This window comes from Rana temporaria, chromosome 1 (genome assembly GCF_905171775.1).
Source record: "Rana temporaria chromosome 1, aRanTem1.1, whole genome shotgun sequence".
In the NCBI taxonomy this organism is placed as follows: domain Eukaryota; kingdom Metazoa; phylum Chordata; class Amphibia; order Anura; family Ranidae; genus Rana; species Rana temporaria.
The window spans coordinates 350,844,185-350,988,363 of NC_053489.1; the positions used below are offsets into that span (position 1 = coordinate 350,844,185).

The 144,179-nt window shown below is 43.5% G+C and overlaps 4 protein-coding genes across 7 annotated transcripts; 2 read left to right on the forward strand and 2 right to left on the reverse strand.

Annotated features, from left to right (window-relative positions):
* The first annotated feature begins 3,546 nt into the window (after positions 1–3,546).
* LOC120909063 (nuclear receptor 2C2 associated protein) lies at positions 3,547–27,244 on the forward strand. Of its 2 annotated transcripts, none has more exons than XM_040320693.1 (5): positions 3,547–3,652; positions 9,131–9,221; positions 14,624–14,729; positions 23,188–23,255; positions 25,240–27,244. In XM_040320693.1, exons 1-5 carry the CDS (start codon positions 3,615–3,617, stop codon positions 25,354–25,356), a joined length of 420 nt encoding a protein of 139 aa, XP_040176627.1. In that variant the 5' UTR covers positions 3,547–3,614; the 3' UTR covers positions 25,357–27,244. The 2 variants fall into 2 exon arrangements, with proteins under 2 accessions (XP_040176627.1, XP_040176638.1); XM_040320704.1 differs by having other exon boundaries at positions 3,597–3,676.
* Positions 27,245–39,242: 11,998 nt separating this feature from the next.
* On the reverse strand, positions 39,243–68,631 carry RFXANK (regulatory factor X associated ankyrin containing protein). Of its 2 annotated transcripts, none has more exons than XM_040320722.1 (9): positions 68,521–68,631; positions 66,110–66,238; positions 63,593–63,673; positions 59,993–60,058; positions 59,789–59,889; positions 53,584–53,709; positions 48,606–48,672; positions 46,462–46,542; positions 39,243–40,237 (listed from the first exon to the last, which is right to left on the reverse strand). In XM_040320722.1, exons 2-9 carry the CDS (start codon positions 66,234–66,236, stop codon positions 40,230–40,232), a joined length of 657 nt encoding a protein of 218 aa, XP_040176656.1. In that variant the 5' UTR covers positions 66,237–66,238; positions 68,521–68,631; the 3' UTR covers positions 39,243–40,229. The 2 variants fall into 2 exon arrangements, with proteins under 2 accessions (XP_040176656.1, XP_040176650.1); XM_040320716.1 differs by having other exon boundaries at positions 39,243–40,245.
* Positions 68,632–68,902: 271 nt separating this feature from the next.
* On the forward strand, positions 68,903–89,848 carry BORCS8 (BLOC-1 related complex subunit 8). 2 transcript variants are annotated; one of them, XM_040320733.1, is made up of 4 exons: positions 68,903–68,992; positions 85,098–85,210; positions 86,135–86,199; positions 89,301–89,848. In XM_040320733.1, the coding sequence occupies exons 1-4, from the start codon at positions 68,956–68,958 to the stop codon at positions 89,410–89,412; spliced, it is 327 nt and encodes a 108-aa protein (XP_040176667.1). In that variant the 5' UTR covers positions 68,903–68,955; the 3' UTR covers positions 89,413–89,848. The 2 variants fall into 2 exon arrangements, with proteins under 2 accessions (XP_040176667.1, XP_040176676.1); XM_040320742.1 differs by having other exon boundaries at positions 68,963–69,050.
* A 13,497-nt stretch (positions 89,849–103,345) lies between these two features.
* Positions 103,346–114,259, reverse strand: TMEM221 (transmembrane protein 221). The gene is made up of 3 exons (XM_040320755.1): positions 113,177–114,259; positions 107,241–107,326; positions 103,346–104,012 (listed from the first exon to the last, which is right to left on the reverse strand). Exons 1-3 carry the CDS (start codon positions 113,461–113,463, stop codon positions 103,465–103,467), a joined length of 921 nt encoding a protein of 306 aa, XP_040176689.1. The 5' UTR covers positions 113,464–114,259; the 3' UTR covers positions 103,346–103,464.
* Positions 114,260–144,179: the final 29,920 nt, after the last annotated feature.

Here is a 144,179-nt window from a genome sequence, read left to right on the forward strand (position 1 = left end):
CACTTCTTCACCACTTTGATAGCTTATGCTGATTATTGTCAGCTCTTACACTTATTTATTTATGTGATACTACTATTTATTAGCGTGATTTGTTGCGCAGAATCACATTTTATTCATAATAGACATACAACGTGAAAATTAATATATCATTTTATGTTGTGACCACAGATACAATTTAAAGTGCTTGTAAAGGTTCATTTATTTTTTAAATGCCAAACATGAGACACTTACCTGCTCTGCGCAATGGTTTTGTAAAGAGCAGCCCCATTCTCCTCTTCTTGGGTCCCCCTGCAGGCACTTCTAACCCCTCCCCCTGCAAAGTGCCCCCAGAGCAAGATGCTTGCTCTGGGGGCACTTGTGCATGCTTGCTCCCGAGCCGCCTTTGCATGTCTATGAGACACAAGGAGCGTGGCTTGGCCCCCATACATACAATGCATGAAGGTAAAAAAATTAAACTTTTGAAACCACTTTAAATCCCTTTACATGTTAATGTCACATATAAGGTTAACAGACAGTCTGGTTGCTGTAACTGCTGTGTAGATCAATAATTGCTCTAACGCGTGTCTGGTTTTTCTCTGCATAGCAAATACATCTTCTCTCATGCTGCCTCTCCTGCTCCGCTTGATGCCATTGTGAAATATACTATAGCTTTCAGTATACAGCCAGTCATATAATGATATTTAAACGGGGCATGGTCTAATTGCACTGTTGATGACACATCCTCAGAAAGCAGATCTATGACACCCTGGGCTCACAGGAAGTGGGTTGGTTGACGCCTATGCCATTCAAATATAAGACTAGCGGGGACAACAGGATGGAACGGACAATTTGATCAGGACAATGTTGGATTAAAAATAAGTATTGTATTGGATGTCTGCTGCCTCCCCCCATCCTTGGTTGTTTCATGGGAGTCTTCTATTAATGCAGTATTACCAATACCTATATACAAATTGACATACATTAATAGGAATTATCCTAGAAAATATGATAAGGTTTGAGAGCCATGGACAGCACAGTTAGTATTTTAATTTTTAATCTATTAGTGATATTACATTCTGGATTTTAGTGTTTGTCCTTTTAGTTATGTTTTCAGCTATAATTATGTACTTTGTAAGCTACTCTAGCATTGGTGTGCGTGTGTGCAGCCTTTTGCATTAGGGTGTGCCCCCAGAGTACAAACACACATGTGTGTATATCAGCAGAGCAGTGAACGGCGTCAGTAGAGCACAGATTGGTGTCTGTAGAGCAGTGGACGGTGTCGGTGTTCTTTATGATTTTTTTACAATGTTTTTAAGAGCCCCATTGGGGGCTTTGGTGAAATATCAAGGGTCTAAACAGACCCCTGATGTCTCCTTTTTGAGACAGAAAATGGGATTGAGGACCAGTGGCGACCTACCCATAGAGGGCACACGGGAGCCCCTCTTTTTCCATGTGTTCGACCCCCTGATCTACATATCAGTGGCGCGGTACCATGGATTCCAATGCGGGGTTGGTGTCTTTTTTTAAGCACCTAATTAGAGCCAGAGGCTCTAACAGGCTTCAAAAAAGGGTCGGCAGGTAATCCTATTGGATGCCTAGCGCTTTGGTGGAAGAGGAGACACGGTGACGGAGGAAGCTGGAGGAGGCTGGCCATACATGGCCGAATTTTGAAAGAATTTTCTTTTGAAAATCTAAAAATGTGTGCGTTTTGTGATCCGATGGTACCACCGTAGATTTCGAAATTCGACCAACCAAATCTTCAATTTCACCTTATGTTGCTACAGAAAAGAATTTTCATGTCTGGGAATCTTCTTTTCTTTCTGGGAATTTTCTTATCTTGCACATGCGCATTTCTTTTTTTATTACATTTCTCGCACGATTCTCCCATCATTGATTAGAAAATCGTTTGTTTTTCCAAAAATTTCCAACATGTCCGATTATTGAAATTCACGAAAATCGGCTGTTGCTGCAGCCCACTAATGGTGCGAAAAATACGAACGAAAATTCTTAGATAAGATTTTCGATATTCGACCCATGTATGGCCTGCCTAAGTATGGTACTTTCGTCATTTTTCATCCGACAAAAGCTGGATCTGCAGGCTGTACAATTTGTCGCATGTGACCACAACGTCCGATTTTCGTATAATTAGTACGGTTTTTCGTACGAAAAAAAATTGTAAGAGCAAGACTACGCATGCTCAGGAACGAAAAAATTCATACAAAACTATTCAACACGTTACGTCACGTTTTGAAGTTGTCTTCTGTCATACGAGAGTTTTTGTATGGTGAGTAACCTCTTCACTTTCAATATGAGAGTAGCATGCAACAAAAAAAAAGGACGAATGGTCGTCCAAAAGTCATCCGAAAATCTGATTGGGGCAGATTCACAGACAATTGGACAGGCGCAGCGTATCAGAGATACGCTACGCCGCCGTATCTTGCCTGGCGTAAATTCGAATCCAGGAAGAATTTGTGCCGTAAGTTACGGTGGCGTAGTGTTTTTCTGGCTGCATATTTGAAATTGGGCGGGTTGGGGGCGGGTTTCATTTAAATGAAGCGCGTCCCCGCGCCGAATGAAATGCGCATGCGTCGTTCCTAAATTTCCTGGCGTGCATTGCGCTAAATGACATCGCAACAACGTCATTTTTTTAACTTAGACGTGACTTACGTCCATCGCTATTCACGGACAACTTACGCAAAAAAAAAATTCAAATTTCGACGCGGGAACGACGGCCATACTTTAACATGGCAAGTCTATCTATACGCCACAAAATAGCAGCTTTAACTTTACGCCGGAAAAAGCCGACTACAGACGACGTAAGAGAATGCGACGACCGCGCGTACGTTCGTGGGTCGTCGGAAAAAGCTAATTTGCATACCCGACGCGGAAAACGACGCAAACTCCACCCAGCGGACGCCAAAGTATTGCATCTGCGATCCGAAGGCGTACGAAGCCGTACGCCTGTCGGACCTTACCCAGATGCCGTCGTATCTTGGTTTGAGGATTCAAACGAAAGATACAATGCAGGAAATTTGAAAGTACGCCGGCGTACTCTCTCTGTGAATCTGCCCCATTGTGTGTAAGAGGCTTAACAGTATGTGTCAAAAACAGGGGTTTGTACCATGCCATTGTTTCAATAAAGAGCAATCCTGCTTGTCGAAAAAAGGATAAGTATTGTAGCAAATGTTTTTTTTTTTTTTGGGCAACGCAATTAATTCTTTGTATTTTTTTTATTTTGGAAACTGGAGTTCTGATTTAAACGCTTGTTACTAACACTTTTCTACCCCATAAAAAAAAATAAAAGTGTTGGCTGTAAATACATAAATACACATTGACACTTTCTGTTACTGCTTTCTGCAACGTGCTTTAATCCTATACTGTATGTACAAAGAGTGCAGTGTTTGTGTACAAATTCAAATACGGATCCATTTGTTTAGCATTGCTTTAGCTCTATGTTATGTGAGATACTTATGACTTCACTGCCCTCTAATGGTCATATTCAAACACAGCTACTCTGATAGAGACTAGTGGAAGTGAACTAACCAATAAAACGCCTTTATGTAAATCCTGAGGCTTGGAACGCATGGAAGGGTCGCACTTTACGGCAGAATATTTCCTGTACAGTAAGCGGCAGCATGGTGGAGTCTGTGATATGTCCAGGCACTGTGAGCAGGTTAGGTGATGGTTAGATGTATTTGTAAGTGTAAAGGACAGCACTGCCATGCACTTTGTAATCGTTACATGAATGATTATTCCCCCCGCAATGTGGGGTTTGTTTTTTTCCCATTAATACTGCTGTATGATTGTAGTAGGAGCTAGCACTGCTTATTGTGTTTGGGGGAGCTAGGAGAACACCTCTAAATCAGCATGGGGGTCACTGACATTCACTTTCCTTTACAACTTTATCTAATGTTGCTCCTACCCCCTCCACCATTTTTGCAAATAGTTATTATTGTTACTGTTTATATTTTATTAAAATATAAATGTGTGTATATATAAAATATATATATGTGTGTGTGTGTTTGTGATATATCATCACATTTTCTATAATAAATATATATTAATTATATTAATTAAAAAAAAAATACACACACACACACATTTAATAATAAAATATACATTATTATAGAAATTAATATTTTAGTTAAAAAAAAATATAAATACATATATATATATATCACATTTTTGTATTATAAAATATACATTTATATCTAAAAAAAATAATGAAATAAATAAAAAAGTGTTTGTGTGTGTGTGCGTGTATGTATATGTGTGTATATATATATATATATATATATATATATATATATATATATATATATATACACACACTTTTTTTTATTTATTTAATTTTTTTCTATATATAAATGTATATTTTATTATAGAAAAATGTGATATATATATATATATATAATTTTTATTTTTATTTTTTTAAGCTTTTACCTTTGTTGCCTAGACAAGGGTGACATAGCTCCAGCTTCCTGCATTCTCCTGCCATACCCACATCACGGCATCCCAGGAAGGTTTGACCACTAAACCCCACACTGCACATGCATTTGGAATAATCCAGCACACTGTACATCATGGATGAATATGCGTGAGGGCCGACTATTTTGCCTGACATTGTTTGAACCATTAAAATTTGGTTTAAGTGTGTTCATCCGAGTACCAATACACGGCCCAACAAAAATTCTCTTGCCTTTGTGGCTGTGTGTGGTGAAGAGATGATATCGAGCGTGTTATTTGGATATACCGTACTTATCGGTGTATAACACGCACCTTCACTTTAAGATGGAAGTTTCAGGAAAAAAAAATAATTTTAAATAAAGAACTATGAATCAAATAAGGGTCAGTGTCCATCTGCAGTCTACCGTTGCCCTGAATGCAGCCTCACAATTGCCATGAATGCAGGCTTACCATTGCCATCAGTGTAGCCTGATCAATGCCCATCTGCAGCCTCACCATTGCCATGAATGCAGACCCACCATTGCCATGAATGCAGCCTTACCATTGCCATCAGTGCAGTTTGATCGATGCCCATCTGCAGCCTTGGAGGGAACTGGGGGGGGGGGGGGGGTTAAGGTGCGCGCCAACAGATTACATACAGGAGAATCGGCGGCCTCTTTAAGTCCCACCTCCTATGATAGACAGAACAGTTGTCCAATGGCAGCCCAGGAGACGGGACTTCCTATTAGAGATGCCGCCGAGTAAACAGGATATTCTTCTGTATGTAATCTGAAGGCACTTGTCCCGCCCCCCTCCCTGTCCCCTCCGAGGGGGGATATATATATATATCATCTCCAAATCACCAGGGGGGCCGTACTAAACTGTAACGCGGGCCGCATTTGGCCCGCTGGCCGGACTTTGGACATGCCTGCTTTAAAGTGTATCTGAACCCAAGAACAAACATTGATAGTATTGCAGCTTGATGGTCCTTTGATGTGGTGGCTGCATTTGTTTTCTTTGTTCATCCTTTTTTTTTCCACCTGCCATTTACACTTCCCATCCTATTGTGACAACCAAACTGAACAGTGTTGTCATCCAAAGACAGGAAGTGTGTTTAGGATTATATAACATCTCTCTTCCTCCTTAACCACTTGAGACCCGCGCTATTGATAAAAGACGTCAACAGCGCGGCTCTCAGGTGCCAACTGGACGTCATTTAAAGTGCATTACCCGCGCACGCCTCTGGGGGGCGTGCAGCGGGTAAACACTGTCCCGGCGCATCGCTGGGAAGCCGATGCGTGTACCTGGCAGCCGCGATGTCCGCCGGGTACACGCGATCGTCGGGAACACAGCAGGGACGGGGAGCTCTGTGTGTAAACACAGAGCTCCACGTGCTGTCAGAGGAGAGGAGACCGATCTGTGTCCCTTGTACATAGGGACACAGCATCGGTCACCTCCCCCAGTCACCCCCCTCCCCCCACACAGTTAGAACACACCCAGGATACACATTTAACCCCTTCCTCACCCCCTAGTGTTAACCCCTTCACTGCCAGTCACATTTATACAGTAATTGGTGCATTTTTATAGCACTGATCGCTGTATAAATGTGAATGGTCCCAAATTTGTGTCAAAAGTGTCCGATATGTCCGTCGCAATATCGCAGTCCCAATAAAAATCGCAGATCACCGCCATTACTAGTAAAAAAAATCTGTCCCCTATTTTGTAGGCGCTATAACTTTTGCGCAAACCAGTCGCTTATTGCGATTTTTTTTTTTTACAAAAATACGTCGAAAAATACGTATCGGCCTTAACTGAGAAAAAAAATAGTTTTTTTTTTAAAAAAAATTAGGATATTTATTATAGCAACAAGTAAAAAATATATATATGTTTTTTTAAATTGTCGCTCTTTTTTTATTTGTAGCGCAAAAAATAAAAACCGCAGAGGTGATCAAATACCACCAAGCTATAAAGCTCTATTTGTGGGGAAAAAAGGACGCCAATTTTGTTTGGGAGCCACGTCGCACGACCGCGCAAATGTCAGTTAAAGCGACGCAGTGCCGGAAGCTGAAATTTCGCCTGGGCACGAAGGGGGTTTATGTGCCCAGTAAGCAAGTGGTTAACAAGGGGAGATGTTTTGTAGTCCATGAAGCAAGTAGGTATTGGCAGCACACCGACATGATTGAAGCCCATTCATTGAATATTCCATGCAAACAATGACACACGCCTCGGTTGCAGTAGCAGAGGTGAACTAGTTTGGCACAGCTACATTGTGCTTGCTGCTTACTCATTCAATAAATGGACTTCAATCACGTCAGTGTGTAGCCAATTTCTTCCTCCCACCAGTCTTCTATGGCAGGCGAGCCGGGGCTTGCACCCGTGTGAGAGGAGTCTTTATTATTCATTGTGCCTGGAGTTTCTCACCTGGAGCCATGATTTTCCTTTGCTGTCTACTTCAGTGTTGTACATGATGCCAGGGTTGGGTCCTAAATGGCAGGAATATTTCTCCCGCTATTTGGATTGTGGCCCTTTTGTAGGAGGGACAGTTTGAAAGTATTTTGAGTACGCAGGAGTTCTCACTCATGCAGGGTTCTGGGGTAGTTCAGGTATAGAGGAGAGGATTGACTTTCAGTACTCTCCAGATTGTGAAGTCCTGATTAGGGACCTGGAATTTCGAATGTTCAAAGAGTTATGGATGGGAAGAACCTCCAGACCCTGATTACAGGGACTTTGTTCCTAAAGGAGTTAGCGTCCAGAAAAGGAAGAGGAAAGGGTCAGCACCTGGCTGGGGGAGAGTGCGCTGGACACACCTTAGGGTGACCTAAGTTTGGAATTGAGCCTCGGGACTGGAGCAGACAAGAAACCCCAGTATGGAACTGGTATGGTGCTACATACTAAGGGCTATGTCAGATGGAAGATTTATTCCCAGATTTCTTTTCACTAAGTAATTCAGTGTTCATTTCTATGGAAATCCCTAACTTGCTAATTTTACTGTGATTTATAGCTCAGATGCTTAGCAATTGACTTTGTGATGACTTTAGCGGCTTTGTATTTAACCTCTATGGCTTAGCTAGACATCGCTGAAGGAGTAATATCGTCTACTTCGAGGCACAAGCCAGGTATTGTGTGTGTGTGTGTGTGTGTGTGTATATATATATATTATTACACAGACACATCCGAGCTGGACCAGTATAACTATGTACTGTATAAAAATATCCATACTTGGAACATAGAGTAGACTGTATTTGCCGCAACCCAGAGCACCTAGTGTGATTTTTGTTTTCTCTGTCATTCCTCTGCTGTTGGCATGATTTACTTCTGACAACCTTCTCTCCAGCATACAGCAGTTGATTGATGGCCTCAGCTGTGCATGTTTCTCTATGAGACTGTGTAGAGAGGGGAAATGCCTATTCTCTCCACTCTTGTCTCAGATTACACTCGTCTTCCCTTGCTGTGCAGCGTGTTACATCAAATCCATGCCCCCTGCCTTCAGGAGCTCAAAAATGTTGTGTACATTTTATCTGGGGTAGAAAAATGTAAGTCAGTAGCTATAAAAACTGACAGACGCTCCCCTGTCCCAGGATCCAGCGATATGCTCACTCAAGTCCTTTTACCCACCCATCTTTCGTCCCCGGAGCTGGTATGTTAACTGTGGGCACCTGGCTGTGACAGCTTGCAACTGAACAGCTGGGTGCCCACTGTGCCTTGTGAATGGTCTTGCAGTGTTCTTGGACCTGTGACATGTGCCAGGAGACCGCTCAGAGACCAGGTACCCCCCCTTTCAAAAAAAGGTTTTATTTCTAAATGAGGAAGTGGAAGGAGTCGTGTCTCTAAAGCAGAACCTAACTTGGTAGGTATGGTAAAAATTGCATTTTGCAAAAATACTCTGCTAACAGAAATGTGTTGTGTTTTTTTTGTTTGTTTTTTTCCATTCATGTGATTGGGTATTCTTTACAAAGTAAGTTTTCCCCACATTTACTAAGCTAAGTGAAAATCGCCTTGTAAATTAACGGCTTATTTTTTAGTGCTTGTAGCCCTGTGCTGTTCTGCCTAGCAAGCTTTTGTTTTCTGTTGAACTCCAGCATATATCTGCAGCTTGGCACAGGTTCATGATCCTGTGCTCTAGCTGCTTTTCATCCTATTTTACTTTTATGGTCTTTTTTTCACAGTCATAATAGGGGTCAGTGAACCCTTCTTTCATGTCATACCCTGCAGCTCTCATATAGAACGCATAAGCCAAAGGTTTGTATGTGCCAGCCTCTAGCATGGTGACTTTTTTGATTTATGTGAAAGTTCAGCTCAGGAGGTTTCGTCAGTTTTGGAGCACTGTTGTGATTTAAGATCAGTCTTTTGTGCATGGTTCGCTTTGAGTGTTGGAAGCTTGGATCAATGAACCACAATGAGAAGAAATCACCAGCCAGATTGTGGAGGCAGCTTGTTGAGCTTCTGGCTCATTAATATTCATATATGTAAAAAAAATGCTGGTCATACAGATGAATTTATAACCAATTTCAAAATGTTCAGTCTGCGTTTACTTTCTATTGACCAAAGGATAATGTACGGTGAGTATCATAAGACCACCTGTTAGGACAGATGGTATCCAGAACTCAATTGATAAGGATTTATAAATATGGCTTATTGGATGAAAAGGATAATACATTGTGTGTCTGGTCACTTTTCTGCTCACTGTTAATCTCTGTAATTGCAGGGTAAGCTCAGTACTCCAGAGAGATGTCAAGCAGTTTGGCAAACAGTTTCTTTTTGACCACAGAGATGAGACGTGTTGGAACTCTGATCAGGTACAGTTATGGTAACCTTTTTCCTATTAGATATTATATAGCCATAAGAGAGCACCTGTGATAAAACAATTGGAGGTTGTGCATTTATCAACATATCCAAGGGCTGCAATGGTGTAAATTCAGAAAGCACACAGTTATTGTAAGATTATAATTAAAGCTAAACTCTGCGCAAAAATAAAGTTTTTCTTTATTTACTTGTTAAGTTGCTATGATACATTGTGTTACGTAATTTCTGTTTTAAACAGTTTTTACAACCACTGTTTACCAGATCATCGCTGGCATTTTACCAGCAGGGAATAGCCAGTAAGAACATCTGGGTAGAGGCACAGGGCATGCTACATAAGCCCTGTGTGTGCTGAATTTTTTTAGGGCTTGTGTAGCACATCTAAGTTCTGCAACTGGTTAATATGTTCATGGTTTGCTTTGATCCAATACCACTATTATGCCGCGTACACACGACCGTTTTTCATGACGAGAAAAATGCAATTTTTTTTATATTGCTTCAGCCCAGTGCCTCCACCACTGTGCATGGCTACCTAGACAATGCCTTACCCATCACCGAAGGTTCCCCACCCAGGGAGGGTAATTGGGGACTAATGACCCTATCCTCCCAGAGTAAGCTAAAGGTCTGCGCTCACCCCACTTACCTGAGAGGCACCAGAGCCTGTTGAACCGGAGTCCAACTGTGCCACTGCACCCTCCATGGTTCCTGGTGTTGCTCAGTCGCTCTGAGACTGTCCACCTGCTCTGGATGCCTGTAAATCAGCGCCGCGCCCGGAAACCGGAACAATGTTTCTCGGCGCCCCCTGATGACGCGATTCCGCCGGAAGTCTTGCTGACATGACTTCCTCCTGGTGGTCCCGCTCTCACTGAGCTTCACACGGCAGCGATGATTTTAGCAACTCTCTCTTCCCCACAGGACAGAGGAGTGCTGACAGGAGAGGAAGGTTCACCAGGAGCTCTCCCAGTACAGTCCTGGGATATGGAACTTCTCCTTTATAGTGCCGTCGTATGCGTTGTACATCACCGCGCTTTGCTCTAGCATTTTTTTTTCACGATCGTGTGTGTGTATGCAAGGCAGGCTTGACAAGAATCACGTTGAGAATGGGGTTTATATACTATAGCTGGAAAGTGCAAAATCAGGCTCACTTCTGCATAGAAACCAATGAGCTTCCGGGTTTTATTACCAAAGCTTAATTGAACAAGCTGGGGTTAGAAGCTCATTGGTTTCTATGCAGAAGTGAGCCTGATTTTGCAGTCTCCAGTGATAATAAATAAACCCCATTTTGTACTTAAAAGTGGGGTATGCCTGTACTCTGTTTGAGGTTTATTAACATTTTTGGTTTGAACGAGAGCATTGTAGTTGTTCAGTAAGGAAATGACTCCTCAAAAATACAACTTATCTAATAATTGTGCACGCAGTGTATGCACATATTTGCGCATACCTGCACAAAATACTGACCAGAAAAGCAGATTTTTCTGAAGAAAACACAGTGCTTGTTTACGCACTTGAGAATACGGGAAATACGCTGTAAGTTGCGGCGTAGTGTATCTGAGATACACTACGCTGGCCGTAAAGAAGTGCCGCGCTTCGTGGATCTGGCCCTAGAAGTCCAGGTAAAATATCCCCCAAAATCTCTTATGTGAAGTGTAATTTTACTATCCATGGCATATCCTGTTAGTTTGGATATGTGACAAATAGTTCCCTACCATTGCATTTTACACATAGCTCACTCTCTCTGTATTTGCTGTACCCCCTCTTTTCTTTAAAAAGTACAGAGTTTAAAAAAAACATCACTATGCTTGTAGAATGTGCTTAAAGTAAAACTAAAGGCAAAACTTCCTTTTTTTGGGGGGTTTTGGATAGAGTGGAGAGGGATTAGAACCCCTGTTAGTTTTTATTGCTGTCTGTGTCCTCGTTGGGGAGAGTCGCCTTCTTCATTTGTCCTGTTTACCATTATCATTAAAAGTGAAAGTAAAAGAAAATGTAAATTTTTGGGTTGTCCCCAGAAAGACAATCGAGGGAAAATCGTCCAATGGAGACACTAGTTCTGGTGACCTATGGTTCCCAATGGGATTCCCTTAATTTGTAGGGATTTCATCTCACTTCCTGTTTGGCTATGGGACAGGAAGTGAAGGGAAATCTCCCCAATGAGACACATGGCAAAAAATAAACTGACTGGGGTTATAATTCTCCATTACTCGATCCAAAATGATAAAAAAAAAAAAGTCTTGTCTATAGTTCTATCTTAACCGCTAGCTGACCATATACTGTATATATACCGTAGCAAGACGGTTCTCCACTGCAAAACCTGTACGTGATTCTGCAATCCCGGGTCTAGGGCAAGCACGCAAGCTGCCGGCGACCCTCTCCCACTGTGATTGTGTTAACTCTTTGATCGGCTATGGGAGAAACTGGCCACACATTCGGAGTATCGTTTCTTGAGCGAGCTGGTGGAAATGGTAAGCCTGAGAAAACAGGGGGGGGGACGTTGCTTTGGAAACCGGAAACCGTTGCTTCGGAAGCTCATAAAGCAGCTTGGTTTCCTGAAAAAGACAGCCGCCTGCTGAAAAAAACGGCACCGGGATTATGGCTGATATCTTTAGCGATAATTCCAGTAAACCACTTGCAGACCACAACGTGTATATATACGAATTGCAGTCGGAAAGTGGTTAAAGGACAACTTACATTTTGTGGAAAAAAATAAAGAAGAAAATATATTATATATAATCACATACAATTGCCACACAAGTCATATTGTATTTGAATGTTAATGAAAGTTACTTCTCCTCGTTTTAATCTGCAGCTCTGTAATGTTCTGTAAAATTCAGTGCAATATGGCAACCTGGAGGTTTTCTGTTCACAAATAGTGTATAGCACTTCGCCAGAAATGTAATTTTCTGCATGTGTGATTGGCTCACTTATTTTCCCAGAAGTCTACACTAACATACAAGTCAGATTGTAGGCATCCTCGGCTACCAAAATTGAGTTTTTGGCAAAATAAGCCCAAAGGGTTAATTATTTTGAAATGGATGCAGAACACTGCAAAGGCATCAGCTGATTAATAATGAAAAAGTCACTCCCACTCTGATTCACTCTGCACACAACAGACAGTATTTTCTTCAGAGCAGAGACAGATAGGAATCTGCAATTAAGTTTGTTAAAAGCCTTGCAATGTACATAGATTTCCCAGAGGGGATTGTGTTGTGTTTTTTTTTCAACAAAAGTGGAGTTATTCTTTAACCACTTGCCGACCAGCCGCCACAGTTATACTGTGACAGGGTGTCTCTGTTGCACAAATCGCCATACCGGTAGGGCGCTTCGTGTAATAGATACAGTGAGCTCGTACACAGCACAAGAACTGATGCCTGTGTTCGGCGGCCGCAATGTCTGCTGGCCAACTGTGATCGGTCCACAAAGAACCAGAACGAGGATCTGCAAGTGTAACCAAAGCAGATCTTCGTTCTGACAGGGAAGTAGAGAGAGATTGTCTGTCTGTTCCTAGTGATTAGGAACAGCAGTCTCTCTCTACTCCCAGGTAGTCCACTTCCCCCACAGTTAGAAACACCTCCGTAGGACATACTTAACCCCCTAGTGTTAACCCCTTCACTGTTGGTGTACATTTTTATAGTGCTGACCGCTGTATAAATGTCACTGGTCGCAAAAAAAAGTGTCTGATATGTCCGCCGCAATGTCGCAGTCCAACTAAAAATCGCTGATCACCACCATTACTATTAAAAAGTACAAAAAATAAAAATGCCATAAATCTATGCCCTATTTTGTAGACACTAATACTTTTTCTCAAACCAATCAATATACGCTTGCTAGAGGAAGCTTATGGATGTGAAAGAAGCCAGTTCCAGGAATCTATAACCTGTGGGTTCATCACAACTCTAAAGGCCGCGGCTGGGCTATAGCCGACTGCAAACTGAGCTTGCCCTGTCTGGTAAGCGGCTTTGATACCTGGTGGCGGGTCTTCACCTAGAGTGTGCACTATTTGTGAAAGTCACGGTGGTGATTAGGAGCATACCGTACAAGACTAGATCAATCTGGGTGCACAGTGAAAAGTGCACCTGTGGACTGTACACATACGTTTAACAAATTTAACTTTTAGTTTCAGTGGACTAAAAGTTTTTGGTGCAGCTTTAACCCCTTGTTGAATATACGCTTATTGCGATTATTATTTCTTTCTTTTTTCTCCCCAAAATATGTAGAAGAATATATATTGGCATACACTGATGAACAAATTGTATTTTATTTTTTAACGCTCTATTTGTGGGGAAAAAGAGGACATCAATTTTGTTTGGGTGCAGCGTCAGTAAAGCGACTCTGTGCTGTATCGCAATAAATGGCCTGGTCATTAAGGGGGTAAATCCTTTGAGAGCTGAAGTGGTTAAAGCATTTTGTGTAGTTGGCATCATTTTGCATGATTGTCCTAAGGTAGAGCAGATTTAAGGTTGTAACGTTGTCCTAATAAAACTGGAACCAATGTAATCTGACACTTTTTTTGCATGGTTATTGGCTTGTTTTCTGTTTTAAAGCAGACCTATAAGCTAAACATAAGCCAAACCTATATTGACTATAGTGCTTATGGTAACATGTAAATGATTGCAACTGTCAAATACTTGTGTTTCCTAAATAAAATTTATAACTCAGTTAGCCCCAGTCACACAACTGACACTGTAGCATTTATTGGAGAAGCTTTGGTAACTTGCATTGAAGTAAAGCAGGCCAGTCAGCACCTCTACCTGAACGATGATTCCTATTTAAGCATTGGTCCAGTTGACCAGCTATCTGGTGGACCCTAGAGCCTCAATCCCCTACAGTATGTAAGTGTTTTACATTGTAATTATCTGTTGGACCACAAAGCAGAAATTAATACATAAAAGCTTATCACTATGTTTTATCGCTTTAGATCATGATGTCATCTGCCGCCTCCACATCCACATTTTTTACGAATGGATGGGGCCACTTATTGTGGTAGTACTGCAAAGTATAACTGAAATCAGTGGGCAATATCTTTTCTTCATTATAAATTAGAAGCTTGGTGAACAGTCAGGATGGAGTGTTGTGCTTTTTCACATTGTTAATTCACTTTGAAAGGGAAAAAAAGTCAACAGTCATAGATCCCATATTTCTATTTTTACAGGTTCCCCTTAAGAATACAATTATGGAAGAAATTACTTATAAGTCTGTGCATTTTTTTTTTTTTTGTGGCTGATGGTAAACATTTAGTTTGCCTTAATAGCCCTCAGTATTTTTGCACTGTGCCTTCTATGGAAATTCTAATGTTGAGATACAGCAAATTAAATCTGTGTATCTTTTTGCACCTATAATTTTAATTAATGGAAATTTAGCCTAATGGATTCAATAGTTTATGAATGTACTCCTCTTATTCCAGGGGTCATCTCAGTGGATCGTAGTTGAATTCCCTCAAAAAGTCTGTGTGTCTGAAATCCACATCCAATTCCAAGGTGGCTTTTCCAGTAAAAACTGCATTTTAGAAGGTAAGAACTGATCTGGCCACACAGAGTTTTTAAGTGGGGCCACATAAGAAACCTAGATGCTGATGAAATTCATAGAACCCCAGCCAACCTTGATACATATGATGGAAGTGCATAAAACAGCAGGCAGCATGAGAGGTGCATTCCACCCTCACTTTGAAGATACTAGAACACTGTGTTATCATTATGTTGTAAATAGTGTATAGTTTGAAGGCGCAGATCACAAGTTCATTAAAGGGTAAGTTCATCTTTTCACAAAAAGGTGATAGAACTAAAAATACTCAGATCACCCCTCCACACCCTGCTGCTCTGCAGTCATGATGCTTTGCTGCAGGTGTAGCAATTTGTACACTGCAGTACATAGCCTTGGAGTGAATGTTCATTATCATACTCGCAATGGCACGCTTTCATTAGTAAGCGTGAGTACATGGGAAGCACTTCTTTCTTCTTAGACACCTTACTGAAAGAAGCCTCAAACGTGCTTCTCATTGGTCAGCACAGTTACATGGTTCCTCTGACCAATGAGGGCATGTCATTATGAGTATGATGATATAAACTCGATCTGGGGCTGTGCATTGTGGTGTACGGGTGACTACACCAGCACCATGGGGCAACAGGACCGCTCTGTGCAGTTAGCCCAGAGGGATGGCCAAGATCAACATCTTAAGGGTGAGGGAGTCTGCACACAATGACATGTTACTCTTTAAGACAAAGCTGATTTTGATTTTATTTAGGGGATGCATCATTTGTGGTAGAGGTGTATTTAGTATAGGTGTGTAATATAGGTATTTGTGTCAAAGCTGGAAATGAAAACACAAAAGACTCAAAGTATTACAGCTCTGTATCCAGTAATACATCATTCAAGCTGAACAACTAGACTGATGAAATTCACATATTCATGTAGTTTTACATGCAAAAGAAATTGTACTGAGGAGTGGCTAGCATGGGTGCTCAACCTGTGACCCTCCAGCTGTTGCAGAACTACACGTTCCATGAGGCATTGCAAGGCTGACAGTTACAATCGCAACTCCCAAAGGCAGAGACATGATGGGAATTGTAGTTCTGCAAGAGCTGGAGGGTCACAAGTTGAGCACCCATGGGTGAGCTTGTGTGATATCTGGTGTTTTTGGTGCTTCCTGTGCTGTTTTTGGCTGGATTTTAAAAGCCCAGTTGTCCCTTTAACCACTTCAGCCCAGGAAGATTTTACACCCTTCCTGACCAGAGCACTTTTTACAATTTGGCATTGCGTTGCTTTAACCACTTAAGAACCAGCACACATATACGTCAGCACTTTAAAGATGGATTGAAAGCTGCTGCCACAACCGAGGTATCCATCTTTTCCGTGGCCGGTCCTGTAAGCGATAATGGTGGTCTCTGCGGCACCCCCCGCCGCTTGCCGGAGCCGTCGCTAACGGCGGAGGCAATCGGGTCCTTCTCCCTCCTGTGTCATGGAAACGAGTGAGGGCAAGACGGCCCCCACCCATCTCCATAGCATAGCAGGGCGGAAGCGATGTCAAAACGTTACTTCCGCCCATGTGTCTTAAAGGCACATTTTTTTTGTTGTCATTATTTCAAATGACAACTTTTTTTATAGCATTTTAGTCTAAATATGAGATCTGAGGTCTTTTTGACCCCAGATCTCATATTTAAGAGGACCTGTCATGCTTTTTTCCATTACAAGGGATGTTTACATTCCTTGTAATAGGAAAAAAGTGACCCATTTTTATTTATTTTTTTAAAACCGTGTAAAAATAAATAAAACCAAGTAAAATAAATTAGAAAACCCCCCAATTTTTTTTTTAAAGCGCCCCGTCCCAACGAGCTTGCGCGCATAAACAAATGCATACGTGAAGTAGCGCCCACATATGAAAACGGTGTTCAAACCGCACAAGTGAGGCATCGCCGCAATCGTTAGAGCGAGAGCAATAATTCTAGTCCTAGACCTCCTCTGTAAAAGTTTGATGCCATTCCACGAGCGGGCGCAATTTTGAAGCGTGACATGTTGGGTATTATTTTACTCGGCGTAACATTATCTTTCACAATATTAAAAAAAGAATTGGGATAACTTTACTGTTGTCTTATTTTTTAATTAAAAAAAGTGTTTTTTCTCCTACGCCTTCCAGGACGGCACACCAGAGAGATAAGGGCTCCTCCCACAGGAAACACAATCAATTGACAAGTTTGTTATAAGTTCCCACCCACCCCCTTGCTCCTCAGTATTTTGATTGTGTTTCTCCCGAACACAGCGGCACGTTTGTTGTTTTATATTACCTGGAGACGGTGAGGTCGAAGGGTACCCCTGTTGAGGCAGGTTCAGGGAGGCCGGGGAGAGCTGAACTAACCTGTTGGCTTCGGTCGCTCACAGGTCGCCACAAAGATATGCATGGGCGCTCTGAGCTGTGGTGAAAAAGCCATCGTCCCTCTGCAAAAAAGCCGCCACGATACTGCTCTCTCCTTCCTGGGGGGGTTGCCACTAAGGAGCATTGCGCTCCAAGCCTCTCTCTGAGAGAAACGGGAACCGCGCCACCGGAGCGTGGGCGTTTCCTTACAGGGCAACCCGGAAGTGACGCTTCGGCGTGGAGAGCAGCGTGGAGCGGTGGGGTCGGCGGCGGATAAACCCTAACACAGGTACCGGCAAGCCAAGGACCCAGCCAACCTCCTCATGGAACAGGAGGAGAGGAAGGCAAATGTGACTGCAGGCAGATCCAGGTCGGGGTGTGGTGAGTACTAATCCCCCTTGGAAAGGGAGGAGGAAAGGGAGTGAGAGCTCCTGGCTTTCAGGGGTCTGGGATCCCGGAGCCAGCCAGAACAGGCTGGAGTTTACCTCTCAACACCCTTTCCCCTCCCCAGTACAAACCTGCAGTCCTAGGGGAGGACAGAGTAAAGTGTATATCTCTTGTCTTTAATCTCCCCAGCGGAGCCCAGGAGACCCAAATAAACAATCTCCTGCCGCTACAGGGCAAAGCTCCTCTAAAAATAAATGTGTGGGTACTGTAAGGATAAATTCCCACCCAAAGCCCCTTTGCTAAGAATCTTTTAAAAAACTTTCCGTGTAGCCACCAGGCAGCCAGTAACTTAAGGTCTGACATAGAGGAGCTTATCCCTAGAGAGGACACATCCTCCCAGGAAGGCCTTGTCTGAATGGGATCTAGTGCCCTTCCCCCCACTTTCACAGTCATTCCCTCTAGTCCAGTAAAGGAAACTAAGGAAGACAGGGAGGTTAAGGGGGAGCCGAGCAGAATAGGACGCCCCATTCACCCTAGTGGATCTGGGGGGACTTCTGCAGGGAAAAATCGGCCTCTGAGGACCTTATAGAAGTCCCTAGAATAATCTCATATAAAGGCCTGAGCAAGGCTCAATCCAGGGTGGTGGTTTTTTATCCACTCCATTAATCCCTAAAGGATTAGAGCCAACTGCCATGAACCTGACAGCTTACAATGGTGCTGTTAGAGGTTTTTAGCCCAGCAAAAACCTACCTCCTAAACTCTTAAAGGGGGGTGGACAGGCACTCATAGGGGACATCTTAAATGTATATATATTACCCTTGAGGAGGTTGCTTATTAGTGGCAACATCTTCCCAAGTTCCAACAGGTGTCTGATTGCCTATCATCTCCTCCTTACACTGCTACTATATCTATCAGTGTATAAGAGTTAATCAATAAACCTCTGGTGGCTTAGGCAAAACCACCAGGGCTGTATGAGAAGCAGAAAATGTGAGCCTGAAACCCTTAATTAAGAGTTTTTTTCTCTGCAAACCTCTGTGTTAAGGCTATGAAAATTAGCCTGTATTTAGTATGAAGCCCTACAGGTGGCTGATTGCCTCCAGCCTAAGATTGTGATCACCTCTGCATTAGAGATCTAATTGATCGCTGGGTCTGTGCTCGTTAAGACCTTAAAGGCCTGGACTCGCTCCCACCTGTGTGTATGGATCAGCTACAACTACTCAGACTTATGCATGGTAAAATAGCAGCTACCACTATTGTGGTATGATCACACACCTCAGACTTCCATTATTGGAACTACCATATTCCTCCACTGAGGGAAGGATTAGTATCTGGAGTTCAGGCTCTGCCTAGGATAGATTGTTGGCCTGACCGCATCAGAAATGCTATCCTATGGCTCACTAGAAATGCATAATGTTGATTATGTAATGGCACACAGTTGCTTACTGAAATGCATAACATTGTATTGCTGGGAATGACACTTCTGTGGGTTCAGTAACTGTATACTGTTGCTATTCAGAAACGCACAGCATTGGGCGTCTGGCTAGTGACTTTTCTGTTGAGTGGCCGACAACATTCTGTGGTATAGCTGTGCAGGTTCTCTAATCAAAAAATACACAGCATTACTGGCAGAAACGCACAGCATTGAGTTTTTACTAAGTGACATTTCTGCCGGGTATATGACGGGGTTGTCTTGTTAAACAGAAATGCACAATGTTATTGTTGGTAACGTTTCTGTCTTAGGTCCCATACCCTGTTAATGATTTGAAGTGTGTTGGTGCCACTCTCTGGTCATGACTGCAGGTGGTCTAGCACCAGCAATACACAGTTGGGGGGCACATATGTCTTTTTGTGTGGTCATACTGGCTATGCGACTGCTTTTTCGTGACCATCGAAAATACGCAAGAGGTGTTAGTAATTTTTCTGTTGGTTATAGGACCGTACTGCGGTCGGTATCAGGAATACACAACACTGAAGCTGTCCTTGTCTTCCTGTTTTTGAACTTGTTACCTTAGTTTGCTGTACATCAGAAGAACACAGCATTGGAAGGTGCCCGTGTCTTCTGTGTTTAATTACTCAAAAAAACGCCATAATTGCTATTGTCCTTTCAGTTGGATGAAGGACCCTAACCTATTAAGCATCAGAAGCTCACATTGGAGCCTCTGTCCCTTCCCTTTGCTTAGGTTACATGGTATCTTATTACATATTAGAAATACACAACATTCTAAGTTTGATTTGTGTCTTCTTTGTCCTACAGGTGACTGTATATCAGAAAATATAACAGTGAAAGCTGGGTGTGTCTTCCTGTTTTAATGTTCCATATTAAACCTAAGCTGGCTACCCTTCAGAAATTTAAGATTTATGACCTGTATATCTGTGATATTAATTATATATCTGTCACTTTATTTCAGACCTTATTTTCTATACACATGGAAGGAACAGGATTTCTGATGGCAAAAGATTCAGTCCTTTACATCTAGGCATGCCAGAGACATGCCCTAGACCGGAACCCAGTAGGGTTATAGGACACTAGAAGAAGGTCATAAAAATCACCTATCATGGTTATAAAAAAGAGGGGTTACGCTGTTAGAAATTGGTTGCTTGAGGATACAACATCAGAGCTTATCTGACTAGTTCACCCAATCCGATAAATTTACAGCTCGGTATGTATCCTTCAGGTCACCCCATTGGACGAACTGGATGTGACTAACCAATATTCGTTTCTTACTCCTACTATAGAACTAACCCTATGGTAGGGATCTGCTTAACTTGGCACTTTCTGGTGCCTGGAGTAGATTATGCACTCAGACGCCGTGTATTTACAAAATATTGTATTTTGTTGGCGTGCGGCACTCACGTAATTTGCCCTGAGAGTGTAGGGCGAATTGTGCCTGCGGGTTGTGCACAGGGGTGCTGTGGAGAGTTGCTTCCCCTGATACCTTTTGTTTTATATGCCAAAAAATGCAGTGGTTACTCGCAGTTCTTACCAGGCTCCTTCATGCATAGTTTAACGCATCTGCCAGCAGGACTATAAGGAGCTGGGGGATATAGAACAGATTCACATCTGACATGTCAGCATTCAGATGGGAAGAGAACCAGAAGTTGGAAATGACCAGGGGGTGATTGGACTTACTTGCCAACAGGCTTGCATAGCAGCCGTTTTTGACCTGTCTAGCAGTGTGCGTTGGAGACAGGGGGTTGGTCGGCACAAGTGGGCGGGCGCAGGAGTGAGCCACGCCAAGACATCCTGTGGACCTGACACTGACCAGTAGGTGTCCTCTCTATAGAGGCACATGCATTCTGATGAATGGAGGGGGGCAGGTGAACTGAAGGGGAACCACCCCTCCTTGAAGGTGCAGGAACACACCAAATGCCCTACTTGGGTACATACCTGCCCAGTCATTTGAGTCCAGGGAATAAGCTTTCCATAATCTAGTATCCTTGAGTGGGTTGATTTCCTTGTTTCACCATGACTATGGCGGACAAGAAGGGGACCCACAAGGATTGTCCGTCAGGAGACCCTTTTTTTTTCTAAACCATTCTCCTGAACAGACCACTGGCTTGTAACCAGATGTTTTTTCTTGGTCGATCAGAGTAGTTCCTTGTGCCACAGAACAAATCTCTGATTAAACTTTTTGATGATCCTATGCAGCAATTGCAGACATTATTGACCACGATGGCTAGAATATTGGCACAGCCAATAGAAGTATCTTAAATAATTCACAGGCTCTCAGATTTTTCTTTAAGAGCACATGCCACCTAGGTCCTGCATCCGAAATGGAGACAGGGACATAGGTGGAGCGGACCTGCAGGTCAATTACATGATCCAGCTAGGATACCTTCATCACACACTAGGTAGTGTAGGTGGTGAAACAAAGTCAGACTCTGACATTTAGCAGAAAGACCTTGCAGGCAAGGGTCCCACCCTAAAGTAGGCCTGAGTTCTTTTATATCCTCTCTGGTGTGCCGTCCTGGAAGGCGTAGGAGAAAACCTACGTTAGATCTACCGGTAACGGTATTTCTACGAGCCTTCCAGGACGGCAGGCCTACTACCCACCCTATGTAAAGAAAGGTAAGCTATATGCTAAATGGTAAGTACCGATGGGGTGCCCCTTGTGAACCAGTTCAAGATTACTTTATTAAATACTGAGGAGCAAGGGGGTGGGTGGGAACTTATAACAAACTTGTCAATTGATTGTGTTTCCTGTGGGAGGAGCCCTTATCTCTCTGGTGTGCCGTCCTGGAAGGCTCGTAGAAATACCGTTACCGGTAGATCTAACGTAGGTTTTTTCCAAAAAATAGGACCGCTGCGCAAATACGGTATGACAAAAAGTATTGCAATGACCGCCATTTTATTCTCTAGGGTGTTAGAAAAAAATATATAATGTTTGGGGGTTCTAAGTAATTTCCTAGTAAAAAAAAAAACTGTTTTAAACTTGTAAACACTGAGTCTGAAAAACAGACTCAGTCCTTAAGTGGTTAATTGACAATTGCATGGTCGTGCGATGTTGTACCCAGAAAAAGTTTGCGTCCTTTTTTCCCATAGAGCTTTCTTTTGGTGGTATTTATTTGATCACCTCTGCGGTTTTATTTTTTGCACAAAAGAGACAATTTTGAAAAAAATATATATATATATATTTAACTTTTTGCTATAATAAATAATAAAAAAAAGTTTCTTCCTCCGCTTAGGCCAATATGTATTCTTCTACATATTTTTGGTTAAAAAAAAAAATCGCAATAAGCGTATATTGATTGGTTTGCGCAAAAGTTATAGCGTCTACAAACTATGGGAAAGATTTATTGTATTTTTATGGCTTCTTTTTTTATTTTTTTTATTAATACCAGCGGCCAGATCAGACACTTTTGACACATTTTTGGGGCCATTGACATTTATACAGCGATCAGTGCTATAAAAATGCACTGATTACTGTATAAATGTCACTGACAGGCAAGATGTTAACACTAGGGGGCGATCAAGGGGTTAAGTGTGTGTGTGTGTGTGTGTGTTCCCTCACTGTGTTCTAACTGTGTGGGGAGGGGACTAACTAGGAGAGATGACAGATCGCTGTTTCTACTTTGTAGAAACAGACAGCACAGGAATTTGTGTGTTTACATGCATGCAATCGCACCCACTGGCCACGCGCATCGGGTTTCCCGCTGTGCAGCGGGCGCGTGCCTCCAGGCGGCACTCGCGCCCTCTGGTGGCTCCCCTGGGCAAAGCCATATATGTACGGGATTTTGCCCAGGAGAGCCATTCTTCCGCAGTATATCTGCGTGAGCCATTCAGGAACCGGTTAAAGACAAAGTTATGGATTTTTGTACTATGCTGTCCCTGATGTTTGACTTGGCCTATATACAGTAAGTGCAGCCACTTTAAACACAGCCATGCTGTTCAGCTAGCAATATTTTCTGTGATTTCAAAGTATTGTGGGCTTCTGGATTTCGCTGGATGTTTTCCCCAGTGCCCTGGAAACACATTTGGAAAGAATCTCAAACATGTAGAACATAACAGCGCTTTTGTGGAGAATTTCTATTGACATTTATTTATGGAGGGGTTGGGGGAGCGGTAAAGCCAACTGAAAGGGACATGCTGGATACATTTTAGTGCAATGCAACTGTGTGTACTACACTGTAAACTGAAATGGACATCATTGGTATAGTGCTAACTATGTATTTAGCTGTTTTACCTATAAACAATGATAAAATATAACATATGCAATAATTATTTTCCCTTGCAGGATGCCTTAAAAATGAAGAATTAGAGACTGTAACAGACTTTTATCCAGAAGACATCAATGCCCTTCAGATATCCTTTTATGCCATGCCATTTTTACATAAAGCATGTACACTAAAGAAATAAAAGTACTGCTCACTATACTATAAATATTAGAAAGCAGTATTGCTTTAGCCTGTTCTAGCTAACCTTTAGAATAAACAAATGACATCCCCCTGTAGAATATTGACTTTTGTCTTAGGGTAACATTTGTTTAAATATTTGTTCGTAGCAGCAGGGAATTCTTTGGGTAAGTGAGATGATCTTAATGGAAGAATTCCAGGAATGTTATTACTTTATATACTTTGGACCAACCGAATGACCTTGATGCCATCACTGTTGCATTTTTATTTTACTATTGTAAGCACCTATGCTACTTACAGGAAGGGGCGACTTCCTCTTGGTGTACTTAAAGTAAAAATAACAAACATTTTATACTAACCTGCTCTGTCAAGTGGTTTTGCACAGGGCAGCCCAGATCCTCCTTTTCTGGGGTCCCTCTTCAGCACTCCTGGCCCCTCCCTCCTGTCAAGTGCCTCCACAGCCACAGTTCGGCCTCACCCCCTCAGCAGCGGGAGCCAAAAGCGCCGCTGCCATTTCTCAGCCAATCAGGAGGGAGAGTCCTGGATGGCCGAGAGACTTGTGCACAGTATTAGAGGGGGGGGGTCTAAGGGGGGTTGCTGCACACTGAATTTTTATTTTTTTATCTTACTGCATAAAATAAAAAACGTTCTGCCTTTACAGCCACTTTAATAAAAATCATCGGTTGCTCTGCCACTCCTGAGAAACCTTGTACTCTTTTCAGTGATTACAAGGCTTCCTCTGATTAGCCAAGGTAGATGACGGCACAATCTCTGCCTCGGCCAATTAAAGGAAGCCTTGTATTAATTGGAAAAAAAAGATTCCTCCTGAGCAACGCTGTTTAATAATCACACGGATAAAAAGTCACAGAGCACCCACAGGAAAAGGACATTGCTTCCTTTTATGTAGCAAAAGGCTACAACACTAAAGCCTGGTACACACGATCGGATTTTCATTGGACAAAGCGTAGGACTTTTGTCCAAAGGGAGTTGACCAGGAATTTGTCTTGCATACAAACGGCAAAGAATTGTTGGTCAACAAACACGAAACAACGTGGTTTTTCAGCTCTTTAGCGCCACCCTTTGGGCAACTTCTGCTAATGTTGTGTTGTGAGCATGCGTGTTTGTATTTTGGAGTTTTGTCTGACTGACTTGTGTACACACGATAGGAAAATCTGACAACGCACAATTGTTGGTGGACAATTTTAAACCATGCTATCCAACATTTGTCCAGGGAAAATCTGACAATTGTCCGATGGAGCATACAAACGGTTGGATTTTCTGACCACAGCCTGTCATCACACAATTCCCGTCGGATAATCCGATCGTGTGTACGAGGCTTTACTTAAAGATTTACTTTCATCCACACAAAGGTGGCATCAGAAACATTAATTTGAACCAAACTGGCCCATAGTAAGTCTATAAATGGATACCGTTCCTGGAGTGGTTCTTAATTTTTCAGAACAGCTAAAGCGTTTGTTACCCCAACACTTTATATTCCTGATCTGTGATTGCTGTACTATGTACACTGTATGAGAGTCTCCTGTTCTTTGTGTGAAACCCTCGGGGTTCCTGGACAGTCCCCCTGCTTTCCTATTAAAAACTGACCACACTAGACAGGAGAGCACAACGTGGTCAGTTCTCTAGCCATGCTGGGGAACTCTGTGTACTCTCCTCCAATGATCAGACTTGCCTTGACATGCTCCCACTGCACAGCCATTCACTAGGAAGCTCTTATGCAGCCAAGAACAGAGTGAACGTGATCACACTAAAATTACATCTATACAAAAATGTTCTGCATTTTCTTTCTATTTTAAACTGAATTGTTTTTTTTTTTTTTACAAGGTGATCGTTTACAATCACTTTAACTTTCACTTATCTACAAAATCGTACTTAATTTCAATGCTTTCATATTTCCCTTAACCTCTCTGCTTCACAAATTTGTATTCACAGAGCGGTGTGTTGAAAGGTTGCGGCTTTCTTTCCCAAGTAGCACAGATTTCTTTGGAAGGATTGTAGTTTATCACCTCGATGTTCGTGGCTGCAAGCTTTGAGGATGTTACTCAGAGGCACATATGAACTGTACAACATTCCGAACCAAAGAGGGAGTAATGAGCACTCACACACTAGAAAATCAGACATGTCTTGTACTGTGTGTCCAGTCCTTTGTTTATAACCGTTATGAAGATATTTTGACATCACAACTTGAAGTATATGTAAACCCAATCACTTAAATTGCATAGAAGATTTTTATGTATTAATCTAACTTTCAAAGTCATTTGTATTATGCTAAAATATGCCTTTAGAAAATAGTTAATGATCATACCATGAATATCCTTGACCCACTTCTTATGGAGTGACTATACACTGTCCCTGTCTACCAGTTGTTCTGCATTGTCACATACTCTCCCAATTCAGAATGTACAGGCATAGTCCACTGTTGTAATCTTGGAAACCCAAGAAATTGCATGCAGCAGTTGCTGGAGAACATGCTTGTAGGCTGTATGAGTGCTGATATGCAACAAACGATGATTGATACAAAGTGCTTAGCAAACCTTACCATCACCTGCCGTATTGTTAAATGATGGGTAGGGGCGATGCCATATGACGTCAACCCACTCTTGGCGGCCAGCGCGTGCTCTGTCTCTGGGACATGGGGCTTTAGGCCTAGGACAAGGCTTTTTGCCCATGTGATCAGCTGTGTCCAATCACAGCTGATCACATGTAAATAAGGAAATGCCAGTTGTCGGCGTTCCTTTCCTCACACCGAGAAGAGTGTAAGGAGATCAGAGGCAATTTCTCACAGGGGAGACCTGCACAGATGATCAGGGCACCGATTCAGTGCAACCCCAACAGTGCCACATATTCGTGCACACCAGTGAAGAAGAAAAATTACTCATTCGCTAAATTTTGTAACAGGATTTTTAAGAAAAGATAAAATACCTACTGGTAATTAAATGCCACCAAAAGAAAGCTCTATCGGTTTTAAAAAAATATGATAAAACTTTAGTTTGAGTACAGCGTCGTATGACTGTGCAATTGTTATTCGTGGTGCGACAGTGCTGAAAGCTGGCCTGGGTAGGAAGGGGGGTAAAAGTGCCCAGTAGGCAAGCCATTGGCTGAGGGAGCCAATTGGCAGACCTTTTTCAGTCATACCCCTTTGACAGATGTACACACACGAGCCAAATGTTGTCCGGTTTCTATTCAACCGGCTTATGGGGACCCCCCCCTTTTTTTTTTTTTTATAAATTTCCACCTCTCTATGTACCAATATACCATTATTGTACCTCTGTTGTAAAAAATAAAAGCTTTCTTTGATTTTTAGAACATGGCCTTACCTTAGCCCCTGATGTGTTCCATTAACAGTTCATGACTTCCTGGTATGTAAATTTGAGACGTCAAAACCAGCTGACCTCATTAGCACACAAACCCTGCACCCATCAACTGTTTGCAATGCATCCCTCTAGGCGTGCCAATGTAGGTTGCTATGTTTGCACAGCATTCCAACGTCCTTCCAAAGCCGTGGGTAGGACACCCCTAATGTAGTGCAAGGGCCTGCCTGACTGGATACAGAGTGAATGGAGAGATAGGTGGGTCCTCCTATTCCACAGTTTTGGTAAATATAAATGAAATTGTATAGAGATTGTACATACAGACACAGTGTAAAGAAAAATCCAATACTTTATTTTTCGAAACATAAAATCATTCTGTTTTAAAGATAGAAAGACCTTTTTAGTATAGTTTCTTTTTTTAATGAAGTATACATAAAAGTGATTGTAAGTTCATCCAAAATACCTCCTCTTTATTTTCTATTTACACATTATTTTTCAGAAACCTGATATCTTGGTAGCACATTTGTCGCTGTTCACAGTTATGTTGTGGCATTACATATCTTATGAATTTGTGATAAAACCTTAGGATTAAAAGAATATAAGATCTGTAGGTGCAAGTCCTCCTTTTTTAATACACAGAAATCTTGTTCATTGGAAAACACTTGTGAGTACATGGTATTATAATCATAGGTTTATTGCAATGGAAGGTGTAAATTATACGGTTAAATAAAGCAATATTTTACTGTTAACAATAATAAAGAATTTGGTAGTTACCTCCTGTCGACTGCCTTGCCAATCGAGAGGAATTGTTGGGTTAAATTTAGGGGTGCACTGATTGGAAATGTTGGTGCCGAAACCAAAAATGCAGGAAAAATATAAAAAATATACGAAAGACGGTTTTTAAAAAATATTTATATCTTTAGATATACAGTAATTTTTTTATTCAACTTTTTAATTAATAGCATCAATTTAAATTAATATGAATTTATTGTTGGCACCTTTTAGTGCAAGAAAAATGCAGTCTGCAGTCTCTTATATCTGCAATCTCTTACTTAAACACATTTTTAAGTTTAATAGTATTAGCAAAATTTCCATTCGGTGCACCTCTAGCAGACATGATACAGGAGATGGTCAGAGACTGCAGACACACTATGGGAAATGGTCAGAGACTGCAGACATGGTACAGGAGATGGTCAGAGAGACTGCAGACACACTACAGGAAATGGTCAGAGAGACTGCAGACATGATACAAGAGATCAATGCAGCCTCATCAGTGCCTGGTAGTGCGATCTCACGATGTGTCGCAGAGCTGGATTTGAATCGCTAGGTGGCCGCTGTAACAAAGTCCCACCTCATAAACCTGCTCCTATGACACACGTCACACGGATTCAATTTCCTGGCATTGGATCAGTGTGGCATCTATCACAAGAGCCGGTCTAGTAGGCGGGATATTGTTACAGCTGCCGCACAGCTATTCAAATCGGCTCTGTGAAACAGCACGAGATTTCCGTTCTGCATGACAATTACAAGGAAAGGACAAGGGAGGGGAGGACTCTAACAGGGGCGTGCCATGGGACACAAATGACAAAAAAAAAAACTGACAGAAGTTATACCTTTTTCCTACTCCATCCAAATTGGAAAACAGTTTTGCCTATAGTTCTACTTAAAGTTGGTGCAGAAACCAATGCTTAAAGGCTAACAAAAGGGCAGAAAAAACAAACCATCAAATGCCTGTAAAATAGGTGTTTAACAGCTGCGATTCGCATGAGGCCATAAAGTCTGGAAGAGTTATTTCACAAGAAGAAAGCAATTCTCAATCTTCCCTATGCGGTATATTTTTCATGATAGATTTCCTTTAAAGCCCAGTTCTTGAGAATTGTGTAAACATTACCTTTGCAGTTGTTAATGTCTAACACTTGCCTTGCTCCAGCTGGCAGTCATCCAGTACAATGTACAGAGAAGAAGAGAACTACAAGAGCCAGGAATACGGTAATACATTGTATTCCTCTACCCTAAGACCCCTTTCACACTGGAGCGTTTTTACAGCGTTTTAGCGTTAAAAATAGCGCTCTTAAAATGCTCTCCATGCATCTCAATGGAACCTTTCACACTGAGGCGTTGCGCTGGCGTTGAGAAAAGTCCTGCAAGCATCTTTGGAGCAGCTTTTGGGCGCTGAAAAAAACGCTCCAAAAACGCTCCTCTTCATTGAAATGAATTGGAAGCGATGTAAAAACGCCTGAATCTGAGCTGTAGAAAAGTCACATGATCTCCCAAAAATGTAAAACATGCAAGAAAAAAAAAACAGCATCTACAACAGCAGGACTGAAATTGCCCATGCTTCAATAACGCTGGAAAAACGCCCGCAGGGCTGCGTTAATTTTACTGCTAGCACCCTAATTTCTGTTGTGATTATGATTCAAAAATAGAGTAAATACAGTCGATTTGATAATAAATGGCTTCAGCCGAACACTAACCATGAGTTAAAGAAAAGTTTTTGTGTCATCATTCATATTCTCTGAAAAATGGCCAAGAAATCATAAATTCTGCCAGGGTATGTAAACTTATAAACACAACTGAATGTGAATGTATCAGTTTTAGTATCGAAGCATTTGTACTTGCTTACGAAAATTCTTATTGCCCGTGGCCATGAAAAACCGACATCATCCAATGGCGCAGGTGAGTCCACTGACCCCTGGCCGCTCTGCAGCTAACCAATGCTGGTTACCAGTGTTCATTTAACCTTTCACTTTGTGAACCCTTTTCTTATTAATTCTACTGATCTCTATGATGCCCAGTGACACAAACAATTATAAACGATAGAGGTAGGAGAGCTAGAGCATAAAAGAGTCAATAGTATATTACAAATGAGGAAGATTGTTCTGTTCTATTTGCATTCTCTTAACTTAAAGGTGGTGTATGCCTAAAGTTAAGTACAAAATGGGGTTTATTTATTAATCACTGGAGAGTACAAAATCAGACTCCCTTCTGCATAGAAACCCATGAGCTTCAAACCCCAGCTTGTTCAATTACTGTAAGCCTGGTAAATAAAACCTGGAAGCTTATTGGTTTCTATGCAGAAGTGAGTCTGATTTTGCACTCTCCAGCGATAGTAAATAAACCCCATTGTGTATTTAAAAGTGGGGTATGCCTGTACTCCAAGCAAGATGATATAACAGATACATTTTTATATTTATTTCACAACCCTTTTGTGTACTCAGATTTAAATACAGTGGGTATAGAACAAAAAAAAAAAAAACATCCCCCTTAAAATAATCACATTTTGTTGCTTTGCAGCCTGAAATGAAGACAGACAGAGTTTTTGTTTTATCCAGCTGTATTTACTAACGTATAACATTCAAGTGAAAGATAGAATACCAACATGTCAGAATTATTCTTTCCCCAGTCGTCTTCCAAGTCAGCCCTTGAGAAATGGAGCTCCTCCTCACAATCAGGAAACACATTGCCACAAATTTTTCTCCCTTTAAGAGGCGGTCTCTCATGTCCCTGGTCAGTCTTAGTGTTTCCTGCATCTGGAGGAGACATGTTGCTAGAGGACCTGGGAGGGCTCCATCTCTCAGAGGCTGACCAGGGCAGGGGTCCGGTCGGGATAGCCGTTTGTTGTGCATAGGCTGCAGGCGACAGCAGTGCACAAGACGAGCTGCAGAGCGGCCGGGGGTCAGTGGACTCACCGGCGGTGGAGGAGGTCAGTTTTTCATTGCCACGGGCAACCCTCTGATGGCAGTAGCAGGAGGCGTCCCGGGTTCAGATTATTCCCCTGTGCCCAGGCGTGGAGAGGCGCCGATACAGCATCCCCTTGGCGGCTTCGGCGAGGGGGCGTGTACCCTTATCTGAACGCCGCTTGACCCGGAAGATGGCGCCATCGGCGTGCGCTGGGGAAGCTGGTCCAATCCCCTAAAGGTGCAGGAATTTCGGCCGGCTGGTGCGATTACACATGGATGCGGCTGCAGGTGACAGCACAGGACGCCACAGTGTAACAGGATGCTGGAGGAGGATGTTATCCAGGCTCCAGGAGGCGAGAGCACCAGCATACAGGTAGGCACCAGTGGGTGACCTTTGTATTCGTTTTAAGCAGCTAGATGGTGGTGGTCACTAGCTTAGCTGGGGCTTACAGGGGTACTAGTGTCACTGGGTGTGCACTATAGTATTTTATGGTGGAGTGTGCTGTAGTCTCACCGCCATGGGGCCCCTGTGTTTTTTGTCTTTTGGCAGGTGAAACCACCTAAAGAGCCAAAGCCCACTCCCAGGAAGCGGTGTGCAAAGTGTAATACCAAGATGCCTTTGGAATACATAGAGCTGCTATGCCAAATTTGCATTGACAAACTGGTACAAAAACAGTCTGACGCAGTTTATGAGAAGATTTTTGGATTCGTGAGGGATGATATGGCTAACACCTTTAAGGATCAAACAGTTCATTACAGAGGTTAAACCTCCAGCATGAAAAAGAGAAATCACCGCTCTAGGATACTAATCAGAAAGTCTCCTCACCTGATCCAAAGACAAAGCCACGGGTGCTGCCAATGCATGGAATGATGCAAAATCAAGGAAAAACGTTCTGGACAGCTGCACTCCAAAAATAAATTGCTTTTATTTTAAAATCAATAAAAACACACAAAAAGCTATGAATAAGCACTAAAGTTTGGTGTGAAACGCGTCAGATTTTTACTCCGCTTGCTGAGGCATGCTTTTTGTGTGTTTTTTTTTATTTTAAAATAAAAGCAATTTATTTTTGGAGTGCGGCTGTCCAGAAAGTTTTTCCTTCATTTTGCATTAAACCTCCAGCAGTTCCTTCTGGAAGTCCCTCTCCCATGGCCTCACCCAGATCGGAAGTCGCATCAGGGTCAGTGAGGGAGCGAGCAGGCAGCAGCGCAGCTAGCGTTATGGCCAGCGATAGCTCAGACAAGAAGAGGGGAGAGAAGAAAAAAAAGAAAGGGACCCACTTACAAATTATCGCTAGAGGATGTGAATGATTTGCTTGGGGCCATTTATGAAACTTTGGTGATTGTTCTTTTTCATATTCAACCTTCCAAACATGACCTAATGTACCAGGGTCTGAGGAAGAAGAATTCCAAGGTGTTCCCAGTTCATCAGGTATGTCCAATACCGTGAAAAACGAATGGACAAATCCAGAGAAGAAGCCATTTTTTGCGGCTAGTCACAAAAAGTGATTTCCTTTTAGTGACGATCCAAAGGAACTGTGGAACAAAAATCCGAAATTGGATGCACCACTTTCCAAAATCTTCAAAAATTCTTCATTAGCTTTTGAAGACATGGGGCACTTAAAAGACGCCATGTATAAGAAGGGTAATATCATCCTAAAAATAGCCTGGGAGACAAGGGTCGCCAGCCTAAAGCCAGCACTAGCTACCACCTGTGTGGCAAGAAATCTGGAATTCTGGTTAACCCAGTTACAAGATCATATCAAAAATGGGACACCTAGAGAGGAGATTCTGAAGACTCTTCCAGTGCTCTCCAAGGCAGTAGGTTACATTGCGGATGCTTCCGCAGAGTCCGTTAAACTGTCAGAAAGGTCAGGTGGACTAGCTGTCACAGCAAGACGTGCGATTTGGATGAAAACCTGGACAGGTGATGCTGCATCCAAAACAAGATTGTGCAATCTACCATTCACAGGAGATTTGCTTTTTGGTTCAGGCCTAGGAGAGAACAGCAGATGAGAAGAAGACCTTTCCTGCTGAAAAACGAAAATTTCCACAAAAAATATTTTTTTCGTGGACAAAGAGATCGTCCCCAAGAGGGAAAGAAAGAGTACCCCAAGAAAAACTGGACAAGTCACAAAGGAAAACCAAAGAGTAATCCCAGTTCCAGAGAAGGAAAAAATAAAGGGTTTTTACTCTCATGTATTTGTCATCAAGAAACCCTCCGGAAAGTTTCGATTGATGCTGAATCTCAAGCCCTTGAATCAAACGATTCAATACAATAAAAACAATAATGCAAATGTGTGGAAAAAATACTGCGCAGGTTTTAAAGTGGAAAATTAAATAAAGGGTGTTGAATCACAAACTGATTCAATTGTGCAAATCGTGCTGCTGCAACAAAAATTATGTCAGATATAAACATCAATAGCATAAACAATAAAAAAAAAAAGCTGCGCTGCACGATTATCAAATATTCAAGTGATAGAATAATAAACACAAATGTTAAGTTCACATATAATAATGTGCATATATGACACCATGACTATATGATATCATATAGATATAAGTGAATGACAATTAGTCCATAGAGTCCAATTCTGCGAATCCAAAAATGTCGAAAAAGCAGTGCCTGACAGATCCGAAGGAAACCGTGCCAAAGAGCAGATAGACCTCCACCTCTTATTACACATCTGCTTACTAGCTAAAATGGATCTCTATGAATGAGATCAATAGCGCGTGTGGCTAACAGCCCTGTGTAAGGTTTCCCGAAGCCTCCTCTGTAATGTCCCTCTATACGTTCCACCTTAGTTCACTCGGTCAGAGTTCCCATTCAGGGTGATCCTAGGAGAACGAGGAACGAAGACTGGGATCGCTACACACAGGCGACAGCTTTGCTCAGCATCTCTCTGCCATCCTCAATACAAGTCCATTTTTTCAATCAAGAACATTCTGCAACCAGAAACATTCACGGCGATCATGGATCTCAGGGACGCATATCTTCACATTCCCATCAGAGAAGAATCCCAGAGATACCTAAAGTTAGCAGTAGAGATAGAAGAAAAGAAATACCACTTTCAGAGCAGAGCTCTTCCGTTCAGGTTGTCCTCATCACCGAGGATATTTACCAAGGTGTTGGCAGAGGTTCTGGCCCCTCTAAGGTTGAAGATGACCGTAATACCATATCTAGACGATCTACTGTTCACAGCACCATCAGAAGCGCAGCTGGTAAGGGACCTCAACGAAGTGCAACTGTGGTTGAAATCGCTGGGGTGGATCCTAAACTTAGAAAAATCAAACCTCTGTCCCAACCAGAACATTCGGTTCCTGGGGTATCTACTCGGCTCCAGGGAGCAGAAAACATCGCTTCCAGAGGAGAAGATCCAAAATCGCAACAAGAGGGTGAGTTCTTTACAGAACAACCTACCGATAACCATCAGAGAGCTGATGTCGGTTCTGGGTCTGATGACATCATCAATACCAGCAGTCCAGTGGGCAAAGTTTCATCTAAGGCCGCTTCAAGCTTTTCTCTTAAAAAACCAGAGGAGATCTGGACAAGTCGGTATTACTCCCAACATCGGTAAAGAAGTCACTATGGTGGTGGAGGGTCCACACAAACCTAAATCAGGGTCTGGCTTGGTCATTTCTGATCTCTCAGAATTTGACCACAGACGCAAGCAGTTGGGGAGCTCACCTAGCAGGGCAACCTGCTCAGGGGAAATGGTCCCCGGAGGAAGCCAAAGCATCCTCAAACTGGAGAGAACTCATGGCGATAGCCAAAGCCATAGAATTTTTTCAGGACCAACTGAGAAGTCGTCACATCCTGGTACTCTCAGACAACGCCACAGCAGTGGCTTATGTAAACAAAGGGGGCACAAGAAGCCCATCTCTAAGCCACATCTCCAATCAGATATGCCGGTGGGCAGAAGGGAATCTGCTGTCACTAGGAGCAGTCCATCTAAAAGAAGACAACCAAGTGGCGGACTTTCTCAGCTGCCAGGAGATCTCCCAAGAGGAATGGGTACTACATCCGGAGGTGTTCAAGGAAATTACAGCCCGCTGGGGAGTCCCAAGCATAGATCTGTTTGCCTCTCGGAAGAATGCTCAGGTGAAGTATTTCTTCTCGCTAAACCAACAAGACCAACCTCTTGGGATAGACGCTCTCCAAAACCCTTGGAACATCAAAATGTTCTATGCCTTCCCTCCGGTTCATCTGATTCCACGGATGGTAAAGAAGTGTCTACAGGAACAGACGAAACTCATACTAATTGCACCATACTGGCCCAAGAGAGCCTAGTTCTCTCAACTCTTCAGTCTCTCGGCAGAAGAGCCGTGGCTTCTACCTCACAGGACAGACCTGATGTGTCAGGGTTCACTAACAGGCCTAAAAACGGGTACATTTCAAATAGGCAGCCTGGTTACTGAGGAGGACCACTTGAGATCAACCACTGAAAACCAAATACAGAAAAATGGATACACCAACCATCCTTGAGTTTTTACAGCAAGGCGCTGATAAAGGGTTAGCGCTCAGTACACTGAAAGTTCAGATTGCAGCGCTGTCGGTGTATCTGGAAAGGACATTACAAGAGGACCCGTTGGTCTCTCATTTTTGCAGGGCATTAGCAAAATACAAAAAGCCCAAGACACAAAAATGTCCCACATGGGATCTATCAGTAGTGCTCAGGGGGATCATCAGACCTCCCTTCGAGCCACTGCAAGAGACATCTCTGAGATTGACTCTAAAAACTGTTTCTCTTATCGTCCATGGATGGACACAGCTCCTTAAATCTTAACAAGTGGGTTATGTTCCCTGTTTACAGGAGAGGACTAGGCAGAAACATGTTAGACAGACATAACACTCCTCACCGCAGCATGCAGCCTCAGTTTCGTTCTGCCTAGCAAGAAGGACGTATGGCTCCCTTTGGGCCCAGCGCCCTGAGGAGAAATTTTATTTTATTTTTTACTTTTTCTTAAATAATCTTATTTCAACTGTCGGCTGAGAGACAGGCTGGATAATATAGATCCTTGTAGTCTACTCAGTCCGACCAGCAAGCGTGGGCACACCTTTGAAAAGAGGCTGGATCTGCCACGCCATACCCCATGACTCCTGGGGTGGCCAGTGAGCTTTTCTCCAAGGTCCACATATGACTGGGCTGTGGTGTGGTCTCACTCACAGTGGACCGGGCCGACAGCTACCTCCATTACGGTTGTAGTTCTGTCAGGAATGAGTCAGCGAGTCCTCGCTCGGACGGGTAAGTACAGTCCCTCCCGCTTCGGTGGGTTGGTTACGGCTGGGCATTCCTGTGCTAACATTGCCACTGTCAGGGGGGAGGGGGCCTTCCTGGGGGGACTGTGTTATCTGGCCTGTGTTTTTCCTTTTTTGTATGGGGCTTTCCTGTAAGGGTTTTTTCCACTGTTAAAAAGCCCTAGGAGGCTTTTCCTGTTTAAACGCGGCATTTTGCCGCCATTTGGCTGGTTACCAAGGAGGACCTCTTGAGATCAAAAGGACTCTCAGAGAAGGTTTTATCCTTCTGTGCCCTTCTTTAATAATTTCTAAGATGCGGAATGAGAAAAGCCGCTGAGGGCTTTTGTAGTCCCTCACCGATGGGCGGTTCAGTGCCCCTTTGAGGAGAGCCTTTTCAAAAGGTGGGCTTCTTCCCCGGTGGTGGACCCTCCAGGTGTCATGTATAGATGACCACTCTCCCTATTGCGGGAACCCCCGCTTGTATGGATCTGACTGATAGAAGATCCGAAGTACTGACCCGTTCCACGTTTACCATGCTGGGGTCTGACTTGTGGCCACTACTCTGGGGTCTCAGTCGGCGCTGGCGCAATTTTTTGGGAGGTTTTTCAAATACATTGAAAACTCCCATTGGCGGCTATTTTGTCGTAGCCGCGCTATGGCGCAGCTTACATTGTGGTCGGCCATTTTCCTGTGGCCGCGTTCTGAACGCTCGGCGGCCATCTTGGAGTAGTCCTGACCCCTAGTGATTTTTTCGGCCGCTAGTTTTTGCCAGCGGCTGTTTAAAGTTGCACCTCCTCCGTTGAGGAGCTCTGCCTGTTTTGGGGTGAAGTTAAAATTGGTTTTACTGATATTTTTCCCACCCCTCGTTTTCGACACTGCTTGGGCACGTCCCACTTGTCAAGATTTAAGGAGCTATGTCCATCCATGGACAATAAGAGAAAATAGGATTTGTTGTACTCACCGTAAAATCCTTTTCTCTGAGTCTATGGACGGACACAGCACCCTTTTTAGGTTTGTACTGCTTGCTACGAACTCAGGCTGCATGCTGCAGTGAGGAGGGTTATGTCTGGAGGGACCGCCCCCTAGGCGGGGCTGTTCAACTGTTAATGTAACATGTATTTAATTATCTAACATGTTTCTGCCTAGTCCTCTCCTGTAAACAGGGAACATAACCCACTTGTCAAGATTTAAGGAGCCATGTCCGTCCATGGACTCAGAGAAAAGGATTTTACGGTGAGTACAAAAAATTCTATTTTTTCTCGTAGCTATCACAACGGCACGTAGGATAGGAGAAATACAAGCTTTAATCGGTTAGAGAACCTTTTTTGAAGATCTAAAATAGATAAAATAGTCCTTCAAACAGATCCGGGATTTACTCCAAAAGTGACGTCAACTTTTCATAAATCCCAGGATATAGTTTTACCTTCATTTTGCAGTTCACCAAAAAACAGTAAAGAGCAAGAATTAGGTTTCTGGAAAAAATGGCATCAATTTTGTTTGGGTACCATGTCACACGAGCAATTGTCAGTTAAAGCAACGCAGTGCCGTATCGCAAAAAATGGCCTGGTCATTAAGGGGGTAAATGCTTCCGGGGCTGAAGTGATTAAGGTGCGATTTGGCAAAGCTCAGTCCCTGACTGCATTTGGTCTTTCTTAAGAAGTGGCTTTTTTATTGCAACCCTTCCATACAAACCACATTTGTAGAGAATTTGTGATATTGTTGTCACAAGCACACAATGACCACTCTTTGTCATAAATTCCTGAAACTGCTTCACAGTTGCTGTGGACCTCTTGGTAGCTTATCTGACCAGATTCCTCCTGGCTCTCATCTAGTTTGGAGCGATGTCCTGATCCAGGGGAGGGTCTGTTGTGTACCAAATATCTTCCAATTCTTAGTATCAGACTTCACTGTGCTTCTAGGCATTAATAACGCCTTCGAAAAAAATGTTTTTATCCATCTCCTGATTTGTGCCTGTCCACAACTTTATCCCCAAGATCTTTTGACAGTGCCTTGCCCCATATAGTTGATGGTTTGCTTCAGTTGCCCTACTGCTCCAGGAAAGCTCTTTTCATGCTGAGCTAATCAAAATGACCACAGCTGATCAGTTGAGTGCCATTCAGAAGGTGATTAGCTACACCTGACTTGACAAGTCATTGTTGGGAGGGGGGTGATCCTTATTTCAACTCGGCGATTCCATTTTCGATTTTTTTTTCTACTAGGTTGGCGTTATATCTTTCACTTGGATGTTATACGTTACACTAAATAATAAATACTGCCAGATAAAACAAAAAGTGTCCATCTTCCTTTTAGGCAGCAAAGCAACAAGATGTGATTATTTAAAAAAAGGAGAGTGATTCTTTTCTATACCCACTGTATAATCCACATTAAAAAACAAAAAAATCCTCTCTAGTTTACAAAAATGATTGTAATATGATGAACCAAGTCAAATTATACATAAGTGACCGTAAATACTGAAACAGCAGACATTTGTGCTTTTCTTTACAAAACCCTGTTCAAACCATGATTTCTGCCCACTGTTGTGTATGGACTTGTATATAAAGTAGTATTCCACGGTCTATTAGGGCTAAACAGTTTCTACACACTCTGTAAAGCCCTGTGTAATATTAAATGAAAGGGACTAAAATTTAAGTAAGCCACCCTGTAGAAGACCATTAATCATACTTGCCAGTCTTGCTGCTGTTGACCCAAATCTGACACTTCTGGGTAAGCTGAAAAGCTGTGTTTCTAGCGGAACACTGGTTTCTTTGCCAGCTACTACAGCACTAGTGCATCCCTGCAGCTCTCATTCATCTTTAACTGGAATAATGCAAAGCCCTTCTCCAGCTCCCCAGTATATCTTTCTCTATCCAATCCCAGGTGGGGAGTGGCCATTCAGCTCCATAAAACCTAGAAAAACCCTGCAAACAAAAACTTGTGGCCTGCACAACAAGCTTCAATCCTGCATACGACCTTATGCACAGCCTGCCTTGGCTTCTTACTTGCCTTTACGGGTTTCTGACAGCTTTTTCTTTTTGACACTTCTGAGAGGAAGAGCGCACAGGGCAAAGCTTCCTGAGAAGTTAGATGGCATTATTATAACACAGGAGAGGAGATTTGTTGGCTTTGAGATGGTTTCACAACCAGTAGTGCATTTAGGTTTTGTGCTGCCCTATGCCTGACTAAACTCATGCACCCCCTAATTTAAATATGATACACCCCTGCCTGTCAAGGCCACATCTCTTTCTGTTTAAGACCTGCCATGAAATTTTCTAATGGGGACACTAGTTCTGGGGAGGGGGGGGGGGCAATGTATTCCCTTAATTTGCATAGCTTTCCTCTCACTTCCTGTTTGGCTATGGGGCAGGAAGTGAAGGAAAATCTCTGCAATGGGACAGGGATGGTAAAAAACAAACTGACAGGGGCTATAACCCTCCCTGTGAAAAAAAAAAGTGTTGCCTATAGTTCTACCGTTCTAAGCACAAATTTCTGATAATTTTATGGAGAGGACTAAGAAGATATAACCATGCCAATGGTACAGCAGAAAACATATAGCACAGTGACAAAGGTTTGTGGTCCAGGATGATAGGACAGTCAAAATTAGAAGCAGCGCCTTTATGGGGGCGCTAGACTAATTTGCCTCTCAGCCCAGTCCGCCCCATAAAACTGGCGCTACACTAACAGTGTAGCGCAAGCCGGCGGGGACTCTTTCCGTGCTGCCCTAGGTCTGGGCCTTGTTGGCCTAGGCCAGGATACAGTGTTGTTCACAACTTGTTGCTTACTACCCACCCAGTTACCCTCAGGCATGTGCGAGTCTTCCACTGTGCAGCACAGAAATATAAATAATGCCTAATAATCGATTATTTGTGGTTTAAAAAAAATGGTCCCCAATGAAACCCCAAAAAATGATGGCTTATGTGAACTTGGACCCCAAAAAAACATTATTTAGAATCAATCTGGAGCCCGTATGTGCATGTCATACATCCTTTTTTGAGAGCTTTGATAAATGCTTGAATTTCTTTTTTGTTACATTGCTAAACTTCTGCATGCATAGGGCCAACATTATACCTGACTGAAGCACGCATATATATTTATGTAAATAAAGCAGGTGTCATATGCATCATAAGTTGTGTGACGTAGATATGCAGCTTTAACTTAATGAAAATATACTAGGATCATCTCCAGGGTTTAAAGGGCTCTAGATCAAATAAACCTTCCACCTAAAACACCTTATACCCTTTAGGATGACCTGTTTTACCATATACCATGATAATGTTTTCATCGTTCCTGATTTGATGCAGAAGAAGATATGCTAAAATGCCACCTACACAGGCCCTCCATCATCATGGCTGGGCAAGGCACTTTTACCAAGGGCAGCAGCCAGCATTTAAAGTACCATTCCTGCTGCCCAACACAAGCCATAGAATTTTTCATTCAATATACTGTGTTGGATACGTTGATTAAAAGATATTTCTATTCTGAATGTGCATTCCTCTGTCAAGTGCTTCAATAAAATATTTTCCTTTATAAAAGAAATACCATCTTGCTTAGTATGTTCTGTAACATCTTGTCCATGACCTCTGTCAGATGTCTCAGCAGATGAAGATGAGCTCATATATCTCTCTACTTATTTCTCTCAACTGTGTCACACTTGGCTCTGAAACAATTTCAGGATGTGATGTTCAATGACCTGTTGGACTAGAGAAAATTGTAACGCCATAAGCTTGACAAAAAACAATCTCAAGTCTATTAATTTCTTTGTTTTCTAACTCTATATTGGCTTCCAGGGTTAGGTCTATCTTCTTTGTGTCAACAGTATTAAATATACCTTCAGCACAGAAACCATGTTATAGCTACAGCACAGACCCTTTGCTTTAATGCAAGTATACTATAATAGAACATGCCTTGTATCTATATACTATAATAGAACATGCCTTGTATCTATATACTATAATAGAACATGCCCAGTATCTATATACTTACACCAGTAGGCAATTTTGTCACCCCAGCTGTTGTGGGACTACAAGTTCCATGGCATTGCATGGATATACATCTGGCTAGAGTTCAGCTTTAGGGCCCTTTCACACGGGCGGTCCGGACCGTATGTCCGCTTTTTTTATCCATCAGTTTACGGATGAAAAAAGGGACATACATTGATCCCAATGAGATTGCGGGTGTCAGCGGATGAACATTCGCTGACACCCCATCTCGCCCACCTCCGCATTCCTCCGATTCTGCAGATGGAGAAAAACCCTATTTTTCAATCCGTCTGCAGAGCGGATCGGGTGAACACGGACAGACAGTCCATGTTCATCCGATCCCCCCATAGAGGAGAGCGAAGATCGGACAGAGCGGTCCCTGCACAGTGTGCGGGGACCTCTCTGTAATCTGTCAGCTCAGCGGGGATCAACGGAGCGATCCCCACTGAGCAAGCGGAGGTTCACGGGGCGGATCATCACTGATCCGCCCCGCGTGAAAGAGGCCTTAAAAAGACATTTGTTTTTGTTTTTATCAATTTCCAAGTGAGCCTTTTGCAATTCAATATTTATGGTGCCAATTCAACAACAAAAATGTTATATATTTCAGCTTACCAATCCTTAAACGTGGTGACGCCAATACCGAGTATTTTCACGTGGACTCCTGAAAATGCTCCGATACTTGAAACCAATACTTTGCGTTGCGATGTGCGTCCAACTCTTTGCAGTGCAAATTGCACCGCAAATAATTGCATGCGATTTAAACAGAAATGTGCGATTCCTGTCCAAATCGCATGTGGTTTCCCACACAGCTATTGTATGATCCCAGGCTCGTCATAGCAATTTTGAGGCTGAGGTCACACAGGAGCGGTGGGGGGGAACCTCCCTACACAATGGATTCCACCAGCTCTGACTTCCGATCTGACTGTGGACAGCTGCGGCTTGGGTTCTCCTGGCTTTGTTCCCCACATCTCTTCCCCCAGCTTGAAAGTATGGACTACAGGGATTCGAATTGGTCAGCACCGTCACATGGACAGCGCTGACCAATCAGAAGCTAAAGTAAAAATGTGCAATACAGCACCAGGGATTTCTGAAAAAAAGATCTAAAAAAACAACAAATCAGAAGCTGTCCAGCCCGTACTGTCAGCACTGCAAGAAGAGGAGAGAAAGGCACTGGGATTTCAAATCCCTGGACCTGTGAAACAGCTTTTCGGTGTCAGACAGCGGGGGGATCGCAGCAATCTGGTACAGCGGGACCGAGGAGGGGGTCCAGTGGATGGTTGGGAACCGCTGGAGGTGGTTAAGGAGAGAACCATAGGAGAGGTAGGAGTAGCCGGATCCCATCATGCAGGGAGGTTTCCCGCACCACTCCTGTGTTTACACAGAGGCAGTGCGGGAAACCGCATACGATTCGGACAGGAAACGCAGTGACACGTTTTGGGTGGAGCACAGAATCAGATGCAATAATATACAAGAACTGTTGAATAATTGTCATTCATTTGGAGTTTATTTATTTATGGTGCGCTATTAGACATTACAGTGCCTTGGAAAAGTATTCACACCCCTTGAAAATTTTCACATTTTGTCACGTTACAACCAAAAACGTAAATGTATTTTACTGAGATTTTATGTGATGGACCAACACAGTGGCACATAATTGTGAAGTGGAAGGCAGAAAACTAACGCTGCACATCGCCCTGAACACACCATCTCCACTGTGAAACATGGTGGTGGCAGCATCATGTTGTGGGGATGTTTTTCTTCAGCAGGGACAGGGAAGCTGGTCAGAGTTGATGGGAAGATGGATGGAGCCAAATACAGGGCAATCTTAGAAGAAAACCTGTTAGAGTCTGCAAAAGACTTGAGACTGGGGTGGAGGTTCACCTTCAAGCAAGACAATGACCCTAAACATACAGCCAGAGCTACAATGGAATGGTTTAAATCAAAGCATATTCATGTGTTAGAATAGCCCAGTCAAAGTCCAGACCCAAATCCAATTTAGAACCTGTGGCAAGACTTGAAATGCTCTCCATCCAATGTGACAGAGCTTGAGCTATTTTGTAAAGAAGAATGGGCAAAAATGTCATTCTATAGATGTGAAAGCTGGTAGAGACATATACAGAGACATATTTAGGTAGATTCAGTAAGAGTTAGGCCGGCTTACCAGTAGATAAGCCGACCTAACTCAGAATCTACGCCGACTTATGTTTAAGCGTATGCTCAAACAGAGATACGCTTAAACATATGCGCCGTCCTATCTTAGATTGCAATATTTTGGATGGCCGCTAGGTGGCGCTTCCATTGCGGTCGGCGTAGAATATGTAAATAAGTAGATACGCCGATTCACGAACGTACGCCGGCCAACGCAGTACTTTTACGCCATTTACGTAAGAGATAGGCCGCGTAAAGTTAGAGCTAGGCCCTATTGGAATAGTAATGTCAAGTATGGCCGCCGTTCCCTCCTCGAAATTCGATTTTTTTACGTTGTTTGCGTAAGTCGTCCGTGAATCGGGATTTACGTTGTTTACGTCCACATCAAAATCAATAGGCCCGTGCGGCGTACTTAGCCGCAATGCACACTGGGAAATGTAGGCGCCCGGCGCATGCGCAGTTCGCAAGAAACGTAAGGTCAAGCCCCATTAACATACAACACGCCCCCCTCAAACACATTTGAATTAGGCGCCCTTACGCCCGCCGATTTAGGCTACGCCGCCGTAACTTAGCAGGTAAGTACATTGTGAATCATGTACTTGCCTAGCTAACTTACGGCGGCGTAGCTTAAATGCCTTAAGCTACGCCGCCGCAAAGTTGCGGCCATGTACCTGAATCTAGGTAATAGACATATGGCCTATCCCCGACGATGTCATTTACGACGAAACGTGAGTAGGAACGGCCGGATTTTGCATGGAACGTCATCGCGCTCACAAGGAGATACACACACACACACACACGGAGACCAGCTGACAGGACTGGATCGGATCAAAAACGCCACTTTCTGTCTATCCCATGCCGTTTTAATTCATCTTAACTGTAAGTGCAACCCAACCTTTATTAAATCCGCGAACTTTGCAGTACTTCACTATGGAGTGTTTTTTTTTCCAATATATATGAGCCATATTATTCCATGTGTTGGGGACTGTTGCTGAGGATCTGCCCTTTCCATTCACCTGCCGGAGAAAGTCTGATTGGGAAGACTATAATCATCCCTGTGCCTTACTGACCGCTGCTATAGCGGTCATTGGATTCGGTAAGGAGACTACATCTCACTACCTGGGTGTCCCTTTTTGGTGGAAGAAGATTTTTTCAGTGCACCTCCCTTCTTTTTTCAAATTATTAACCACTTCACTACTTGGGACTTTTACATTGATATAATATTGGTTTCAAACGTTTATTTTATATCATCTTATTCACGTTTTTTTTAATTTGTCACTATTTTTCACTTATTTGGTTATTATCACTCAATATTTTTAGCGGTGTACCTTTTTTGTATTTTATGTCTTTTTTACTTTGGGTATCTTGAGTAATAGGTACTGGCGGCTTCTTTAATTAGGTTAATATATATTTATTCACGTGTTAGTGCAGTGTTTTTTCCCTAGGGAAAGAATCTCTTATATACATATACAAAAAGACACGCAGGTGTAATTGCAGTGAAAGGTGGTATTACAAAGTACTCAGGGGGGTGAATACGAATGCACCCCACACTTTTCATATATTTGTAAAAAAAAGAATTGAAGACCATTTATCATTTTCCTTCCACTTCACAATTATGTGCCACTTTGTGTTGGTCTATCACATAAAATCCCAATAAAATACATTTATGTTTTTGGTTGCAACATGACAAAAAGTGGAAAATTTCAAGGGGTGTGAATACTTTTCCAAGGCACTGTATATATGTGCACAATTATGGTGTGTTATATTTTGGAATTATATATGTTTGAGTTAAAGTTGATGTAAAGTGTCACCGAGATTCATTAAATATCACTGAGAGCAGCGCACACTGTTTTTCGTGGGTTATTGTTTTGGGTGTGAGAACACGTTATTGGTGTATGCTGCAGCTCATCTATTTGTAATTATACAAAACAAACTGTTTTGTTTTTGTTTTTTGGCAGCGCAGAGATTTTTAATTGATTATTTTTCCTTTAGATTTACCTTCGACTAATTAGAAAGTGTTTAGGTGTGACCTCATATTATATGGTTTTGGTAAATCTAAAGGAAAATTGTACATGAAAATTGTATAATGTGTAGCCAGCTTTAGAGTAATTATTTCACAGGCCCATGCAGTTTTAAGGATTGACATGTTTGGTATTTACTCAAAGCAACCTCAAATTTGTCCTCTATATTTCACAAAAAATGGGTAATATATTGTCTTTGTGTTCACTAAAAAAAAAAAATTCAACTACCAAGGTAATTTACCAAGGTCTCTAGTTTTTGGAAATGTTGTATATAAATGAGGTTTTAAGTAATCTTCAGCTCTAAAATGTGTATTTTAACATGTGTAAAAAAAAATTCATAAAAAATATACAAAAACATCTCTGGTAGCAAAAGGGTTAAAGCGGAGCTCCACCCTCCACCTCCACTCCCGCGAATCGGAACCCTCCCCCCCTCCGGTGTCACATTTGACACCTTTCAGGGGGGAGGTGGGTGCAGATACCTGTCTAAAGACAGGTATTTGCACCCACTTCCGGCCACACAGTCTGCGGGTAGACTGCAGGCAGGACGTCACCTCCCGTCCCCCCCGTTGTGTTCTGGGAAACACTCGGCTCCCAGTACACAGTGGGAGCCAGTCAGCACGGCGCATCGCGACTCGCGCCGTAGGGAACCGAGCAGTGAAGCCGGAGCGCTTCACTTCCTGGTTCCCTCACCAAGGATGGCGGGGGCAGCAGAGTGACGAGCGATCGCTCGTCCTCTGCTGCCAACGGCGCTGGACTCCAGGACAGGCAAGTGTGCCGATATTAAAAGTCAGCAGCTGCAGTATTTGTAGCTGCTGGCTTTAAAAAAAAACAATTTTCAGCGGACAGCCGCTTTAACTTTATTCAGCTCCACTATGGGTTGGTTAAACATCGATTATAATAAGAATGCTGGCTGCAAGCAGGCTTGAAGTTTGTTGAAAGCCTGCAAGCAGTTAAAAGTGTAAGATGAACTTACACTGGACCCCCTCCCCATTGCACCCGGTCCTGCTGACCTGGAGTCCTGCGATCACCCGCTCTGACACATCGGATAGCCGATTTACCGGTCCAGGGATTTGAAATCCCTGCGGCTTTCTCTCCCCTTCTCCAACGCTGACAGGACGGGCTACGTAGGTTCTGATTGGTTGACAGCGCCGACCTTTACGAGGTATGTTTAGATTAAGCAGAGGGGATTTCTAATACCTGGATCTGTAAACTCGGCTGTCGGATGTGTCAGAGCAGGTGGTTGCCAAACTCCAGGTCAGTGGGACCAGAGGGGATGGGGAGTGGGTCCAGTGTAAGCTCACCTTACAGATTTTTCTATAAAGGTGAACTTACCCTTTAATGTAAACTCCCATTAATATCTATGTCTACACTCCTAAAACTGAAAGATGCTTTTACTCTTTAACTGCCAGAATATGTCATATGCCTGCAGCAGCAGGGGTGTTTTACACACACTCCTAGCTGCTTCCACAGACCTCCGGAAGTGCAGTACCCCCATCCCTACATACATACGAATGTAAACACACGTCGGGGCTGCCGATGTATGAAAATTTTGATTTTGCTACATGTTACAGATTGCTGCATGCATCAAAGTTAAAGCAATAATTCTAGGGCCATTATTCAGTTATCTATAACTAATAGACGTTACATACTACCCCACTATGACCAGCATGTTAACATTATAAAGGTTAAATGATGACGTTTTGTATTATGAATGCTGATAATTATGAGCATAGCTTCCGTGTTCAGTGAAATTATATTTAATATACCTTTTTTATGACCCAGTGCCACAGCAAGATCCATTGGGGTATATCCAGAATCTGCCTCCATAGTTATGTCAGCTCCTTTCTCTGTTGGTATAAAATAAGCATGTTTTTCTTTAAAAAAAGGAGGTTTCAAAATGTACAAACACACTCATATTCAAAAATCTATTAGTGAGGCTGACTTTATAAAAGGACCACATGTTGTACATTCATAACCCCCCTCAGTGCCGGTTCACACTGTGGCAACCTGTCTGGCGACTTAGCCGCCTCACAAGTCGCACTCCATGCAGTGCAATGAAACTGTTCTAAACTTAGAAAAAGGTTCATGTACTACTTAGGGGCGACTTCGGAGCTGCGTGCATTGACTTCTATTAAAGAAGTCTTTTGCAAGCAGCGCTGAGGTTGCGCTGTGCGGAGCGGCTTCAGTCGGGCGCCCAGTGTGAACCGGCACTTACTGTTGTTAAAGGAGAATTCTAGCCTGAGCTCGTTTTGGCCGGGCTTCTCTTATGGGTCACAGGAGTGCAATTCGTTTAGCACTCCTGTGACCCATTTTTAGCAGAGACGTGCTGACCTCACAGAAATCAGTCTAGGCAAAGTCTGGATCCGCCAGGTGCCGGGACTGATAGGTGTCTCAGCCTCTCAGCGAGCCGCTGAGAGACTGAAGTGGGCGCTCTCCGCCCCTTCACAGCTCAGCACTCCAGTGAGCATGGAGGAGCAGAGAGGAGAGCTGTCGATTGACAGGCAGCAGTCTAAGCCTGCTGGCGTGGAGGTGAAAGCCTTCTGATTTGGACAGAGAAGCATGAGGTCGAAGCTGGAGGGTTGGGTCCCTGGCCTCTGGTCTGGAATTGGTGGTGCCTGCCCCAGTCAGTTGTGCGGGTAGTATTTCCTGAATGTGATTAGGTGGGAGGGATGGGGGTTGTGGGTAGTAGCCTGCTTAGGTGGGCTCTCCCCGACCTCTTCTCCTACCTTCCTGGCTGGGAAGGGTGCTGCTGATCCGGACCGGGGGTCAGGGACCGTTGAAAAGCCTGTGGAGATAGTGCCCCTGGAGTGGCAGTCCAGGGGTGCCATTCATTGCACGAGTGTGTGAGGGGCACTCATCGTTTGGAACCATGGTCACGATCTCCACAAACACACTTTTTAACACCTGCCTCTAGGGCCGAGCCTTTTGGCTAGGACCAGAGGAATTTTTGTTCCTGGCCGGAGGGCCGGCCATCGTATTGCACGGTGGCCATTTTCCACTCACCATTCCCACCTTCCTTTTCCCCCCACTTTCTTTTTTATTTCACCCCCGTTTGTCACGTTTTGTCTTCTTTTTGTTTGGTGCACTGCACTTTTAGTGTGATGAGTAGGGTGCTGGTCCTTGGGCCTGCTCTGAAAGTCTTAGGAGTGGGTGGACATGGCCTTCTGGCTTAGTTCGCCTGCTCTCATGGGGTCTCCCTTCGGGGGAGCCTCACCGAGGAGGGTTCTGTTTCGGCAGTCCCTCCGAGGATGTTGGGTCCTTGTGGCTTCGGCTGCTTGGGCCAAGGTGGATCCATGTGGCTTCGGCTGCATGGACCGCAGTTTACGCTTTTCCCTGCCAGGAGCCTAACGCCCCGGGGGATCAGAGCTGGGCCCTTTTCGGAGGGCCACTTGACGATGCACCGTCACAGTTTTTTTGTGTTTCACTCTTTATGTGTGTGCACATTTTTTCCTGCACCGGGTGAAGTTTTTGGGTTGTGTTATGCACGCCACATGCTTTTCAATTGAGCAGTTCTCTGCTCGGGGAGCCAAGAGAACCCAGCCATCGGCGATGTTTGATCGCTCAGTTCTCAGTGCAAAGACGCCGAGGGACAGATGAAGCATCGGTCTGATGCTGCATCCACCTAGGTAAGTAAGAACATACTTCTCTTTTAACATCACAAATCACAGCCCCTCAATGTATCAATTTATATGCTTCATATATATTAATCACACTTTCATTTGCTAGCTAGTAGTGCATTACAGTGTTACAATATGATTTGTTTCGGAAACCTAAAAACAGAAGTGTCACGATGTAGAAAAATATGTTTCCATGTATTCCTGCACATGCACACTTCCCTTCCCCAAAACAAACTAGACCACTTCACTAACAGAATATTTCAGCTAGGGGGAAAAGGTTTTCAAAATATTACCCAACAACACCTCCACACATTTCACATGATTCCCTCTTACAGCATACAGTAATGGCGTCCCTCCATTCTGTAACAAAAAGATGGTTTAGGTAAGAAACTTGCAGTCTATGCACATTTGTGTCAAAATAACTAGCTCAGTTGTGGTAACCAGCTTCCACCTGGCCTATAGCAAAATGAGGGCCGGGCGGGACTTTCGTTGTTCTGGGTGGACGTCATATGACGTCCTCCCAGAACATGCCTCTCGTGGGGCCGCACAGCCACCAGACAAAGCTGATGACTGATTACTATACCAGCCCACTGCCTGTACTATGTGATCACTGTAACCAATCGCAGTAGATCATATGGCAATTGTAAACAATGGATGGCTTCCTTTGATTGGTCACAGTTTTCACACGGTACAGACAAGGCCAATCACAGTCCATCTGTACTATGTGATTAGCTTTGGCCAGTCACTAACAAGACCCCGAATTAATCGGTTTCATTCAGCAAAAATGGTTGCTTGTACTAATATACACTGGTATAAGGAATTACAATGTGTAAAAAAAAAATCCCCAACACTTCCCCAGAGTAGTACAGTGTTACTATGGTAAGAGTGTGTTTAAAAAATATAAAATAATAAACCTTTATCTTTGTAAATTTGTAAATACTGTCACCAGTCAGTGTCCCTAACCACTGCTACACCAGTGACAACACTGTATTGCACTGGTGACATTTTCCAAAAAACTATGACAAACAATTACAACTCAATTAAAAAAAATTAAAAAAAATCGCAATGCCTCTTACTAAATACCTGGGACTGTCTAATTTCCAAAAAAGGGATCAATTGGGGGATATTTGTACTGTCCTGGCATTTTCGGCCCACAAGAAATGAGATAAGGGGTCAAAGCATCAGGATTGATCAATTTTCAGATATATACCATCGTTTGTGGACTTTTTAACTTTTAATATACACAGGTTTGGGTTATTCTCACCAAGAAAATGTATCAGAATACATTTTGACATAAATTTATAAAGAAAGATTACAGTATTTATCAACGTATAACACGTACCTTTTCAACCTAGAAATCAGGTGCAAATAGTGTGTGTGTTATACTCTGATAAATCAATTTGGGCTGCCTCGAGCGCTGTCCGATTACATACAGCGAGAATCTCCCGTTTACTCAGCAGCCTCTGTAATAGGAAGTCCCATCTCCTGGGCCGGCATTGGGCCAGTGTTCTGTCTATCACACTATACTACATGACTTTCATCCTACTTTGCTCTGCGACATTGGTCCTACATTGGTCCTACATCCATCAGACTTTCATGAACAGGATACTACTTTGATCCTTTGCGATAGTCTGACTTATTCTTTGACCAATCAAAACAATCCCAGAGTGAGATCAATTCCTTTTACTGCTGCTGTAATCACATGTCGGATGTCAAAAGTCGGATGGTAAGGACAAGGATCCTACTTTGATCCGACTTCAATGATATTCAATGGGCTGAAGTAGGATCAAAGTAGGACCAAAGTAGTACAGGGAGCATTTTCAAAGTCGGACCGACTTGTGTCAGACCAGTTAAGACGGCTCTCATAGGGAAACATTGATTTTCAAACGTCATGCGACATGAGCTCCCAATGTCGGAGCATTTGTCGGACAAGTGTGAACCCAGCCTCAGGCCTCAACAAGTGCAGTTTCCCTTTCAAATGGTGCCAATCAGCAAAATGTCATGGGGACCATATTCCTTCTGGCTTATCGGAACTATTCCTGTTGAACTTCTAACTTTTACTTTGGAAATCAGTAACAGATCTTTAAACCCATGACCAAAAATAGGCTCCCTTTTTTGATATAATTAATATTTTAAAAATGGAAGTCACACCTTGATTCCTATATATAAAAAAAAATTGCGCTAACCCAAACAATGTGAATAAAAAATGTAATTCTAGAAGGCAGCAGTCACGTGTGAATAACACAAATACATAAGAAAAGAAAAAAACTGCGCCAACATAAGTGAAAACAATCAAGTCCCTGTAAATAAATAAAAATGTCCAATATATTGATTAAAGATTGAGACAAACAGCATCCCGGTGCACTTGAATTCTTGTCAACCACCACCACATGGACAGCAGCTTACCAGATGGTAAATTAATAACAGCAGTAAACGAAATCCAGGGCGGGATAACCCAGGGGTATGAAATCACAGCACAGGATTGGATTCCAGATCTCAGGTATGCATCAGCCAAAAGCGAAATCCACAGCGGGATGAATCCAGGATCATAGAGCCACAACGTGGATGTAATTCCTCAATAGCCGTAACATGCCGCCAATCCACACACCATATGCAATAAAGGAGACCGGATCATAGTGTAGTAACGTACAAAACGATTTAATAAAAAAGATAAAACCTACTTACACACAAAAGTGCAAATCAGGCGAGTAAAAACAAATGCCGGCCGGCATGAACAGGAGCCCTTCCTCCTAGCGTAGAACGCGGTGACGTCACTGCACGCCGTCCCAGATCCCCATTGAAAACGTCAACGTATGACGAAATGCTGTCCATGTGGTGGTGGTTGACAAGAATTCAAGTGCACCGGGGTGCTGTTTGTCCCAATCTTTAATCAATATATTGGACATTTTTATTTATTTATTTACAGGGACTTGTTTTCACTTATATTGGCGCAGTTTTTTTCTTTTCTTACACCTTGATTCCTATACATAATTCAAACTCTTCCAATCACAATCCTGCACTCGTTCCTCCAAAAACTACAATGTCTATACACAAAACTCATCTGAGGGGGGTCAAAACGTTTTAGATCATAAACACCATCTCAGCCCAAATCTAGAGGTGGGTGCAGTTATCCATACATGGCTCTCTATTTTAAGGCTTCTGTACCAACTAGAGTAGTGGACTGGATGTACCCTCATGATACTAAACTCGGAGTAGCACTCAAACAAATCCTCAACCAAGTTGACTTATGGGCTCTGTCATGGATTGATACAAAATTGCAGAAGGATAGGACCCTAAACAAAACAAATATTGACTATTGGGATCATTCTGTTTCCTCTTTAGCCATCTCCTTCTACATTAGCCCTATAATGCCAATATTTTAATAATAAAGCATTTCCCCCCAGCAATGCAAACATCTGTATTTGGAACTTGGACCAAATCTTCCCATAGACGAGTGCAATACTTAAAGTGCGGCACTTCCCATGCCACAAACTCCTATCAACTGCCTAATTGGTTACCTGCCAATAGTTTACATTGTTCTTACACCTTCCTTCTTTCAGATTCTAACTGACCACACCCCTAACACCTCTCAAAAGTCGTCTTGTACAAGAATCCCCTCCCACTCACAGTTTCGCAATTATACATTATCTTAATACAGAAGACCCACACTGACCAACTTATACAGTATATACACCTTCATTTGGAAGGTGACATTAGGATCTTAGTAGATCCAGAGGACTGCGAAAAAACGTTGATTCTTTCTCCTGCAAAGTGCAGGAGAAGAATTGCAAAATCCTTACTCATTGGTATTGATGCCCAGCTTTCTCATAATTTTTAGCCCTCTGTGCCTGACAATTGTTGCCATACCGCAGTAGTTAACATGACGATTATTATATATATATATATATATATATATATATCACACACACAGTATATAGTGGAAATGTGCTCCTATTAAACTGTTTTGAGCCTGCATCCTACACAATGATGCTAGGGTAACATGTTCTATGATAACGAATAATCCCATGACCACCTGGGTTTGTCCTTTATCCCTGGGGCAATTACATTCACTAAAAGTAAAAAAATTAAATGTCCTTGCATCGGCAAGTGTGGTTATTCCTAGGCATTGGCAAACAGATACCTTCCCCAATGGATTTTTTAGATAGGCATACAATTCACTTGATTATCTTTCAACAGTCTGAAGAATTTTAAGATTGACCTCCATTCCTTTTTCCATAGTTCTATTTATCTCCTCTCTACCCCACCCAAACCCCTCTCATTCTTTTCCCCTCTCCTTTTTTTTCTTTCTTTTCCCCTATCTATATGATTTAATTTCTATTTCATGCAAAAGTTACAGTTATATCATTAAACTACCACATTGCTCTGAGTTCTTGTTAGAATCAGTCTGATAGTAATGTTGGTATTATTGTCCTCCCCTTCCTGTGTATATTTAAAAATTCTAAAGATACATTCCACATAACTGAAAAAAAAAACGACCATTATACATCCTACATATATACAAAAGTTGAAGAAACCCATATGCAGCTCTATGAATCCCTCTCGATTCCCTACTGTGTCTGTATTAAATTGCCCGTGTTTACATATACCTGGGATATGACATACCTTTTGAATGAACCTTGATTATATGCATCATCACAAAATTAGATTACTTTTACTACTATGTTTGTATCACAAATAAAATAAAATTTTTAACATATCTTTTTGTGGGTGCCTTAAAAGTCCATGTGATATAGGTTTCTTTAACTTCTTTGTGAAGGTACATTCCCATATTACTATATTCTTTTTTGAAAACATTTTTTTTTTTGGTTTATTATTAAATTGAGATTAAAACTAAAAATCTGTAAAGTCAATTTTATGTAAACAAGATTATAAATTATGAAATTGTTGTTTTATAGTCTGGTTTGTTGTCTTTGTTTCTGTAAGTTCAATTTAAAATCTTTTGAATACAAAAAATTAAAAAAAAAAAAAGTTTTATATCGTTTTTTTTTTTTTTTTTTTTTTAAACTATATAATCTTTGCTTTAGACACATTTAAAACTTAAGAAAGGATTCCCAGAGCACAGCTGTTTTGCTAAAAAGACACTGCAGAAAAAGCAGCCTTGTTTTGCCTTGAGGCATTACTTTGTATAACTGGACTTTCAGTGCCATCTGTGTGATACCTGTTCACTTGCATTTAAGTTTGAACTCAATCGGAAAAGGACTACACTTTTTTTTTACCTAATTTTCCTTATAGTAATTGTAATTCACTTACCCAATCATAGATGTTAATGTCTACCTTCTGGTTTAGGAGCAGGGTTACAATATCAGAATATCCTCCAGTGCTGGCCAAAGACAAGGCACTTTCTCGTTCTTTTGCCAGGATATGAGGGTCAGCACCCTTCAAAAAAAAAATAAGAATTGTTGAGCATTTTGTGCAGCGGGTCTGGATTTTAAATGTATTTTTGTACAAAATATCTTCTAGGTAATTAGCATGTCAATATATTTCATTCGCTATCAATACCATATGGTGTAGTCAGATCCTCTAATGTGGTTGATATACTTGTATTTCTTTGTTTTAAAGATATACATGGTCCTTATGTATCTGTGTTCCGTTTTCTGCAACTAAGATTAAAGCACTACCCAATGTAGTAACAAAAACTGATTAACAGGGCTTATGCACTGTAGCACTAAGAACCTACCACTTGAATAATTCTCCAATATTTAGCTCTTTCTTGAGCTACTGTAAAAAAGAAAATTATGCACGGTTTGCTGCAGGTATACATTATACTACGTAACCTTAAGCTTCCTGCTCATCAAACAACTAATGCAGGATACCCTAGTGGACCGGCTTTGTGTGCATGTTTTTAATGTTGTGGATGGACTAGCAAGGTCAGGGTAGCCACAAGAATAGTCACTGTGTAAAGTTCAGAGATGGTCTCCCATACAGCAGCAGGCATTGAACTGTCTCTCTATGAAAATACTCTGGGCTGGAGTTAGCTAGCAGAACACAAGGCAAACTCTGCAGTGGACATTCATAAGGAAAGAAGTCCGCTTTCACTGAAAGTGAAAATCATCCAGGCCCTTCCTCCCATTTTGTATCTTGGGTGGCCAAATCCTTTTTTTATTTTTTCTTACATGCATATAACAAGTTCATGAGCCCTCAAAATCATTTATATTTTCAAGGGTGAAAAATGGCAGAATCGAGGTGATGATGTTGGATTTGTGTGTCCCACGTGGAACAAATGTTTATCAAAATTGAATTTTATGTTTATAAAAAGATTAAGAGCATTGAGATCCAAGATATGACTGATGCCCTCCCCTCTTTGGGTTTAGGAACTCTGAATATGTTGGAGTAAAAGTCCTACAGGAATAGGGGGCAATGACACCTTGGTTCAGAAGACCCCAGAGGACGTAATGGAGATCTGATCAGTGCTGTGACAGGAAGTTTGGAGGTGAAAAGCTGAGGTTGGGCCAGGGAACAATGCTTCATCATGTAGCCCTGGTATAACCACCTCCTGCAATCAAGCCATCTAAGATGCAAGCTCTGTGTAACAGTTAACAAACCTCCCCCAACTCTGGATAATGGAGGTGCACCTTCATGTGGAAAAAGGCTTGTCTAAGTATTTGGTGGACTTTTAGCCACCTGACCTTGCTGGTAGACTAGGAATAAAGCTAGGGAGGGTCTCAACTTGAAGGCTGCTGGAGTTGTTTCCTAACTGATAAGGAGGGAAAAAAAGTCTGTTCCTTAGGCTTCTCCTGCTGCCACCAGTAGCATCATTGATATTGGTATTGTGCAGATTCGAAGAGACGTCGTCTCGCCAAGGTCCATTCGAACCAGATGCGGGTTCTGCAGTCCAGTACTTTGGCCAAAGTGTCCTAATATTAGACCCATATGGAAGGGAGGCGTCCATAGGATTAACTGCACAAGTGATAGGATCCCTTTTTAGGATATTCAACCAGTCAGCCACAGCCTGAGGTGAGAAGGGCCCATCAGCAAGAACAGTGTTCAAAAAATGAACAGCATATCGTTTAGGTCTTTTAAAGCAAAACTTTCCCCCCTTTTAATACAATTCACATAAGTTTGCAGCTCTGCATGCTGATGTAAACTCATCCAACATGTTTTTTTGTTTGTGCACTTCCTAGTTTACCCGAAAGCAAGACTGGCATAGTCCTGGTCTGGCAGATGTCCCCTGGGAAGGCAATGTCACCAGTGCCTAAAGGGGATATTTTTCCTACCTTGTGATAGCTGAAACAAAAAAAGTGTTTTTACACACTAGCTAAATTTTTATATGGTGCATGCGTGACATAAAGCACGTGAGGTCATGCGCCTCATTTCACACATGTGCCATACAAAATTTCAGCTATCTGTTTAGAAAAAAAATAACATCAAAATAACTTTCTTTTAGATGTTATTTTTTTCCCCCTCCAGGTATATGACAATACTGACAGTTGGTTTCATTATTTTCTGTCAGCCTAACAACGATGTCTTCAAAGATTCTCAGAGACTCTTTCATGTGTTTACTTTGAACATAACATTTTACATGACTGTAGTAAAAGCCGCAGCTGAAAGGGAAAAGGAACCAGCCACACTACAGCTAAAGAGGACTCTGATGATGAAACAGAGTCTAGGTTGCAAACGTCGTCTTGCTGAAAAGCAGTCTTGGAGCCATTAGTAGAGTTTGAGCAGGGGTTACTCGAAGCAGTAAGGCAACCTAAAGCTCAGGATACAAAGCAAGGTTTTGGGTACTGATGAAGCCCAAACAGCTGATAAAAATCTACTCACAAAGTAAGTCTTCAGCGACAAGGTCATACCTGGAGATGTGCCACAGCTCTGGACCTGGAGAGTGCAGCTAACTTTTACCAATACACCTAGGTCTATAAATGTCCCAATTCAGAGTCCAGTGTTTAACCTCCCTGGCGGTCTTCCCGAGACTGACTCGGGGTTTGATTTTCCTGCTACGATCGGTAACCCCGAGTCAGTCTCGGGCTCGCCTCGCTGAATCCACAGGCACTTTTTACTTACCTTGTCCCTGGATCCAGCGATGCCACCGCGCTGTGTGAGCGAGCGGGACCTCGCTCGATTCACATAGTGCTTCCGTGTGACGCCGATCTCCGTTCCCTGCGACGTTACGACGCACGGGGACGGAGAACGGCGCCAAATTTAAAAACGTAAACAAACACTTTACATACAGTATACTGTAATCTTATAGATTACAGTACTGTATGTAAAAAAAAACACACCCCCCTTGTCCCTAGTGGTCTGTCCTGTGTCATGCATGTCATTTTATATAATAAAAACGTTTCTTTCTCCCTGCAAACTGTAGATTGTCCATAGCAACCAAAAGTGTCCCTTTATGTCAAAAATAGTTTTAGATCAGCTAAAAAACAGCGATAATAAATTATAATCACTTGCAGAATTGTGCGATAGCGATTTGTGGGGAAATTCGTCATAAAAAAAAAAAAATAATGACAGCAACAATTCTGCAACTGAGCAAATTTCAGTGATTTTAATTTGATTACATTATTGAATAATTTTTATTATAATTATATTATTATTTGTTATAATTATTTATAATTATTTATTATATTATAATTTATAATTTTGTTTTTAAAAAAATGTCATACCCGGGATGCCTATTAAACTCTGGTTTGGTCAGATTTAAGTGAGTTATTTCTAAAAATTACAGACCTACAATATAAAACGCCAAATTTCCTTGCAAATAATGGTACCGCTTTCAGCACCTTTTTTCTGACAGAATCATACCGCCAGGGAGGTTAAAGGCCATTCCTTGGTAGCCCTGCAATCATCAGTCCAGTGGGGTCCAGGTATGGCAAATCGAAGTCAAGCTAAGAAAAGGCTGACCTAGATAGCTGCATTAATTGTCCCAGCTCAGCAGCGATGAAGTCAGAAACTTGACTGAGGGAAAAAAAAAAAATGGTACCTAGCAAAAAAGGTTAGATTGCTGTGAGCTGGACAGGAAGTATATGTGTTTTATCCTTTTAGGACACTAGCAAAAAAGAAAAGAAAGGAGGCATGCTAGTTGTAGGTGGGGTTTATACAGGGCTGCCAATCCATCTGTAGGCAGCAGTCCATCAATGAATGAGAAACAAAAGGGCTTTAAAACGGTTTGTACTGTGAAGTCAAATATTCCAAAAGATCCAAATAGAATATATCAAAGACTCTAAAGTCCAATATCAGTCGATTTCTAACCGCTTACAAGGCTGCCATCTGTGCCGCTGATGTGAGCATTAATCACGTAAGGATCGCTCATATACTGCTACAGGGTGGCCCTTCTGTACAGAATCATACACACACACACACATTATAATTTATCTATCTATCCATCCATATATATATATATATATATATATATATATATATATATATATATATATATATATATATATATATATATATATATATATATATATATATATATATATATATATACTGCGCTTCCAGCAGAAGCCGATTTGCGGGTGCCAGGCACTGGATGACCGCCAGCACCCGCCAATCGTCAGGCAGAGGCAGAGACACAGAACGGAGCTCTGCCTATGTAAACAAGGCAGATCTCTGTTCTGACAGGAGGAGAAAGGGATGAATTATGTGCATTTGCAGGGAATAAAATCCATCATGTCCCTGAGTAAACTGGCTAGGCTCACAATTAACCCTTTGTTTTTCCTAGATGTTTAACTCTTTTCCCGCCAGGGCCATTAGAAGTGTCACAGTGCATATGTTTAGCACTGCTCACTGTATTAGTGTCACCAATTTCCACAAAGTGTCAAAAGTGCCAGTTAATGTCCGACTGTCTACCGCAATATTGCGGCCCCGCTATAAATCGCTGATCGCCACCATTACTGGTATAAACAAATTAAAATAAATACAATTCCAGTATATATTCATACCATAGTTTGTAGACACTATTAGCCAGATTCAGAGAGCTTTATGCCGGCGTATCAGTAGATACGCCGTCGTAACTCAATTTGCGCCGTCGTACATTTAAGTGTATTCTCAAATTGAGATACACTTAAATGTAGCCAAGATACGACTGCGGGCGCCGTCGTATCTTTGCTGACTATTTACGCCGGCCGCTAGGGGCATGTACGCTGATTTACGCCTAGAATGCGTAAATCAGCGAGATACGCCTATTCACGAACGTACGCTTGCCCGTCGCAGTAAAGATACGCCGTTTACGTAAGGCGTTTTCAGGCGTAAAGTTAGTCCAACAAAAAGCTGGCCTAGCCAATGTTAAGTATGGACATTGTTCCCGCGTCGAATTTTGTAATTTTTACGTAGTTTGCGTAAGTCGTCCGTTAATGGGGCTGGGCGTCATTTACGTTCACGTCGAAACCAATAAGTCTATGCGGCGTAATTTGGAGCATGTGCACTGGGATATGTCCACGGACGGCGCATGCGCCGTTCGTAAAAAACGGCAATCACAAAGGGTCACGATTCATTAGCATAAAACACGCCCACCTCTTCACAATTTGAATTAGGCGCGCTTAGGCCAGCACATTTACGCTACGCCGCCGTAACTTAGGACGCAAGTGCTTTGTGAATACAGCACTTGCCTCTCTAACTTACGGTGGCGTAGCGTATATGCGATACGCTACGCCTGCCTAACGTTAGGCTCACATACCTGAATCTGGCTATATAACTTTTGCGCAAACCAATCAATATACACTTATTGGAATTTTTTTACCAAAAATGTGTGGCAGAAAATGTATGAAGAAATTTGACTTTTTCTATTTTTTATTGAATGTGTTTTTAGCAGAAAGTAAAAATATATATATTTAGAATTTTCTGTTTATAGCACAAAAAATAAAAAAAATACAGGAGGTGATCAAATACCACCAAAAGAAAGCTCTATTTGTGGGAACAACATGGTATACATTTTATTTAGGTACAGCGTTTCATAACAACTCAATTATCAGTTAAACTAAAGCAGTGCTTTATCGCAAAAAATTGCCTAATTATAAGGGGGAGCAAATCTTCTGGAGGTCAAGTGGTTAAAGATGAATTCCTTCATAATGTAAATAGTTACAGAGATAAATGGTGAACACAGGTTTGTTTTCAAGTGCTCTTTCAGAATATGTAAATACTGAAGTGCACATCATTTGGGTACAGGTTGAATACATTAAGGCTGCATTCACACCTAGGCGACAAAACACCTGAAGCGCGACGCTCGATACGCTGGAGGGGCGAATTTCCATTGCTGTCTATGAGATGGTTCACATCTCACGCCGAACGCCGTACGCCTGCCACCTGAAAACAAGTCCCGGAACTTTTTTTTCAGGCGGCATTGGCGTTCGGGCATAGACAGCAATGGAAATAATTTGTGAAAAAAAAAAAGTTAAACAAATCGCGTCAAAATACGCCGCATACGCGGCGTTACAATGTGAATGCAGCCTTAGGTTGTTAAAATCCACATATAAATATAAAGCCATTCTTCAACAGCTACAAACAAAAACCCTACCATTTCCAAGAGATACCGAACAGTTTCAATTTCTCCAAAAGCAGCAGCCCACATTAGAGGAGTAAAACCTCGCTCATCTGGTCGATTTAGTAAAGTGTCATCTTGGGGCAAAAAAAAAAAAAAAAGTTTAAAAGAAACAGTAGGCTTGCCCAGACCATAGCGCACACACAGTGTTAATAATTGTGTAAAATGAGAGGAAAATACCTTTCTGTAGATATTCCTTTAGCTGAGTCAGCTCTCCCTGAGCTGCAACCTGATGTACAGATAGGGCTGGTAAAAAGGGACAAACAATCAACTCAATAATCATTTAAAACACTGATCTTTCTACTAATAAAATACTAACGCTCTGAAATTAAGTATAAGGGTCTTTTAAAAGGCTTGCATGCTCACATACATTTATTTGAACTTGCCCATGCAAGGTGTTGAAACTGTATCTAAATCCAAGAATTGCAGCTTCCCAGCACCACAGCTACTGCAATAGTTTTCTTTTCATATGCCAGTAACACACTTCCTGTCCTACAGTGACAACGCTCACTGTGTCTTTAGAGATGAAGTATTGTCACCCTAGGCTGCTCACTCCTAATTTGGACTAAAGAACACCTCCACCGCTCCCCATCTCCATACCATAGAAGGGAGGTGTTCTGTAATTCACAGACCGTGCAGAAAACAGTGTCTGAGATTTTAGGGCCAGATCCACAACCAGCGGGTGCAACTTAAATGTTCCGATTTAAGTTACACCGCCGCAAAATTTCTACCTAAGTGCCCGATCCACAAAGCACTTACCTAGAAATTTGCAGCGGTGTAACTTAAATCTGTCCGGCGCAAGGCGGGCCCAAACTAATGGGGCGAGTCCCATTTAAATAAGGCGCGCTCCCGCGCCGGACGTACTGCGCATGCTCCCGATGCTATTTTCCCGACGTGCTTTGCGTTACGTTACGTTGCGCCGAGTTTTGTGAATCGCGACGGGTAAAAAAAGAGATGCGGCGGGAGAAAAAAATAAATTTTAAAAAAATTTGACAGCGACGCGGGAAAGAAGGGTATACTTTTACATGGTGTACTAAGTTTACACTTTGTAAAAGCAGCCCTAATTTTGCGACAGCAAACTAACACTTACGGAGAAATAACGAAGGGAAAAAGCTTTGTGGATCTCCGTAAGTGCTAATTTGCATACCCGACGCTGGATTTCGACGAGAAATGCCCCCAGCGGCGGCCGCGGTACTGCATCCTAAGATCCGACAGTGTAAGTCCATTACACATGTCGGATCTTAGGGATATCTATGCAGAACTGATTCTATGAATCAGCCGCATAGATATAAACAGGGATACGACGGCGTATCAGCAGATACGCCTGCGTATCCCTTTTGTGGATCTGGCCCTTAGTGCAGAATGCACAGAATAGCACTGGAAAAATATTTTTGATTGTAGATTTACCTGCCCAGAAAGGAGCAAATAGTAGTTCAGTGTTGCGGTTTACACACCATTGAAGCATCAGCTGGAACTAAACACCTAGGAGCCTATTTGTACGAAAATTGCATAGCAATTTGCCCAGAGCAAGTACCGTATTTATTGGCTAATAACACGCACAGGCGTATAACACGCACCCTAACTTTAAGAGGGAAGTTTCAGGAAAAAAACTTTCCACAGCCCCCTGCCTATAACACGCAGGCACAGCTTACCCTCTATTTTCAGGGTAAAAAGTGAGTGTTATACGCCAATAAATACAGTACATGTACATAACAACAAATGTTATTAAGCTATGCTATACCTGTGCTGGCTCAATGTTTTCATTGGATTTAAAACATAAAATACCACATTTAGCCAAATGCAGTATTTTCCATTTTACATCATTGGAAAACTTTTGCCCGGAACAAGAAATAGTCCAATAATATAAATGTTTTCCTCATTTGCACAGAATAAATGTAAATGCACTTTTACTGGAGGACCTACCGTTTTATTTTTTATTAGACCCCCTTTGAGTATTGGTTTGCAGTTACCTATAACAGACGGTCACTAACGAGCCCTCTTCAGTATAACTATTTATGAGCCCTGGTTCACACTGGGTACGATTTGGAACGATTTGAGATGCGATTTGACATGTCAAATCGGCGGCAATTTGAATTCGCAGCAGTGTGAACCTAGGCTGAATCAGATTCACTTATTTTCTACTGCAGATTATGAAAGGAAAGAAAATCTCATTAGCTGCTATGGCAACGCTATAAATGCAGCTCAGTGTATCTAGCTACTTCTCAACATAGAAGCTCATGTAGTAGCTGTGACTTGGGTCCTGTAATCTTCCTATCTAGGATAGCAATGCAAGAGAACCAAAACGTAGAAAGATTATGATTGTAACAGGGAACAATCCTAGCTAATAACAGTCCAGAGGCAGAAAGTACAGCAAATTGCTGGTTTAAAAGATTTCTGGCTGGATGAACAGATAGTAGAATCATTTTTTATTTATTTTTTGCACTTGTACAATACATAGTTACATAGTAGGTGAGGTTAAAAAAAAATACCTAAAAAAGTCCAACCTATGAGTGTGATTATACATATAGTAATAAAATGCTTTTGGCATATTTATTAGATTAGGGCGAGTTCACATCATAGAAACGCAGTTCGGATACCTTCCAGATGTTTCTGCATGCGTGTTTGTGATGCGTTCCAGTGCGTTTTGGATGCATTTTTGATGCAGTCCAGTGCATTTTTCCCCCCTCTTTTTTTCTTAACCTTCAGGGCCAGTTCACACCACATGCAGTCCAGTGTGTTTTATTTTCTGCATCAAAAACGCATGGAAAGTAGGTTATATGATTTTCAATGGCATAGTTCACACCAGTGCTTGCAGTTCCAGAGCGTTCGAGTAAATTAAAGTAGAACATGCTTCATTTTTCCTGCACTGGACTGTATTCGAATGCTGAAAAACGTATCAAAAATGCCCTGGAACGCAAATAGATGCATCAACAATGCATTGGAACACACATGTCCTTATTTAAGGTTAAAAAAAAAAAAGGGAGGGGGGGGAAATTCACTAGACTGCATCAAAAATGCACCAAAACCCACTGGAACGCATAAAAACGCGTCAAAAATGCGCATTCAAAAAAGCATCTGGAACGCATCCGGACTGCGTTTCTATGGTGTGAACTGGCCCTAAATAATCACATGTGTGTTCCAGTGTGTTTTTGGTGAATTTAGGTAAGTTTCAGTGTGTTTTTGATGCGTTTTACACCAGCGCAGAAAAAATGCAGCATGTTCTACTTTTTTTTCTGGAACTGGAACTGCAAACACTGGTGTGAACTATGCAATTGAAAACCATATAACCTACTTTCCATGCGTTTTTGATACAGAAAAAAAGTTTATATTACACATTAACGTAACCTACCACTATCCCTTTTGCAATTTGAGGCCATACCATGGTGCAGATACATCAGTTTTTCTGTAGGCATTCTACAAGGGCTCAAATAAATCAATGGTTTTCTATGTGCCTTGTTGACACCACAATGTGTGGATTTTTTCAGTGCAGTGTGTGTGAACTAGATGGACTTTTGTCTTTTTTCAACCTGACTAACTATGAATTTGCAACATGTATGCAGTTTTCCGCATGGAAAAAAAAAACTGACATGAAATTAACATTGGTGTGAACAGGGCACATAACTGATGCACATAAAAACAAACAGATGTCAATGTGCATAGAAACTTAGTCAAACGTGCATGAAAACTGATGTAAACTAATGTTTCTGCAAGTAAAATCTCTCTATATAAATATGTGTTAGGTGTTATACTAAGTGACGCTGCACTTCTCCGTGTACTCACAGTCCAGTGTAGCTGGCAATACAGATACCATGTTTCCACGCTGCCGGTTGGTTAGAGTAGTTGAATATTTCAATGGGCCAACTGTACAGAAGAGAGAGAAAGCTTTAATGTAAATATTACAGAAATCCCAAAAATGTTCCACAGTCATCTAGACTAGCCTTTTTCAACCAGGGTGCCCAGGCACACTGGGGTGCCTTTAGGTTTCTTCAGGGGTGCCTTGGAAAAATGTCTAAACATTGTCAAAAAATTGTCAACAGGTGGATCAAGCCTGCCTTTTAGTTACACAAAGTCACAGGTTTTCATTGTGACCTTCTAGCCGCTAGTGTTCTAACAACCAGTGACGTCATCAGTTGATAGGGAGGACATTGGGAATTGTGCACAGCATCCTTGTTTGCTTCTCCCCTGCTTTGGTGTATTTTCTTTAACTGCTTAAGGACTGCCGCACGCAGATTTACGTTGACAGAATGGCACGGCTGGGCAAATGGGCGTATATATACGTCCCCTTTAATTTGCCATCCACATGGTCATTCGGCCCGAGACCCTGTCGCGAGCTCCGTGACTGTTCCCGCGGACTCTATGTCCCGCAATCGGGTCACAGAGCTGAAGAATGGGGAGATGTTAGTGTAAACACAACATCTCCCCGTTCTTCCTAGTGACATGTCACTGATTGTCTGTTCCCTGTCATCGGGAGCAGCAAACAGTGGCATGCCACGCCCCCTAACAGTTAGAATCACTCCCTAGGTTAACCCCTTTACTGCCAGTGGCATTTTTACAGTAATCGGTGCATTTTTATAGCACTGATCGCTGTAAAAATGACAATGGTCCCAAAATGGTGTCAAAAGTGTCTGCCATAATGTCACAGTCACGATAAAAATCGCAGATCGCCGCCATAACTAGTAAAAAAAAAAAAAAAAAAATCCATAAAACTATCCCCTATTTTGCAGACGCTATTGCGCAAACCAATCAATAAACACTTATTGTGATTTTATTTTTATTTTTTTAACCAAAAATATGTAGAATACGTATCGGCCTAAACTGAGGTAAAAAATGTTTTTTTTTTATATATATTTATTTTTTTGGTGCCATTTATTATAGCAAAAAGTAAAAAAATATACATATTTTTTCAAAATTGTCGCTCTATTTTTGTTTATAGGGCAACAAATAGAAACCACAGAGGTGATCAAATACCACCAACAAAAAGCTCTATTTGTGGGAAAAAAGGACGTCAATTTTGTTTGGAAAACACGTCGCACGACTGCGCAATTGTCAGTTAAAGCAACGCAGTGCCGAATCGCAAAAAGTGTCCTGGTTTTTGGCCAGCCAAATGGTCTGGGGCTTAAGTGGTTTAAAAAAAAAAAAATGGGTGTCCTACCTGTGTGGATTTTGCTGTATTATATAAACCGATACGCATTTACCTTTTTTTTTTTTTAACCTTTAGAATGGGGTGCCTCAAGATTGCGCAGAATTTTAAAGGCTGCCCTGACTGAAAAAATGTTGAGAAACATTGATCTAGACTAGTGCTCTACTTCCTTGCCACCGGATCTCTGGGTCCATCCATGCTCATTCTCCTGGGCACAGATCAAAAGCGCCTATATCCAATATGAACTTCCTATAAACTAATATAGCATGTCTTTCCGTTTCATACATTTGCAGCATGCATAGGCAGGCGTCAGCTGCCACCACTGATCTGACAGTATCATTAGAAGTATATGGGAACTGCTATTACCAAAGCAAGCTCAAGGGCGGCATAGAATGCATGATGGTAAAAATACCTTGAGCTTTTACAACCACTTTAAAGGGGTGTTCCAGCCTTTTTTTAAGTTTATTAAAAGTCAGCAGCTATAAAAAGTGTAGCTGCTGGCTTTTAATAAACAGACACTTACCTGCTCCACGGTTCCAGCGACGTGCCGGCTCGGGGCTCGGCTCCTCGCCCCCCCCTCACCGGCCGGCGTGACAGCCAGGCAGTGACAGCTTTCGCAAGCGGCGCTGTCCGATTGGAGAGGCGCTCGTCTACAGGGAGGGGTTGCAATAAGGCGATTAAGCTAATCGCCTTACCAGCCCCTCGGCAGAAGGAGGAAGTGGGAAGGGAAGTCCCACTCCTCCTGACCCCCCCACTACCCCCCAAAAAAAAATTACATGCCAAATGTGGCATGTAAGGGGGGGGAAGGAGTGGATTAAGCGGAAGTTCCATTTTTAGGTGGAACTCCGCTTTAAGGCAATTATAAAAGAGGACCATTACAAGGATTTCTCACTTTTCATTGCTTCCCCAACTAAGATGGCATCACAGCACTTGGCAGTAGGTGGCACACTAACAACATCTCATCATGTAGGATGTTTATAGTATATTGCAAGGTGCTGATGAAGAGGGGAGAGCAGGTTTGATCCTTGAATTCACTTGGTATGGTGGCCCTACTACTAATGCAGCTGAACTTATATTCTCAGGTAGCTTGGGGGCCATCTGGTGAAATCCCTCTAGTCCAACTTCCCCACATGATCACAGTTCTTCTAAATCCATACCATTCATATGAGTCATCTCTTCCTCCGTGTCTGAGCCACTCTGACTTGCTGGGTAAAGATGTAGAATGACTGTGCTCTCGTCACTATTAAGTGGAAAGCCTGTGGCGTTCGCCATAGGATCTGCCATTTCTAGGATAAAAACATAGGAGTTTAATAAATAATGTGTTATAATTGTAAGCACATAGAACAATACAAATAATAGCATTTTATTTAGAACCAACAAAGATATTAACTTTCCAAGGCTTAGCAATGACACATATATATATATAGATATATATATATATATATATATATATATATATATATATATATATATATTAGTGGCGCTTTACAGCCGACGCTGCCCCCCGCCCCAGTGTGAAAGGGGCCTAAGAATTGACAATCACTGATGGCAACACTGATAATAAACAGATAATCATACACAGTGGGCCTACAAAGAATGCTTACAAGATAAGTCAGGGAGAATTTACTAACACTGGAGCAGCTGTGCCTAGTAACTCAGCTTCTATCTTCTGCTTGTTCAGTTAAAGTGGTTGTAAATCTCAGACATGAAATATGAACAAATGATATCCCTCTATCGAGTGTCTCTATCCAGAGCACGAGGTGTCATTTCTGTATGTTGCTTTGTTCCTCTGCTATAAGCATGAATTACTTCTGAAAACTTTTCCTGATACCAAGAGAAAAATGGTGGGGTGTGTGTGTTCCCTTGTCTCCAATCAGCTCTTGAATCTCTCCTCACTGAGCTCTGCAGAGTGTATCTTCAGCTCTCTGGCCCCTGTGTTCTGACACGTCAGACAAGCTTTATAAATGCTGGACTTTGAGCAAATGTAGAGAATTAAGGCTGCAGATAAACAGATACAACTTATGTAGGAGGATTTGTTTAATTTATGTGAGGCCAGTCACTTCACTGGGTATATGTAAAGAATTAAAACCACTTTAAAGCAGATCTTCACCTTTCCATCCCCTCTTTTATATTATATTTTTTAACCCCGGCATAAGTTGTGGCGGGTTCTCCACAGTTTAGATACTCGCCCACCCAGAGGATCCAATGTCGCCTTGCCTAGATCCTATTCTCAACAGCTGCCATTCGGGTTCTCTGCCGCCATGTCGGACATTATCATGAAGCCCGCCAGCTCTTTAGGGTTAGGGTAGAGAGCCCCCAATGACAAGCCACTAGGCCTTCCCCTCCTCTGTGAATAAGCACTAAGGCCTCCTGGGATATGTGACGTACATATTACAGGAGGCACAACAGACACCGTACATGTCATTGGCCTAGGCAAATAACATGTATTGAAGGCAGGACCGAACCCTTTTTCTGAAAAAAAAAAGAAATATTCAGGAAAAGGGGTGGACAGGAGGGACTTTTCATTTAAGTGTGAAAATGTGCTTTTGTTTTGGAGCTTGTAAAGCATTGCACCAGGTGCAGGCCATGCAGTCTGTCTACGTATCGGTGTGCCCGTACATTGTACGGGCAAGCTGATACAATATGACAGGAACAATCAATGAACTACCATGCCGCTCCACAGAGCCATGGTAGTTCATTGAGAACTACCATCTGTAGCACCTTAAAGGGGTGTTCCAGCCTTTTTTTAAGTTTATTAAAAGTCAGCAGCTACAAAAAGTGCACCTGCTGGCTTTTAATAAACTGACACTTACCTGCGCCATGGTTCCAGCGACGAGCCGGCCGGGGCTCCGCTCCTCGCCCCCCCTCACCGGCGTCTTTATTCCTGGTGTGGGCACCCGGCAGTGACAGCTTTAGGGCTTCAAGGCCGGGCACCCACTGCGCATGCGCGAGCGACACTGCGCATGTGCGAACGGCGCCGTCCGATTGGACAGGCGCTCGCATACAGGGAGGGGCTGCAGTAAGGCGATTAAGCTAATCGCCTTACCAGCCCCTCGGCGGAAGGAGGAAGTGGGACAGGAAGTCCCACTCCTCCTGACCCCCCCCAAAAACAATGACATGCCAAATGCGGACATGCGGAAATTTCATTTTTAGGTGGAACTCCGCTTTAATTAGCCACAGAACCCGGGTAATTCATATGTATTCAGTTTTAAAGGGATGAGGTGGCAACCCTAGTGGGCATCCAGCTGTGAAGCCGCAAGCTGTCACAGTCGGGTGCCTATAGTAAGCGGCGCTGCAGGAGGAAGAAAACTGCTGGGGTGAGCGCAAGTGTGTGTTTATTAAAGGTCAGCAGCTACAGTTTTTGTAGCTGCTGACTTTTAGTAAACACGCAAATGACAGGAACTCCACTTTAAAGATGAAAGCTAGAAGCTGATTGGTTGCCATGTACAGCTGTTCCAGTCTTAGTAAATTCCATTGAAGATGATTGCAGTAAAGTTGTCATTACAGAAGCTTGTGCTCCCCTGCTCTTCTCATGTCAGACACATTCCCATAGAACGGAGTCACCCACCCGTGCAATGACCTCCTCCTGCTGCTGTCCCCTCTCTACTTCTTCCTCTCCTTCTTCTTCGCACCAGGTACCTCTTCAGAGCTGCAAGAAGACACTTCCTGGAAGCTGGATGGAAGAGGCTTCCCGATTGGTCGCTGGCTTCTTCCCTCTCCGATTGGTGGATTCTGTCTCTGCCTGCTTTGTTGACAGTCAGTTGATGTGTGTGTAGTTCTTTATGCTGAGACTTATAGTACCAACCTGATACCTGGCTCTTCCCATGACTGAAAAGATGAACAGAGCAGGCTAGTTCAGCCAGGAGACTCTGCTCTACACTACAGCCTCTCTCAGCACCGTTCTACAGGCGGAACCTTCAGTGTCAGTTCACCCGGACAGCTGTCCGTGACGGACCATGCTCACCCGGACGTGTAGAGGCGGTGCACTGGTTAACTTCAAGCCATGGAGGAGCAGGAGATGCAGATTAAGGTGAAAAAAGGTGAGCCGGTGGTGTTTTGTAGGGTGTAAAGCGATGGCAGGGCCGATCATTCAAAGAAGTAAGTGATACCAGAGCTGCTCTTAGTATTGTTTCCTTATATTCTATCGATTATTCACAGAGCTGGAAATTCATATGAATCCTCTGCTCACTACACACAGTAATGGCATTTAAAGTATAACTAAAGCCTAAACTTCTCATTGGACTGGTATTAATCCGTAGCAGTTTTTATTTTCCATCTGTTCCCCTTCAGGGAGATTTCCCTTTACTTCCTGTTCTATAGACACAACAGGAAGTGAATGGATTTCTTTCCAATGTGAGGGGAAGTCCTCCTATTATGCCTGGAACACACGCTGGGGCAGATTCAGATAGAGATACAACGGCGTATCTCCTGATACGCCGTCGGATCTATGCGGTTGATTCATAGAATCAGGTTCCGCATAGATGTCCCTAAGATCCGACAGGTGTAAGTGACTTACACCGTCGGATCTTAGGCTGCATTCTCCCGCTGGCCGCTAGGTGGCGTTTCGTTTTATACACGCAACGAATTTGCAAATGAGGATTTCCACCGATTCAGAAACGAACGCCCGCTGCTTTTTTTTTTTTTACGTCATTTGCGTTCGGCTTTTTCAGGCGGATAGTTACCCCTGCTATATGCGGCGTATCCTATGTTAAGTATGGCCATCGTTCCCGTGCCGAGTTTTGATTTTTTTACATTGTTTGCGTAAATCGGTCGCGAATACGGATGGACGTAATTTACGTTCCCGTCGAAACCAATGACGTCCTAGCGACGTCATTTGGAGCAATGCACGCGGGGAAATTTAGCTGGCGGCACATGCGCAGTACGATCGGCGCAGTACGATCCGCCGGCGCAACTTTCGAGGCAAGTGCTTTCTGAATACAGCACTTGCCTCAAAAACTTGCGCTGGCGGATCGTAAATAAGATAGATTACACGGATCTAAAGATCCCCTGACCTATCTGAATCTACCCCAATGAGATTATCGGATGAATGATCATCCATTTTTTTTTGTGCTAGTTTCATATTGAAAATTAAGTTTACTAAAGTACGAAAATAATCATACAACGGGAATACAAATTCGGAAGTGATGTCACGTAGTGTATTTTTAAACAACAACTATACCAGGGGTAGGTAACCTCGGCCCTCCAGCTGTGGGGAAACTACAAGTCCCATGAGACATTGCAAGACCCTGACAATCGCAGGCATGACTCCCAGAGGCAGAGGCAAGATGGGATTTGTAGTTTCACCAGAGCTGGAAGGCCGAGGTTGCCTACCCCTGAACTATACTGATTAAACGAAAACCGTACGATCTGGTATCGTACAATTTTTTTTTGGTGGTTGTCGCTTCAGGTGATTTCACATGTGATCGGCTCTCGAAAGCTTTGATCAGGTTATTGTACGATCGTGTTTTTCATGCGATTTGTCTGATTGTTGTTCTGATAGTTGTCGCAGGAACAGGTGTCCCCATTATAAGATTTCCTGTTCTGGTGACAACGCTTACATTTTACATTTTTTTTTTCCCCCTCTCACTTTCAGTACTGATGCCAATGGTGACCAGAGCAAGTCAAGAGAGGGTGAATCTCCCCAATGGGGACATAGACAGCAATAAAAGCCTGACAGGTGTTCTAATCCTTCCAAATGTAAAATAAATCTAGATTTTCCTAGCTTGTGACGGAAAATATAAGTTATTTGAAGACAGGAGGCGAGTATCTTATGCATTAACTTTCTTTATTTAATGCCCATAGCAGACATTTTAAAACCTTTTCTATTAACTTTTAATGTAAAAATGTTTTAGTCAGTGAGACTACAACTCCCAGCAGTCCTTGTAATCCGTAGCCACGCCCAGGTCGGTGACCTCTATATAACAGACTGCCCGACTAAGATCCTCTTTCTTGCTGCGAAGATCTTGTCTGTCGGATGTCGTCGTCTTGAACTGTATCCGTCCGGCCGAGGTCCGATGAATCCATAACTTGGATCAGAATCGTTCGTCGAGTCCCAACGGGGGCCTCGGGGAATTTTTTTTTTTTTTTTTTTTTTTTCCGTTTTAAAGAGATTTATTGAAAAGCAGTACAGTACATTGCAAGCGCCACCAGAACAGCCTGGGGCCGAATGATATACATACAGTACAGAGGTAGAATCTTCAAATCATTTTATAGCAAAGACAAAACTATGTGAAGAACAAGATAATTTTCTTTCCTTTTTCCCCCCCTACCTTTCCCCACCCCCGAACCTGTAATGTTCAAGGGGAAGAGAAAGGAAAAACGGGCAAAAACAAATAAATAAGGAAATAAATTAATATTAAAAAGAGAAAAAAAAATAGAAAAGGGAGAATAGCACCTAATACTGACTGTATTCCCGGCACCCTCAATGGGTTCACACTGTGCCTAAGAATCAGTGAATACATTAAACTCATTGGATGTGCTAAATAAAAGTGAAAACAAACCCCCAGTCCCAGAATAACTGAGGTATCCGGAGTCGTGGGCAAATCCCAGAGTATGGAATATCCTATCTCACAAACACATTTTCAGTGAGGGCTGGAGAGACCAGAAGAAAACATAGTAAATTGGCAGTAATCTTCAGTGGTACTTTACAGCAAAGAAGGGAAAAATAAAAAAATAAAAATAAAAAAGACTATAAATACTCTAGTGTAATCATTAAAGTTAAACTGACTACTTTATCTTCAAATCTATATGAAGATGTAACTGAAAGAAGGAAAGAAGAAAGAAAGAAGGTAAAAGGTCAGAGAGACCTAGAAAGAAAAAGAAAGAAAGAGTATAGGTTGAGGTTGCCAGCTACGGACTACACTGACCGGGCCACAATCCCTGGACACAACCAGAGCAGAGAGCCAAGGACAAGAACAAGCAGGCGGAACTCCACCCTCTCTCATCTTTATATCGTAGGTAAACCTAAATGTCTAGCCCAGGGTTCCCACACCGCTTCAAAGGTTTTGGAAGAATTGAGTATTGAGCCTACCATCTTCTCCTGGTGCATGATCCAAGAGATCTTCCTCTTGGCCACCTGAACAGAGACAGTAGGTTGTTTCCAGGCACCCGCCAGCGTAATTTTGGCACCTGTGAGCATGAAGGCTATTAGTCTTTGAGTATATTTAGATGCTTGGGGTACACCGACCCCCAGTAATGCTATTTGGGGAGATTTTTCAACCGGTACACCGGTTACCTTTCTGATGAGAGAAAACATTTTGTTCCAAAATCCCCTTATTTTTGGGCATTCCCACCAAATGTGTAACATGGAACCCTGGGCTTGGCAATTCCGGAAACACAATGGAGATGTGGTTGGAAACATAGCTGCTAGTCTGGAAGGGACCAAGTACCACCTCATTAATACTTTAAGGTTAGCTTCAATCAAAGAGATATTAATAAGACCTTTGGAGGATCTCAATCCTACCTCATGCCACTTCTCCAGAGTCCAGGACATCCGTAGATCTTTCTCCCACGCCTCCATGTAAGAAAATTTGGAAGTAGGATCCGATAGTGAGTTATAAATAATAGAAATGCCACCTCTCTGTTCAGTAGTGCTAATGCACCATTTTTCGTAACGGGTGAACTCAGGGGGATTTGGTTTATTTTTCCAAAGTGATGTAATAAAATGGGAAATCAGGGAATATCTATCCCTTTCAGAGTCCGGCATACCCAAGGGTCCCACACAGTGTGCCAATGAGATCAGGCCCACTGGGGAGAGAAAGTGTCCAATCCTATAAAGTCCCTTGTCCAACCACCATCGAAAAATCGTAGGGTCTCTATTTGGATTAAAGTGGGGAATCTGGAACAGATTAGCTAGAGGTCGCATATCGGAGATTATCGCAGGAGATTTCCGCAAGTCATCCCAAAACCTGAATGCCTGAGAGAGTGTTGGGGCCATTATGGCCGGTCTTAATTTTTGGGAGCACCAGAGCAGGTCATCCAGGGGATTATTAGGAACTGCCTGACCCTCCATCTCAATCCAATCTGGTTTCTCTCGGCTGGAGTAGATGGATGACAGTTGGGTCAATCTAGCTGCCTGATAGTAACGAAAAAGAAGTGGTAAACCCAGACCTCCTTTAGTTACGGGTCCATATAAAACATTTTGGGGCAACCTATATCCTCTACCATCCCAAATAAACTTCAGCACTTTGCCCTGGAATTTTTTAAGTTGGTCTTTCCTAATTGCAATGGGGAGAGATCTAAATAAATATAGCAGTCTAGGTAGGAGAGTCATTTTGACCGAATTGATCCTTCCTAGCCAGGATATTTTGTGGGTGGCCCACGTTTGTAGATCAGTTTCGAGTTTGCGGAACATAGGAGGGAAGTTGGCCTGATAAAGGTTTTCAAATTTATTAGTCAGGTTTATCCCCAGGTAACGGATAGAGGAGTCCGCCCACTGGAATCTAAACAAAGTCTTCAGTCGCTCTACCATTATAGGTTGTATATTTATGTTCAATGCCATTGATTTTTTCATATTGACCCTTAATCCCGAGACATGTCCAAATGAGTCAAGCACTTTACAGATAGCATTCAAGGAGGTTCCCGGGGAGGTGACAAATAGGAGACAGTCGTCCGCAAACAAAGCGCATTTGTGGGTTTGCTGTCCACAAGAAACTCCAGTAATATCCTGATTGGACCTGATGGCAATAGCTAATGTTTCTATTGCCACAGCAAAAATGATAGGAGACAAGGGACATCCCTGTCTGGTCCCTCTTTTGATCAATATAGGATCTGAGAAATATCCCTGCAATTTGACCTTCGCCTGCGGTCCTGAGTATAAGGAGCGCAGCGTTCCCAGGAAATTCTCTCCAAACCCCCACCGTTTCAGGATCTCAAATAGATAAGGCCAAGATATAGAATCGAAGGCCTTCTGGAGGTCCAACGACATCCCGTCCCGACTGTAGTAACGAAACCACATCTATCGCCCGCCTGATCTGGTCCGGACCCTGTCTCCCCGGTATGAAGCCTACCTGATCTTTATGTATATAATGGGTGATAAATGAATTTATTCTGTTAGCTAATATTTTTGTGAGAATTTTCACGTCGTTATTGATCAATGAGATGGGTCTGTAATTTTCCACCTGTTCCGGGTCCTTATCAGGTTTGGGGATAACAGATATGAATGCCTCGTTCAGCTGAGGATGGAGGTCCTCCCCCGTTCTTTTAGAATTGAAAAATTTTGTAAGGTGAGGGGCTAGAGTATCTGCGAAGTTTTTATAATAAGGGGCCGAAAAGCCATCTGGCCCAGGAGCTGAACCTCCCTTCAAATTTTTAATCACATCCAAGGTTTCCTTCACAGATATGGGAGCCTCCATAAGCTTCACATGATCAATGTGAAGGTTAGGGATAGGCAGTTTGTCAATGTAGGATTGAATCTCCGGAATCCCAGCTGAGTCACCGGCTTGGTAAAGTTCAGAATAAAATTCTTGGAAAGTTTTGAGAATAATTTCGGGGTTACGGGTAGTAACCCCCTCGCGAGTTTTGATTTTTGGGAGAGAGAATGTGCGGTAAGTCGGTGAAAGTTTGGTGGCTAGCATAGTACCCATTCGATCCTTATGTTGGTAAAATTTCGCTCCGCTCCACCCAAGGGACCTCTCAGCCCTTACAGTAAGCGCTAAGTTAAGGGCTAGTCTAGCAGCGTCCAGTTGGGAAATCTGGATCGTAGCTTGATCTTTCTTGTGCCGTTTGCATAAATCTGTAAATTCCCTATCCAATTTTTCAATTTCCAAAGCTTTGTCCTTTTTTATTTTAGCCGCAAGTTGTATGAGCTTACCACGGATCGTAGCCTTATGCGCAGCCCATAGAGTCTCAGCTGAGATCCCTTCTACATCATTTAAGTTAAAATATTCCTGAAGTGCTTTCTCAATTTCCAAGACAACTAATGGGTCTTTAAGGAGGGTTTCATTAAGCTTCCAGTGAAAATGATGAAAGTCGCCTGACCTGCTTTGAAGGGAGCAAATCACCATTGAGTGATCAGAAAGAGCTGTCTCTTTTATGCGTGCTTTAGTGATCAGAGGGACATGTCTCGAGGAAACAAGGATGTGGTCTATTCTCGAGTATGAGCGGTGAGGGTTGGAGAAATGGGTATAATCCCTTTTAGAGGGATTAAATTCCCTCCAAACATCCACTAGATTTCGCTGAAAAATCAGCTTAGCTATTTGCGAACTTGTCCTAGTAGGACGGGTCAATTGTGAAGACAGAGGTCTGGACTTGTCAAGACTCTGGTCGAACGCCACATTGGAATCTCCCCCCAATATGACTATCCCTTCCAAGAGTGTTTCTAAGGCATTGAACATTGACTGAAAAAATTTGAGTTGCCCTCTATTAGGAGCGTAATAAGAGACAAAAGAAAAAAGTTGCTCATCTATCCACCCTTTCACTAGGATAAATCTCCCTTCAGGGTCCCTGTGTACTAATAATGATGTAAATTTACAAGATTTAGCGAAGAGCACTGCAACCCCTCTTGTCTTGTCCTCTGCATTTGCCAGGAAGAATTGAGGATAGTGAGTATGGATGAATGAAGGGGAATAACTTGTAGGGAAATGGGTTTCTTGTAAAAGAAGTACTTCTAGTTTTTGGGAGCGATAGGATTGGAACACTTTCTTCCTCTTGACAGGGGAATTTAGACCTTGGACGTTGTGGGATACTACTCTAAGAAGTGGAGGTGAAGTGGAATTACGTGACATAATCAAAAAATAACAAGAGCGTATGGTAGCTATGTGCACTTACCCCAGGGGATAGGAGGCGTGGGATCCGAGAGCAAACGGCATATAAAGGGCCTGGACCCGGAGAAGAGCTAGTAAGGAATTGTGTCCGCAGCTTGGCAACCTCAAGAAAAAAAAAAGAAAAGCAGGAGAAGAAAAAAAAGAAGGAACATATGGCAAAGCATATTAAATGAAACCGGCAAGAGTGGGGTGGAAAAAGTCCCAACCCCCTCCCGCCAAACAAAACATACACGTAACCCAAGTCAAGGGTTACCAGACCAACTCCCGACAGCGGAGAATCCACAGTCGAGGGTTGGACGGGGGCACAAGGCATCTGCCCCGGTCATAGCCATCCCTAAAAGGAATAAGGCACATAAAGTTATTATTAATATATAATACCAAAAACTATAACAGTTTAGAACATATAGAACAAGGGCAGCCGAAGCCCGTAGATCAAAGAGGAAGGGATCCAATTAGGACCTATCAGTATGCTATATAAGATAATCAGGACATTACTAAGTTTAAGTCCAGGTTTAATGACCTTGAGTCAGTGGCTATATATATATAGAAACCCGAGTGGTTCAAAAATCAGTTTGGATGTCATCAATAAAATACCAAAAGAGCCTTGATCCCGGTCCCTCCCGCCAAACTGAGAAGGGGCCCGGATCAAAACCGGCGGCACCAGTAATATACAAAATATATGCTAAGTTTTGCAAAAATTAATCCTGTGAAGGAGAAAAAGACAACCTAAGGTGGTTGAAACGGTTGGGAACCAAGTGGACCAGGGATCTCCCAAAGTTGTTGGAAAATCCCGGGTAAAACATGCCCCATCATGGGCATTCCAGGAACCCTAAAAGGAAAACATATCTGATGACACAGAAAAAAAAAAAGTCAGGTTGTGACTGAGTCCTTGATACGTCTACTTTTGTTGAATTTCCATGGCGGTGAAATAGGGCTGGTAGGAGTAGGCCGTTTGGACGATCCTGCCTGTGGGGTGGAGGTGTCCATCGCTGGATCCAGCGTGATAAGCTTCAGGGAGAGTAGAAGTTTTTCCCCCTCAGGAAGGGATGTGAAGGAATAAGTTTTTCCCTTGTGTGAGAATTTCAGGGCAAATGGGAAGGCCCACCAGTATCGAATTTCTTTCTGCATTAGAATAGAAAGTAAAGGCTTCAGGGCCCTACGCCTTTGGATGGTTAGAGGGGATATGTCCGCAAAGATTTGTACATTGACTCCTTGGAACAGGATGGAGGGATGTTGACGTGAGGCTTTCATTACTTCCTCTTTTACTGTGTAGTAATGTGGCTTTACCACAATGTCTCTAGGTGAACCGTCTTTTCTGAGAGGGCCAAGGGACCTGTGTGCCCTGTCCAATTCTAATTTATGAGCATTTGACGGTAGCAGGTGCTTTATGAGGTCCTGCACTGCTGTAGAAACGTCCAGAATGGATTCTGGGATCCCCCTGACCCTAAAATTCTCTCTCCTTGAACGATTTTCGAGGTCGTCAATTCTGTTCAAAGCAGTGTCAAGCTGTTCTTGCAAAGCATGTATGTGGTCAGTGTTCTGATTAGCCCTAGAAACAGTGATATCCAATTTTTGTTCTATCACCTCCATTCTAGAGCCGAGGTTTTGAAAGTCATTTCTAATGTCATTAGTTATTTTGTTGGCAGTGTTGGCCAGGCCTTTCTCCAGCAATTCAGAGAGTTTGAGGAAAAGTTCTCCTGCATTTTGAGGCATAATGGGCTCAGGTATGCCTGAGGAGAAAATGGCGCCTGAGGGGGATAATGCAGCTCCCATGGGGGAGATATGAGAGGCTGAGTGCTGCTGTGAGGGGTTCTCCATATCAGGAACTATGGCCACTGGTGAGAGAGACATGAGAGCAGGAGCGCCATGGGCAGTCATGTCTGCATAGGAGATGGGTTTCTGGGACAGAGTTTCTGTCCTCCTGTCTCCCCCCAGCGCTGGCTTCTGTTACCTGAGGCGCGGTCGCCATCTTGGATTCGCTCGGTATCTCCACCGGCGAATTACGGGTCCTCGGGTCCCGCCGGACCGCGCTGCTGTACATGTACAAGCAGTCCTAAGGTTCCCCCAGATGTGTGGCCAAAATTCGGGCCGTCGGCTGCCGTTCGTTCCGGGCTAGGGCGGCGAGATGACCGGGTCAGTGCGGAGCTCCCGGCTTAAGCAGCCATCACGGGTGCCTCCGCGCATGCGCCTCCCTCGGGGAAATTTTAACCCAACGAGGGTTTAACAGGCGTTCCGTCCCAACAGGGGTAAGGAGGCAGTAATTCTTCAAAGTATCCCAATCTGGAGTAGCATCCAGGTACGATATTCAGTAACCTGTGAAGAAATCAGAGATATACATAATAGGGTGGGACGGGAGGGAAGATACTCGCCTCCTGTCTTCATATAACTTATATTTTCCGTCACAAGCTAGGAAAATCTAGATTTATATATCAGACAGGAGGCTCATATCTTATGCAAGTTTAAAGCTAACATTTTAATCCTGCAGACATAATATGCATATCCTGACAGAATACATTGCACATACAACATTAGGGTAAAACCGCCATGGATACATGATCTTGCGGTCTAAAGTAAAAATGACGGAAGGTAGTCTCTGAAGACCAGTCTGCCGCCACTAGAAGATCGGAAAGGGAGCCTCCTGACGTGACTACTTTAGTGGCCATGGCCCCTCTGGCGGAGTGGGCTCCGAAGAGGGACACGTCAATACCAGCCATGTCCATGGCCACTCGTACCCAGTGTGCTAGCGTGGCCGACGAGACTGGAAAGTGTGGCTTGACGTAAGACACCAGGAGTTGTGACAAACCCGGGGAACGCAAACTAGCGGTCTGTAGTTCATATGCCTGTAGGCAGCGAACCACGCAGAGGAGTGGATGAGCAGGAAAAAACGGGTAGAAGACCGATTGAATACCGGTCTTAGTCCTGCGCACCACAGAAAACTTGACTCCTTGCGGTGAGAATTGTCGTCTAGAGATATCCAAAGCCTTAACATCGGATACCCTTTTAATGGACACTAGGCAGAGAAGGACTGTCAGTTTAATGGAAAGGAGTCTTAGAGGAAGATCCGAATTATCCTCCCACCTGGCGAACATATCCAGCACCTTGGAAACATCCCAGGTTGCTTGGTATCTAGGCCGTGGGGGACGTTGAAATCTTATGCCTCTCAGGAGTCGACAAACTAACGGGTGTTTGCCGATCGGCAGGGAATCCACAGGGCAGTGGTACGCCGAGATAGCTGACCGGTAAACATTTATGGAGCTGAACGATTTGCCAGATTCAAAGGAATCTGCCAAATAATTCACCACTAAAGATACAGGGGCTCGTACAGGATCGACCTGCCGTCGATCACACCAACGCACCCAGAGTCCCCAGGCTGATCGATATGCCGATCGAGTCCCGGGGGCCCAGGCCAGGGCGAGGAGGTCCTGAGCCGACTGTGAAAGGATGTTGTCAGCGTCCGCGATCCCGAAACCAGCCACGCCAAGAGTGGTAGGTTGTCTTCTAAAATTAGGGGGTGTAGTTCCCCGTTCGGGTTGGTGAGAAGATGAGGAGAGTGAGGCAGAAGCCTGGGACGATCCGCGGTCATCCCCAACAGGAGGGGAAACCACGGTTGGGTCGGCCACCACGGTGTGATCAACACCACAGTTGCCTCCAGGGTGGCAATCCGAATGAGGAGTCTGGGGATTAACTGGAAGGGAGGGAATGCGTAATGCGTGCCCTCCGGCCAAGGTTGGTTAAGCGCGTTGACCGCATAGGCCTCTGGGTCCGGCCTCCAGCTGAAGAAGCGGGGCAGCTGATGATTGAGGCGTGAGGCGAAAAGGTCTATGGAGAGTGGACCCCAGATCTGTTGTAGATAGAGAAATACTGAACGATCCAACTTCCAGTCGCTGGAATCTCGCAGGTACCGAGAATTCCAGTTGGACACGCCCGGAATGTATTCCGCGACAGGGGTTATATTGTGGGCTAAGCAGTAGTGCCAGAATTCCTTTGCGATGGTCGCTAAGACTTTGGATTTGGTACCCCCCAGGCGGTTGACGTACTGGACCGCCGCCACGTTGTCCATGCGGAATAGAATACAACCGTACCCATGTAGAGGTACGAGGCATAAAACTCCTGAGAGCGAATAGAGCTGCCAGGAGTTCTAGGGCGTTGATATGGAGCTTGGTTTCCTCTACTGACCAAGTCCCTCCGGTGGATGCCCTGCCGCATCTGGCGCCCCAGCCCCTGCGGCTGGCGTCCGATTCTATGACCACATCCGGGTAGGGATTGAAGCTGGTCCTGCCGTTCCATTCTACGGCATGGCGAAGCCACCATTTCAACTCCTCGATCGTGTCCCGACATAGGGGAACCTCGTCGGTGTACCTGAGACCTTGTCTCAGGTGCATGATTTTGAGTCTCTGGAGGGCTCTGTAGTGTAATGGGGCCGGGAAAATAGCTTGGATGGAAGCTGCCAAGAGGCCCACAAGACGCGCTAGCGTGCGGAGGGATAGGCAACCCTTCCGCAGTGCAGCCCGGATCTCCTTGCGGATTAGAGCGAGTTTGGGGCCGGGAAGGCTGAGGGTGGATTGGATGGTGTCCACCGTAAAACCCAAAAATTCCATCTGCTGAGAAGGAATCAATATTGATTTATCCTGGTTTACAATGAAACCCAGTTGTTGCAATAATGACACAGTCCATGACATGTGGAGATGGGCCTGGATCTCCGAGAAGGCTAGGATGAGAATGTCGTCTAAGTAGATGACCAGACGTACCCCCCTGCTCCTCAGTGCCGCCACCACCGGTTTCAGCAGTTTGGTGAAACACCATGGGGCGGACGATAGTCCGAATGGAAGGCAAGTGAATTGCCACATCTTGCTCCTCCATAGGAATCGTAAGAGGTGTTGTGATTCTGGGTGTATGGGGACCGTAAGGTAGGCATCTTTCAAGTCTACTTTCACGAGCCAGTCCCCTGGGTGTAGGAGGTCTCGGAGGAAGTGTATACCTTCCATTTTGAAATGTCGGTATACGACATATTGGTTCAACTCCCTGAGGTTGATCACTGGGCGATAACCGCCGTCTTTTTTGTGTACTAGAAATATATTGCTGATGAATCCTGGGGAGCAATGGTCCACTTCTATGATAGCCTGTTTGGCCAGTAGATCTCGCAGTTCGTTGTCTATTAGAGCAACGTTCTGGTTTGCGAAGCGGATGGGTGGCGGTATAACATTGAGTGGTGGTGGTGTTATGATGTCCACAGCAAACCCCGTTACAGTGTGTAATATCCACGCGTCTGCCGTAATCGCAGACCAGGCGTGGGTAAAATACCTGAGCCGTCCCCCCACAGGAATGTGAATGAGTGGTGTGTGCATCATACTCACCGGTGGGAGGTCGGGATCGTGGGTAACCTCGTCCCCCTCGTCCTCGCCATGGTCTGCCTCGTGGTGGAAAGAAGGGGGCAGGTTGTGCCACTGGAGCGGCGTAGGATTGAGCCTGCGGGTACTGGTATTGTACTGGGGCTCTATTTTGTGGCCTGTATGATGGGGCACGGCCGGCAGAGCGGCCTCTGTTTCTGCCGGCCCTGTTAAAAACCTTGGGGGTCCCAGCTTTCCTCAAGGAATTTTGAGCCTTGTCCAGGCTTGTAAAAAGGCCCACAAATTTGTTGACATCTTTTAATAAAGAGTCTCCAAATAACATGCCGTCCGCCGATGGTCCGGGTTCTGACTCCGCCAGGTGGGCTAATTGGGGATCCAGACGCATCAGTATAGATCGGCGTCTTTCGATCGAGCATGCCGTATTGGCAGTGCCAGCCAGGCATATTGCCCTTTGCGCCCAGCCTCTCAGCTGTTGTAGGTCGACCGGTTGCCCGGATGCTGCCGCCTGTTCCGAAAGATTGAGAATCTTGGTCAGGGGGCCCATCATGTCTAGGACACGATCTTGAATGGATCGGAATGATCGTTCTACCCCTTTTCTCTGGAATTTGCCAGATTTCATTAAATATTTAGTTAAAATGGGGTCTATCTCAGGGGTAGTCACCACTTTATTGGGTATGAGGGTGAGTACTTATCTTTTGCTATGAGCAGAAAGAAAGAGGAGGATCTTAGTCGGGCAGTCTGTTATATAGAGGTCACCGACCTGGGCGTGGCTACGGATTACAAGGACTGCTGGGAGTCGTAGTCTCACTGACTAAAAATTTTTTACATTAAAAGTTAATAGAAAAGTTTTTAAAATGTCTGCTATGGGCATTAAATAAAGAAAGTTAATGCATAAGATATGAGCCTCCTGTCTGATATATAATTATAATTATAACTGCAGGCAAAGCTTTTTTTTCTTTAGGCCCCTTTCCCATGGTCGGACTGTTCTGGTCCGCCTGTCGGCGGATCTGAACGGCCGCTCCATGCAAGCCTATGGAGCATCGGATGTCAGTGGAGACGTGTTCGCTGACATCCGATCCGCTAAAATCATACGGATGGCAATATGTCGCCATACGTCGATATCGTATAATATCTGATTAAAATGGACAAGCTGTCCGTTTTCATCAGATCTCTCCATAGGGATACAGCGGCGCTGCACAAGCCCCTCCCCGCTCAGTGAGCAGAGAGGGACTTCTCCCCGCTCAGTGAGCAGAGAGGGACTTTTCATCCGCCGGTTCAGCGGAGAACTGCATAGAGATCTCCCGCTGAGCTGGCGGACCACTCAAAGCGGATCTGTCCCCGTGTGAAAGGAGCCTTAGTCTTGGATAGAGTGGAGAGGGATTAGATCACCTGTCAGTTGTTATTACTCTCTGTGACCCATGTTAGAAGGATTCACACCTTGAATAGTACTATTTATGGTTATTTTTTTTGTATTTATTAATATTATACAGGATTTATATAGCGCCAACAGTTTATGCAGCACTTTACAACATGAGGGCAGACAGTACAGTTTTATAATACAGTAAGAATCAGAGGGCTCAGCTCGTTAGAGCTTCCAATCTTAGGCTAGGTAACACTGCTGTGAATTCAAAATCGCTGTGATTTCAGGGAATGCCAGTCTATAGAGCTGAATTCGCATCACACACAGATCAAACTCGCACAGAACCCTTTTCCTGCAGCTTATATTTGCAACGCATTGATATGAACGGCACTAATGTTAAACTATGTCATTGAAATCACTTGCGAATTTGAGAAATCGCAACGACTCAAAATCGCAATAGAATTTGCAGCAGTGTAAACCTAGTCTAAGAGTTATCAAAAGTGAAAGTAAAAGAAAATTCCAAATTTTGTGTTGATACCAGAACATTAATAGAAGGGAAATGGGAACATTAGTACTGGTGACTGCCAGGGATTTCCTCTCCATTCCTGTTGAGGCTATGGGGTAGGAATTGAAGGGAAATCACTTCAATGTGGCACAGATGGTAACAAAAAATAAAACCAACAGGGGTTATAACCCTCTCTTCCTTTGATTGATCAAGGTGGAGAGGTGGGCAGATAGTATCACAATTTCCACCTGGGCTAATCAGAGGAAGCCTTGTATTTATTGATAAAAAACAAAAAAGACTAGGCTTCTTCTGAGTGGCTAAGAAGCATTCAGGCTGACTCTGTTTTGTTTTGGCAACAGATGGGAAGTCACCTATTCTACTGCTGGAACACAGCGTAGCTTACTGTATATAGCTGATGCTACTACAGTATCCACAGAGGCCAAATAACATAGTAAAATAAACAAGGCGACAGGAGACACAGAATTCAGCTTAAATCTAAACCTTTCATTTTTTTTTTTTTATAACATGTTATACTTGCCTGCTCTGTGCAATGATTTTGCACAGAGCAGCCCTGATCCTCCTCGTCTGGGTTCCCCCACTGGTGCTCCTTGTTCCTTCTTCCTTTCGAGTACCCACATAGCAAGCAGCTTGCTAGGGTGTACTCGTGCAGGCTCAATCTCAAGCCCCGCTGCCTGTGTCCATAGACACAGACAGCAGTCTTTGCCCCACCCCCTGCTCCCTCATCATATACATTGATTGACAGCAGCAGGAGCCAATGGCTCTATGTGCTATCAATCTGCCCAGTGAGGAGGGAGAGATCTGCTGCTCTTGTGCACAACATTGGATTGAGAATGGGCTCGTGTAAGTATAAGGAGGGTTTGGGGGAGTGATCCTGGACACAGAAGTTTTTTTACTATAATGCATGAAATGCATTAATGTAAAAACTTTAAGGCTTTAGAACCAAGGACCGGAAGGATTTACCCCCTTAATGACCAGACTACTTTTTGCGATACGTCACTGCGTCGCTTTAACTTACAATTGTGCAGTCGTGCGACACTGTATCCAATCAAAATTGATGTCCTTTTTTCCCCCAACGTAGAGCTTTATTTTGGTGGTATTTGATCACCTCTGTGTTTTTTATTTTTTGCGCTATATTTTTTACTTTCTGCTGTAATATTAACATTAGGGGGCGATCAAGGGGTTAAGTGTATTCTTTCAGCGTGTTCTATCTGTAGGGGGGATGGGCTGCCTGGGACATGACACGTTCCTGATCACTGGGAACAGAAGATCTGTTATGTCCCCTGTCGGAACATCTATCCACCTTGTTTACAATGGCAGATCCCTGTTCTGCCTCTGTATGCAACGATCCCGGGCGGGCGGCGTACATTGAGTTTGCTGGACCTGCGGGTGCGCTCCCGCAATCTTGCATGCACGAACCGATGTACAGGTGCGTCGGTTCACGCAGGAGAGCCGACCTGCCGCAGTATAAGTACGGCTGCTGGTCGGCAAGTGGTTAAAGCTTACCTTCAGGCAAACTCACTTCGTTCTCACAGCTCCCTGAGCGGAGAGTTGCTGACTCTAGGTCAGCAGTTCTCTGCCCCCCCCATACACACTCACTGGAGCGCTGAACTGTGGTAAGGTGGGAGCGGCCAGCTTAGGTACTCAGTGGCTCGCTGAGAGGCTGAGCGGTTGCGGGTCCAGGCATGTGGGTGGATCCCAACTCCATTGTGGCAATCTTGCCCAAACCTGGACCGGCTCTGCATCGTCGGCTGACAGTGGGCTCCAGCACGTTGTCTGCTGAAAACGGGTCACACGAATGCAGAACTAACTGCACTCCTGTGATCCACAGGAGAAGTACAGCCAAACAAGCTTTGGCTGTACTTTTCCTTTTAAGCTCACTCCAACTGTGCAAGACACATATGCATCAGCAGGAAAAGTAGATCTTAACACCAGGCCGCCGCTGCTGCACATATGCGTCCACAGTGTTCACGCCAACCCACATAAGCCCTGGATAGTTTTTATTGACTTCTGTTGGTTTCTCGCCCTTCCAAAATTCAGTCTGAACATTAGCATTAGTGTGCATAATACACAGAAAGAAAGGAGATCCACCTAATGTTGGGCATTGCTTTTCCTCGTAAGTCACATTATGTTCACTTTGTTCATTTTCAGTCACAGACAAGTTCACGGAGAGTATGTATGTCCTCGCCAATGAGCCTTCAGTGGCTTTGTATCGCCTGCAGGAACATGTGCGTAGATCATTACCGGAGCTGGCCCAGCACAAGGTGAGAGTGCTTTTCCTTTATCTGTTGTGTTAGTCCCTTTGTGTTCGGGCAACCCTGATGTAAAAAAGATTTTGACTTTCAGTCAGTCCTAACAGTCTGATTATATGCAGCTAATCTTGAGCAGTTTTTCAGATGGTCCCTATCATTTAGAAGGACATAGTATCAGAAATCAACCTCGTATTAAAAAAGCAGAAGTACTTTCACTTTAACCACTTGCGTAGTAGTCTGAAATTCCCCTTCATTACCAGGCTCCAGTGCTATGATACATTCACAATTATTTGGCCATGTTACACTGTAACTAAAAGGAGTTTTGTATAATTGCATTGCAACAGACCGAGAAGGGCATTTGCAACTATCAAGTTTAACCTCTTTATTCAGAATTGGGTCTTCACTATAAGAGTTGTGAACATGGGTTGATTGCTTGAATATATAACTTAAAGTGGCACTTTACCGCCAAACGGATGTTCTACTTTTCTGCCTCCTACCTTCCTCCTCTTCAATGTTTGAATACTTTTTCAGGGGGGGGGGTTAGTGGGTACCTGGCTTTGACGTCCTGGAAGACTTCCCAGAAACACCTTTACCGTTAAGTGTAACTGGTCATTTTTTTTTATCAGTGTCCTTGAGATGAACCTGCAGCATTCAAACTGATTAACACAGCCACTCAGTCTGGCAATTCTATTAATTTCTCCGCTGTTAATGTGAACAAAGCCACACCTCTGTATTCCTTCATTGGTAATCTGCTCTGATAGTTACATTTGATACATTGAGATAGGATTGTATAGATGTTGGTGCTGAGCTACCAAGGTGGGCATACAAGCAAGTCTGAGGTGCTGTTGACTTTAGACCTTTTTCAGTTGATAACATTAGTCTGGTTGTATGCTTTACCATGAGAATTTGACATTTCTTCTGATATTGATATTACAGGCTGATATGCAGAACTGGGAAGAGCAAAGTCAAGGATCCATTTACACAGTGGAGTATGCTTGCAGGTAAAGCTGTAAATGTATCACCATAAAAATATAGAGAATAGAAGGTAGGTCCAATCCGGGAGTAAAGAGGCAAAGAAGTCCGGGAACATGTTTTTCCATAAAAGAAAGTAATCTGCACCTTGACAAGTTGGGTCCTAGGATGCATTCATTTCTGGACATGATAGTTATCTTCTTTAAGTCAGATGCTGGTCTGTTATCCTTATGGCAAAATAAATCTTTGTTAATAATTTAGAATTACCAGAAAATGAAATAAGTATTTTGAATTTGGAAGAATCATACCAATTGCTAGATTCCTGGTGTTCCAGGGAAAAGCCAAATAATGTTGGGACTTTTTAGGTGTAGGATTTCTCAAATAAATGTTGTCATACAAACAATACCTAAATGTAATTATTTTTAAATATATTAAAGTGGTTGTTAATCCACTATCTCATGTTTGTATCACCCCCTCTGTCAGATAAAAAGCTGCCTCCTAGTGCCTGTGCCTTTATTAAAAAAAACAACAACTGTTTTAACAGTGTCTTCCAGTGATAAGATGACTCCAGGCTCTCAGCTCTCCCTGTCTGATATCTCCAGTGGGCGGGGGCCGAGATTCCCCTGCTGACATCAGCCAGGGAGGAGAGAAGCAGAGAGCCTGGAGTCATGTGATCGCTGGAAGACACTGTTAAAACAGGATCTAACCATAGGGCATACTGCAGATTGATGAACCTGGGACTCAGCAGGCTGGCCATCATACATCAACCTGATCTAATGCCTCCCACTCTCAGCATTCTTCAGTTTATAGAAAAACAGCTGGTTCTGCAGCCTGGTACTCAAAGGTTACAAACTAGAGTTTTGCTGCTTTCCTTCTCCACTCTTTATGCACTCAAGGATATCTTCAGATCAATGAAGAGAGTTTTTGTTTAAGGCCCTGGAAGGACTGTTGTCCCAAGGGGTCATTGCTCCCTTGCAGGCAAAGACATCTCGCAGCATTTCCTTGTAGTGGAGGATTGCCACTGTCAATTTGCGGAGTTGTCTTTCAGTCTGTCTATGACACCAAGAATGTTTACCAAGGTGATGGGTCTAGTTCTGGAGTTATTGGGGACTCCTATTGTGGGATACCTGAATGACTTGCTGCTCAGGGAGCAATGGATCAGAAACTGATATCAAATGTTCAGCAGATGGTAGAAGTCCTAGGGAGGTATGGGTAGGTGATGAACTAAAATGTGCATTATTAACGTGTGGGGGAAAATTGCAAAAAATGGCTCTGGCAGCATCTGTGAAACCCCAGCCCTTGGGATAGAAGATCCAGATGATCTGAAAGAGCCCAGAACATGCCTGCCAGGTGTCTAGCCAGGTCACCGTACTACAACCACCTGGACCAGCCAGTCTGGAGCCATGTCTTAAGTCTGCAGAGACAAGGAAGGAGTTTTGGAGGAAGAAAAGATTAAATCCAGTTGTACTGAAAACACAGAGGTAAATACGACAAGAGATATCTACTAACCCCTATACAGTAGTGTAGGAGTGTCATCATGGGCTCTAAGTGCTATATAAAAAAGATCAGTGTGAATATAACCTTGGACTTACATCATGGCTAATGGTAGTTTGCAATGCAGGGACTGCCAGAGAAAACAAGGATTTTGAAACCGTTGTCATAGGGATCCCTAAACACTGGTGAATCCACAAAAGGAATAGTCGGTGCTTTATAAAGACCAGACACCACTTTTTTTAATAAAAAAATAAAAAAATATTGGTCTGCAAAACATTTGCAAGGAGTAAATTAGTTTACCAAGAGTTTCCCAGACTCTGTACAGGATGCTTTGGGGAAGGATGTGTACCGGAGTGGTTTTGGTAGTCTAAGGCCCCGTACACACGACCAAACATGTATGCTGAAACTGGTCCGCGGGCCAGTTTCAGCATACATGTTCGGTCGTGTGTAGGCGCGAGCGGGCCGAATTCCAGCAAACATTTGCCCGCCGGGCCTTTTCCCAGCGGGCAAATATTCGTGGACGTGTTTTAAAACCGTCCGCTGGAATCCTGCCCGCTCGGACATGTACGGTCGTCAGTACAGACCTACCGTACATGTCCAGGCGCCCGCCGTCCCTCGCATGCGTCGAATGACTTCGACGCATGCGTGGAAGCCTTTAAATGGCAGGCCCGCCCACGTCTCCGCGTCATCGACGCGGACACGCCCCGCGTATTGTTTACGCGCGGACTTCTGTACGATGGTGTGTACAACCATCGTACAGAAGCCCTCTGGCAGGCATGTACGGTGAAAACGGTCCGACGGACCGGTTTCACCGTACATGTTTGTTCGTGTGTACCCGGCCTTAGGGCCAGTCAGAGATCCCAGACTAATAACAGCACCACTTGAAGCCACAGACTCCACCTATTGATGCAGCAGAATTTAGACCCTTTCTGTGAAGACCAACAGAAAAAAGGGATAATAATGGCACCTAATGATTTAAATAAATATAGTGTTTCCCCCAATGCTTGGCCTACTCATAAATGAATCTTTAAAGACTGGGTCACACCAGAGCCATGCTTTGGCTGTGTACCTGGAAAGCATTCTGTGACTAACTAATACTGTACACAGAGGTCTGGAAAGCGCCACAAGCAGAGCTCAGTGCCCGAATGTCAAGTTCCCTGCAATCTAATAGTGCAGCAGGGACCAGGTCTGTCCTCTAAAGCTGGTGGATGCATCAATCTGGATAGCTGCCAGATTGACCAGCCCAAGCAGCTTGTAGAGAAGTCTTGTTTTAAAGAAAATCTTTTCTTGAGAAGTAAATGGCTATTAAAAATGGTTAAACTTTTCTCAGTAGAGAAAAGGTGTCTATCCTAATAGGACACTAGCAAAAAACTGCCAGTGCGGTCATTGTTTAACCAATTTGTTTCTGAATACTGAGTCCCTCAATGAACAAGAAAGGAAAAACCCCATGCCAGGCAGCTGAAAGCCCTTTACAGAACAATTGTTTAAACCTGGCAGATGTGCATTCGACCATGGATCCTAAGCTTCCATAATATTTTTTTAAGGAATATGTATCTGCTAAGAGTCAAATAGCTGGGATTGTGAATAGTGACTTATAATAATTCTACTACCTACTATTATATATTTTTTAACATAGTGCTGTAAAAAGTATGACATTCAGCAGCGTGCACTTTAAGAGCATCGAAGGTCTACTGAAGCAAGCAATCAACTTGAAGAACCAGCTGAACACAGTACAGAGTCGCAGGTAGTTCGCCAGAAAGGTTTTCATTTTCCATCTCAGCCTTCACATATAAGCAGAAGACAGAGAAGAAGAAAAGAGAAGCAAAGACAATTTTCCCGCTTAAGAATACTGGCATTATTTTGTGAATTTCTGCTTGGGGCTTTTTTTTTTTTTTTACAAAAACTTGTATGCCGATATTGACTGTATACAATGTGAATGGTATCTGAAGTAACAAGGGAACTTGTAAGAAAACTGAAGGAAGTGCTATGTTAAAGTAATGGCTTGCATGAAAATAAATCGAACTGTATTACGTAACGTGATTATATACTCCTCTTAAAACTGTGAGGTTTGGGAAAACGTGCTCTTCAAACATTCTTTACTTTGTGTTCTTTATGTAAGTCCCCATATACACTCTCACAGTGGTATAATGCACTTATACACAGATAAACATTACGGCCCAGATTCACAAAGACTTACGACGGCATATCTCCAGATACGCCGTCGTAAGTCCGAATGAGCGCCGTCGTATGTATGCGCCTGATTCAAAGAATCAGTTACGCATACATTCTGCCAAGATACGAGCGGCGTAGGAGACCTACGCCGTCGTATCTTGGGTGCATATTTACGCTGGCCGCTAGGTGGCGCTTCCGTTGATTTCTGCGTCGAATACGCAAATGAGCTAGATACGCCGATTCACGAACGTACGTGCGCCCGTCGCATTTAGTTACGCCGTTTATGTAAGACATACGCCGGCGTAAAGATAAAGCAGGTCTCTAGGTGGCGCAGCCCATGCAAAATATGGATGTCGGAACAAGCGTATCTTTTTACGTCGTTTGCGTAAGTCGTACGCGAATAGGGCTGTGCGTAAGTTACGTTCACGTCGTAGGCAGTGTTCAACGTATCTTAGGCATTCTATCCGACGCATGCGCACTGGGATACGTCCACGGACGGCGCATTCGCCGTTCGTTCAAAACGTCGGGTCACGATTCATTAGCATAAAACACGCCCACCTCTTCACAATTTGAATTAGGCGTGCTTACGTCGACACATTTACGCTACGCCGCCGTAACTTAGGACGCAAGTGCTTTGTGAATACAGCACTTGCCTCTCTAAGTTGCGGCGGCGTAGCGTAAATACGATACGCTACGCTCACCCACACTTACGCCGCCCTACGTGAATTTAGGCCTACCTTTCTGAGCGTAGAATACTAGATTGTCGTAGCTCACTGGTTTGTAAGCAGGCACTTCAGGCTGGCATTGTTAAATTCAAACTCTATTAAGCATTGCTTGTGTTTAAGTATGCTTGTTTCGATCTAGATCAGCACTAGGCATGCTGTTTAAACAAGTACGCAAATATATGGCAACATGAACCTTTACTGTATTTCTTTGAAATGCATGGGTCTGATTCTTTTACAATATATGGTATATAGTGTATGACAGTTTTAAGCTGTCATGATGAAGACATCGCCACTAGTTTTTTTTTGGGGGGGGGGGGGGGCAGTTATGATGATCCCGTGGCATTTTTACTTAGTGGGACACAGACCCAGACATGCTTGAATGCTAGATAGAATATGACTGATAAAAAAAAAATCTAGCAGCTTGTCTGACTGTTTGGCATTGCTAAGCTAGTTCCCTGGCTATCATGTTCAGCCCCCGTACTTTAGTATCTTAAGTCTATGACCTGGAACAAGCCTGCAGATGAAGGCTTCTTATTCTTCTTTTTTTTTTTTATGTTCCTGATCTGTAAACTTGTTTCAGATCAGTGATTTAAAGACACCACAGGTTCTACATAACAGCCAGTCCGCTTAAATTCAAAAGGGGAACAGTAATAGTGGTAGCGTACCATAACTCCTTTAAGATTATGTTCTTTTATGATGCATGAAGCTTTTTTTTTTTCTGCAGCCTTTTAAAAGCACAAGAGAAATGCACCTTTAATGCAGAATGAAAAAACAGCCCAAACTGATATATGTAAAAATTCACAATTACAAAGGTTAAAGTATACCTAAACTTCCAACTTCCAATTTTTTTTTTCATTTGGTAAGAGAAGAAAGTAGGTTTGAGTTGGAAAGGGTTATACACTGTCAGGACACCAGTAAAAGTGATTCCCCCTTTATTTTTGTTCTATTGCATTTTCTTATCGGCACAACTGATTCTCCTTTTGCTGCTTATTTGTCTTCAGTCTGGGTTTTGCTCTAAAACAAATAGAAGAGGTTGATGCCAAATCAAATTCAGGTACTTAAACTGTTTGCATTAAAAAAAAAAATGGAAAGCTGTATTGATGAATACAGCTCTGCATTAATTTGTGTCTTAATATTTGTTTTAGCTTTTAACTGTATATTCACATCTCTATTGCCATTCTGGTATTTTTTTTTAACTGTATGTTTTAATTGTAGAGAGCATGATGTAATGTGCAATTGGTTGAGTAAATGTAAAATATCGACAATATATCTTGATACATTTTCAAATAAAACAATGTCAGTCGTCAATGTTTTAGTAACCTTAAAGGCACTTGGTTTCATTGTATAAATAAGTAAAAATGTTGGGCCAAATTCTCAAAAGAGATACGCAGACTTAACTGCTGTTCAGCCTGCGTATCCCTGTGCCTAACTTTGGAAACGATTCTCAAAAGGCTTTTTCCAAAGTTAGGCAGAAAATCTGACATGTGTAAGACACTTACACGGTCAGATTTTAGGATGCAGTACCGCATCCGCCGCTGGGGGCATTTCTCATTGAAATCCAGCTTTGCGTATGCAAATGAGGACTTAAGCAGATTTTCAAAGCATTTCAGCACTTTGATTTCTGCCTAAGTTCCGAATTTGCCGGCGCAAAATTAGGGCTGGTTTTACAATGTGGAAAGTTAGCCAAACCTTGTAAAGGCCCATTCCAGCGACGGCATTTGGTATGCATTCCTGAGGGAGAACTCCACGGCAATTTTTAAATTCAAAACCGGCATGGGTTCCCCCCCAGGAGCATACCAGGCCCTTAGGTCTGGTATGGGTTGTAAGGAGACCCCCCCACGCCGAAAAATTGACGTAGGGGGTCCCCCTACAATCCATACCAGACCCGTATCCAAAGCACGCTACCCGGCCGGCCAGGAATGGGAGTGGGGACGAGCGAGCGCCCCCCCCCCTCCTGAGCCGTGCCAGGCCGCATGCCCTCAACATGGGGGGGTTGGGTGCTCTGGGGCAGGGGGGCGCACTGCGGGCCCCCCCACCCCAGAGCACCCTGTCCCCATGTCGATGAGGACAGGACCTCTTCCCGACAACCCTTGCCATTGGTTGTCGGGGTCTGCGGGCGGGGCTTATCGAAATCTGGGAGTCCCCTTTAATAAGGGGGCCCCCAGATACCGGCCCCCCACCCTAAGTGAATGGATATGGGGTACATCGTACCCCTATCCATTCACCTGGAGGCAAAAAGTAAAATGTAGTAAACACACAACACAAGGCTTTTTAAAATATTTTATTATTCTGCTCCGGATGCCCCCCCTGTCTTCGTTATTAGCTCAATTACCAGGGGGGGCTTCTTCTTCCACTCTCCGGGGGTCTTCTCCGCTCTCCGGGGGTCTTCTCCGCTCTCCGGGGGGGCTTCTCCGGACTCCGGGGGGCTTCTTCCATCTTCTCCCCTCTTCCGCTCTTGACTCGGCGAACCCCGGTTCTTCTGCAGCTCTCCGGTGCCTTCTTCTTCAGCGCTGGCTGCCTGCTATGTTTGTGTGTTAGCTCGATTTCAAACAGGCAGCCGGCGCGGTCTTCTGTGACGCCAGGGTCTTCTGGTCTTCTGTTCTTCCGATGTTGCCTCGTCGCCTGTTGTCGCTGTAATGATGGAAGCGCGCCTTGCATCACATTTATATAGGCATCACCGTCCCATCATGCTCCGGTAGGTACCCACGTGGTGGGTGCCTACCCACGTGCACCCACCACGTGGGTACCTACCGGAGCATGATGGGACGGTGATGCCTATATAAATGGGATGCAAGGCGCGCTTCCATCATTACAGCGACAACAGGCGACGAGGCAACATCGGAAGAACAGAAGACCAGAAGACCCTGGCGTCACAGAAGACCGCGCCGGCTGCCTGTTTGAAATCGAGCTAACACACAAACATAGCAGGCAGCCAGCGCTGAAGAAGAAGGCACCGGAGAGCTGCAGAAGAACCGGGGTTCGCCGAGTCAAGAGCGGAAGAGGGAAGAAGATGGAAGAAGCCCCCCCGGAGTCCGGAGAAGCCCCCCCGGAGAGCGGAGAAGACCCCCGGAGAGCGGAGAAGACCCCCGGAGAGTGGAAGAAGAAGCCCCCCCTGGTAATTGAGCTAATAACGAAGACAGGGGGGGCATCCGGAGCAGAATAATAAAATATTTTAAAAAGCCTTGTGTTGTGTGTTTACTACATTTTACTTTTTGCCTCCAGGTGAATGGATAGGGGTACGATGTACCCCATATCCATTCACTTAGGGTGGGGGGCCGGTATCTGGGGGCCCCCTTATTAAAGGGGACTCCCAGATTTCGATAAGCCCCGCCCGCAGACCCCGACAACCAATGGCAAGGGTTGTCGGGAAGAGGTCCTGTCCTCATCGACATGGGGACAGGGTGCTCTGGGGTGGGGGGGCCCGCAGTGCGCCCCCCTGCCCCAGAGCACCCAACCCCCCCATGTTGAGGGCATGCGGCCTGGCACGGCTCAGGAGGGGGGGGGGGGCGCTCGCTCGTCCCCACTCCCATTCCTGGCCGGCCGGGTAGCGTGCTTTGGATACGGGTCTGGTAGGGGGACCCCCTACGTCAATTTTTCGGCGTGGGGGGGTCTCCTTACAACCCATACCAGACCTAAGGGCCTGGTATGCTCCTGGGGGGGGAACCCATGCCGTTTTTTTCTTTGAAAATTGGCATGGAGTTCTCCCTCTCAGGAATGCATGCTGAGCGACGCTGTCATTTTTTTTTATAATTATTTGTTTTCCCGGCGCGTCTTTTTTTTTCACCCGTCGCAACTTTAGTGTCCCGTCGAAATTCTCAAAGCCGACCGGCGTTAATTACGTTCGCGCGCTGCACGTCGGGAAAATGACGTCACACGCATGCGCAGTACGGCCGGCGCGGGAGCGCGCCTCATTTAAATTTTAAACGCCCCCAGGAGAGGAGGACCGCCTTACGACGGCGGCACTTAAGTTACACAGCGTGTAATTTCTACCTAAGTGCTTTGACGATCAGGCACTTAGGTAGAAATTTTAAGTCAGTGTAACTTAACTGCTGAAATTTAAGTTACGCAGAGTTTTTGAGAATTTGGCCCGTTGTGTGTGAAATCTAATTCATGTATCTACTGTCATTAAATATTTATATCATAACCTATTCATTTTTACAATTTTGAAACCTATTGTATAACTTTTTAAGACTGCCATACAAATGAAGAGATTTTTGGGCAAATGGGATGTGCATTCAGGGTCACTTAGCTTGTATGATATCATGTTGGGGTGCTTAAAGGCTGGATTCGCACCTATGCGGTTTGTGCTTTTTGCTGATCTGCACAGTCCATTTATCATGGTTTCCTATGGAATATGTTCAAATCTACAAAATGCTCTAAAAATGCATAGGTGTGAATCCAGCCTAAGATTCTTTCAAGTTCCTTTTTTTTACAGGTGCTTCTGACCTCATTCTAAATTGCACCAAGCTGCATTTACATTCCCATTGACTTGTATAGTGTGCAAAGCAGTGCTGATGCAAACTATGCACATAAGCCCCTAAACCAAATAAGCTTCTACTGTATAAAAGGCTTTCTATACCTTCTGGACATCCCATGTAGGTGGACAGCTGCACTCTTGTCACAATACATTTATGAACTACAAGTCAATGCATAATAATTGTGCTGTACTGGTAGCCTGCACCTAAAGGAGACAACAGAAAAGTGAAGCCGTTTTGGCATACATTCTTAAATTATTGCCTTGTTTGGTTAGCCCAACTATGGGTAAATCCAGGAGGGAAACTGAGGTTAATGAAAGCTATGGGAACTCAAGGTAAATCACAAGATCCTGCTACTTTATAATTATAGCTCTGCCTATTAAGTAGGTTGCCTCCAATAGCACATAGAGATTTTATTTGCATGATATCCCTGTATTATGTTAAAGGATAAGTTCACCTTTGAACAGAAAATAGTTGGTACATGTGTAACATGTTATACCCTGAATATGGGTGTAACATGTTACAAAAGGTGAACTTTTCTATTAAAGAAAGCAAAAAAACACGGGTTTATTTACTAAAGCTGAAGAGTGCAAAATCAGGCTCATTTCTGCATAACAAAAAAAACAATCGTCTTCCAGGTTTTATTGTCAAAGCTTATTTAAACAAGCTGAGGTTAGAAGCTGATTGGTTTCTATGCAGAAGTGATCCTGATTTTTCACTCTAATTTTTTAGTCCCCTCTTACAAGATTTCTTGTCAAATGAATAGTTTGACAATTAAAATTTGTAAACAAAATTCTACTAGCATATGGTTTGCTTAAGTCCTAGGTAGGAGCAAAAACCTAATACCTGATATTTAAAGGAGATGAAACCTGTATGTTGTAGGATATACTGTTGGCTAACAAATACAAATGTGTCTAATGTTTTTTTTTCCCAAAGTTTTTTACCGAAGGGTATCACAAAAGTGTATTTTTTCCTACACATATTTTAGCTTTAAATGGTAACTGCACTTTCTTTAAAAGTCCCCTATAAAACAAGCCCATAACCTTGTGACTGTAGGTATACTACCTAATACCAACAGACTGTTGATCTGGTAGATGTGGCCTACCCCAAGCTGCCGTTTTGTATGCGTCCTTCACAGTGATCCTCAGTTTTTGCAGCTGCACAGTTCTCATAGAGATGAGTAGGGCTATCCTAAGATCATCTATAGTCTCCAGAGCTGGAGTTCAATATTATATTATAAAGCTGCACCAGTATATGTAGAGTATGAGTGTGAGGGATGTTAAAAAAAAAAAAAAAAAAGATACAGCCCAGTGTACACTGTAGCTCTCAGACCAAGGTATGTCTGCACCCAAGCTACACCCTAGATAGCAAACCTTTGCAGGGAGGGGGCAGTGCTGTAAGGCAAAGTACTTGAATGTATTTAGGTCTGCACTGACAAATACTATATTTTCATGGTGGTTTAGATCAAGATTTAGGGCCTTGGTCAAGCAAACTATTCACCCAAATACTACAACAAAATTCCCATTAGAGTTGGGATACATAGAACAGTAAAACAATAATTTTATATATCTTAACCATGTATTATTTTCCACGGCTACCCCCACCCACAATAAAATGAGATTCAGGGGAAGGCAACAGTAGCTAAATTTTCTTCGAGAAGCCTTCTCAAAGCAAACGCAATTCCCTATATCATGAATAACAAAGGCACACTGGGTCATGATTATTAATAATTTTCATGATAAAAAGCCATAATTGCCCTCCTAAGACTAACGCACAATCTGCTAACGGCCAAAACTAATGGACACTTTTCTGTACTGCTACTCATAGACCTTTCTGCTGCCTTTTATTACGGTTGACCAACCAATCCTCCTCAAAAAACTCCACGCTTTTGTTCTCCGTGACTGTAATGTTCGCTGGTTCTCTTGCTACTTATCCAAGCCCACCTTTAGCGTTCCCTAAACGTTCTACCTCCTCCTCTCCTTTTCCTCTCTCTGTTGGGGTCCCCTAAGGTTCGGTTCTTGGACCTCTCCTATTCAGGATCTATACCTCCTCCCTGGGTCAGCTGATAGCCTTCCTTGGCTTTCAAAAGCCATCCACAACTCTGCTCCCAGCTTCATCACTAACCTAGTCTCAAAATACCAACTTAATTATTCTCCTCGTTCCTCCCAAAACTTCCTGCTCTCTCCCTTGTCACCTCCTCCCACTCCTGCCTCCAATTTTTTCCGAGCCTCTCCCACCCTATGGAACCTTCCCAAATCTGTCCGATTATCTCCTACTCTGTTTGCTTTTAAATGATCCATGAAGAACCATCTCTTCAGATAAGCCTATCCTGCCTTCACCTAACAACTGTACTTTTCTCCATCAGCTCCTCCCCCACAGTTATTACCTTTTATGTCACTTGACCCTTCCTCCTAGATTGTAAGCTCTAATGAGCAGGGCCCTCTGATTCCTCTTGTATTGCAAATGTACTGTCTGCCCTCATGTTGTAAAGCGCTGTGCAAACTGTTGGTGCTATATAATAATGTATTTATAATAATAATTCACCATCTCTGCTTTGCAAGTGTACTAAAATTGGCAAATGTTACATTAAAGCGGTTGTGTGTTTTATTTAAAAACAAATTTAGGCCCTGCAAGGTAAAGGCATAATGTGCTGGTATGCATTGCACACTAGCACATTATGTAAAACACCTGAAAACAAAGCCCTTTAGCGATGCTGAAGGCAGCATCCATCTTCACCCGGTTTTCCTTCCGGGTCCGCGGACTCCGGCTGTGTGACAGGTCGGATCGTGATGATGTCACTCCCGTGTATGCACGAGGGAGCCATCATTAACGGCACATGTATCTGAAGGAACGGCACGGGTAGCCCTTCCTTCAGGGCCCATGCGCTGATGATGTCACCGGCTGCATGTAATGTAAATATCTCCTAACTGTTGTACATTTAGGCAATATTTACAGTACCTATAGGTAAGCCTCATTATAGGCTTACCTATAGGTACAAATTATGTACATGAGTTTACTTCCTCTTTAAGTACATTTTATCCACCAGATATTGGTGAATGTCAACAACGTACATTTAAATGTATGGTGAAGGTGCTTTGTAAATAGAGTGAATTTCTCCCCAGGTAATATATTTTCAAATATGCCTTTGCTCTTTAAAATGCTAGCCCGGGTTTGGGAATAAAGAAATTCACACTTGTGCTGGTGTGTTCTGCAATGCAACCCCAAATTCCTGCATACTATTGATTGTGCTTATACGATATCTTATTGCCACGCTACTAGGGGTGTAACGGATCGTCACCGATCCGTGATCCGAACGGGCCACCCCGTTCGGATCGGCACACCCCGCGATCCGCGGAGCGCTCCGGAGCCTAGGCCTAGGAAAGTCCCCGGCTTCGGCCTAGCTCCGGAGCGGCGGCCAGTCTGCTTGCCAGAGCCCAGCGTGACACGCCTCCCCGGGGAGGCGTGTCACGCTGTGCACTGGGCTCTAGCAAGCTGAATGGGAATGTTAGCAGTGAAGCACTGGTGTGAGAGGAGGGGGGAAAGGGGGAAAAAAGAGCACAATAGCAATTCACAGGGGTGGATTAAAGAGGAAGCAGGTGAGGCTGTTTGGGACTTAAAGTACAATCTTGATGTTTTTACAGCAAAAAAAAAAAATATATATATATATATATATATTTTTTTTTGCTGTAAAAACATCAAGATTGTACTTTAAGTCCCAAACAGCCTCACCTGCTTCCTCTTTAATCCACCCCTGTGAATTGCTATTGTGCTCTTTTTTCGGATCAGCAAAAAAAAAAAAAAAAAAGGTTCCGTTTTTTCATTGGTCCAAAAAAAAAAATATATATATATATATATATATATATATATATATATAATTTTTTTTTTTGGACCAATGAAAAAACTGACCCTTTTTTTTTTTTTTGCTGATCCGAAAATGATCCGATCCGTGACTCCTGATCCGAGGATCGATCCGATCCGTGAGTTTTTTGATCCGTTGCACCCCTACACGCTACCAGTGTGTCCATTATAGTTCTTCAAATAAAAATGTCATGTGCTTTGAATATGGATTAAGAACAACACACATTAAAAATTAAACATGGTTTTTGACACAATGTTCTAACACATATCTATTCAGTTTATTTAACCACTGGGCACTTAAACCTCCTTCCTAACCAGATACATTTTCAGTTTTCGGCACTCTCACATTTTCAATGACAATTAATTTGTCATGCAACATTGTACCCATATGAACATTTTGTCCTTTTTTTCACACAAATAGAGCTTTCTTTTGGTGGTATTTAATCACCGCTGGGTTTTTTATTTTTTTGCGCCATTTTGCAAATTAGTAATTTTTCTTCATAAATTTTGGTCAAAATTTATACTGCTACATATCTTTGGAAAAAAATACCCAAATTGGTGTATATTATTTGGACTTTGTGAAAGTTATAGAGTCCACAAGCTGTGGTGCCAATCTCTGAAAATGTATCACACCTGATGTACTGACGGCCTATTTAATTTCTTTAGAACCTAACAAGTCAGGAAAGCACAAATACCCCCCCCCCCTCCCCAAATGACCCCTTTTTGGAAAGTAGACATTCCAAAGTATTTAGTAAGAGGCAGGGTGAGTTTTCTTTTTATTTTTTTTAACAAAATTGTCATATTAGCAGGTTATTTCTCACACACAGAATATGCATAGCACAAATTACACCCCAAAACACATTCTACTACTCCTCCTGAGTATGGCGATACCACATGTGTGAGACTTTTACACAGCGTGTCCACATAGAGAGGCCCAACATTGAGGGAGCACCATCAGGCGTTCTAGGAGCATAAATTACACATCTAATTTCCTGACTACCTCTTGCACGTTTGAAGGCCCTGGAGCACCAAGACAATGGAATTGTCCAAAAATGACCCCATTTTGGAAAGAAAACACCCCAACGTATAATCTATGAGGCATAATGAGTCTTTTGAACCTGTCATTTTTTTCTACAAGTTTTTGGTAAATGTGGAAAGAAAATGAAAAAGCATTTTTTTTTTACACAAAGTACTCCATTTATACAATATTTCGAACACATAGCATGTACATACCAAAAATTACACCCCAAAATAGATTCTCCTACTCCTGAGTATGGCGATACCACATGTGGGAGACTTTTCCACAGCCTGGCCACATACAGAGGCCCAACATGCAGGGAGCACCATCAGGTGTTCTAGGGGCATACATGTCTCAAATCTAATTTGACTACCTATTACACTTTTGTGAGGCACTGTAGTGACATGGATAAAAATGAATGGGGATGGCTGAGCATGGTTGAGCTATAAATGTGGATTGCCGAGTATGGCTGAGCATGGATGAGTATTTCTGAGTGTGGATGGGATGCCTGAGCATGGATGAGTATTTCTGAGTGTGGATGGCTGAGCATGGATGGATGGATGAGTATTGCTGAGTATGGATGGCTGAGCATGGATGGATGGATGAGTATTGCTGAGTGTGGTTGGCTGGGTACAGATGGAAGGGGACGGATGGCTGGGTATGGATGCATGAGTATGGAGAGATGGCTGAGCATAGCTGGATGTGGCCGCAATGGGCACAGAGCAGGGCTGTGGGCATTACAGATCCAGTCCACAGCACTGCTGCAACCGTTCTCTCCTCTCGCACTTTACCAATTGGTACAGAGAGGGGAGAGAGGAACCGGACATGATGCTGGTTTGTTTACAAGTGATCACTCCGTCACAGTCCTCTGGACCCGGCGGTCGTGGATACTCCCGTGTGCGTGCCCGATTCTGGGAGGACGTCAATGTACGCCTTCCCAGAGTTATCGAGCCACGCTGTAGCCGTCATTCAGCTATGGCGCGGTCGGTAAGTGGTTAAAATACTAAAACACACACATTTGGATTTTTTTTTTTTCAGAACTGGTACTTCTCAGCCCTTTTAAATATGTTTCACTGCCTTCTGGATACTTTTACCTCAAGGCAACATTCAATATTCAATTTTCCTTTATAAATTTCAGCTCTCAGGCTAACATCCTTAAAATTATAAAAAACATTTTGAAAATAGAAATATGGACATGCTTTTAAAGCGGTTGTAAACCGCATAAACTTTTTTTTTTTTCCCCCAAACCTGCAATGCAAAAGGCATAATAGGCTAGTATGCACCGCATACTAGCCTATTATGAAATACTTACCTCGGAACGAGGTGTGTACCACTTACCTGGTCCACGCCGAGCAGGATGTCATCTTGCTCCGGCGTGTCTTCCGGGTATCGCCGCTCCAGCGCTGTGATTGGCTGGAGCGGCGATGACGTCACTCCCGCGCGTGCGCGCGGGAGATTTAAAAGCGGCAGGGTCCGGCGGATGCCGGTCCTTCAGCCGTGGATTCCCCCCTGCGCATGCGCCGCCCGCATTGCGGGGGGAATATCTCCTAAACCGTGCAGGTTTAGGAGATATTCTCCTTACCTACAGGTAAGCCTTATTATAGGCTTACCTGTAGGTAAAAGTCCAAATAGTGGGTTTACAACCACTTTAAGTATCGGTCTCAGTCACAAAACAGGAGTGCCTTTGTGTATTCTCCCATAGTCCATTGGTTTAACTTGGTCCTGTTTATATTTACAGCTGTGTAGAATCACGTTTGCTTCTACACTTGCTGTATTTCTGGCTTGTTTATATGCATTTTTTCATTTATTGGTGTTTTTCACAAATTAGATAAATGTCTGAAACACTTCTAAAATATGCATGAGTTAATGGAGCACTAAAATGCACAAACATAACCTGGGCAAATATTTAAAAATCCAGCAATAGAAAACATATATTTTGTTTAAGCATTGCTTAAAGCGGGGGTTCACCCTAAAAAAAAAAAAAAAAAAAATTCTAGCATGCCATTCAGCATAGTAGCGCGAGCTACAGTATGCCTTTATATTTTTTTTTGGCGCCGTACTCCCTGTTTGATCGCGTAGTAAAGTTTCAGGGGAATGGGCGTTCCTATGCAGAGGGAACGTGATTGACGGCCGGCTATGGTGCGTCACGCTTCCCGAGAAGAGCCGAAATAGGACTTTGCTCTTCACGGCGCCTGCGCAGTCAGCTCCGATGTCTGTGCGCAGGCGCCGTATAGTGCCGTGAACAGCCGAGTCCTACTCCGGCTCTTCTCGGGAAGCGTGACGCACCATAGCCGGCCGTCAATCACGTTCCCTCTGCATAGGAACGCCCATTCCCCGCGGGGAGTCTGAAACTTTACTAAGCGATTAAACAGTGAGTACGGCACCAAAAAAATATATAAAGGCATACTGTAGCTCGCGCTACTATGCTGAATGGCATGCTAGAAACTTGTTTTTCAGGGTGAACCACTGCTTTAAAGAGGAACTGCAGTCTGCTCACATAATTTGTAATAAAAACATCTTTGCCATTCTGAAGCTTCCCTCCAACCACTTTGCATATTGTTTTATATATACTGTAATTCTGTACTTGCCAAATATGCTGCAGAAATCTCTTTCCACTAAGTCTGTCTGCATCCATTTTAACTGTGGGCAGCTAAAGCTGCTGCCTGTTCACTTCCTGGATTTACACAAAGGCACACCTTCAGCTATGCAGCCCTGCAGCTCTCACTGGCCCTCTTATGACTCATCCCTCCTCCCTTCCTGGTGACAGAGAGAGAGCTGTGCATGATGTCATAAGCCTAGGCTAATGACCAGACAAGAAACAGGAAGTGGGCTGTATAAGGTATTTACTGGCAGAAAAAAAAATTACTATCCAAAGTTAAAACAAGGGCAGAAGATTTAATAGATTTAAAAAAAAAGGACTGAAGGTCCGCTTTAAACTTAAAAAAAATATAAAGGTATTCAGTGATGTACACATTTAGATGGTGATATAACAAGCCATTTGTGGTATCTCCAACATTTCAGCCAAATTAAGTGGTAACGCCTGACCATGACATCTTAATGAGCTTGTGAGACATCCCATTCCAAAACCATGGGCATTATTATGCTGCCCAACCCATCCTCATTCTTGAGACTCTTACAGCTGTTACGTTTTTGATAAAGCTTTCGATAAGATTTTGGAGTATGTGGGGGAGTTTGTTCTCAGACAAACAGCACAGGTCACTACAGTTCCCCCATACCAAACTCACCAAAACCATGTCTTTATGGCGTTTTACAGCTGAACTCATTTAAAGGAATGCGCACATATTTTTGGCCATGGAGTTTAGTTCCAGTAGTGAATCAAGGCTTAGTAGTCTTCATACATGAAAAACTGTAATTATGGATATGACCAGTTTTCCATATTGTAAGAATTTCATGAAAACAGACTTTGCACATCTGCAAAAGAAAAGGTTTCATTTAATAACAGTATCAAAACGTGTTTGCAATTGTAAATTTTGTAAAAAAAAAAAGTTTTGAAGAATTTTGTCTTTTTTTTTTTTAGTTTGGTAATAGTATTTACACTAATGTAGAGTCTTTTCCCACCACTCCTGGTTTCCTTAATACCATAGTTCTCATTTCTTGATGCCCCCCATTCCAGGCCTTGGGGTTAGGCTGCATGAGGCCAGATTCAACAGAAAGCGTCCGTTGCATTCTGCAAATATTGTAGCGCTCATCTCTGCTGCTGTTGCACATACTTTCATTTTGTTTCACCATATTAGGTGCATTGTTAAATATCGGTGAAATAGGCAGGATTTTCTGCTGATGAACAAACGGAGGGTAGGAAAACTCTCTGTGGATCTCAGGGCGCTGGCGGACTGGTGACATATCTTTATCGTTGTTCAGGTCAGACGATGGAGTGGAGTCATTAAGGTCTGCATCATGTGCGGAGTCATTTTCATAGAGTGTACTGGGGACCTGTTCATTGTTGTGGCAGGAAGCTTGCGTGGCTTTGCTGAACATGTGGGCCACTGTGACTATCATGAAAATGGAGCCCATACAGAGGATGCAGGAACTGGCTATTCCCGTTTCGACTTCAAACAAGATTAGCATGTAAAGTGAGAATGCTGAAAACAATATGTGGAAACAGAAGTTAGTAAAAACAGGTAAATTGGCACATAATTGCTTAATTATGTTCTGTTTGAACTAAAGAACGAGCTTTAGGTCACAAAAGTGAAAGTCTATGATGCAATTTTTGCATATAGCTACAGTAGCCTCAGTTTTTTATTGCTGTCTTTGTCCCTGCTGAGGAGATTGATCCTCTTTGATGATCCTGTTGTGGCTACAACTGCTAAACCCATACAGTGTAATGACAGGCTGTCAGCGGCCACAGCTATCCGTCAATACCACATGCAGGAAACAATAGATCCTTGCTGCTGGAATTTGCAGTGTAGCTAGCAAACTCAGCCTCATGCAATGTACTTACATTTATTTCATAGCTTGCAACAAACTTGACATGGTTTTGCCACAAACAACCCACCTCAATGCAGCATTGTGGGGTGAAAACAATTAAATTCGATGTGCCCTGACATTGAGTCTGCTTTGATTTGTGCAGGTCATCATAGCTCAACTCATGTGGTGGTAACGAACCCAAAAGGTGAGTATTTCAATAAAACAGGATTTTTTTTTTATACTTTTAATGGGCTTTTTTTTAAAGATATACTAAAGGTTTACTAAACGTGTCATACTTCCCTCCACTGTGCAGTTCGTTTTGCACAGAGTGGCCTCAATCGTCCTCTTCTGGGGTCCCACGGCAGCTCTTGCGGCTCCTCCCCGCAAGAGCTAACCCCCCTCTGGGAAGCTCTCTACCGAGGGGGTTACCTTGCGGGCTCACTTCCGTGTGATACTCGGCGGCCATAGCCGCCAAGTCTATGACTCGGCCCGCCCCCCGACATGCCGCGTTATTGATTGACAGCAGCGGGAGCCAATGGCTGCGCTGCTATCAATCATCCAATGAAGAGCCGACAAGAGCTGGGGGAAAACAATGCGGGATCGCGCATATGGAGATTCGGGGCTCAGGTAAATAAAACGGGGGGGGCGGTGACAGTGAGGTGTATTTTCACCTTAATGCATAGGATGCATTAAGGTGAAAAAACACAAAAGTTTACAACCCCTTTAAGGAATTGGGTTCTGCTTTAATATATTTTCAGTGCACATTATAAATCATACAGTTTGCAGCACTCTCCTAGATAGGTGCTAGGATTAGCTGAATTTAGTTATGGCTCACTGTACCCAGTGGAGCTGCTGTTCATTGTTAGGCAAATTTATTGTTGGCTAACTATAACCAGTGTGACTGTGTTGATTGCTTTGTTCTGTTCTGGGTTCCAGTAGCTGCAAGATTGATTGCTTCCTCCTAAATAGTCCAGAAAGTAGACATGTGCACTGCTGAAAAATGTGTTCGTTTTAGTTTCATTCGTTTTTTGTTTGTAAATCCGAAAATAAGAAAGGAAAATTCGAAAAAAAACGAAAATTTAAAAATTTAAAATAATAACTAACTAACTAATAATAACGAACTCTTAAATTATAGATATTGGAATTTCTTTTCAGATTTGGCTGTTAGTGAATGTAACGAATACAAATGTATCTGAAGTTACGAATTGTCCAAAATAACGAATGCTGCATCTAAACAAATGGAACAGAACGAGATAATAATAAATAATAATTATGATATGTTTTTTTTATTATCCTGAATGTTATTTATTATTAATTTGTTATGTTCCATTCGTTATTATGGATAATTTGCAACTTCGGAAAAATACATATTTGTTACGTTCACCAACAACCAAATCTGAAAGGAAATTCTAATACATATAATTTAATAGTTAGTAATAGTTTAGTTATTATTAGTTAGTTATTATTTTTGGATTTTAGAATTACGAATTTCCGAAACTTATAATTTTCAAATTTCGAGTTTCGAATTTCCAAATATTCGGAAAAGTTTGGAAATTCTGGTATTTCAGAATTAACGAATTTATCTAAATTCATTAAAAAACTAATTCGGAACTTAACAAATTGCACATGTCTACCAGAAAGCTCTGGAAAATAATGAACAGGAAGAGTCTAATCAGCAGATAAATATTCATACAGCCCTGGCTAATCACTGGGGAGGGTTCCCCAGATGGTAACTGGGAGCCTGTATAAATACTCTTGGGAGAAAGCAGCAGGGTCTTTTTCCGTAGAAGGAGATCTCAGCCTAAGGGGGGCAGCTTGCCCCCTTAGGTAATCCTGCCATGTGCCTGCAGAGTGCCAAGGCCTCAGGTGGACTACTTGGAGACCTGCTTTTCTGGAAGCTGCAGAAAGCTGACAGAGAAACTGTCCTCTGAGGATCTAGACTGGTATCACAGGGAGGAAGTGTTGCAAGGGTTAGGCAACCAATTTCCAAGGACATATGTGAGTACAGACTGGAGAGAGAGATCCTAGAGACTGTGGGCTGGGGCCACCCCTTTTGTGATAGATTCAGCTGTATGTGTAAAGGTGACATAGTGTCCAGTGTCCTGAACAGCTTAGTCTATTTAACTCCCAGTGAAAGGACTTTGTTTACACTATCTACCAGGTAAATATTACTTTACTCTCCTCAAGTTTGCTACAGGCTCATAGTTCTATAGAACATACTGTATGTGTCCTTCTACTTGTACATAGTTTTGGAGTATCCCAATCAATTCCTTAACCCTATCCAAGTTACCCGAAAATCAAAGCACTAAAAAGATTACCACTGGACTGTTCATTGAGCTAATGAGTGACTCTTCTAGCGGCTCCTTCAAGAGTAACGCTACATATATATACTAGAACATGCCAGTAAATAGTTCCAGGAGTAATTAGCCCAAAAAAAAAAACATGCCCCTGTTCATACCCATATGACTTGTCATGTGATTTGAAAGCTCAAATCACATGACAAGTCGCACCCTATTGTGTGCAATGGAACTGTTCAAATCGGTGCCATGCCAAATTTGTGCACCTCCAATTCGAAAAAGTAGTTCCTGCACTACTTTTGGTGATTTCAGCTTTGACTTGCATAGACCTCAGTGCATGGTGTCACACAGATGTCAGCCAAATCACACCTGAAGTCGCACTAACATGCGGCTTTGGAATCGTGCGATTTCAAGTGAAGTCGCACAACTTCAAAGTCGAATTCAGTGTAAACCAGGGCTTAATTAACTAATTGGAAAAAATAACCACAAACGTGAATTTCTCAGACCTGGTTGCTTTTTCTATATCTCAACATAAAATAATTTTATTCTAATTTGCCACCACATGTATGTATGACAAATTATTATATTCCAGATTTGCTTTATTACCTGTTAAATATAGTGAGATTCCAAGGCAAAAAATGCAGAGAGCAGACTGGCGAATATTGCGGTTATCCAGCAGGAACCATTCACATCTACAGAGAGAAAACACATTTTTTTTAGATGTTGGCACCTCAAGTCAAGATGTTAGATCTACAGCTTTCATCAGAGCAAAAAAATAAGAATCACTGCATTATCTATCCAGTACTCTAAAAAAACCTGGCACTTCTGTGTATGGGGTAGATGGCTTTAACATTCCCAGACTAGGTAGGCCCATCTCAGGAAGTCAGGAAAGCTCACCAAGCTTTAAATTACCAAAGCCTTACATTTAAAAAATGTTAACGTATAAGTCTTCTCTATAAGCCTTCTCTACATATGTGAACTTGTCTGTAGGTCTCAAATCACAGCACCTGTGTACTTCTTGTCTACATTCCATTTAGCACCCTGACATAGGGGAAGGTGGGCTACCACATAGATTTGTGAATATACAAAGTATATTAAATAATTACATAGACATATTCAGAAAATCACTGCAAAGAACGAAACACTATCTACAAGTGCTGTACCCAAAGCAACCAGTCTGTATCCACCTTGTACTGGTCTGAACTATGCGTCATTAAACCTATTATTTAACACTTTAAGGCTTTTTCAATAAGCAGTGCAAGTTGAAAAATGTTTTACTTAGGTCCCCTTTACCAATTACAGGACTTTTTGTTTGCTAGATGCAGTTCCTGCACATTACCTCTTTCAAGTTCACCTCCTATGCATTTTATAATGAGCTGCTTGCAATTTATTTTTTCTTATCAATTATATTTCTTTATTTTATAGTTATATATTTAAAAATATTGCATTTTAATTCCATGTCTGTTATAAGTGGGTAAAGAGAGACACCACAATTGCTTTGTAAACCGTTTACAACTGTGTGTGCATAATCTCTTTTGTACAGTTGTAAACATCTAGTGACTTCACCTATGTTTTTTACTTTTTGTCAAATGTGTTAATATTTGAATCCTATTTTTACATAAAGTATGGAAAAAGGTATACATGTATAACAGTGAACATGTATTTAGAATTATGTTAGAAAGTAGTTGTCTGCTTGTAACCCTATGTAGCATTTTGTAAGCTAGGACACTTTTACTGATTGCATCTCCCATCTCCCTCTAGCACTTGCTACTCAGATTGGGACAATGCCCTGTCATTGACCGTTAGGAGTTAATAGTCACATGGTCTCCAGCAAGCTGGATGAAGTTCCATGCTGGGTCATTGTTGGTTGGAACAAAGGGTGAGCATCTGAAATCTGGGGCAGAGACTGAGGGAGGCAAAGATCAGGCTCTTTAAATGTAAGGTTGGAACGTGAGTTTCATGTAATGAGAAGGTTAGTTGAAATGACTGTGCTGGGAAATTATGTTTCTGAACACGCTGATTTTAATTATAATAGGACTGAACCCGTTACAGCAAAGATCAGCAGCACTTGGCAATGCTAAAGAATTTCAATATATAGAACTAGTTATGGCTTAGTGAACTTTTTCTAGATTTTGTACTCTGTTTCTAGCAATTGTCTAAAGAAAGTCACGTTGCATTTCTGGCAGTTTTTGGCCAATGCAAATAAATACAAATCTGTATTACCCGTAGTTAGGAGTTTGGCTGAAATCAGTACATGTAAATCCTTTGGAGCTCATGCACATGGACATTTGTAGGGATTTCATATGCATAGCATCATTTTCCCAGTGCTTTCTTGTTCCTGGGGAGCCATACTCCCAAACTATTTCCTGAGCAGGGATGTTTAACATTTAGGAAACACAGGGACTCATGGGCTTAATGCTAATACAAGGTACTATCAGTGTTTATAACAGTACAGTTGCATATTGCCTTCACTTGAATGGCAGGCTGTAAATGACCCCTGCAGCTCCCTGGGCCAGGAAATTGCACAAACATGACCTCTTCACAGCAATGTCTCCATGGCTGAGTCAGGTTAACAAGTGGTTGCATAGTCAAGCAACAACAAAGAGTTTAGCTGAGAATCACAACTTAAGTAAAATAGTACAGAACACAGCTACTTGCGTTTATCCTCATAAACAGCATCCCTCTCGGAAAAGTCCAGTGTATCTCTGGTAACAGGTGAACAGATGGAGGGATCAGAGACCCAAGAACAAAGGGCCACCCTACTAGAACTTTTGTAAACTGGGAGGGGGTCTGTCTTCTGGAGAGGCTTTGTGCTATTAGGCTCCTGCTGGACTGCCTGGCTACAGATCACTTGCCCAACTACCTCTGCATCATCAGTTGTGACCACTCTAAACTGCTGAGGGAGGGGATCTAGGGCATGTCCATGACAATAGGGAGTTGTGGGAAGTGGAGTTAAAGTGGCAAGAAAGATTTGGCTTTTAAAAAAACAAAAATCAAACATGTCATACTTACCTGCTCTATGCAGTGATTTTGCATTGGAGCAGTCCTGATCCTCCTCTTGCCGGTGCTCCTGGCTCCTTCCTCTTGACCAGTGCCCCCATAGCAAGTCGCATGGGAGCACTGGTGCTTACTTGCCAACAAGCCCTGCTCTATGCATCCATAAGACACATAGAGCCACGGCTTGACACGCCCCCACTCTCTCCTCATTGGCTTACTGGCTTGTGATTGACAGCAGTGGGAGCCAATGAGGAGTGGGAGTCCCAAGACAGCTGAGGCTCTAGTACACATCACTGGATCGAGAGGGGGCTCAGATGAGTATTAGGGGGGCTGTGGGGGAGCAGCACACAGTTTTTTTTTTTACTTTAATGGTTCTTCAAGCACTTACAACCACTTTAAGGAGGCATTGTTACCTGGAATTCATGTTCGCAGAAGCTCACTTCACTACACATAAATTCTTTAAACAATGGGAAATTATGACTTCTTGAACTTAGATGTACCCTTACACATTGATTCTCATACTATCTCTCTGTACTCTCAATATTTCTTGGGCTTATGGGTCCTACTGCCAGAGGAGCCATCTGCCACACTACTTCATTGTGATATTTTGATGCAGAACCCTATGCACTTGTCGTCCACCTGTCAATTCTAATAATTTTGCTTGCAGGTTTGAGACCCTTGTTGGCCTTACTCCCAGCATAGCACTTATCCAAGCTATCCTGGGCAGTATTTGCCTTTACGTTTTTATTGATGTCTTTGTTGAAGATGTTACTGATGTCAACTGCTTCTGTATGTTTACATCAAGAGTTTTCAGACTTACTTTGTAAACCTTTGGTATGGCTTTGTACTATCTTTTAAAAAAATGAATAAAAATTGTTTGTGAAAAAAATAAATGGACACTCTCCAAGATCATCTACCATGAATGTATGTAATAGACAAGCTTTACAGTCCACACCAAAGCATGATACAGCAAAACACTTAAAGCGGAGTTCCACCCAAAAGTGGAACTTCCGCTTAAGCCACTCCATGCCCCCTTACATGCCACAGTGGGGGCTTTAGTAGGAGCGGGACTTCCTGTCCCACTTCTTCCTTCCGCCAAGGGACCGCTTAGGCAACTCGTCATATCGCCCTAGGCGGCCCCTCCCTGGAGGCGATCGCCTGGGACACGTGACAGATCCCAGGCGATTGCCTGTCCACTCAGGGAGCGCAGCGCCGCTCGCGCATGCGTAGTGAGTGCCCGGCCGTGAAGCTGAAAGCTGTCACGGCCGGGTGCCCACAGTTAGAATGGAGGCGCTGGCAGAGAGGGGGGGGATGAGCGAAGCTCCAGGCAGCCGCGTCGCTGGACAGTGGAACAGGTAAGTGTCTGTTTATTAAAAGCCAGCAGCTACACGTTGCGTAGCTGCTGACTTTTAATAAACATAAAAAAGGCTGGAACTCCCCTTTAATATAGCGTATTTTCTTTTTAAAGTACTAAAATCAAAATGCCAATAAAAGATATCCATGCCAAGCAGATGGTAAATACTAATCTCTGCTGCTGCCTAATGTCAATGTGATTGCATGAAATTGATGAATGAAACCTTTTAAGAAACCAACACTCCCAGGAGTGTCATTCTACTGTGTCCCCCACTGTGCTCACTGGTTCTTTCACTATACTGTATATAGAACATAATAGTAACATAAGGGTCAGCAGGAGGAACCACTGATTACAGGGGGAGAATAGTAATCCAGCATTTCCATGAGTGATGGATTCTAAAGAGACTTTGGGGGAAACTGTTCTGTTGACCCCAGTAGAGGGAACTTGCCCCATGCCCTTTCTGGCCATAACAGGCAGGTCTGTTCCCTCCCTTAATAGTACATTCTCAATGTATTCATGTGGCTTTGTGACATTACTGCCCCTTACTTAGGGAATAACTGTTCCTTAATTAGATTCTTTATAGAACTTTATGAAAAACACACTTCAGAGAGAGGGACCCGATAGTTCAGCTCCTGACACAACCCTGGCTACCATTATCAGATTGGTGATAAGAGGTAAAAACGCCATTAGTACCACTGAAAGCAGTAATCACTGAAAAGAAGAAACTTACTGGGGTAAAGTCTGCTTTAAATTGTGTTAATAATTTTGTTTTATTGACTTGATTATGTTGGTTTCAACTATTTTTGTATGTTGCAATGCAATGCAAGTGAAGATAAAAATTATTAGGATTGTTATTAAACACGTATGTTTACAGTACTCTGATTGTGCCTTGCGAAAAATAGAGGGGAAATACAAATGGCACATGAACCTGTGCCAAGAATATGGACAGTCAAGTATTAACATATTCCTAACAAACAGTAAATTACCGGTAGTTTAAAAACAAGCTCTCAGTGACTTCTGTAGCTGTAGGCATTATGGAGCAATTCATCCTCATATTTAAAGTATAACTAAAGGCAAAACCTTTCTTTTTAGTTTTGAATAGAATGGAGAGGGATTAGAACCCCTGCTATGTTTTTATTGCTGTGACTGTCTGTGCACTGGTTAGGGAGATTTTACCTTCCTAGTTGTAATTCTGTTTGCAGTATTGGAGCAGAAATCTTCCAATGGGGACACTAGTTCTGGTGACAACCAGCTATTTCCTCACTTTGGAGGGATTTCCTCTCACTTCCTGTTTTGGCTATGGGACAAGAAGGGGAAAATCTCCCCAATGAGACACAGATGGCAAAGAAAATTGAATAGGGGCTATAACCCTCCTTTCCTCTGACCACCATGAAAATGTTTTGGCTTTAGTTCTACTTTAACAGCAGAGGCCCTAAAGTCATTTAGGTCATTCTCTCCATAGCTCAGCTCACCTTACATCACATACTAGAGGGCTGGAAAATACCAAGTCACTGCTGGGAGGGAAGCAGAGTAAGCTGGGCTGGCTTATGCCCTGTACACACAATGTTTTTTTCCATCGGAATAAACTCAGACGGGTTTTTCCAAACTGTCTTGCATACACGCGGTCACACCAAATTCCGACCTTCAAAAATGTGGTGACATACAACACATACGATGAGCCGAGAAAAAATAAGTTCAATGCTTCCAAGCATGCGTCAACTTGATTCTGATTCTTGATTCTGAGCATGCGTGTTTTTTTTCTCCGTCGAAGTTCCATACAGACGAATGGAATTTCCGTCTGAAAAAAAGAGAAAATGTTCTCTTTCTAAGTTCGTCGGAATTTCCGCCGGAAAAAGTCCAATGGGGCATACACACGGTCGGAACATCCGATGAAAAAATTCCGTCTGACTTTTTTCATCGGAAATTCCGATTGCGTGTACGAGGCAAAAGACAACAATTTATGTTCTTTTTGCTGTGAATTTGAAGATGAATTGTTTCACAGTATTTGCAGCTACAGAGGTAAGTGAGGGCTTGTTTTAAAGCTAATACTGGTTACTATTTGATAAGAATGTAATATTTGAATATCCTTATTCTGCTTGCAATTATGCTATTACTGTTTACCATTTTACTGTCATAGAATTGTATATGTACTTAGCATTTTAAAATATAAGATTCAGCAGTAGACACTCACCTTCTGGAATCTGGATCCTCACGGCAGACCTCAGCGGTGAAGTAGGAGTGGAGAAGACACAGCAGGAGACAACTGACATTGAGGGCAAGACACAAAGCAGCCAGAACCGCTGATGCTGGTAATAAGATCCTAGCAGCAACTGGGCCTAGCCCAACACTAAGATCTCCCTGCTTTGATGCAGATTGAACCTGAAATATTAAGATAACTGACAACGAAGCCATGATGGCAGCCAGAATGCCAAAGAGAGCCAGGGCCACTATAGAATGGTGACTGTAGTGGGAAGGCATATTCAGTTTGTGCGTATATAGGTACTCTCTCTTACTAAAAACTGCTCAGTAAAGGTTGAAATCTCACTATTTATTGAAATCACTGATTCTGCAAGAATCTATAACCTATTCCCTAATTCCCTCCAGTATTTCCACTCCCAGGACATTAGAATCCTTTGCTTTAACAATGAAATCAGTCTAAGATTACATCTGCTTGTCTAAGCTGCCACTACCAAAACTGATATTATAAAATATATGCTGCACTAAATCAACCTAAACATCTAACTCAAACGAATTCTTCTAAAATATGCTACATCTTTTCATTTTGAAGCATCTTAGCTACGAACGACGATAACTGACAAATTCATTGGTAAAACTATCTGCACAATAAAGCAACCACTAATGAAAAACCGCAAAACACAAGCATTTCATCTCAACCGAAAACGAAATCTAAATTTACATGCAAAACAGTTACATCCACAGTTCTTAAAATATATAAAAAATAAATTTGAAACTCACCAACAAGCCTAAGAAGGATCTAAAAACTTTCCATAACACAGAAGGCTCATCCACTCTACCGACTCCAGCAACATTAAGATTACACACTATCTAAAATCCTCCTGATCTATTTTTTGGTCTTACCCCTAAATAAGCTGCCTCGTTAACTTCTTCATAGTCTCCAAAAAAAATTGAGATTATTGCCTGAGCTATGGGAAAAGATTTTTTTTTTTAGAATAAGAGAGAGACCTCTGAAAACGAATGCCTCGTTCCTCTGACTCTTAGAAACTGTGGGGATTCCAAGAGGATAAAAGAAGGAATCTTTCAACTGTTTGGTCCAGGACAAGGGAGGAGGGGTATGGGCGGGAATTTCAACCGTCTTTTTAACCTCTCTCTCTGGCAGCAGTCAATATGGCCAGTTTGGGGTTAAAGGGAATTTTGATTTGAATGTGAAGGATTCAAATTTTTTTTTTTAGGTGTACTGTGAACATGAGCGCAAGTGCATTAAATATTTGCCCTTACTTAAAGTTTTACCCAGTCCTCAAATTTCTTATTTGTTACAGTAAAAGTTTTAATTGTAGATGTCACATTTATTACAGTAATTGAATATTTCAAGTTTTTGGAGACTTGGCCGACTCATCACTGAGAGTTCTCTTTCTACATCCTGGCCTCTTACACTTGTCACACTCTGTTATGAGCAGATGTTCATCCGAACAAAGGGAGCTTAATTACAAAACAAAAAAGTCAGAGCCATTGTGGAGAATGTGCAGGCAGACTGGGAGCAACATCTCCGTTTAGCCATATGTGATGCCTGGGCGCCTTTTGTAATTTGAATCTTTCTTCACATAAAAGCCATGAGAACACATAGGAAATCCAGGAAACTGGACTGATAACGGAGGAATAGAAAAGCTGCCTCTGGACATAAACCAGAGGGGGCGCTACATATTTTACAAGTGGTCACTCATACTAGAGTTTGCCTTGTTACTGCACAGCCTGGGATTCTTGTCATGCAGATTGTTTCCCTACTGTGTAAATATATTGGGCCAGATTCAGGTACATTTGCGGCGGCGTAACGTTTCGCATTTACGTTACACCGCCGCAAGTTTTACGGGCAAGTGCTTGATTCACAAAGCACTTGCCTGTAAAGTTGAGGCGGCGTAGCGTAAATCCCTCCGGCGCAAGCCCGCCTAATTCAAATGATCGGATAGGGGGCGTGTATCATTTAAATTAGGCCCGTTCCCGCGCCGTAACGTACTGCGCATGCTCCGTTTTGAAATTTCCCGCCGTGCTTTGCGCGAAATGACGTCGCACCGACATAATTTTTTGAACGTCGACGTGAGTTACGTCCTTTCCTATTCACGGACGACTTACGCAAAAAAAAAATATTTAAAATTCGACGCGGGAACGACGGCCATACTTTAACATGGCACGTCTATCTATACGCCACGAAATAGCAGCTTTAACAATACGCCGGGAAAAGCCGACTAGCGACGACGTAAGAGAATGCGACGGCCGCGCGTACCTTCGTGAATCGCCGGAAAAAGCTAATTAGCATACCCGACGCGGAAAACGACGCGAACTCCACCCAGCAGGCGCCGAAGTATTACACCTACGATCCGAAGGTATACGAAGCCGTACGCCTGTCGGATCGAAGCCAAAAGCCGTCGTATCTTGGTTTGAGGATTCAAACTAAAAATACGACGCGGCAAATTTGAAAGTACACCGGAGTATCAGTAGATACTCCGGCGTATTTCTTCTGTGAAACTGGCCCATTGTGCGCATGGAGTAATAAGCTTAACATCACATAGGGCCCGGTTTACTGCTGTCTATTCCAGTAAAACGGTAGTAGGGGGCGGTGTGATGGGCATTTCAGTGTGTCACGCATGTCCCTTTTTTTTGTGTGTATCAAATGTATTTGAAGTGCACAAAGTGACACTTGGTTTATGTTACTGTAGAGCAGAGTGTACAGTGCTGCATTACAGTGACATGAGATTCCTTCCTGTGATAAAATGCAGCATGTCTGCATTTTATCGCAGTTTACTGCATCCTTTGGCCTGTTTTGCAGTGTGAACAGGACAAAATAATTGTTTTCTGTGTGTCCTAGCAGTGACCTGCATTTACACAGTGCGGTAAAACACATTTGTGTGAACAGGTCCTTAAGATATAACTAAAGGTAAAACTTTTTTTAGTTTTGGACAATGTGGAGAGGGATTAGAACACCTTTCGGTTTTTATTGCTGGCTGTATCCCTGTTACGGAGATTTACTATTTGTCACATTCAACCACTAGGGGCCCGCGCTATAGTCGAATGACGGCTACAGCGTGGACCCCAATTGCCAGGAGGACGTTAATAGAAGTCCTCCCCTTTGCACGCACCTGCAGGGCGTGCGCGGCGCGCACTGTGATCACTGAGTCACTGAGACTCGGGTGATCACATATTCGAGTAAGGGGCCGGTCCACGTGATCAGTTGTCAGCCAATGCCAGCTGATCACGTGATGAAAACAAAATTCGGTAATCGTTTTCTTTTTCTCCTTGTGCTGACAGCGCAAGGAGACAAAAAAGCAGATCACAACTCCTGTGTACGGGACATTAGTCCCCAGTGGAAGACGCACATCAGCCTTATTAGTGAACACCAGCACCGCCTGCCAGTGCCCCCTGCCAGTGCCACCTGCCAGTGCCCACAGTGACCACCACTGCTACCTATCAATGCCCACCACTGGTGCCAGTCAGTGCCTCATCAGTGTCACCTAGCAGTGCTGCCTTTCAGTCTCACCTATCAGTACCCATCATTGCCACCCATCAGTGCCCATCATTGCCACCCATCAGTGCCCATCACTGCCACCTATCAGTACCCATCACTGCCAGCTATCAGTGCCACCTATCAATGCCACCTATTAGTGCCAATTCTCAGTGCCACCTATCAATGCCCTTCAGTGCCACCCATCATTGTCACCTCTCAGTGCCCACCCATGCCGCCTCTCAGTGCCCACCAGTGCCGCCTATCAGGACCCTTATTGGTGCCCATCACTGCAGCCCATCAGTGCCCATCAGTGAAGCCTATCGGTGCCTATCAGTGCAGCCTCATCAGCACACATCAATGAAGGAGAAAAATTACCTGTTTGCAAAATTTTATTATATATATATTTGGGTACAGTGTTGTATGACCACGCAATTGTTATTCAAAGAGTGAGAGCGCTGAAAGCTGAAAATTGGTCTGGGCAGTGGTTAACAATTCCAAGGTGAAAGAAAATCTCAAAATTTGGGTTGTCACTAGAACAGTAATAGAGAGGAAATCTTGAAGTGGAAACACTAGTTAACTAGGTATCCCCTCACTTTGGAGGGATTTCCTTCCACTTGCTGTTTCATCTATAAGACAGGAAGTGAAGGGAAATCTCTCCAATTGGATACAGATGGTAAAAAAAAAAATCATAGCTGGCTTTAACCTTCCCTTACTTCATGCAGAATGTAAAAAACATGACTTTAGTGCTTCTTTAATGGCTTCTTATTAGAGGGCTAAAAAGTTCAACACTGAGCACCAAGACTTTCATATTTTTAGAGCTTGCAGTGTTTTTATTTCAGCTCTGTGGCACTGGATTTGATTTTATGTTTCTTCATAAGTCAGTTAGGGCTAGTTTACACTTGCTTCAAAACATGGCTTCGGACACGCTTTATTAACCACTTTCCGACCAGCACACGACGATATACGTCAGCACAATGGCACGGGTGCGCAAATGGGCGTACAGGTACGTCCCCTTTAAATTGTGGCATTGTAGGCGCCCGTGGGACCCGCAGACTTGAAGTCCGCCGGTGTCCTGCGATCGTGTCACGGAGATGCAGAACAGGGAGATGCCTATGTAAACAAGGCATTTCCCTGTTCTGCCTAGCAACACGACAGAGATCTACTGCTCCCTGTCATTGGGAGCAGTGATCACTGTCATGCCAGTGGTAGCCCATCCCCCCCACATCACTCTCTAGGACACACTTAACCCCTAGTGTTTAACCCCTTCCCTGCCAGTGTCATTTACACAGTAATCAGTGCATTTTTATAGCACTGATCGCTGTAAAAATGACAATGGTCTCAAAATAGTGTCAAAAGTGTCCGATGTGTCCGCCATAATGTTGCAGTCATGATAAAAATCGCAGATTGCCGCCATTATTAATACAATTATAATTAATTAAAAATGCTATAAATCTATCCCCTATTTTGTAGACGCTATGGTCCAGATTCACAGAGAGCAGGGCGCACATTACGCCGCCGTGGAGTAACCACTGTACGCTACGCCAACGCAGCGCAGAGAGGCAAGCATTGCATTCAGCAAGCCAGTGCTCCCAACGCTGCGCCAGCGTGGCGTGGGTTTCGAAGGCGCACGTCGGCGTAGGTGGAAGTGGGCGTGAACCCATGCAAATGAGGCGTGACCCCATGCAAATGATGGGCCGAGCGCCAGACAGGTACGTATCACGAACTGGTCATGCGCCGTGAAGTGGACGCACCCCTATGCGCCTGCTCACTGCGTACGCCGTAAACATAACGTACGCCCAGCCAGACACACGTCCAACGCACAATACGCCGACTTGTGTTCCCTGGTGCAGACCTGAGCATGTCTGTTGCTAGGTTTCACCTCCTTTATGGGGAATAACTTTACGCCGGACGTACAACTTACGCGCATCTCGCGTAGCATGCGCCGGGCACACGCACGTTCGTGAATCACCGTATTTCCCTCATTTGCATGTTTGAATGGCTAATCAATGGGAGCGGCACCATACTCCCGGCCTAAATGTGCGCCCACTCTACGCCGGCGTAAGCAAGATACGTCGGCGGGGTGTAGCCTGTTTTTAGGCGCATATTAGTTTGTGGGTCTGGCGCACAGATACGACGGCACACATTTGCACTTACGTCGGCGTAACTTGTTATACATCGGCTTAAGTGCTTTGTGAATCTGGGCCTATACGTTTTGCACAAACCAATCAATATACGCTTATTGTGAGTTTTTTTTTAAACCAAAAATATGTTGAAGAATACATATCTGCCTAAACTAAGGAAAAAATTTGCTTTTTCATATATTTTTTGCGATATTTATTATAGCAAAAATTAAAAAATATTGCTTTTTTTTTTCAAAATTGTCGCATATTTTTGTTTATAGCGCAAAAAATAAAAACCACAGAGGTGATCAAATGCCACCAAAAGAAAGCTCTATTGGTGAGAAAAAAAGGGCGTCAATTTTGTTTGGGTACAACATCGCACGACCGCGCAATTGTCAGTTAAAGCGACGCAGTGGCGTATTGCAAAAAGTGCACTGGTCAGGAATGGGTTACATTTTTCCGGGGCTGAAGTGGTTAAAGCTCTCTGAATGCTAGTCAAAGCTCCTGTCACTAAATAAAATGGTTAACTTACAGTTCTGTTTACACCTGCTTTTGCTTTGGTGCTTTGATGAGGCTTCAGTGGGGCTTTGGTGGAGCTTTGATGGGGGCTTCGGTGAGGCTTTGTGAGGCTTTGGTGAGGCTTCGGTGGGGCTTTGGTGGAGCTTTGATGGGGCTTCGGTGAGGCTTCGGTGGGGCTTTGGTGGAGCTTTGTGAGGCTTTGGTGGGGCTTCATTGGGGCTTCAAGTGAGCTTTGCCATAGACTTCTATGGAGGCTTTGAAGACGCTTTGAAGCACCACTGAAGCTACATGGGGTAAGATTTTTGAAGCGAAGTCAAAGCAAAGCAAAGCAAAAGCAAGGTGTAAACAGGACTGTAAGCTAACCATTTTATTTAGTGACAGGAGCTTTGACTAGCCTTCAGAGAGCTTTAACAAAGCCTGTCAGAAGCCTTGTTGAAGCCGAAGCAAGTGTAAATGAGTCCTTAAAGCGGGAGTTCACCCATAAAACAATTTTTACCCTTAGATTGATGCTCATTTTGTCTAGGAGAATCAACTAGTTGTTTTAAAATCAAAGCTGTACTTACCGTTGTAGAGAGCGATCTTCTCCGCCGCTTCCGGGTATGGTCTTCGGGACTGGGCGTTCCTATTTTGATTGACAGTCTTCCGACAGGCTTCCGACGGTCGCATCCATCGCGTCACGAGTAGCCGAAAGAAGCCGAACGTCTGTTCGGCTCTATACGACGCCTGCGCACCGACGTTCGGCTACTTTCGGAAAATCGTGACGCGATGGATGCGACCGTCGGAAGCCTGTCGGAAGACTGTCAATCAAAATAGGAACGCCCGGTCCCGCAGCCCATACCCGGAAGCGGGTGAGCATCAATCTAAGGTTAAAAAGTGTGATTTCCGGGTGAACCTCCACTTTAACCACTTACCCCCGGACCATATTGCTGCCCAAAGACCAGAGTACTTTTTGCGATTCGGGACTGCGTCGCTTTAACAGACAATTGCGCGGTCGTGCGACGTGGCTCCCAAACAAAATTGGCGTCCTTTTTTTCCCACAAATAGAGCTTTCTTTTGGTGGTATTTGATCACCTCTGCGGTTTTTATTTTTTGCGCTATAAACAAAAATAGAACGACAATTTTGAAAAAAATGAATATTTTTTACTTTTTGCTGTAATAAATATCCCCCAAAAATATATAAAAAATTATTTTTTTCCTCAGTTTAGGCCGATACGTATTCTTCTACATATTTTTCGTAAAAAAAAAATCGCAATAAGCGTTTATTGATTGGTTTGCGCAAAAGTTATAGCGTTTACAAAATAGGGGGTATTTTTATGGCATTTTTATTAATATTTTTTTTTACTAGTAATGGCGGCGATCAGCGATTTTTTTTTCGGTATTGCGACATTATGGCGGACACTTCGGACATTTTTGACACATTTTTGGGACCATTGGCATTTTTATAGCGATCAGTGCTATAAAAATGCATTAGATTACTATAAAAATGCCACTGGCAGTGAAGGGGTTAACACTAGGGGGCGGGGAAGGGGTTAAGTATGCCTGGGTGTGTTCTTACTGTGGGGGGGGGGGGTGGCCTCACTAGGGGAAACACTGATCTTCTGTTCATACATTGTATGAACAGAAAATCAGCATTTCCCCTGCTGACAGGAACGAGAGCTGTGTGTTTACACACACAGCTCCCGTTCCCCGCTCTGTACCGAGCGATCGCGTGTGCCCGGCGGCGATTGCGCCCGCCGGGCACACGCACGGAAGTCGGGGGCGAGCGGGGGGCGCGCGCGCGCCCCTAGTGGCGTCTAATAGGCAGGACGTCATATAACGTGATCTCGCCTAGGAGAGCCACCTTGTGGACGTATTTCGACGGTGCGGCGACGGCAAGTGGTTAAAGTTCTTTAAATACCAATTAATAGTAAAGCTCCTGTTATTACTTCTGGCCCTTTCCAGACATGAGCACTGCAGGTCTTATTGACACCACTGCTGGTGTTGTGTCTCCACGCCCCTCTCCACTTTTCCATTCACAAACTGTACAACCACTGGATGTGTAAAAGATCATTTGCAGTAAGCTGCTTTAGCAGTTTTAACTTCAGTTGGTGAATGAGGTGACAGGAGCTCTCCATAGTGCTGAGACGGTTTTCTCATAGCAGTCAGGTGAAATAGAACCCATACTTCAAATATTCTTGTTGACAATATTGTTTTTAAGTTAGGGTCTAGAACAAAATTGTGTATTTGTTTTATATTTCAGTTAGAGTGTGGGCGGATTAGAACCTCTGTTAGGCTTTTATTGCTGTATGTGTCCCTGCTGGGGAAAATCATTCTCTCATTTTTGTTTCAAATATTTTATTGAGAATTTTCATAGGTAAATACAGAAAATGATACATGCACAAATTGTATAATATGCATATCATACAAAACATTACTCAGAAGACAAAATCGTTTGTTAAATAGATTTACAAGAAGTCATCCGAGTACAAATGTAAGGAAAGAACAAGGAGAGGGGAGCGGAAGAAGGGAAGGGGAGGAGGAGGGGAGAGAGGAAAAAATAAAATAAAAATAAACAAATAAAATAAATAAAAAAGAAAAAGGGGGGGGAAATTTCAAAAGAGATGGAAAATGTATGCAACCCATCTGGTAAACCTCCCTTATCGAGAAAGTAAAAGAAGGAGAGTTCAGAGATGGTGAAATTAAGCAATCTTGAAAAATATCAATAAAAAAAAAAAAAAAAAAAAAAACTATTGAAATAAAAAGAAATTAAACAATCTTATAAAGAAGCAGTCCTTATTGAATGAAATTCAACGGAGCTCTTGAAAGATAACCAGCATGCCCATATGTCGTAAAAGGTCTTTGGCGAGTCTTTGGATTGAGAAATAAGCTCTTCCATTTCGGCTATGTGCCCAATTTTGGTAAACCAATCCGAAATGGTAGGAGGTGAAGATTGCATCCACCTTACAGGTACACAGAGTTTGGCGGCATTGATTAAGTGAAACATCAACGATTTTTTGTATATGTATTGAGGTAGTGAGGAGTGGTGTAGCAAATATTGAGCAGCCGTGAAGTCAGGGGTATATGTTGTAATGTGAGAAATTAATCGATGGACTTCCTTCCAGAAGGGTTTGATCAGACCACACTCCCACCAAATGTGTAAGAGAGTGCCCTGAGCACTGTTACAACGCCAACATAATGGCGAAGTGCTTGCATTATATTTATGAATAATGGCAGGTGTCCTATACCATCTACAGTATAATTTGTAATTATTCTCCTGGGTCAACACATTCATGGATCCCTTATGAATATGTCGAAAAACATGTTCCCATTCCTCATCGGAGAGGGAGATGCCCAGATCGCTTTCCCATTTGAGATTGGTTACGTCATTCTTGATGTCAAATGCTGTGAAAAAAGACGTGTATACTGCAGAAATCAGATGTTTTTTAGGAGAATCTTGGAGACATAAGGTCTCAAAAATAGTTTTACTTCTGCACCATACGGAATTTGACCCAGCACGACTCAAAAATCGTTTGATCTGTTCATATCCAGAAGGAAGTATAACCTTGTCAGGGTGGGAAAGCCTAAAAGAATCGAGAGTAAGAAGAGCACCTTTGTCGAAAAAGGTTTCTGCTCTAATCGAACCGATCTGTGTGGAACCAGAAGCGTTAACCGAATGCTTTGAGGAGATCTCTGGGTTTAAAAGCAGAGGAGTAAGAGGACCATAAATGGAGGAAAAATTGAATTTTTTACAGAGGGTCCTAAAAATTTGCAAGGAAGAGCCCACCAGAGGGTGAGAGCAAGCGACAGGTGGGATTTTTCGTGCATTAATCCAAGGTAAATGGATCAGAGGGATAACAGGAGATGAGGAAGCACCTTCTAAGTCGACCCAGGCCTTGGTGTGGGTATGTAAGTGCCAATCCAAAATGCGAGTCATGTGGCAAGCCCAGTAATACTTTTGTACATCAGGTAGTCCTAAACCCCCCAACAGTTTGGGAATAATAAGCTTGTCCCATTTAACACGAGGTTGTTTCTGATTCCAGATAAATTTTGTACACATGCGTCTAAAGTCATTGAAAAAAGTAGTCGGAATCCTAATGGGTATAGTTTGTAGCAAATAGAGAATTCTGGGGAGAATATTCATTTTGACTACATCAGCTCTCCCGAACCAGGAAAAAAAACCCTTATCCCAAGCTAACAAGTCATTCTTGATAATTTTGAGCAAAGGCAGGAAATTCGCATCATAAAGATCTTTTATATTTGGAGTCAATTTAATTCCTAGATAAGTCAAAGAGTCCTCTCCCCAGTGAAAAGGAAAATTTGTTTTACATAAGGATACAGTAGCATCAGACAAAGAAATGTTCAAGGCCGTGGATTTAGCAAAATTAATTTTAAGGTTTGAAAGCGTACTGAAGAGGGAGAAATCTTTCAACAAGTTGGGGATAGTCACTATGGGATTCGAGAGAAAGAGAAGAATGTCATCAGCAAATGCAGCAAGTTTATAATATTTCTTCTCAATCTCAAGACCAACTATGTCTTGATTACTCCTAAGTCTATTGAGCATGGGTTCTAAGAGAAGGACAAAAATAATTGGGGACAAAGGGCACCCCTGACGCGTTCCATTGGACACAGAGAAGGCTTCCGACAGACAACCATTCACTTTAATTTTTGCTGTGGGAGAAGAGTAAAGCACACGAATAAGATTGAGTAAGCGTTCTCCAAGTCCCAGCGCTTTTAGGGCTTCATTCATATAGTCCCACGCTATTCTGTCGAAAGCCTTCTCTGCGTCAAGGGAGAGAAAAAAACCCGGAACTCTAGATTTTGAGAGCCAATGTTGTATATTTATTGCCTTAATAGTATTATCCCTCGCCTCCCTGCCTGGGATGAAGCCCACCTGATCTAGAGAGATAATCTTAGGTAGTAAGGGGAGCAGGCGATTAGCAATAATTTTAGCATACAGCTTAACGTCGACATTTAAAAGTGAAATGGGCCTGTAGTTAGAAACCAGGGATGTATCCTTGTTAGGTTTGGGAATCATGGTGATATGTGCCTCCAATATATCTTTAGTGAAAGGGGACGAAGAGGGGATATTGTTAAATGTTTTTAAAAAATGAGGGATAATAGAATCTGAGAAGGTTTTATAATAGGAAACAGACAGGCCATCTGGGCCAGGGCATTTACCCGTCTTAAGTTGTTTGAGAGCAGTGATAGTTTCCTCCCTATCAATGGGTTTGTCCAAAGAGATTGCGTCGTCCAAGCTAATAGGATTCGGGCTATATGAATGTAAGAATTCAGTAATTTTCTCTTTCCTATCGGCCAAGCCATCTGGTGTATTATCTACTGGTAAATTATATAATTTAGTATAAAATTGTTTAAATCGATCGGCGATTTCGGAAGAGGAAAACAATTTTTTCCCACTAGGATCAGTGATAGAATATATATTATTATTATTGATGCGCTTAGTAGAATGAAGAGTCTTGGCAAGGAGCTTGCCAGTTTTATTGCCAAATTCGTAGAACAGCTTTTGCGATAGAGCGAAATTTCGTTTAATCCTCTCATCTAAAAATCTTAAAAGGGTCTCTCTAGCTTCTAGCAAATCAGAAAGAGTGTCCAAGGCTAACGATTGTTTGTGTTTGTTTTCTAGTAGATGGATTCGTTCTGTAAGGGATTTGATGTGTGCTTGTCTCATCTTATTTCTTTTAGCGGCAATCGAAATCAGCTCACCCCTAATCACACATTTATGTGCAGACCAGAGAGAAGCAGGATCTAAATCTTCAGTATCATTTTCAATAAAATATAAATTAATCTTTGAAGTCAGGGAGCTAACGTTGTCAGGGTCGTTAAGTAAAGAATTATCAAGTCTCCAAATTCTATTATTAACAGGCCTGGAACGAAAAATTATAGAGAAAGTAATAGGATGATGGTCGGAAAAAAACATTGGTTCAATTGAACTGTCAATAAGATCCTCAAGATCGTTCTGGGACAGGAAGAAATAGTCAATTCTTGAATATTTGTTGTGCGGAGAGGAATAAAAGGTGTAATCTTTGGAGGTTGGGTTTAGTGTACGCCACGTATCATGAAGGGACATGTTTTTCAACACATTCTTTATCGAATGTAAGGACCTATAGGAAATATTTGAGGAGCCAGAGGATGTGTCAAGTAAGGGGTTCAAAGCCAAATTGAAATCACCCCCCACAATGAGCATCCCAGATTTAAAGGTATCAAGTAGTTGTAGTGTATCTGTAAGGAACGGCACTTGCATTTTGTTAGGTGCATATATATTCGCCAAAGTAATAGGTTTGTTATATAAAGAACCCTTGAGAAAAACAAACCTACCCTCAGTATCTAACAGAGAATCCTGGATTTGAAGGGGACAATTTTTGGAGATCAATGTGGTGACCCCCTTGGTCTTGGATTCAGGATTAGTAGCATGAAAGGACATCGGGAACCATTTATCTTTAAAAGCAGGCAACTTGTCAGTTTTGAAGTGAGTCTCCTGCAGGAAAACAACATCAGCTTTCGATTTTCTCAATATCAAAAATAATTTAGATCTCTTCTCCCTGACGTTTAGACCCTTAACATTTAGGGAATAAAATTTCAGTTTTGGCGGTCTATCGGAAATATTACTAGGAAGGGCCATAAATATCACTGTAAATTTTTCAAAATATAAAAAAAAAAAAAAAAAAAAAAAAAAAAAATTTTAGGGATAGGTTGAGGTGTGGGGAAGGAGGTTCAATTAGGAAAAATGGGGGAAGGGTCAGAAAAAATAACTATATAATGGAAATCTAACTTATAGAACGTCGGGTAAATACCCAGATAACCGATCACCTTACAGAGGAAACTAACACGAAGAATCACTCAGCAAGGTAGATCAGTAAAATTTATAGCAGCAATAGAGTACGCCAACCAAGGGCTGGTTGGCAACTACCAAAGCAACTATCGTGGGGTTGGAGAAAACCCAAGCAAGGATGAATGAGATGAAAATCATACATCCCACCACTACAGGGAGAAAGAGAAAAAAAAATTAACACATAAAAACCCCCAATTGTGTTATCACATATCATATATATATATTTTTTTTTTTTTTTTTTGTCATATTATAATGAAATACAGATAATGTTTTACGATTACCATCCAACATTTAAACACTAAATAGTCGTTCCAGAGAAAAAAAAAAGTTTCACGACATTAAGCAGAGCCTGTTCAACTTTTTAAAAGATAACCCTCTCTACAAATTTTTTTGGTATTTTACAATTATAACCATTTTTATTTTCTATATATAATAATTTTCTTATATTTTTTTCTTTTAAATATTAATATTAATGTTATCAATCATAGCGATCTCCCTCCTCTCTGCCTAGACTCAAACCCATCCCAAAAAGTGGAACAAAATATTCAAAAATATAGAAGTGACTAGGGATCAGGGAGATGACATAGAAAAACATCAATGTTGCCATATGGAATACCTATGTATAGAGAAATACAAAAAATAATCAATATACAAGATATCCCTCTCTCAAGTTAATCCCCTTAATTAGCCATGTTTTTAATAATTTTTTTATTTTTTTATTTTTTTTTCCCCGTAATTCATAACTAATATATATATTATCATTTTTTTTTTTTTTTTTGTCATTTGTTTTTCCTTCCTTTCATTCACATTCCCAACCCTCGACATATCATCCTTCCTCTCTCCCAATTCTGTCCTCTCACACCGACCCTCAACCTCCTACCATGCCTCCATAAAATGTCACTTCATTCAATAGTTTGTCTAACACTTTTCATTAGCATTCTCATGCCGATTCAATCAATCGGCTATTACTACAGTGTTTAATCCCCTATATAAACCTCTACTTAACAAATCATATAGAGGACAATAAAATGTGTTGGGCAGCAAAAAAAAAAAAAAAAAAGAGAAAAAATAAATAAAACAAACAGAAAGATAAAATGTATCGAGTTCCCTGGCACAACAGGGGATGAAAAGAAACATTAACTCTAAATAAGCAAGATTAGTGGAAGACCAATTAAACAGCAATCCCAAGCAGAAAGCAAAAACGTATCCACCACCTTGCTCAATTCAATTACATTACATTGTAACAAGGCTGAAATCAGCAAGAGGAACACAGGACAATTAAAAACCAAATGCCAAAGACATCAGGTAATCAATTGAAACCATTAATAGTAACACATAAAATATTCCCCTTTGCCGATACCAGACAAGCTATTTAAAGAAAAGCAGATAAAAACATGACATGGAGAGAGGATGAGAGAAGTGGAAGTAAACCTGAGATCTGCTAGTGAAGGAAAGGGAGTGGGAACAGTCAGTCCGATGAGAAAGAAAAACATTAATCAATTAGTATTCACGTCTGGGTCTTCTCACGCGCGGGGATCCTGTTGCTTTCAGTTCAGGTTCACGATCCTTGGAGGCGTCCAGTGATTTGTTTACTGAGGGGGAGCGACGTCTGCGGTGGCGTGTAGGAATGGTTTCCATGGTTTCCATTTGTTGTTGCTCCTTCCTGGCAGCTCTGAAGCGAAACTCAGCATACCAATCTGGCACATCAATATAGGGAATACCTAGTGCGTCACAAAACATCTGCAGTTCTTCTGGCACTCTTAGCAGGGCAGTACGTCCTTGATGAGTGGCTTGCAAGCCAAAGGGAAACTTCCATCTATAAATTATGGCTCTTTCCCTGAGTAAATCCAATAAAGGTTTAAGGTCTCTTCTATTCTGGAGAGTAATATGCGATAAGTCCTGATATATCTGCAATTCAGCGCCTTCATGCAGGAACTTATGGCGCAGTCTGGCATTTCTGAGGATATCCTCCTTCAATTGAAAGTCAGAAATATGACAGATGACATCCCTAGGGGGATCAGATGGCCTTCCTTTCTGTCTTAATGCACGATGAATGCGCTCCATTTTAACAGGGGTTTGCGGTGGACGTCCCAGCAGATTATTAAAGATGTCTGACACCACAGATGTTAGTTGATCGTGATCAACTATTTCTGGAAGACCTCTCAGTCTAAGGTTATGGCGTCTACTTCTGTTTTCTAAATCTTCCACTTGGCGGTGGAGATCTCTTAGATGGAGGGTGTGGGAATCAACCTTGCGATTGACATGACGCAGTATGGCACCCTGTTGCGCAGCGGTATTTTCAACATCCACCACCCGAGCAGTAATAGCGCGTACATCAAGGCTCAGTGCCGCAATGGCCGCTGTTAAGGTATTCTTAATGTCATCAGCCACATTGTAAAGATCACTCAGACTAGGCTGGATAAGTACATTTTCCACAGCAATACCACTGGCTGACATAATAGCAGTAGCCGAGGCAGGATTACCTGTCGGAGTTAATAGAGCATCCGTATGGGTAGATCCAATGTTGGCCATAGCGATCATCCGGTGTCAGAAAAAAGCTGTGATAGGGGAATAAACCTTCTTGCCGGTAACACCAAAAGTTCACACCAGGATGCCGGATAGGTCTGGAACGAATGTATCCCGGAAAGGACCGGAATAAAAGTCTATAAACGCAGTGGGTTGTTCAAAGATCCCTGCAGTGGTGGGAGCTCTGCTATTAAGCAGCCATCTTCACCTGCGGCTAGACCACGCCCCCCATTCTCTCATTTTTATTCTGATCATTGTCTCTGGGACATAAAGTGATTGGAATTTATAATTTTACAGCTGTACTGTGTGTGTCTGTGCGTCAGGAAACGAGGGGAGAGCTTCCCAGTGGGATACAAACAGACAACAACAAAACCTGATGAAGAACAAAGCATTCAAGAAGTGCTGGGACTTTGATGCAAGTTCATATAAAGTAGTAAGAGGACAAAAACATTCAGAGAGCTCCCTGGTTTTGGTTAGGCTGCTCACAGCAGACAAGGATATCCTCCAGTGGGCACCCCGCCTGGTTACCAGAATAAAGCATGCACAAACCAAAGGATAAAAGTCCAAATGTATTTATTAGTTTATACTAAAATCAGCCAATGCGTTTCCACTGCATGTGTCCGTTTACATCCACAGACATCTGACTCAATAAAAGCAGATCCATTCCCCTTCCATCTGGCGGATCGGATGGCAGTCGAGTGTAAACAGGCAGATGGTCTGTTTACATCTGACCGGCCATAGAGAAGAGTGGGCTGTGTTTGTGTCCGCTCTGCATAAGTGGAGCGAACACGAACCAGCCACCCGCCTGCTCAGCGTGCATCAGTGGACAGATTTCCTGCTGAGTGGGCGAACTCCTGGGGGTGTCTTCCTTGTGTGGAAGGGGCTTAATGGGTTTTAACCATACTCAGCTCCATTCATAGAAAAAAATTGGACTGTAAAAAAAATACTCTAACCTCAAACCTAGTTTTCCAGGGTAAAAAGGAAACAAGGTGCAGTATATTGGAAACAATTTATTATAAAACAAAGCCAATTGGCAACTCACACAGCATCGGTGAGGAAATTAGCATGAATGGTAAAGATGTCTGTTCTTTCCATGAAGTACTTTATGTTGAACTGTTGTCTTAACTTATCCTTTCGCTGAAGCTTTGAAACTTTGCCTTTGCCTGGTCTGAAGTTACTCACAATAGAAAATTGATGACAGCAACACATTCCAAAAAAGTTGGAACAGGGCATAAAAAAGCTGGCAAAGTAAGTGGTACTAACAAGGAAGAGCTGGAAGAAGATTTTGCAACTAATTTGGGTTAATTGACAACAAGCCAGTAACATGATTGGTCGGGGCTTTTTTTCTCAGAGAATGGGTGCAGTCACCCCTTTTTTCCGCCCCTACCCACCTCCAGGCATCATTCCTTGGTTCCACCCCTATCCACCTCCCAGAACTGCCCTTTTAGACAATAGAGAACCAAGTATCATTTTGTGGTGCTAAATAATTCTAAGGGATTTGATAATTATAACGAGAAAAGCAGTAAAATAGATCCCCTGCAGCCAGTAACAATAGAGCTCCCACCAGCAACAATAGATTCCCATAACAATGGACCACCTGCCACAAAATCCACCCCCCTCCCAGCAACAATAGACTCCCGGCAGGAACAACATATCTCCTCACAGCCAGCATCAATAGACTCTCGGCAGCCAGCATCAATAGACTCTCTGGCAGCCAGTATCAATACACTCTCTGGCAGCCAGCATCAATAGACTCTCTGGCAGCCAGCATCAATACACTCTCTGGCAGCCAGCATCAATACACTCTCTGGCAGCCAGCATCAATAGACTCTCTGGCAGCCAGCATCAATACACTCTCTGGCAGCCAGCATCAATACACTCTCTGGCAGCCAGCATCAATACACTCTCTGGCAGCCAGCATCAATACACTCTCTGGCAGCCAGCATCAATACACTCTCTGACAGCCAGCATCAATAGATTCTCTGGCAGCCAGCATCAATACACTCTCTGGCAGCCATCAACAATAGACCCCCTGCAAAAATGTATTCCCTCCAGCAGGAACAGATCCCCCAGCAGTGAGCATTAATAGACCCTGCAGCACACCCTAGCACCACTTGCCATTACATACAGTCAGTGGTGAAGGTGCCAGAACTGTGTTCCCCCCACGTTCCCACTGAAAAAAAGCCATGTGTGGTTATAAAAAGAGCATCTTAGAGAGTCAGAGAATTTAAAAGGTTATACATGAATAAATAAAAATGAATTATTGTAAGTACACCTGTCAGTGGTAACTGAATTGTTTCATCTCTGTACTGATGTAATCTACTGGAGACTTACTGGCTAGATCAACAGATGAAAATAGAAGAAAGAAAAAAAAAAAGAAAATGAATGCAGCCATCTAAGAACTGGTAAGCTGCAATATAATAAATGTTTGTTTTGGGTTTAATATTGCATGAACTGCACATTTGAGATCTCCCCAGAGTGGCTCAATGATATTGAGGTCAGGAGACTGAGATGGCCACTCCAGAACCTTCACTTTATTCTGCTGTAGCCAATGACAGGTCGACTTGGCCTTGTGTTTTGGATCATTGTCATGTTGGAATGTCCAAGTACACCCCATGCACAGCTTCCTGGCTGATGAATGCAAATGTTCCTCCAGTATTTTTTGATAACATACCACATTCATCTTGCCATCAATTTTGACCAAATTTCCTGTGCCTTTGTAGTTCACACATCCCCAAAATATTAGCAATCCACCTCCATGTTTCACAGTAGGAATGGTGTACCTTTCATCATAGGCCTTGTTGACTCCTCTCCAAATAAAGCATTTATGGTTGTGGCCAAAAAGCTAAATTTTTGTCTTATCATTCCAAATAATGTTTGAGGCTTGTCTCTGTGCTGTTTGGCATATTGTAAGTGGGATACTTTGTGGCATTTGCGTAGTAATGGCTTTCTTCTGGCGACTCGACCATGCAGCCCATCTTTCTTCAAGTGACTCCTTATTGTGCATCTTGAAACAGCCACACCACATGTTTTCAGAGTCCTGTATTTCACCTGAAGTTATTTGTGGGTTTTTCTTTGCATCTCAAACAATTTTCCTGGCAGTTGTGGCTGAAATTTTAGTGGGTCTACCTAACCGTGGTTTGCTTTCAGCAGAACCTCATTTTCCACTTCTTGATTAGAGTTTGAACACTGCTGATTGGCATTCTCAATTACTTGGATATCTTTTTATATCCCTTTCCTATTTTATACAGTTCAACTACCTTTTCCCGCAGATCCTTTGACAATTATTTAGCTTTTCCCATGACTCAGAATCCAGAAACGTCAGTGCAGCACTGGATGAGAGATGCAAGGGTCTGTCAGGAGTCCAGAAACTCATTGACCTTTTATACACACACACTAATTACAAGCAAACAAATCACAGGTGAGGATGGTTACCTTTAATAGCCATTCAAACCCCCTTTTTTTTGTCAACTTGTGTGCATGTTATCAGGTCAAATTCACCAGGGTATGTAAACTTTTGATCAGGGTCATTTGGATAGTTTCTGTTGTCATTATGATTTAAAAAGCGTAAACACAGTTGATTGATAATAAATGGCTTCAGCCAAACACTAACCATGAGTGAAAGAAAAGTTTTTGTGTCATCATTCATATTCTCTGAAAAATGGGCAAGAAATCATAAATTCTGCCATGGTATGTAAACTTATGAGCACAACTGTACATACATACATTACATACACACACACTGGATCTACACCAATAAAGTCCAGGGACCATAGTGTCACCAGCAGGTGTTTTAGTTCCTGACAGTGCTCCCCCTTTAGGAAACACCTTGAGAACAATCCAACAAGCTTTGGCCAAAATAGTCCATATTGCTCATTGGCACTCCCATACAGCAATATTAGTAGTCCATGTGTTACTAATTTTTTGAAGTACAGTGAATTGTTGGAAAATCTTGGCTCTGAACATGTCTACCACTGGGGTTAGCATGCAAGATGCCATACACTATACAATTTTCTTGTTCAACTTGCCTTTAGACTTACCAAATCCATATAATATGAGGTCAAACCTAAACACATTCAATTTGTATGCAATCAGGCAGGCCCTTGCACTACATAGTTGAAGGTAAATCTAAAGGAAAATTGACTAAGAAAATTGTATAGTGTATGGCCGGCCTAAGTCTCCTGCCACTGGGATTTAATTTCAATTAGTACCCTGCAGGGCCGTTTGAAGGAATTTGGGGGCCCCAAGCAAAATGGACATGGAGGCCCCCCCCCCCCCGAACGCCCGCAATGCCTACAGGAACCACAGCGTAGCGATCCAAATGATTTTTACTTTTAATTTAACATTTAAACAGTCCGTCGGATTTACAAATACTGTATTTAAGCAAATAATGGCCGACCGCTCCGGAGCTAGGCCAAGGCCGCGGCCTTTCCTAAGGCCGCGGCGTTGCGCTCTGCGGATCGCAATCTGTGCCGATCCGAACAGGCCGACCCGTTCGGAACGCGGATCGGTCACAATCCATTGCACCCCTAGCGGAGACAGCATTGGAAGGCAAGGACCCTGCTTGGGGGCCCCTGGCCAGCTCGGGGGCCCCAAGCAATTGCTTGGTTTGCCTGTCTAGTTCCGACGGGCCTGGTACCCTGCCAACCAGATTCGCCGAGACAAGTGGATCCTACTAATTACCACAAGTCCATCAAGGCAGCAGATTCAGCACTGAAGTCTTTTGATAACATAAGAACCCTGAGGCCATGGTGTTTCAACATACACAGGCACTCCACATCCATATAGATCATGGGTCTTCAAACTATGGCCCTCCAGTTGTTCAGGAACTACAATTCCCAGCATGCCTAGTCATGTCTGTGAATATCAGAGTTTTACAATGCCTCATGGGATGTGTAGTTCCGCAACAGCTGGAGGGCCGTAGGTTGAGGATCCCTGATATAGATTGTATGATGAAGGGCCTTGTTGCTAGGACCTGCTCTGCACATTGACAGCCACCAGGGCTGGACTGAGAATAAAAACCAGCCCTGGAAATAATTTTCCATCATAACGTCATTATTTTCTTGCTCATAAAAGGGCAAAACTATGCATTTTAGAGTTGAAAATATGTTTATTAGGATTTTAACATGTTATACATGAACAGCATAAGGTGTCACAGTCAGGGTACAGTCATGAATACGTAGTGGTAGAGAGTCAGCCCAATGGCTATCGCCCACAGCAGGACTCCCACCAGCATATAACACAACAGGAACAATTATGACAGGAACCCGAAACAAAAAATTGTGAGCGGCCAAAATGGCCTCTTAGTAGGTGACAACATTGCAACCAGAGTCTCCAGGAAGGAAACAATAAAATCAACAGAAAAAATGACACATAGGACAAAAAAGAACCAAGGCCGAAAATAAAAAAATAAAAAAAACAAGAAAAATAAGAATAAAAATGGGGGGGGGGGTAAGAATCAGGGGCAGGAGAGGGCGGGGAGGAAGGGGGAAGGAGAGAAGAGAGAGAGAGAATATAAGGAAAGGAGGGGAGAGAAAAGAAAACCAGAGGGGGATCATGGGGGAGTGTGAGAGTTGCTGAGGGGGCAAATGTAAGAAACAATGTAAATAAAGTGGGGGGGGGAACCTAGTTTATCTTAAGGAGGTGACACAGACGTAGGCAGTCAGGGGTGATCATGGTTGGGTGGACAACATGTTCGCCAGGGTGTCAGAGGAAGAGAAGTGGAGCCAGACGAGCCATAGCATTGTATACTTATCAAAAGTGTCGTTGTCGAGAGCCAGCATCTCCTCCATTCTCATGGTATCGTTCATAATAGAGACCCAGCGTGACAATGGAGGAGTTGCGGTCGACTTCCAGTAGGAAGGTATTAGCTGTCTTGCTGAAGACATGAAGAAACGGAGGAGACTCCGCCTCTGCGATTTAACAGAACCAGGCAGGATAGAGAGAAGAGCAATTTTAGGTGAGGGAACCAGTGATTTATCGTAGACTTTGTTGTAACATTCAAATACCTGAGTCCAGAAGGGGCGGATCCTCTCACAATCCCACCAGACATGTAGATAAGTCCCCACAGCAGCGGAACATCGCCAACAGGATGCCGGGGTGGACGAAAATATTTTGTGCAACACGGAGGGAACCCTGTACCATCTTGACAGAATCTTGTAGTTTTTTTCCTGTGCGTAGCAGGAGATCGTGGACTTGTGAGTAAAGTAAAACGAAGTCTGCCAGTCTGCCTGCCGGATGTCTTCAACCAGATCTGCAGACCACATCCTAGTGTAAGAGGGTAGCTCGGTGTGCATGAGTGTTTGCAGTAGGTTATATATGGCCGAGAGTAGGTGTCTGGGCGTCTCCGAGAGGGAGCACAATCGTTCAAACTCCGTGGGAGGGCGGTGTACCTGAGAGGAGGAATGTAAGTGCTTTGTAAGTGTGGACAAGTGCAGTGTAGTGAGCCAGTCATGAGCGCCTGCCGGAGTCGCTGGCGACCCCAGCGTAGGATGCACAAAGGAGCGTGCCTGGGGCCATTCAGTCCTTTTGAAGGGGCCTAACGAAGATACACCAAAGCCTTGGGGGAAGGAGGGATTGTCGAATAGGGAAGATAACGGAGAGGGGTTGGAGGACAGTAGGGAACATAACCCCCTGTTGTACCATAATCTGAGAGAAGCCAGAGTAAGCGGGGAGGGGGGAGGTATGTGTGTCAGTTCAGTTCTATATCCCCATAGGAGTGCTCGTAGGTCAACGTGAGACAAGTCTTGTTCTAGGGCGACGGAGGCCTTCAAAAAAGGACGCGGGAACCACTCCAAGACACGCGCAATATGCGCGGCCTTGTAGTAGGTCTCGAAGTCAGGGATGCCAGCTCCGCCCTGCAGCTTTGGGCGGGTGAGCACATTGTACTTCACTCTAGAAAGCCCCCGCCGCCACAGGAATCTGATGGCGAGGGAGCGTAAGGAGTTGAAGAAGGACTTGGGGATTAAGACGGGAACCGTTTGAAGGAGATACAGGAGTTTGGGTAGAGTGTCCATCTTCAGGGTGTTGATCCTCCCGAACCACGGCAGGGAAGTCCCCCCCCCACTCCTCCAAGTCCTTCCGCAAACGTGAAAGCAGAGGAACATAGTTCAAAGAAAAAAGGTTGGAAAGACTAGAAGGAATAAGGACGCCAAGGTATGAGATTCCCCTCGTCTGCCATTTAAAAGAAAAATTGGCTTTGAGCCTAGTCATCGTAGCGGCAGGGAGGGAGACGTTGAGAGCCTCAGTCTTGGACAGATTGAGTTTGAAGTTGCTAAATGTGCCAAAGCGACGGAATTCCGCAAAGAGGGATGGTAGGGAGGTATGGGGGTCCTGTAGGTATACCAAAAGGTCGTCAGCATAGAGGGATAGTTTGTAATGGGAGGAAGGCGTTTGGATACCGCGAATGGAGACATTTTGTCTGATGGCGCAAGCTAAGTGTTCTATTACAATGACAAATAAGAGTGGGGATAGGGGGCAGCCCTGCCGGGTACCATTGGAAATGTCAAAGGGCGCAGAAGTAGAACCATCCACCAAGACCGAAGCTGAGGGCTGCGAGTAAAGGGACATCACCTTGGAAATAAAGGGCGTCCCCAGGCCCAATTGTTCCAATGAGAGTCGAAGAAATCCCCAGCTGACCCGATCGAATGCCTTTTCGGCGTCGAAAGAGAGGAGACAAGCCCTCAGCCCTTTGCGTTGGATGTAAGAGATTAAGTGGATCGTTTTGGTGGTATTGTCCCTCGCCTCGCGGCCCGGGACAAATCCCACCTGGTCGTTGTGGATTACATTTGGGAGTAGAGGAGACAAACGATTAGCCAGGACCTTCGCAAACAACTTTAGATCCACGTTGAGCAGGGATATAGGTCTGTAGCTGCTGCATTGCGAGGGGTCTTTGCCTTGCTTGGGTAATACAGAGATGTTAGCGGATAACAACGCCTTGGGCGGTGCGGGGGTGTCATTCATTGTATTAAAGGCCTTAGCCATCAACGGGGATAAAAGTGGGGCAAAGGTCTTGTAGAAACGTGGAGTGTATCCATCCGGGCCAGGGCATTTGCCCACCTGCAAACTTTTGATGGCACCGAAAAACTCGGACGTATTGAGGGGTTTATCTAGCTCAACCACATCCGACGCATTAACAGGAGGTAGCGCCGTCTTGGCAATATAATCTCGCATGTCATCACCCGAAGGTGTATAACACCTGGTCGGGTCTACGGACTGCAGACTATAGAGTCGCGAATAATATCCCCGGAAGGCAGAGGATATACCATCCGGGTTGTACGATCTAGTTTGATCAGGGTGTGAAATAAAGCTAATGGAGCGACGAGGTGCCCTGGGGTGCAAGACCCGTGCCAAGTGTTTACCACATTTATTGGCAAGTGAGTAATGGAAGTTGCGCGCCTTATCTCGAGCTATCAAGGAATGGGAGTCAAGAAGCTGAAGGAGATCCCTACGAGCATTCGATAAGCGGACAAAAATGGCGGGGTCTAGGTTACGTTTGTGTAGAGGCTCTAGTTCCGCAATGGTGGAGAGGAGACGGCGAATGTCACTTGATCGCATTTTCTTGAGGCGGGAGCCATGTTGGATGAGCACGCCTCTGATCACACATTTAAAGGCTTCCCATTGGATGAGAGGGGGGGGTAGTGTCCGAGGAGTGATCCGAGACGAAATGACGGATAGCGGCAGAAACTTCAGCCACACATACAGAATCCCGCTGCAAATTATCATTAAGCCTCCAGTGTGCACCTCTACGTGAAGTGGGGGGGCGTGCAAGAGTCAAGTAGACCGGGGCATGGTCCGACCAGAGCAATTGACCCAAGGACGTTTGTAAAGGGGAATCTAGCAGTGACTGGGATATCAGGAAATGGTCTAGCCTACTATATGAGTTGTGTGCTGCAGAGTAATGACTGTAATCCTTGTCTGTGGGATGCTGGATACGCCAGACATCCACCAGGTGGAAGGAATGTAGGAGAGTCCTGATGCGTGTTAGTGTAGAGTGTGGGATAGAGGACTTACCCGAGGATGTATCTGCAGAAGGGGACATAACGGCATTGAGATCTCCCCCAATGATGTAGCAGGGACCCCCAAAAGAGGATAGTCTGGTGAGGACCGATGAGAGGAACCGGGCCTGACACACATTTGGAACATATATGTTGGCCACTGTGAAAAGAAAGTTGTTTAGTTTCAGTTTGAGAAAAATGAATCGTCCATTAGTATCAATAAGGGTGTCTAGGACCTCAGGTTTAAAGGATTTATGGAAGGCTATGGATACACCCTTAGACTTCGCTTGGGGATTAGTACTTTGGAACCATTGTGAATAGTACCTGTTACGAAGAACCGGCACTGAATCAGTACGGAAATGCGTTTCCTGGAGTAGCAAGATGTCAGAACGCTTTTTATGAAAATGAAAAAGGACCTGACTCCGCTTCTCAGGTGTGTTGAATCCCCTACAGTTAAAAGACGCTAAGGCTATCGGGCAAACAGAAGCCATATTATTGGCAGGCATGAGTGGTGGGAATACAGAGCAAAGGCACGGGTATAGGCAATATCAAGCATCAGCAACTCTCGAAGATAGAAATAGCGCCAGAAAGAGCCTGGAGGAGGAAAGGGAGGAAGGAAAATAGGAATAAAAGCAAAAGAGAGGAGAGGCGGGGAAAGACAGAGGGGAGGGTAAGAGCGGGTGGTAACAAAAAACAAAAAGACATAAAAAAAATAAAAAGACATGTGTTGGGTATGGACCCCATCCGCACCACTCTTGTCACTAAGTAAAGGTAGCAGGAGACAGCTAGGTAGAGGTGGTGGGGAGGGAGACCACAACAGCCAATTGAATAATGAGAAAAAAAATGAGCAATAACAAAAAAGGCCACTGGGTGGCTCCAAAAGGCTACGCAAAAAAAGAAAAAGAAAAAAAAACATACAGCATGGCTAGTAGCCATGAGCCAAACGGCATCCATAGTGACACCGTAAGAAAAAGAAAAACCCCTCAAAAAAAGAAAGGGGGGGGGGCGCGGTGGGATCACACCAGGTAGGGCGGTCACCCCGGCCCCCAACTCCACGGGAGAACAATCATGGAGCAAAACCAACACGTGTTACAAAAAATAGCGGTACAAAGAACGAAAGAAAAAAAAACGAGTTGGTTAAGCACGTGAAGTAGGAAACCAAACAGACTATTTAGGCAAAAACAACAGTGAAATGAAATTACGATGAGAGAGAACACAATGGTGAAACAGCAGCAGAGTGAAAACATGTCATCAAAAGTCATATAATTGAAGATACTTAGGAACAATCTGCGAGTGTCTCCCAGTCTGGAACATAGAGCCCGAACCACCTGAAAAGAGAATTAAGGCCGTAACAATAACATCAACATTAAGGCAGTCCGGGACTCAAGAGGGACAAGCCCAACAGGCGAAATAGTGTCCGGGGGAGCGGTAGGTTGAGCCCCCAAGAATGAAAAAACAAAATGAAAAAATAAAATAAAACGTGTATGATGAGGAGGCTTCAACCCGGTATCATCTCCGGGGGGAAACTCCCGGGAAGGCAGGGCAAGTGGTGTGGTTAGATCGGCCAGAGTGCATTCAATCCTCAGAGTCTCGGCGAGGTGGAGGCCTGGGGTTGCGCTTGCGGCCTTGCGTCTGCCACGGAGAGGCAAAGGGTAAACCTGGAGTGGTCGGCGTGAATGGCCAATCTGGGAGAGATACTTGTGGAAGACCCAGGGTGCTGAGGAAAGTAGGCAGGTCCCCCAGCGTGCGGAAGATGGCCGTCTTGCCCTCGTGGTGCACACGCAAATGGAACGGGAATCTCCACTGGTATTTCATCTGCTTGGTTATCAACAGTTGGGTAAGCGGCTTTAACGCCTTTCTCATCGTCAGTGTTTGACGTGACAGATCCGGAAGAAGCATCACGGGGGTATTGTTAAACAGTATAGTGTCCTGCGAGCTGGCTGCTCTCATGATGGTTTCTTTGACCTTATAGAAGTGGACCCGGCACAGGGTGTCACGGACGAAGGAGGGGTCTTGGGTCCGCGGGCCAGAGGTTCTGTGGACCCGGTCTAGCTCAATTGGGTCGTCCTTAGGGCATTGCAGTAATTGGTTGAAAATGGCGGTCACAGCTGCCGGTAGGGCTTTGACGTCTACCGTTTCAGGGATTCCGCGAATACGGATATTATTACGACGGTTACGGTTTTCGATATCGTCTTGTTGGTACGCCAGTTGCTGTAGCATGACAGTATGGGCTTTCAGAATTTTGTCATGTGACTGCACCGTATTATTAAGACCGTCTGTGGTAGCGTCCAGGTCCTCAAAACGAACGCTCACATCTTTTTTGAAGTCAGAGAGTTCTTTTTTGTAGGTCTTTTCTATCCTTTGGACACAGTGTTCAAAGTCAGCTTTGGTGGGTAAAGATCTGATATAGCTGTGTAGGGAGCGTATTTGTGCCTCCAGGTCCCAACCCTCTCCCGATGCCAAGGAGGCCGTGGAACGGCTTCTGGTGAGCATAAAGTCGGAGTCCCCAGAAAGGGGGGGATGATTGTGCACGCTCGTCTGAGAATGTAGGGACGACTCAGATCGGGCCGGGGATGGGGGTGCCTGCGCCATCTGAGCTTCAGAACGGCGCTGTGATGCGGCTCGGGATCGGGCAAAATAGTCCTCTAGATCTCCTCCCTTACGGTCCCCACCGGATCCCTTGTGCGGTTTTTGCTTGTCTTTCCCCATGTGCCGGAGTTTGGGTTGGTTTCTAAAAGAGATATGTCCCGTGGAGTTGGGGGTTTAGGGGGTTAGGATAGGGTCCATCTCACTGCTCCATGTGAGAAGTGAATTGGAAGTGTGCAGGGCAGAGAAGGGAAAAGGAGCAGAGTCTGTGGGGGACTAGCTGGGCAAAGATGGTGGCTACTCACTGTGTGGAGACTGAGGCCCAGAAGTCGCTGCTGCAGGCACTGTAGAGAGCGGTGACAGCCACAGGGAACCCCAGACTTGCGAGGAGGAGGTTAGGCCACAGGGTGGAAGGAGGAGCAGGACACCAGGGATCCCGAGTGCTGGATGCTGGGCGCCGTCTTCCGGGACTAGGCCGGAGCCGCGGACTATCCTAAAGGTGTCGCCGGGCGTCGGGGGCTCCCCAGCGGGTCCCGGCCGCGGAACGACTTGGCCGCTTCTTCCGGAGGTGCTGCGGATGGTGGAGGAGGAGGGATAGCTGCCCGCCCCGCAGAGCGCAGCACGCAAGCACGGGAGGCGTCGGAGGACTCGTAGGCCCCAAGATGGCGACGGGCCTCGGCAGCGTGGAGCCGGCTGAAGGCCTGGGAGAAGATGGATCTAGCCAGACACCGCGGAATACGCCGGGATCCGTGCAGGGGGTGCCCCAAGACAGGTGCAACACTCCAGGAGCCCACCGGAGCAAGGATCGTGGAGGATGGCAGTAGATTATGCCAAGGCTGGTGGAGCTGTGTAGGAACAAGTCCGTCCAGGAGCTCTTCCGGACACGCCCCCCAAAACTATGCATTTTAAAGCACATTTGAAGAGCGTATTATATATAGATAAGACATATATAAAAGCACATAGGACTAGGGATAGATAGAGATTTATATATATATAAAACAGTACATTTCAGTTAAAAGTAGTAAAAATGAAGCAATCAATCATCAAGGTGGACACCTGGGACTCTGGGAAAGTGGGGGGGGGGGGGAACTCTGGTGACCAGAGACCACCTTCCGCAGAAAGAATACACTAAGGTAAGGGGGGGGCATGGGTTACTGATATAGGGGGGGAAACCTTGATATCAGTGTCCCCTTACATTATTGTATTTACTCCCCCCTTACATCTGTAGCGCTACCCCGGAAGGAGCCGCTGATTATTTTGGGATCGGCGTATTAAGTTACCCTGTAGTGTGTGTAGGGGTGATAGCAGTGAGACAAAACAGTGAGCGAATGTCCAGACAGTGAATAAAGGTTTTTCCAATGCTTTATTTCCAAGCCAACACGGCCAACATCAATTAGGAAAAGAAAGGGTGATGAAAAGAAAGGGAAACCTTGCGGTATCAGGCCTGGATATTAATTGAGCAGTCCTTGCTCAATAGAGTACCAAAATTATTACTCGTCGCCACTCTTAGTTGGAGTGGGTGAAGTGCCCCCGGACAGACCCCTCTCACAAGCCTGGCAGCCGAAGTGTCACTTAGGATTTTCTGGGAGGAACAGGTCTCTCTCACAGACCCGGGTCTAGGGCCTCTGCCACAGGCCAATTACTTTAAAGGAGCTAATGGATGAGCAGAGCGGATCCTCCCAGTAGATTTTTAACATAGGTCACCGGATGACAGCAAAGCGTACCTGTCAGCCATTCCGGTCACCAGATCCCCGATTGGTTTGTTCAAGCCTTGTTGGATAACCTGCCTCCGGGTTCTCCTCAGCCGACCCTCCAATCGAACGGCACCCAGCCTGGGATCCTTTCAATCGAACCGGGAACCCAGTAAGTCACTGGGGTCCCCTTTTACCTCCGGATGAGGGTTTGTGTAGCCTGCAATTCTGGCCAGGTGGGCCACGCTGGCAGGGTCCATGGATGCGCGCACCATGAAGGTGGATGCCGCACCTGGAAGGTTCCCCGCGAAGATTTTAGAACACATGACACCTGTCACAGATATACCCTTCCCCAGCATGCCTTGCGAGGGAAAAACTCCTCTAATTGGCTGCTGAGGAAAACTTGCTCTGCCAGAACCCCACCAGCGCCAACTGCCAGCCAGGGGTGGTACTGCATCCCTGGAGTACAGATTGACCCAGTGGACATTTCTGGAATGACAGAAGTCCCAATTTAAATAAATTGTGAATGGGAGCAAAGTAACCCTCCCATTCCCCACTAACTTTAGCGTAGTGTAGGGGTGTCAAATTTAATCGCTGCATCGGTGCATCGTGATTCGGGTGTTCCCGATGCGGCACCGATGCATTTGACCGTGATAATCGATGCCTAGCCCCGCCCCCGTCCCCGCCCATCCCGGGAGAGCGCTATGTTCTTTTTTTTACAGCGCCATGTGACTGCCCAGCCCGCCTCTCTCCTATGTCCACTCTGCGTGCTCTTACGTCTCTCCTGGCGTCAGCCCCGCCCACTGACTAGAACTTCAGATTAGTAGAGGGTAGTGTTTGTATATGCCACGCTGACTGACTGCACGGCCGGCCTCTCTCCTATGTCCACTCTGCTCTTACGTCCTCTCCTGGCGTCAGCCCCGCCCACTGTCTGTAACTATCAGATGAGTAGAAAGGCGGGAGGGGCTGACGCCAGGAGAGGACGTAAGAGCAGAGTGGACATAGGAGATAGGCGAGCCGTGCAGTCAGTCACATTAGCGCGGCATATACAAACACTACCCTCCCGCCTTTCTACTGATCGGATAGTTAGTCAGTGGGCGGGGCTAACACCAGGAGAGACGTGAGACCAGAGTGGAGACTGGAGAGAGGCAGGCCGGGCAGTCAGTCACATACAAACGCTGAGAATTCCCTGCTGACAGTAACGAGAGAATGGAGAGCTGGAATGGAGATTGGGTGATGAGAGCTGGCAGATCGCCCATCTCACTACAAGGCTCAAGGCTGCAATGACACAAGTAAGTTCCCTCTAATCATCCTCTGTGCGCAGAGCAGCATGTAAGTACAGAAGAGGAGGGGGGTGCTGTGATCCGGGGACACAGGGTACGGGCATGTAGTGGAATCTGATGTACTGTCACCTGTGAAATGTCATTGTCACTGCAGGCAGGGACTGGGCTGTATGGAGGAGAAATATAGACCATCTCCTGTAGCATGTCCGCAGTCTCTGACCATCTCCTGTAGCATGTCCGCAGTCTCTGACCATCTCCTGTAACATGTCCACAGTCTCTGACCATCTCCTGTAGCCATAGGCGTGCGCACAGGGTGTGCCAGGTGTGCCCAGGCACACCCTAATCACCCTGTGCAGCACAGATTCTCCTACTGCCCTGGGTCCCATCTTTCCCCCCGCAGCGCTGCCAGCTTCCCTCCTCTCCTATTGGCAGTTGCTGCTGGGATGTTTTAGGAGTGGGGAAGGGGCCAGTAAATAGGTAATTTACTGGCCCCTTGCCTTTATGAATGAACACCGTGAGTGATCAGTAGTGTGTGTTTGGGCTTTGGAGTGCACACCCTAATGCAATAGGCTGCGCACACCTATGCCTGTAGCATGTCCGCAGTCTCTGACCATCTCCTGGAGCATGTCCGCAGTCCCTGACCATCTCCTGGAGCATGTCTGCTGTGTTTAGACTTTGCTACATGCAGGAAGTGTTATTGTGTGTTGTTTTTTTTTATTTTTATTTTAAGAACAGATAGAAAAAAAATGGAGTACTTAAATTTTTTTTGATGAAAGCCATGCGCACTTGCGCTGCAATCGTGATGCATTGTGATGCATCGCGGAATCGAATTGAATCAAATCGTGGCCTTGATAATCGTAATCGCATCGAATCGTGAGACCGGTGAAGATGCGCAGCCCTAGCGTAGTGCCCGTACTGAAAGTAAGGGGGCGCTACATACTCCCCCCACTTG

Bases quoted from the DNA above. Each gene is read 5' to 3' on its own strand.
- LOC120909063 (XM_040320693.1), top strand. From the start codon at position 3,615: ATGGTGGAGTCTGTGATATGTCCAGGCACTGTGAGCAG. The intron at 9,222-14,623 runs GTACAGTTATGG...CTCTTATTCCAG, and splicing joins CGTGTTGGAACTCTGATCAG to GGGTCATCTCAGTGGATCGT. The intron at 23,256-25,239 runs ATATCCTTTTAT...TCTCTGCTTCAC, and splicing joins AAGACATCAATGCCCTTCAG to AAATTTGTATTCACAGAGCG.
- RFXANK (XM_040320716.1), bottom strand. From the start codon at position 66,236: ATGGCAGATCCTATGGCGAACGCCACAGGCTTTCCACTTAATAGTGAC. The intron at 63,674-66,109 runs GTATGGATTTAG...TCTTCTGTACAG, and splicing joins AGAGATGACTCATATGAATG to TTGGCCCATTGAAATATTCA. The intron at 53,710-59,788 runs GTAGGGTTTTTG...TTTTTTTTGAAG, and splicing joins TTCGGTATCTCTTGGAAATG to GGTGCTGACCCTCATATCCT.
- BORCS8 (XM_040320733.1), top strand. From the start codon at position 68,956: ATGGAGGAGCAGGAGATGCAGATTAAGGTGAAAAAAG. The intron at 85,211-86,134 runs GTGAGAGTGCTT...TTGATATTACAG, and splicing joins CGGAGCTGGCCCAGCACAAG to GCTGATATGCAGAACTGGGA. The intron at 86,200-89,300 runs GTAAAGCTGTAA...TTTTTAACATAG, and splicing joins ACAGTGGAGTATGCTTGCAG to TGCTGTAAAAAGTATGACAT.
- TMEM221 (XM_040320755.1), bottom strand. From the start codon at position 113,463: ATGCCTTCCCACTACAGTCACCATTCTATAGTGGCCCTGGCTCTCTTT. The intron at 107,327-113,176 runs GTGAGTGTCTAC...TTCTCTCTGTAG, and splicing joins GAGGATCCAGATTCCAGAAG to ATGTGAATGGTTCCTGCTGG. The intron at 104,013-107,240 runs GTAATAAAGCAA...TATTGTTTTCAG, and splicing joins AATCTCACTATATTTAACAG to CATTCTCACTTTACATGCTA.